General features: G+C 41.0%; 1 protein-coding gene across 1 annotated transcript; it reads right to left on the bottom strand.

Annotated features, from left to right (window-relative positions):
- Nucleotides 1-77,502: 77,502 nt before the first annotated feature.
- Nucleotides 77,503-143,272, bottom strand: LOC125767846 (homeobox protein araucan). Its single transcript, XM_049434769.1, has 5 exons — nt 142,036-143,272; nt 103,341-103,742; nt 94,377-94,483; nt 81,432-81,739; nt 77,503-81,300 (listed from the first exon to the last, which is right to left on the bottom strand). The coding sequence occupies exons 1-5, from the start codon at nt 142,138-142,140 to the stop codon at nt 80,495-80,497; spliced, it is 1,728 nt and encodes a 575-aa protein (XP_049290726.1). The 5' UTR covers nt 142,141-143,272; the 3' UTR covers nt 77,503-80,494.
- Nucleotides 143,273-144,179: the final 907 nt, after the last annotated feature.

Here is a 144,179-nt window from a genome sequence, read left to right as displayed (position 1 = left end):
TTGTGTTTCTGTTCTGTGCTGCTGCCCAACCTCTTGCCAGGCGCCTTGTTTTCGCCGTGTGACAGGCGGTCGTTTGTGAGTTTTATATGAAATCCTCCTCTTTGATGTTGCAGTGTTTTTGTCGTTCGATTTCAAGCCAGCGAAACGATCCTCCTAAAAAATTACTACAAAATGAAATTCGTTCCGAAATAAAAGCGCCATCCCCGGCCATGTCATTTCGTTTGATTTGATCTTGGAGATGGAGAAGCATGAAATAAAGGAGTTGGACCAAAAAAAAAATCGGAAACAAAACAACGCCAAGAAAAATATAAAGCAAGACAGACAAGAGACATTTGCCTGGGCAATTCGGTCGATGAAACGGTACGCGGTCATGGCGTTACACGCGGTAAGAAGCCGTTGGAAGCTGTTGAAACGGGGCTCGCGAAACAAAAAGGTTTTTGGTGAACGTAATGAATTCACGATGGCCCTACAAGGCACAGAGCAACTGGAGAATGAAAAAACACACGAAGCATAAGCTAAGGAAAATGAGGTTTCCATTTCGATTTGGAGATCCTAATGGGCATTTGGCATATTTGGAGGCGCAATGAAGGGAAGTAAAAGCATGGACGCAAACACAAACAAGCAACTATCTGCTGGTGGAGTAAAATCATAAGATACCCGTGATGCTCGATGAAGACAAAAAAAGTGAAGAGACGGTATGAAAAAGAAGCCACCGAAAAGGAAGCGGACCCCGTGCACCGAACGTGTACGAAAGGCGGGCACGGTGAGCCGTTTGTAAATTGGTATCAAATAAATTTAATCAAAGCGTCGAATGAAGAGTCAATTTTTCTTCGGTACAACTCATCGCCGATGTTAAGTAGCTTACGGATGTTCGAGCGCTGTGATGATCGAAGAAATGCATTTACTGTAATGAGACACACAGAGATACACAGATTGACTGTCGGATGAGGAAAGTGAGGAGTAAGGACGAGAGAGAAAGAGAGAGAATAGGATTTGGAATTAGAACTTTTAGAGCTGTTTAACCAATAGGAGGATGTGTAAGATGGAAAAATTACATTGATTTTGAAACACTTCTTTCGTTTTACGGTCCGCATTTTTCAACTTTTGCTCGTTTTGCATAGCTATGGAAAGAAGAAAACAATTTAAGATTAAGTATTAAGTTAGTGTATTAGTTTAATACTACATACGTATGTACTAGGGAAAGTAATAAACAATATTGAGGTATTGAAATTATTTTACAAGATTTATTTATATTTAAAAATTATATCTTAAATCTAAGTTTCATGGTCTAATTTCCATGTCATACACGTTAATTTTTCTTCTTTTCTTGGTTCCTGTTTTTTTGTTTTGAATCCATTTTGAAGCTATAATTTCAAATTCTGGCTTTTCATTTTATTATTCTTTTCTATGCTATCCAGTCGTTTCTTTCTCTATGTTTTAACTGGTTATGTGTTTATTTAATAATCACATGTTTTAATTTCTTCCTATTTGACTTTGTTGACTCTTTCTTGGTTCTTAGATTCTTGATGGAAACCATTTCATTATCATTTTTACGCTGTTCATCATTGAACAAATCAATAAGAATATGAAAAATTTAAGTGAAATGCTTAAAAATATATAAAATTCAGTAAGCAAATGGATATAATATTATATCAAATAAAAATAAAAAAAAGTAGATAACAATAAATAAAATTCAGTAACTAAATAATACACAACATTTGAATGATGCTTACTAAGAATGTGTTCTACACTAATATACTTTTTTGTTATTCGTGAAGAACGGCCTAGCCGTATTGATGTATTGATCTACTTTACAAAATTAAAACAATTTTTTTTTTTAAATGTAACAGAATTAATTGCGAATAGGTATTGATATAATGTGTGAATATAGTTTTTGTACATTTTATAAATTTTAATGTAATTATAAAGGTTATTTTATTGTTGAGAGTATTGCTGATCTCAACCAAACCATTTTAGTATGTCTCTAAATGGCGTCTAAATTGAAATCTTTTGATTTGAAAATAGTTTATAGGTCACTTATAGGAAGTCATTTTAATAGAAATAATTTTAGAATATTCTACTTCAGCACAAATTATCAATTAAGTCACATCGTACAAAAGTCACATCGTGACGAGCGAAAATAACGATTAGTTACATTGCTGCTGATTCCAATTAGTGACAGCGTTTTGGGCATCCAGCACCAAAAGTTAACTATTCCGTCACCCGAAAAAACAGGGAAACAAGCTTAAGTATCGTGCTCACGGTGGTCCATTTTGCTTTTCGGGAACCGGGAATTAAAATCCCTACGCTTGTTGAGCATTGTCGGGTGGTTCGCTGTACGGAAGGAAGGATAAAAGTGATGGTGGTGATGGTAGTGTTTAACAGAAGCATCATTGCGTAAGAAAGATAAGATTATTACCGACGGGCGAGTAGAAGGGTGCACGCGGGAAACAGAAAAGATGCTGTCATTAATAGCAAATTCAATAATACGAATTTCTGCACAGCCTATTCTCGCATCGGCCTTCCGTTTGCGTGTCTAACCCACTGTCACTGGTTGTCAGTTTATTAAATGCGCAGCCCCGAAAGAACCGATAACCATCCGGTGTCAAAATCCTAAGCACCTCCTGACCCCGTTACGGCCGTGGTAAGGATGTGCCTTCTGAACGCGACCGAGGGCGAGAGTGAGAGAGAAACAATTCCCCCTTTTTGCGTCTGCTTTTGGTAGTGTACCGGGGAGGGGGTAAGTAAAAACAACCCTTAGCGGAAGTGACTGACAAGAGGGAGAGTAAATTTGTCTACCACCGGTTTTTATTTTTCTGGCGCAAGTTAGAAAACCGTTTTGCCGCACGAAACCGAATCTAACGGCAAAACGGTTTGAAAGGGAAACCCCTGCAATGAATTGGCCGGAACAGAATTGAATTGAATTGAATTGTTTGTTGCGGAAGCGACACCATGCGACAACGGCAGAAGCGATGGCAGCTAATAAATAGGGAAGATTTTCTATCGCGAGCAACTTAAGTGTAAGTAATCTGTTATTCTGGCAGATAACGCCAAACAAAAACCCTCCCGCCGTACCCCGGGTAAGGCTTCGTCTCCCGCGCTTTGTCTAATGTGGGCTGTGGAGGTTCCGATGGGAGAAGAAGGTGAATCCCGTTGGAGGAGTACTTGAAAATCCGCCAGGCATTGGAGGATGCGCGAAATAAGTAAATTCGTATGTATGAAAAGTTGTCTACCGAGCGATAGCATTGTTCCTGGGGGATGTTTTCCCAATTCCAACCCCTAAATTAATAAACACCCTTTGCCCAGTATGGCAGTTCCGCATCCCGGTGTTCCGGTTTTTGGGAAAAACGCTCGAGTTTTGTCGGGATGAGAGTGTTCATTATGGCAATCGAAGCAATAACACCGTGTCTCTGTGTGTGTGTGTGTGTGTGTCTGGCTGGAAGGAGTTGCCACTCTGGTGAGGTGGATGGCAGGTGAGAAATCGGAAACGGTAGCCTCGGTGGCACAAGGAAAACCTCAGAGGGTGGCAAAACGTTAACGGCAGTGTAAGTAGCAGGGATGTATACCTTTTTGTGTTCGGTGGTGAGATAAAATTTGCATATTTCATAATGTTAAATTAGACTTTTTACGCTTCAGTTTGTACGCTGCAGCTGGTGGGTGGAAAAAGTGGGGGGTGGGACGGCATAGGGTTTTTGTGATGTGATATGAAGCACTCCGTCGGCTTTACGGTTAAAGAAAAACCATGCCCTGGATTGGCAATCTTCGGTAGATTGGGGATGAACAAAAACTGAATGTTGAATAAAAAAAAAAAACGCAAAACAGGGAAGTAAGTTTTGGTAGCCTAATTTGAATGTGCCGTCGTTAAAAATGTAAAATGGCGCAACTAAGGCAAGTTTGTGGCGGTGTAATTGGTTACATTTGATGTGGTGCGCGCGCGCGCATCGGTCGCGTTGGTTTTTTTTTGTGTGCCTTGCCCGCCTCATGAATGTGTCACTGGACTGGGAAATTAGCTCGGCAGCGGTTCGTTTTCGATGGGATTTTAATTATTTTTAGATAGGCCGTGGAGTTCCGAAGGTGTTAACAAACGGCCGCACGGCGTTGGCAGATGGAATCTGCCCTGAATGGGACGGAGAGTAGAAACGTTTCTACATGTTTTTCATTTGTATAAATTATTTTTTTTACATTTACTCTAGACATAATGATTACGAGATGAGAATTAGAGCGATTTGGTTTTAAGCAACAAGTATTTGAAAAGGGCACATTAAAGCTTATTTAAAAAAAAATATTCAAAAATTATTGTGAATAATGTAATAAAAAAAACATGATCACAAAGAAGGCTTCGTGATCGTTATGATTCAGCTTAATTCTGCAATTTCGGTAGTTTTTTTGCACAAAACATATGAGAAGCATACACATTAAAGTTTTTCTTCGAAGCCTTTTCGTCAAAATTCGTCATATAGCTATTCTTATTCATATTTATTTATTTTAGTTCGCCATCATTATCCTACATAATATGTTACCGAATCGCAGAAGCTGAAAACTTAAACATATCGTGAAAGCTTATATTAAGCTCATGCTTATCACTTTTATATTCGGACGAATCGGATATTCGATATAGAAACTTGTTATTAATCGTTACATATTTGTAAAACAAAACTCAATCGTTTTAAAAATAAAAATGAAGTAGGTCAATAAAAATTTCAAGTTAATTAATTTAGGAATTTTTGACGAATTTTTAGTTGCGAATTGAAAAACGTCCTTTTGATTTTAAGCTGTAACTTCGAAAAAAGTGTATACCTCCCTGTTGGAAATTAATTATAGGATGCAGAAGAATAGGAATATAGAAGTGTTGCGTGAATCTGATTCAGATTCATGAATCTGAACGAATCTTGGAACTGAATAGATGCGTGTTATCCACAAAAGCTGGCTAAAAAGATTCTTTTCTGGCGAAAAAGATTGGCCAACTCTGCTCGAATGCACCAATACATACAAAGAAGTATCGCAGAAAGTGAAAAATCGAGCAGAAATCGTATCGTTTCGATGGCTCTAATGAACGATTCTGAATCTCTGTAATGAAGATTCATGAATCCCTATTGATGGTCAGCACTTTTGGAATAAATCCACCCCCTCAGCCCTTTTTATTTAAATTTTTTGGCAGCCAATCACTGAGCTAAAGATGGATTTGGATTCACGTATTTAATGGATTTGGCTTATGATTTGAATGGTTCTTCACTGAATGATACATATGAATGATTCTTTTCAAAAGATTCAATTAGCACAACCATAGAATATAGTAATCTTTCATGAAATATTTCAAAGACAAACTAGTCTTGGTGAAAAATTCCAAAAACTCACAGCGAGATTATACTCAAATTTTTCCATACTTCCTTTAAATAAATCAAGCAAATTTATTTTAAAATTATTTGTTAAACAGCTTCATTAGTCAACTAAAGTTTTATAAAAAGATAGTCCGGATCTTGTGCCACCCTTTTTTTTACCTCTGTTAGATGCATATAATCGTTTAAATCGGCTTAGTGTCCGATATTGTTCAAAAGTTTTTTTCCAAACTTAATGTATTTACCACCCCTATCGTTTGTGAACCAATTTTCTCCATTACAATGTGAAAACATTTGTCAGCACCTTCTACAAAACGTCCGGCCGAAGAACGACAAATGCGACGGAGAAAACGTGCTTTACCACTTATGCTAGCGCGGCTCATAAAATAGTTTGCCGTGATCATCATCATCATAATCGTCATCCCCGATCATCTACGGGGTGTTAACATTTTCGGTTGTGGTGATGCGTTTGACGCTGCGCACGAACCATACAGCACGCGTCTGTTATTTATTATTTAAATTATGTTTGTACATCGCCACGGTTCGGTTCGCAGCGACATCCGAGAGAGGACATCCCTCAGGCGGGAATGCAGTACAGGGCCAATCGGGCACTGAGCGCACAGTGGTCACGTGTCAATTAGATTTAGTTGTGCAATTGAAGCCTCTTTAACGCAATCGAGCGACGGTGGTATCCTTTTTTTGAAACATTTGAAAATGGCGCCGTAGCCTAAGAAACACTGTACGAGTGTGAAAGCCGTGAAGAAATTCGGGAACGAATTGGGCCCTACACTGCAGTAGGCCGGAACGAAGTTCGGTTAACGATCGGGGTGTGCGTCCGTACACTGCAGGTCTTTTGCGTAAATATTTGCTCTGGTGAATTTATCATTCACGGCAACGGGAATTAGGGAAATTGTTCATGGGAAGCGACTTTTCAGGCTATATCGATAATTTTTCTTTTTCTATGTATACATGTGCTATTGCTCTTTTTTGTTGTTGTTGCAAAAAGCCAACCGGAAGAGGGGAATGAATTTTCGACGCCTTTTACAGAAAAGACGAGTGTACGGGCCATTATGCTACGTGCACATTATTAATGACATCCCAGTGCCGTGACACTTGGTACGTGTGCGTCGGGCGGCAATGTGCAATCTATTTCGGTGTTATTAGCCTCTTCTGTTATTTAAACATGCCACAACCGGATAATTTTTCCTTTGCGAAACCTCCTACCGAGTTTCCGTGGCTAAATCCTTGGAAATCGTACAGCCTTTTTCCGGTTTCACGCTTTCCTGCCCGGGGTAGGGTGATGTTGTTGGCGGGTGTGGACGAGAGAGAGAGAGAGGAACCGAATACACTAACCGTTGCCTGCCATGAATGGGTCTTTTGATGTTTACGGTTGTTTTTCGGTTGCACACTGTCCAGTGCGGTGGAAATGGAAGCGAACGGGCGGGAGAAAAAGTCATTCTGGTCGGAGACAAAATTTTTGTTCCTGGCTGGCATTGCCAAACACAAAGTGTGTCTGTGATAAGGTAGAGTCGCTTTCGCGTACGGTGAAGCCAAACAAAAAGACAAAAGGCAAAGATGGCCAACAAAAAAAAAGGGCGAGAAACCCGTGAGCCGTGCACTAAACGTGATGCAAGGGCACCCACTGGTTCGGTGGCCCTTTACAGCATGGTGTGTAAATTTATATTTCTACAGTCGTTTTTTTTGTTCGTCTTTTTTTTTAAATATCTGTTTGTAATGACTTTTACACTCGCGCAGCATAAAAATGATTTCATTATGCAGTTGGTCCGGCGCATTTTGAGCATTTGTCATTTGTCCGGCATGATTATGGGGGTGGGGGATGCTAGAATAATTACGATTACGCATTATTTGTCGTAACGGGAAGGATGAATTAATCGTTATAAAAGCATAAATGAATCATGAAAATGCAACAGAATGAAAGCCAGCTAGGGTCGGCTTTATCATTAATTATCACTTTCAGGAAGGTTGGTTTTCGGTGACAATAACTTCCATAACTGATTGTCAATAGAATATTGGCAGAATCGTGTATTGAGTGAAATTGTTTGATGATGCTTCATGAAACAAAGCATACAGGAAGTAATGGAGTGACCTGGTGGTTTAGTTGTTGTACTAAATCCTGTTGCCACTTGTGCAGGATTGAAGATTTCTAGTTATAAATAAATGAAGTCAAAGAAAGCAAATATGGTAGATAGAACAATATGAAACTGCAATATCAAAAATATTAAATAAAAACACAGGAACTCAGACATCAAAACCAATGCATGCTTATCTTAAACAGTGCGTAACATAATTATATCAACAATTATTTTTTTAATAATGATTTTTTTTACTGTACATTACCCAAAGCGTGTGTAAAATTTCTTTTCCAGAAAAATGTTTTGTTTTTTGCTTCTTAAGAATGGCTGGGTTGTATCAAGACTTATTTTACAACGTAGCAGGATAGCCAGTCCTTGCTGTGGGGGGACGGTTCGGGTGGGATTTTATAAAAAAGTTCTGATGTGTGGACCGGCGTCGTTTATTGCGCCGCTCCTAAGAAAAAAGTTTTTCTAGTTTAAAATTATTTAAATTTCAATTTCAATTTTGTACAATTTTAGTTTAACTTCTTATCTTATTTTATTTTACGTTTATATTTATTACTTTTTTCAATGATATATTGTACAAGCAATGACGCGAACATTTAATTTAATTTTCGATAAATCTGTTTCAAATACTTGTACTAGTGTGAATGATAATCAATTATTTTTTTACACGTTGTTTTGAGGAGCTAAAGTTCATCAATATTTCGTTCATAGAAACTGATAAAATTTGTGTGAATTCAAACATTATCAAGAACAAAGGTTCCTAGTGGGTATACAATCGCCTTCGTAGCGTTAAAGTTTATATAAATCTTTAAAAAAAATCTTTACCCTGTATAATTGTGTTCTGCACTGTATGATTTTGTTAGTTTTTTTTAATGCTATGCTAAATAAAACAATAAGGAGAAGCATAATGAAGAACAGAACGCATTATTTAACATATTTTCTCTTACTTGAATCACTTTCCAATAAGGTAATAGAAACGAGAGTTTCTGCACGCACAAAGATTGCTTTCAAATCGCTTATTTTTAATGGAAAGAATATTCATAGAAATAAATGCAGGCCCCAAAAACACCCTTGCATAAAATGATTAAGTTTAATCGTAGATAGTTTCGTGGAAAAAAACCGGAAAACAGTATAATTTGAATATTTCTTTCTCAATAATTATTTCTACCTTAAAAAATCAAGCACACACTGTTGTTTCTGGATGAAGTCAGTAAGAAAAAAAAAGAATAAAAAAGGAAAAGCAACTAGCAACATAATCATTTATCATGCATCTGTCTAGCACTAACTGTACAAGAAATTGTAACAGCTTCGTACATGCCAAAGACAAGAAAATATTACAACTGGACGGTTTTTTGCCATCATGCAAATCGTTCAACTTTGACTCGTGGTGCCCCATTCCGGGCTGATGCCGGACGCGATCTTGTACAGGACAAAAGTATATATCTTGTTAGACAAGCCGGAGGTCAAAAAACGAGGTAGCCCCCATCGAATGCGATGTGTACTTGTACAGGAACACGAAGCGGAACCGCGGAATACCGCGACCCGGTCTCCGGTTCCAATCGGTGGCAGTTAGTGGCAGCGATATGCACAGAGTGTGAGCGAATGTTACAAACAATTTATAGTCAGAATTTATTGCAGATAAAATTTCACGCTGAGCTGAAAGAAATGCATCCCCCCGTCCTCCCCATTTGCAGTTATCTGCCGACACCCGGCCAGCGCTTTTCATAACTACTCGCACACGGCTGCATTTTCATTTCCACCCTCCCCGACATCTTATCAATCCATTTGTTTCTTATTGTACGTGTTACGTGGTTAGCGGATGCTGTTGTTGCTGCCGTCGCCGTTTGTTGCATTCGAATTATGTTTCGTTCTGAGCATACTGTACTGAGTGTGTGGGTTTTATTTGCTTCTTTTTCTCTACAATGAGGTAGTCTCGAAACACAGCCCCAGCTTCCGCCGACGTGTTAGTCACCTTACACTGGCGCACGATTTCAACACCGTCGCCCACATTCATCCGTGCGCATCACGTCCAGATTCAATGGTGTTTTCGGTATTTTGTTTTTCTTAGGCTTTATTACTGATGTAGACCGTTTTGCTTTCCTTTTGCTAACTGGGGTGGGCAGCTTTCTCTTCTGCTGTTCCCGGTCACCGTTTGCAACATGTTTTCTTTATTTAAAAATTTATGTACACAAAAAAACCAAATAAAAGAAATAAAATTTACACACCGAACAGAGAAGTTCGGGAAATCGAGTAAAATTAAGTACAACCAGTAGGACGGTGTTACAATCGCGGTGAGACAAAAGTTCTGAAACGAGTAAATGTGTACAAAAATAACGAACACAAAGAAAGCAAATATAAAAAGAAGCAAAAAAAAGGAATAAAATGGCTTGAAACAAACTGCAATATTGTGGTTATGAATGGGCAATGTTTCTTCTGTGATTCAAGGGTGTACTAGCGGTAGGGATTGAAAAGAAAAAAGGAAAAATAAAATAAACAAAAAAAAATCCAGCACCAATGTTTTCATCGTTGCAACGCAGCAAAACAGAAAATATAAAAAATAGCAACAACAAAAAAACACACTTGCATAATTTACTTTTCGCGGTGTTAAAAATAAAACAATATTATAAAATTAAAACAAAACCCCAAAAACAAAGCTGACCTCCTGTTTTGTTTTGCTGCACTCCGGTTACGCTTCTTGTAAGCACCCGAAGGCAAGCGGTGGATAAAAATCGAAATACATGATCATTTCACCCCGCATCCTTTCTTTGGGGGGGATGTAAGGGTTTTTGGTCAGCGAAAGTTTCCCGCAATGGTATGCGTAGAGATTTAGTGACCGAGTGATTGCGCCGTTTTCCGCTCGATCCTAAAGGGGATGCTGGTACAACGTGTGGTTGTTTTTTCTGTTACTTTGTGCGTGCTTGTGTGTACGATGCGGTTCGGCAACAATTGCACCGGCCAGTGCGGATGTCGGTGGTCGGTTCTGGTTGTGGGTTTGTAATGTTCACCCGAGCAGATTTGGCATGTATTAAAATGTACATACACATTTCCGCGATATGAACGAACGGCGCGCGCGGCAAGACTACAATCTGCAGTTCGATGGAGGATCGTGGGCAAAAGGGAAAGATGTGAGTGCGTGTGGATTCGCCGATAAATGTTGTAACCAGTATGCACGTATGCCTAGCGGTAGAGATGTTCCCGTGTCCTCAGGGAGCTTTAGGTCTGAGCTGAGTCTGGTTCACCTCTGTGGTGAACCTTTTAGTGTTGCTTTTGTATGCCCGATAGCTACTAGAGTGTGGATGTGTTTTTTGTATACCAGCAGAAAATCAGTACAGCGTTGATGGTGAAGTTCACTGGTGTATGGAAAGTGAAAGAGAAAAAGGTGTAGTGCATCTTCTGCCGGTGTAAATATGTTCGATCATAAAGGTGAACAGGAATTTTTACTTCGTTTTTAATAGAATTTGAATGCTTTTTTTAAATCAATCCAAAAATCCAATAGAATTTTGAGGTTTTAGAAAAGTATATCCACAGCTTGTTGGTAATATTATATCTACGTACTGAATATAAAGTTTTAATGATTTTATAAAATTCTTAAGCTACTTTAAAATTAACTTAAAATTCAAATTTTTCTTTTTCTCTCTCTCTTTCTCTCTCTCTCTCTCTCCTTTGTGGCATTGCAACCTCGAAAGTCTTTGTTCTGCCGTTTCAGGAGATTCCTCCAGGAGGAGTCTCCTGCACTGCCAATTAGGAACTCCGGAGTGGATTTACGAAGTCATACTCCGAAGTAATGATTCCGGATTAATCCTTATTTAACTTCAAAGTAACTCGGGAGTAATTCTGTTTAATCCGGAGTAATTTCGGAACAATTATTCCGGAGTTGACTCCGAATTACTCAGGAGTTGGTACCGGAATACTTCGGAGTAATTTCAGATTTTAACTCTGGATTCAAGTTGGGTTACTGTAAGAGCGCAGTTAATAATGCTAGAGTTACTCCGGTGTAACCTACGGAATGTCGCGGAGTCAGCTTACTTCGATTCCTGGAAAATTGAAGATTTACCTATCACTACTGCCATCGTGGAAGACCTGAAAAGATTTTTTGGACTTGGTTGTCCAGAATCCTAGTTCCAATATAATACCACGTCAATCACCAATAGTGTAAAACTCTAAGATCTCTCTATTAGTCTCGTTTTATGATAAGAGTGAAAAGATGAGAACTAAACATTTGATCCTGCATTTTAATTATTAAGGTCATATTTACTGCTTGTCTAAGCCTAATTACTACTTTCTTGAAAATACTAAAATAAATTCTTGTACTACTCCTATGTTGTTTATGGAAGTTTGTGCTACAATAAGTGTCTTTGTGTATAAACCGTTTCTGTAAAACTTGATGTCAGATAGAAGAATACAAGTCACACCTAACTAACACACAAGCAAAGCCATGAAAGTTGCTCGCAGAGTGAAAGGAAAAAGTTGATATTGGGTTGACTTCAGGAAAATTTATGAAAATCTTATCAGCACCATCGTAACGACCGACAGATGCCAACGATATTCAAACCCTACTTATGTCGACCCGATCCGGTACTTGTCGTAAAAAAACGCAATGACACCAGCATGCGGAGTAGTTGACCCTTGTTCATGTCTTATTGATTGGCTCATCGGCCACACGTTATCCGGCTGGGGCTCACGAAAAAGGGAGCCAATCTGTTCTCGTTTCTGCTTCTCCATCTTTGTCGACTGTCCGGTGTGTAGTGTCCGGTACGGTTGCAACATCTTTGTCCTCATAACTTATACATTGTTCATACATTTTCTTAATAGATTCGCATGTCCACTGTCTTAGCGACGTCCAACATCTTTTCGCTCGGTTCCCTTTCCCGCTTCCGCGTTCGTATCAAAGTGTTAGCTTACGGTTTACTTTTCCTTTAGGAAAAAGGTCAACCCAGTTACTTCAGCTACTAAATGGATATTGATAGACTTTTCGGTAAAGTTTTCCGGAAAGGAAAAATCCATTCCACGAGCGTGTAGAAATCCCCACGGGAGGGAGCCATTTGAGGAAGAAACGAACGATGTCTTGAATAGCAAAACGAAAGAACAAGAAAAAGTAACACACAACAACAACGCAACAATCTGAAGAAGGCAAAACCCCATCGCCGGGTATGTTAGATAACAGGATGGCAAAACACAAAAACTAACGTAGCCACTTTTCCGAAAAGTCGAAGAGCCGTGAAAGTTGTCCCCAAAAACCGTCGTAAAACATTTACAAAAGTAAATTATTTCGAGATAAAGAAAATGACATGTTGACATGTTGTCCGGTAGCTGGACATACGGGGGAAGTCTTCCCCCGTGTGATAATAGGGGTAAGCGGGCGTTTCGGACCGACAGGTACCGGAAAAGTTTTGCGCTAGATGTTCTGGTTGCTGTGTGTGCTTAACCGGATGGCTGATCCTATCATTGGTAAGTAGTTTTAAGGGGTAAGAAATAGACTTAAAAAAGGACTTCCCTTGGAATGGGAAGTATGTGAAAAATTGACAGCATTAGAATGGCATTCTCTTGTCTTGGCGAAACCAACTATCGTCCGAATGTACCATGCAGATCACTATCGATAAATGGGAAGCATTAGAGATTCGAAGGCAAATACGTTTGCCTGGGCCGGGTCAGATTTTGTTGGTCGTGGAACAACACAGAGATTTTTGTGTGTGAAAATAAATAAAACAGCTTCGGTGCGCGGCACCGTAATTGCCCCAAACGAAGAGTGCTGCCATCTTGGCTAGCGATGATGGGCAGCTTATCATTAAACATTGTGTGGAGTGTGTGGCAGTGGATAGTTGTTTACCAATGCTAAGTGTTTGAAATACTCGGCAAATGGTTCATCAACCGTTTACTTACTGAAGCAGTAGTTGAAGAGGAAGAATAGAAGTTCGACACAAAAGTAGTTCACACCGTTTAGCCACCGTTTGGTGTCATTTATTGGTAGGGTACGGTGAGATGTCATCAAGCACAATGGGACATTTCTTAATTTTTAATATACAGTTGATTATTTTTGAAACATTGAAAGTTTCTCGAAGATTAATGCCTCAGAAATATCTGATACTAGTTTCAGTATAATATACCGAAAAATAATAAACTACAAAGAGCTACTCATACGAATACTCAAATTATTCTCAAAAATAAATGTAAATTTTCCTTAAAGTAACATTTCATTTTTAGGAATTCAAATATCGTCGAAAACCTTCTCAATATAGTTGACTAGTACCATAAAAGATATTATTTTAAACATATTTCCTGAGAAATATGTAACTTTAATATTCTTTTTATTCAGAAATCTGTTTTTTAAACGTCCGCAAATTCGCCATATATTAACGTTATCAAAATTTTGCTTGTCAAGTGATTGAACAAAGTATCATCTTTAATAAGATTTAAAAATTTCTAGTTTCTGAAGAATGTTGATGTAAGTTGGATCCGCTCATTAGCTCAATATTTTCAAAAGTGTTCCTACAAAACGCCTATGAAAACGGTAATATTTATATTTTTTCATATTTATTTCCTCATGTGCCTTTGAATTAGCTTACTTTTTTGTGAAAATACTTGAAGAAAATGTCGAAAAGTCATTTTAAAAAATATTAAAATGACCTTTTTGAGCTACTCATCTCAAATGGATTTAAAAAAAATCAACGAATTTACCCAATCTCCACGATACTTCGCTAGACCATGCAGATAATCAGTATCACTGGCAATCCAATTAAAAAATATGCTACAGACTGATATTTCATCGTATCATAAAACTAATTCACTGTGCATCTCAATCGCCAAATTGGGCAAGTGAGTAATGTGGTCTAACCTTTTTCATCGACATCAAACGAACGGTGCCTCTGTGGTAGCTTTCCCGTGTTAAATTGTATTAGCTTATGGATATGCTTTAACCCTCACCTTTCAAATCCCCCACTTCCCTTTCCTCCACGAAATACATCTTGAGATAATAGCCGATGATCCGTCCGTGTGCGTGTACATAACGCACCGCAATGGCGGTTAGTTTTTTTTGTTGTGTGTGTTTTTCTAAACCACGATCGCTTTTGGTGTGGTTAGAAACACTTGCACTAATGTGATGGGTGGCAAATGGTGGCCATCTAGCGGCATTTAGCCTTTCATTTGATCTTGTCCCGAACGGTTACGGCAGTCGAACGCTTACGGTTCCATTTTAAATGACCATGTTGGGTTGAGAGTCTGTTATTTAAATGTCCGTTAGGTTAACCTCACGCGCAGCACGCCGACCGCCGCGTATGATATCGTTTTAGGAGCGCTTGTGTTTGTTAGCTGAGCTACAAAGCGCTTTCAAAAAACCCCGATGAAGCATAAGCATTATGTCGCAGCGAAGAATCAATCAGTAGCAGAAGAGACAAAAACAATGATGACAAGCAACAAAAAAAAATCCCCACATATATTAACGCAATCTCACAACAACGAACGGTGGAAAATGAAGAAAGAAAATCAGTCTCTAAATGGAAAAACAAATGGATAATGACAAAATCAATATTTTTCCTTTGTTTCATCGCAGCGAAATGTCGCCCCTCATGTTGCACGGGGTGTCCACCATTGGACTCCAGTGGATCTCTGGTCCAGTTTCCGTTGTCAGGGTTTTGGTTGGGAAAAACTTTTCCAGTGTTCATTTGTGTTATATTTTCTTTCAATGACACATAAAGACAAGGATGAAAGTTTTTTTGCGTGTGTTCCTGTTGTTGTTACCATTGTTTGTCACTACTGTTACGGAGAGGTTTTTTTTCTGTTGTTGCTTCGAAGCTCCATTCCGGTGTCCTCTGTGTCGGAACTCCCTAAGAAGTTGTTTTTCCTTGTACGATGGGTAACGAGAAACTGTACGGTTTCCCATTTTTCCTCCTGTGTCCTGGTGAGTGGTTCCAGGCGCGGAAGGAAAAAGCGCAGTCATTTTATGTACAAACTGAACACAAAGAAAACGTGTTATCATTTGATATTGTAGAATTAAGTACTGACAGATTCGCTGAGAGCAGCATGTTGGGATGGATGTGCTTTTTTGGGGAGCTAAGGGCGGTACAGAAATAGAGTAGAAGTGCGGCCGAAACGGTGGGAAAGGAAAGGGCGTGAAGCGTATAACAACGAACAGACACACACAGGCGTACATTCGCCCGCTTGGTATGGCGGTATTCATCCACTACGCACGGTTACGGATGCGATCCGCCCTTATTTTATCCTGGGGAAGCTGTGTTTTTTTGTGTCTGTCCCAACCAGCGAGCGAAGGGGACAAAACGATGGCCCGAGAGCCAATGGCCGTGGAATGGCGATAAAGTGATCGCCGGAAAAACAATTTCCCGCAATACGGAAAGATCTTCGGACCGGGCATGGAATGGAATGGAAACGTACGGAAAAAGGTAGGAGTTAAATAAATAGAGGCAATACTTTCTGCTTGGTATGTGGTGGATATACGTTGCTTTTTTTTATTCTTGCCTTTTTAGGACTTTTCTTTTTGCTCCACTGACAACTGGCTTAATCTTCTTTGTGATTATGGGCATGTTGTGTATTAGCTAGGTTTGGTACTGGGTTATTCTTTTCTTTTTGCAAACAGGAACGGTGTCTTACTATTTCGATTGTATTCGTGTAGTGCAAAATGGATGGTTTGTCGTTTACTTATTTCGTGTAGAAAATTATTGTAGCAAAACGAGAAATAAAAGAAGCGAAAAGAGATAAAAACTTTCCAGCGGATGTTCTTAGGAACTTGATCCTAGTGACTGGTTGTAATTTATTTCAGAAAAATAATAGATGCTTTCGAATTTGTCTCGTACAATCAAATTTGTCATAATCTAATTTAATTTTATTTATTAGATTCAATTTTCTATTGCCTAAGGACTGAGTAGCTGTACCTTATTGATGTTGTTTTAAACTGTATGCCCAAAAATTACACCAAGAACAAACGGGCAAGCGAGAAAAATCAACACAGAAGAAACAAAAAATAATTAAAAATATCCACCCTCATTATTTGGCATTATCTTATCACCTTGATTTAATCATTCATTTCATTAAAAACATCCCCTAGGACACAGTACTTTGCACAGCCTCTCTTTTACGACTCCATTACCGTGCAGCCCATTGAAATGGACGGGGCTGTTTTTGGTTTTTCCGATGCCAAACACAACCAGAATAGTCACACTTCCAGCAGCCGGTCAGGGCCAGGTTGGGAAACTACAGCCCATCGACGCATTTCAATTCGGCAGTGAATGAAGTCACGCCGTCAGCCAAAGGCAAACTTCCTGACGTGGCTTGAGTGTCATCGTTTGCTTTAGGCGCAAAAAAAAGGGACGCCAGTGCCCTAGGGTTCGGTGTCTCCGTGTTTGTATCGATACTTATGGACACACTCCGCCTGATCTAATTTAGATGCTGATAAGGCGGACACTGCAGCACGAAGCATCGGGCCACTGTCCTGCGGCAGCGAAATGGTTCCCGTGGCATTGGTGGCAGGGCAAACGGTTACACCCACGCGCAGAGGGTGTCACTTACCACAACTATACAATCGCCCCGGACATCCACCCAGGACATCCACGCACGCACACACATGCGCAGAACCGCCATCCTGACGGTGTCCGCTTGAGGACGGAACGAAAACCAATGACTAGACAATGTTAAACATGTTTTATTTGTAGTAGTGAGTGTTTGTTCAAGCGACAAAATGAAACTTCTGGTTTGGGGATTAGATCGAAAACGATACTGGGTTACAATTCGCATCTTGCCTAGGGGGACCTGTGGGTTTGATGTTTTGGGAGAAAGTGCCTGAAAACGGGAACAGGAGAAAAAAACACACAAGGAAACCGATCTCTGTGTGAGTTTGTGGGAATGCTTAGGGAGCAAAATAAGAAAGAAAGAAAAAAAATTAACAAGCGTTAGGAACTGTTGGAAGAGGCCCTTTTTGAAATCTCACTTCCCTGCTGGTAGGCGTAGAAAGGGCAGAAACCTTTTTCTCACCCAAAAACAGAACTCCGTCGTGCTGATTAACATCTCTAATGGTTTGGCGTCTAGTGTGTGTGCGTGTTAATAGACGGTGGTCGTGTGGCTTAGTTTGTTTAAGTTAAAATTGATTTTTCTACTCTTATTGCCACTCGTTGTACAGGTTGAGTTTTTGTTTTGTTTTGTTATTTTTTTTCGACCTGCCTGTCCTTAGTCTTTGTTCTTGGGAGGAACTGAGCAGTTCTCAAGGAAGTTGGTATGCATTTCAAAAAGCGGCAAAGAAGCAAAGAACTCTAATATAAAGAACTATGAGTAAGAAATGGATTGATTGCATTGAAAGAATGATAGAAATTGTTCAATGGTTTAATGACAATATGGGATATAATTAGTTAATTTGACAATGTTGCGGATAGATTTAAGGAAGTCCTCTCTCGAGCGATCTATCTACTGAAGTACTAACTCTCATGACATGGACATGGAATAAGTACGAAACTGACGATATCCTGTAAGTCAAGTTCCTGAGGATGCTCCTAAGAAGTGTATCAAGATGCTCAGTATGATCATTGGGGTCTTATGTTTGGAAGAGTCTTACGAGTTGTACATTGAACTCAGTATCGTGCGAGGAACTAGGATTCCGGGGTCGTTGGACTCCATTGGGCTGGTCATGTCATTAGAATAATACCGGACGACCTTTTACATAAAGTCTTTGAGAAGGACCTCATTGAGAAGATCACATTGAGAAGGACCTAAAACGAAATGGTTCAAATTGTCCGTGAGCTGGTTAGAGTACTCCTAAAGCAGCTTCAGACTACGATCTGACCTGATAAGTAAGTAAGTATCTACAGAAGTTTTTAATTAATAATTTTTTGTTACTGTGAAAACGGCAAGCTTTTGATACCCTCGGTAGATTGATTAATTTTCCCACGATAAAACGTACCGTCCATTACCATTAAAACACACAAAGGATTTAACGTTTTGCACGAACGTTCGTACGTCGGATTTGCAATCAGTACATAACGTAACAAGAAGCGACTTAGTAGTAGCTACCGAATGTAACCGATTGGTGCTGCACGTTTTCTTGCTCTCGCTCTCCTTACGCAACAAACAAGCCAAACAAGCAAGGAATGTTTGCCGATGGCTCATCGCGGCCATGGATGGTGCTGCACACCACTTCGTAGCTTCGAACATCAAAACACCGTCGTTTGGTTGTTCTCAAACCTTTTTGCCCTCCCCACCGAAGGACGTACCAGACGGCTCCGGATGCTCCGGATTTTGCAATTACGAAGTTCAGGGCAAATATTCAAACACCCATTTATTTGTACCACCACCAAACGGAAATCGTGCTTCCGAAATACGGATGCCCGGCATTGCATCGGCGGTGCAGGTTTACGCCGGTCCGGGAATGCTGTTGCAAAACAAAGCTCAATAATATAAAGTTAAGTCTCGTCCATTTTATCATTTCGTCCGTTTGTCGCTCTTTTTCGCATTAGCTGCGGCGGTAGGATGGAGGCGTCTCAGTGCGAACCATTTCTTTTCCCGCTGGTAGTGTGTGGCAGTGTTTTGCTTGTACATAGTGGAATGGTACCCATTTTGTTGCAGGCCACAGTGATCCAGTTCGATGCACAAGGGTATGGTAAATTTAACATTATTGCATTTTGTCCATTTTAGTCTGCTAAAGTAAAGTACAGAGTTTTTACAACAAATTTTACAACAAATTTAAAACAAGGTGTAAGGTAAAAAAAGTGTAAAAAATATAATAACGTGATACAAAAAACCAAGAGATAAAATGTAATACAAAGTCTGAAAAGTTGTAAAATGTAATTATTTTTAAATCAGAGTTATAGCAACTTCATTTAAGCATAAAAACCAGGCGATTGTAACGCGATATTTTGGTCCAGTGTGCCACACTTTTTTCCTCCATTTTAATACACTCCAGTAGAATCCGTGGTGGTAAAATGCTCGATGGTGGATGAGCACACGACGGCTAAAAGCATGGTTTAGTACACACCCCACCTTGTGTTGGTTTCTTCATCTACTGATGCTACCTTCACTGACAATTCAGTCGTAGTGTCTACGACTGAACGTCCGCCCGTTATCCCCGAAGGAGACGATGGACTACCCATCGCCACGACCAACACCAACAAGGGTGATACGAACGGATGCGCTCCGTCTTGCTCACCAGGCACGAACCGTACCATAGTAGCAAATGGGGGCAGGAGCCAAACGCAGAAGCAAAAGTAGCAAAAATGTACATGTGTCTCCTCCATCGTACATAATGTCCGGAGCCGGGACAGGGAGTGAGTTGCCCTACCCGACCCGGGGGGAAGGAGTTGGATTCTCAAGGTTTCCTACAACTCGTTGCACGTTCACCAAACTCGGCAACACCGGGTTGCCGAACAAATATACTACCCAGAGTGCACATAATGTTATAGTGTTGCTGTAGTTTTCATGTTCATCTCAAACTGTATGTATGAACAAACATTATAGGTTATATGTGAACGGAATATTTGCTCCCCTTCGCCGTGTACTTCTTCGGTGGCACACGATACGTTTGTCCGATGGATATAGACAAACAGGGATTTTGTAGGAACGGAACAGGCAGTGGATGCTACACCGGGTACACAAGCAAATGAACTAACGACCACGTACGACAAAAGAACGTATAGTGCGAGGGCAAATGTGACTGCATCTCGCCAAGCGCGCACTCAAGGATGATGGCGCCCTGAACTCTTTCCAACTCCCTTGTCGCACAAGGATGGCGTTCTGATGGCGTTCGGGGGAGCTTAGGAAATGGATCGCTGTCCGGAAAGAAGAAAAAAAGATCGATGAAGTATCAATGCGGTGAAGCCGGAGGTTTGGAGTCGCAATCGATGTCAATGTCGATTGGCAGGACAAAACTCGCAAAGTCTTACCATCGTTGAGATGTGAAACAAATAGGAAAGCTTCACAATTGTATTCTCCTGATGCTCTTCCCTGGGACGGGGATATTGACTGGTTCTGTCTCGCTCGCTTGTAGCGGAAAGCTGTAAACGTGGGTAGGGCGTTGTGTATTTCAACATTGATCTAATGCAAGCACAGTTGGAGAGTTTGTACTTGGGATGGAACGAATCTGCACCATTTGCACCGAGTGGTGGCCTTCCGGTTAGGTGGTCTTTGTGGTGACGGTGTGTTTGTTCGGCTACCGGGCGGGTTATAAAGAGTTGATGAATTCCTAATGATCAAACTGAGCTGCTTTTGTATGGAGCGAATGATTCTGATAAAAAATGTTTTGTGTAACAATATTATGTTTTTTTTTATTTTTTCTTGATAAATTATACTTTGTAATCTTGTTTAGGTATTGAATTATCATAAAAGTACAGTAAATGTGGAGAGTGCAATAACATTAAATGTGAACAACGAATAAGGTGTAGAAATTTTTTGGTATCTTTATGAGACACAAATAGTACGAATTCAAAAACTTTAAATGACAAGATAAATATAAAACATACAAATAAAAGAGCACTGGAATATTATAAATTGAATCTCTTTAAAATATATTTATTATGATTAGAGCCTAAGCAGAAAAGAACAAAAGATTTCTTTATAAAATTATGTTTTGCGAAGGAACATGTATTGAGCTCATTTCCTGAACAGATTTGAATATCGATTAGTTCTATGGAAGTTATATTATCTACCAGATACCAATGGATATAAATATTACCAGCTGCATCTCTAATGCTTTCAATCGCAGATCAATCAAGTTGAAAAGAAAGCAAGCAAATATACCGATGAAATGAAGACGATTAACTGTGGATTTCCCATCGACAAAACCATCGGTTCTGTACGACCCCTCATCAAAGCTGCACAATAACTGTACCACAGGCTTCATTTACTGTTGATAGAGAGCGGTTTTTGCCACTAGGACATAAGGTAACCGTAGGGAGTATTGTTCCCCCCCCCCATTCCGTCAAGAGAGCATATCATATCCCAGCTCACATTCATAACATTCTTGCCATCGGGCACTGTTGAGCTCGGTTGCAATGTCCTGTCTTCATCCACGATAAAAGCCATGTAGGCTGGTCTTGTTTCAATTTCGTTCCCTCCATTTGTATCACTCAAGCACTAGCTGAAGAACTAAACATACTCGAGCGGGATCGGAATGTAGGCTCATTTCATTAAGTCGATGAAGTCGATGTTCAGCCGATGGAGGATGTGGAGGCACCCAAGAGTATGGGTGCGCTAGCTGGTGCGTGCGTGAGTTAAACGTTACTTTTTGGTATTAATACACTAATCAAGTGCTGATCGTAAACAATCCGATGACGATTATGCTCGATGCGGCAGGAATACATATTTGGTAGAAAAAGGAAATGATTAATATTCAGTCGGCGGGAAGTGGGGGAGGTGGTTGTTTTTCTTTCCTTTTTGCATACAACTCCCGTGCAGGCTGATATATAATGGGGGACAATTAATTTTTAGTACACCATTGAGATATTATTGTTATTCTTTATTTGCTTTTGTTGCTAATTTTGTCCTATTGCAAGGGAAATTTACGGTGGACATTGGAATGCGTAAGATATTATGAGTGATTTTATTAATTAAACTCTGGTAGAATTGATCATTATGCGTGCTATAGCGATGCAATACTTATTTTTAGCACTTAGAACTTATTTTTAGTATTGAGTTGGATGATATCAGTTGTTGATATCTTGGATAAATCCAGACGAGATGTATGGTATCGTTAGATTGCTGAAGAAGTGTAGAATTAGTATTAACATAAGAGATCCTAGACAAACAGGACACTGTTTAAATGGCGCTCGACAGTCTTGTGGAGCTTTCGTAGTTTATTGACTTATATTTATGCTCTTTTGCGCATAAGTGCATGGTAATACTTCAATATATGTGTCCAATGGAGTTGCCGCAAGAATGACGAACTCTATGAGTAATACGACGAAATTTATATTATGCAACGTATTAGACTCGCCAGATTCCGATGGGCTGGTTACGTCATAAGAATGACACCCGATGACCCAGTCTTTCAAATTTTTTTTAAATGACTTTGAGATTCATAAATTGAGAAGGAGTGATACGTTTGACGCGTTTACTAGAAATATTTTTACTAGAAATTTGAATGAATTAGGACGTCACTCGACTGTGAGCGGTTCAAAAGTCTTCTGCAGTAGACTAAGGCTAAAGAGTTTTTCCTCTTCTTCTTGGCTTAACGACCTTACAGGTTATGCCGGCCATTTCTGGCTTACTTGGATTATTTTTACCTCGTAGCCGGATCAGCTCAGTCCTTGCTACAGGAGAACACAGTCCGGATGGGATTTGATACCCGGTCCTGTTGTGTGGAACTGGCGCCGTTTATCTCATATTTACTAGTTACACTACCGGGACGCCTTGAAGACCTAAGGCTAAAGAATACATATTAGGCAAAACGCAATAAACTACGTTCAGTGAACATCTGACCAGGTCCATTTTTAATTCTTCAACAATAATAAATCAAATTTCCGCAAGTCGCAGTCATCAACAACATTTTTCTCTCTTTTCGTGATAAACATGATGCATCTTCGTATGCTTTGCATTACCTGTTTTGAATAAAAAACCAGATTGAGAAAATGTCATATCTTTCATACGCATAAAGAATTAAAATTCATGACAACATCAGTAAACACGGCCCTATACAAAGCGTGTTGAAAAACGGGCAACGAAATATAGTCATCCTAGTTTATCAATAGCAAACGGCCCAAACGGTCACATCGATTAAACCCCACCAGCTGCTGCTACCTTAGCGCGAGCGAGAGACGGTCGAATTCGATTCGGAAAACATTTGTAAAATACTTTATCACCCGGAAAAAAGGAACCAGCAGGCTCCTGGTTCGTGGCAAAAAAAACCATTCCATGCAGTCCCCCGGGCGATCCTTTTGCTATACCGTGGGTGGGAAGGCCACCGTACGTAGGAGTTCGAGGTGAAATAAAAGAATATTCATGGTCACCCATTTAAGATGGCATAAAGGCAACTTTCCGAATTAATACACCATTAATCAATTCCAGGCCGGTAGCCGATACGTTTTTTTTTCGGTTGCTGTTGGTTTTTGTTTTGTTTGCTCGTTTTGTTTCGGTTGACATTCGAGTGTAGCTGGTGAAAAAGGTGAACCCACATTGAATTCGGCATGAATGGGCAGGAAGCAGAGGGAGCCAACAGAGAGGAGAAAAAAAATTAAATAAATAAAATAGATTCCAAAGTGGTCATTTGGAGTACTTTATCAACATTCTTCCCGTAATCACCGGCCACCGATCACGCGGGTGTGTAAGTGTGAGGTGCACGGGTGTCCGTACTACGATAACCCAATAAAGCATTGTTAAATATCTCTAAATCAAACACAAAGATTTATTTCCTATTCCTCGCCTTTTTTCTGTTTTGATCCACCCAAAAGAAAAAAACGCACACCGTGGAGGTCAGGACTACTGTACGGGAATTCTCCCACGAATGACGCACTCCGGGCGGGCCATTCGAATGTTTTCCTTTTTTTCGATTAACTTACGGACTCCGAAATGTGTCCTTTATTTTAAGCTTCATCCTTAGGCCACACGACCCACTTCGTCATTGCTACCGGGGGCCTGCCTTTCCGAGGTGCCAGTTCGCCAGTTTTGTAGGTAACGTTTCGAAATGCGAACTAAACAAAAAGAATGAAAAGAAAGTGCTCGGGAGGAAGTTAAAATACAAAAAAAAAAAAAAATACAACAAGAAGTGACATTTTTCATGATGGGTTTCCTGGGGTTTGTTTGGAGGACAGCCCGACGGTTTCTGGCTGCCCCGAATTGGAACGAAACGACACCAATGGACAGGGTGCTTTCCTGGCACAGGAAATGGTCTTAGTCAGGGATTTCGCTTTTCTATCTTCTTACTGTGCCGTTGAATATTTTTTGTGTTTGTCGATAATAATGGATTTGGATGTTCGTAAAGAGATTTCGCTACTGGGAGATCTTCGTCTCCGTATCCGGCACACTGGTCGAAGGTGGAAGGAATGAAATATGAAAACCTCACCATTCGAAGCACTCAAGCCCCTCGGACCAAAAGCGTTGAGCGTCGGCCTTTATGTTTCCTTATAAATTATGATTGTTTTGCGCTTGTAACATGCGTAACGCACAAATCCTTATTAAATCACATTTCAAGGATATAAATTTTGATGTATTTATTGTGCCATTTTCCGTCCTTCCACGCTGCTACCGTTCAGTCGTTCTCGGTCGGATTCGACACGGAGACACTTTTCGATCTTACGGACTCGGCGTGGAAGCGACAGGCGGTGATGCGTTATGCGACTGCTGGGTTCGTACTTTTCTAAGCATGAATAACGGATAGGATTAAGTATGTGCCTGTGTTCGCAACATTTGTTAAAAATTGTTAACATAGATCATATCAAAGGATTATTTCGGGGACCGGCTGCTGTGTGCTTTGCCGATGGTTTGTTAGGTCTCGAATTCGTTCCACTTCCGTTCAGCAGGGTAACTGTTTCTTACGCTGATTCCGGTGCTTCGTTGTGATGGAAATTGGACGAAAGGAAGTAGAAATCAAAAGCTGTAAATGGAGTTTTTCTCGTTTTCTCGATTGGGTGACCGGTAACATCGGGTGTTTGGGTTACGGGGCAGTAATGTTATGCTACAGCACGATTGAAACCTACCGGAGGATTCAGTTCAGTAGATCGTAAATTTTTATGCTCGGCAATGATAAGGAGTTTTTTTGTAAAGAAACTGGATACATTGTTGTATATTTTTGTTGTGAGGAAAATATTATTATACGCTCAAAGAAACTCAAACAAATATGTAATATGGTTTGGGTAGAGCTAATTCTGAACTTTGTGAGACAAACTTTGGAATGGACAGATTATTGAAGCTTTTTTTGAGACTATGTGGTCATAATGATCTAACAAAATATAAAAACATTTGCTGATTTTTCCTGTTACTTAAGTTCTCAGTAATCTATATAAAATAATCAAGTCAATATGCCGACACTTAAGGACATAAAACATCCACGAATTGGTTACATTAGTAAATTCAATATTCGTCTCATCAAGTATTAGATTTAAGTATCACCTTTTTTGCTTCAATATTTATGAACTTTAATTTCTTACGCATTTTTGAATTTGTACACTCTCTGGTGAAAATATTCCAAAAATTTGTCGCCTTTCCATTGAAAATACACGATAAGGACCGTTTCTCGAGGTACTGATCTCATTAAAATTGGCCTTATACTAAAGTAAAATAAAATAACTTAACAAAACTGAAGTAAACCTAGGTGACCGGATGATATATGTGTTAAATGACGCCTGTTCCACACGACAGAACTGGGTATCAAATCCCATCCGAACCGTCGCCCCGTAGTAAGGACTGACTCTCCAGTTACTTGGTAAAAATAAGTCTAGTAAGCCACAAATAGTCCTCTCGACCTTAGAGGTTATCAAGCCAAGAAGAAGAAGAAGAAGAAGAAGAAGAGGAAGAAGAAAAAGAAGAAGAAAAACTAGTAAACTATCTTCCTTATTTTTTGTTTTATGATATTTTGAAATGGTAAAATTTCATAACAAAATATTTAAAGAAATTGAGGGGTTGTGATGAAATTGCATGTTTTATTAAAAGACCCACAGCTGTAAAGGACTTCATCATCAAAAATGTGCTTAATTTTCTTAAAGGTATCGCCCTGTGCTGAGGTCAAAATAACATATTTATTCTGTAACTTGCCTGAAATCCATTCTCATAGGACTATGGTAGGATTTACCAAGTGGCTGGGCAAAATTAATTATCTAATCGTTAATAGCAATAGAAAAAACTAACTTAATGACAAAAACTTTTTGTAGGCTTAAAGATGTGCACTAGCATGAGTATTATTCAAAAAGTTCCATATTTCGCCTTGAGTATAATTACTAAACTTAACGATGTATCTTATGTTTGCTATCACTGTGTAAATAAAGTAAAACATGTCATAAAGCGACAATTTTTACAACAGAATAGTGCGATATTATGTTCAGAAAAAAAGGCTACCTACAGATTCATTTAGTTGAGCCGCATAATTATCAGATTAATGTTGAAAAGCGTACAACTATATTTGGCGAATGCACGAAATGGAACGATGATCTCAATCTCTATTCAGCATACGGGGAATGTATGCTGCAGCATCCACTTTCACACCTGGCGCGCACAACAAAAAAAGGTGTGAACAGAACACAATGCCCAACCAAACAGGCTAGTAAAAGTGTCGGCCGTGGTCGATTTGCATAGTTATGATATTTTTCCGCAGCTATGCGCATCTGCTAAATAATACAAAACATCATTCACGGCCCGGGTACGGGCTGGCGAATCGGTATTAAAACCGCGAGCGGGATTTGTACATTTGCGTGTTTCGGTGACGCGCTACAACAAACGCGGAGGTCAGCTTCGGTTGGTCAGCTGAGTGTGGTACCGTCGTGCTGGGTTAGCAAACGTGACCATTGCTTAGCACACCTGCAGCAGATAAGCGAAAACAGCGAGGCAGCGATGCAAATATGACAGCGTTTTCGGGATGGATGCATGATAGCGTACCGATGCACCACGTCGCTGCTCCAATGTTGGACCGTGTTTTCGGCGTTTCGTGCCACACGGTAGAGAGTGTTTGTGCTGTTGATATTCTTATTAAGCTCTCGGTAAAATTTATAAATATTTATTACAATTATTTACATAAATTAGTATAAAAATGTACCAAATAACTTTCTTTACAAGTGTTGTGTGAAATTAGGAACCTATTTATTTTTGTATTAATTAACTAAATTTAAAATAACAGTTTAATGGTTCATAAATTAACTCAAAAAAGAAGCAAAAAAAAGTTCCCTTCTGCATTTATTTCAACCACTGTGTACCGGTATCGCTTTCCAATGTTTAGATATGTTACGGTTCGCTGCCTTCGAATTCAGAACCACGAAATTTGGCTCGAATCTTGCACTTCCCATACTGTCAGTTTCGGGTATGCTTGGCTGGCATACACGGCTCAGCAAAAGGATGCGTGAAAATAAAATAAATATATTTTAGAGAAAATCTCTGCTCCTCCTCCTCCTGTGTTTTTCATGTGTTTTGTATGGCCGAAACAAATAACCCACAGGACACGTCGCGAAAAACGTCTGTCGGCATATCCCCGGGCTGATCCTTGTCGATTGGAGCGTGAAGCAATTGGGTCCACTCGGGCGATATTTGACTCTGTTGTGTGTCGCTTTTTTTTGGTTGTTGCTTTGTTTTTCCTTCCAACCATTAAAACTGGCGTAATTGTTTTCGCTGAAAGTTGAACCAGAAACGCGGCAGGATCGAAAAGGGAGGAGGTGTTGGTGACTGATATTTATTTAATAAATGTACAAATATTCATACAAAACACAAACGCAAATTCGTACGATTGCTACGGTCTGGGATTTGGTGTGGTGTTAAAAGGAGGACTTCCTCCCGGTTGGTCGGTGGTCGACTAGATTCGGGTTTGCTTTCCCTGGGCTTAATTCAATTTCCCAACGTACCAATGTGGAAAAAGGCTCTGCCGATGTTCGGGACGGTACACTGCGTCGGTGTTGGAATGATGGTCATATTTTCACAGCTCGTTTTACGTTTCAGCAGATTTGAAAAGGGAACAACAGTACGACGGTACGCTGTGGGTTTTCGAATGCAATTGTCGAGAGCAACACAATTCCATCGAGGGAATAACGGGGAGAATGGCCTCCTCCTTCGGGCGCGAAGTATGCAGAACGAAGCGGGTGTGTGTGTACGCGTAAAGGAGTTTATGGGATTTAGAAGCTCTGAATATATATTTATAAATTATGCACAGCAAAGCCGCTTGCATTCTGGTTGCTTGTTGATTATAATAGTCAATTGCCAAATCGATTCCATGCATCCCGAATAGAACAGGGTAGAAGGGATGTGGTGTTTGTGTGCGCGCGGGAAATAGGAAAACGGTTCCGCTGTAATAGAAGGGCAGAATTTTATGGTTGACCGTAGTCGAATTGTGGAAGAAAGATGGCAGCCTAGCTGCAAAGGTATCGGGGCGGTATTTGCTCGAAAGCCGACAAACAATGAATTTTTGATTAGCGGTTCGCAATAACCCAACAACATGGTTGAGAAATGGCGACCAGGCTATAGTTTGCTGTTTTTGTTTTGTCGGTTAGTTCCACTATTGGTGGCATCAGACCTGGTATCGGATGACTTTTAGCGCATCGCAACTTGATGGAACGATGAGTCTGCTGTTGCTGTTGTTCTGTGACGATGTGCACGATCATGCATCGTTCCAGATTCTGATCGTTCGGATTCGTTGTGCAGTTATAAATTATTGGCTGTATTGGAAATATTGGAAAATGGATGGATATTGTGTAGGAAAGATGTCTAAAATGTATAAAAATGAAATATATTTTCTAATGTTAAGAATTTTATTATTAGCAAAAAAAGTTGAATATTTTAATTATTTTTGAGACGTTCTTAAAATATAGACGAGAGTTCTAAATTCCTAACGAAATCTCGTTTCATCAAGAATTAACCAAAAAATCCAAAAGAAGAATGGTTCAAGGGACAAATAAATAAGAAATTTAATATAATATGTAAAATATTTCACCCCAATAATATCTGTTTACAGTCAGGTTGATGTTATCTTGATGATATGGTGTACAAAAACATTAAGAAAACTCAATCAACATTAGTTTTCCAAACATTCGATTCGCAGCATTACATCTAAGCTTAGAGCTTAGCCCTAAATCAACCACTGTTGAGTAAATCTTCCATTACGTCTATTCTTCTCCAACTATTCCATTTGTTGATGAACCCACAAAACGTTAAATCCAACAAAAACCCGTGGTTGACCCTCCCTAGAAAACTGCATTTCAAATCAATGTAATTGAGTTTTATAGCCGTACGCTCGAGAAGGCTATACACATCTCGTCATTAAGTTGATCCTGCACAACGGGTTCAACCTCAAATTGTCCAACAGTGTCGGTGAGCGGTGAAAAGATTTCGATTTTAATTTAATTTCTTGAAATCAGTCACAGCGCGTTCGACACCACTAGCCAAGCCGGTCCCACATAAATATGTGCACGGTCAGGTTCGGGACAGTTATAAATCCCCGGGTGTGAGGATAACATGCTGTTGTGGGTGCACCCTTCTTCTTCAGGGATAGGATGTCAAGGATTTAAGGACGACGAGTCTCGTGCGGTTAGCTCGGCCGGGGCCTTGTGTCGGCTTTCTCTCGAGATTCTCCTATCCGAGATGGAAGTGCAAACTCATAGCTGTACCGGGGGTTGGGTAGCAATGGTCTTGGTCCGAGGACGTCTTAATGTGAGACCGGGTGCTGGGGATGTGGTGTCGTCCACTAAAAGACATGTTACTGGCATGTACTGGATGTTTAACATTCACCCCTTCTTTCGATTGCTGAACGGTAAGGCATATCCATGTCGATTAATTTAAAGTACTTTGCCTTTTAGAATGGAGGTGGCGAGTTCGGATGGGGAGGAAGGATAGGATTTTCTCGGCTAGGAACTCATGTCGTAGGGTTTTCGTAAGCGTATGAACAACAAAGTTGTTGCAAAAGGTACATCGTGTTGATTGACAGGTTGGACAAAGTCGATTTTAAACTAGTTGATTGTTGTGCTAATGAATGTTATAAATCACATTTGTCAATGTTATGTGCATGTTATCGATAAAGATGTTCTTTGAGATGTTCTTTGAAGAAGCTTAATTGAAATCAAATTGCAAAATTTAAATGACAATTACATCAATTATTAGCTTCAGTTTTTTATGTTTTATACTTTTGATCATTCTGAAGTTTGTGCAATTAAAGAGATCTCATATCTTCTTCAGGTTTAATCATGCTTTGTAGTTCAAATATTGGAGAAAAAAAATCGATAATCGATATTATCGAAAATTCGATAATAAATAATAAAGAATATTTCGTGGAAGTTGTTTTGGTCTAGAATTTAAACAAATCTCTTTCGTAAAAAAAATTTGTTTTCCAAAAATTGTGTATCTTTTTACAAGCGATTGCATCGTGCGTGTTTCCTTCGAGCAGTACAAGAAGAGATGAGCATCGAGAACACAGGACAGCTCACCGTTGATCTTCAGTAGAACGTGTTAGCTCGTTTCCGATCGACGTGGCCGGACGTGTGGGCCCAGGTACGACAACAAAACAACATAAGAAACGTTGTAAAATTTGGTGCTTTCCAACGGTGCCCACAGCAGGGGTGGTCATATAGACGAGCACAACACGTATCCCGTGGCGAGGCTCACTGTTTCCGAAGAACGTGCAATGAGCGTCCACCTTGTGTTAAGACAAGTCGCACGAAATGGACGCAAACTTCAATACGTATTGATAAATTGGTAACCTGTGTGCCTATTGTTCGAAAAACATTGCAAGTACAATTCATCTGCGGATTGAGCAAAACATCAACAAAAAAACCAATATTGGCTTGAAGTTGTCAAAATTCATTAAAACAAGAATTGATTTTATACCTAACCCATCACAAGAGAGTGGCAAAACAAAAGGGAAGGCTTGATATTTCCAATCGAGAACTAAAACAGGAAAAGCGAGAGACAGGAAGATGAGAAAAAAAACTTCCAAAGCGAACAGCGATACAGCTCAGTGGCCCAACCGAGCGGACCCGCGTGGAATCCCGCTGGTTTGTTAATGTGCTACGGTGGCGTTGATGGTGTAGTATCCGGACGCTGTGTGTGCACCTTCAGACACCTTACGGTAGACGAAACGAGAGCATTAATTAAGACATAAAGTTTAATTTATTGAATGAATTGTGCCTCTCGTGCGTTGTGTGTTCATCTTGCGAGAAGGCGAGAAATTCTTACCGTCGCCATCGGTCAGAGCCACAGCCCGGGACTGGGAACGGAACTGCAGGCTACTATGAAACCGGGGACGAATAATAGTTTGATCAATTGGAGGTGACGGTCGAAAGTCGAAAGTGTGGAAAGTTTTCATGTAAAACATGATTACTCGTACCACCGGATACACGCTAACGGATCCGGTCGAGGCTCCTCTACTGGTCTTACGTGCAGTGAAGCATTGGGGGTTTTGCTCGCTCCTTGAAAGCCACATGGTTTCGCTGGTACGGTCGGGACATCCGGTATCGGGCAACTAACCACCTCAACCAACGATCTAACCAACGGAGTAGCTCTATCATCTCAAGAGTAGAGCGGAACGGCCCCAAGATGCTGCCTGCGTTTGCTTCTGAAGCATAGAACGTATTTTCCGACAAGATCGGGATGGGGGTTAGAGCAATGTCGTCGCACCGGACCTGGAGAATGGGTCTTGTAGTTTGCATTGAGCTACAACTGCCTCAAAACTTGTACACTAATAACCTTTTAAGACTTAACTTGTCCTATGCAAATTAGAACTTTTATGTGTCGTTCGGTTTTGTTATCCTGTGTATTGTAGGCGTGGTGGTAATCTGTGTCTTCCGAGAAACCAGAAAGCACTACAACCAGGGCCGTCTCATCAGGCCAGCTATCGAGGAGTGAGATCTTGCACCTACAATGGGACCCCCTCTTTACGTTAGGGGGTTTGGGTGTCAGAGTGTATCCAGAACCATGCTCGTCTCCCTCAAACCTTCAATGGGGACGGAACTCCGTTTTCTCATTGGGATGTCTACGACGTCCTAGTAGGAGCTACTGTGATAAAAATGCAGCTACGATTTTGGACAGCCCAACGGGTAGCTAGGATATTAAGATCCCTTAGGAAATTAATTTATTTAGTGGTCATGTCATTAGCATTGGCCCCTGGAAGAAAGAATACCATCGCCGTGGAAGACATTGGCCAAGGTTTGAGAAAGTTCCAAGGCACAGTACATCCGGTTTCGTAGCACCGTAGCCACAACACAGCAGAACATGTGTTAAGCTATTTTGCGAACATTGTTTGAGAATGTTCAGGGGATTCGTTTGAAGATTTGAGATGTTGGCGTGTATGTGTCTTGGGAGGAGACACCTTTTGCGGTGATGCCATGATTTGTGATTTTGAACCTTGTTGTAAAGCTTCAACATAGAGGAAGTGGGCTTAGGTTAAGGAAAGCTTTTTAGATGAAAGATAAGATCATTTTACAGAGGATGAGAGATTTATGATGACGATGTTGATCATGAATATCTACTATAAAATTTTATTGAGAATAAACAAGTAACATTAAGTAAATTTGGTCTGATTTAAAAAAAACTTTTGCTGTAAAATATTCAAATATTTCGAAATTATTTGGATGGATCGGTTTGTCACGTGCTAATAACTAATAATTTTACCATCTGCATGGTGTGGTGCGTGCTACAATTTTCACGCCGAAAACATGTGAAGAATTGGCTTTCAAACTCATTAAAATTGATTCGTCCGCTTTCTTTCGTAGTTTGTTTGTTTATCAGCCTTCGGGTTCTTGGCAGACAGTGGTCAGACGGGGTGATGATTTAAATGGTGTTTAGCTGATGTTACAACCATACCAGATAGAAATTGTGTTCTTAAACAAATAGAACTTAAAGAGATTTATGGACTTGGTCTGAAACGCGCTGTAGACATTGTAAAAACATTATCATTGTAAGTTGGGATCTCGACATACGGTACTTCAATTACCAAAATTCCTTAAGAATATTTTTCTAATGAAATGTCTTCACCCAACATTTGAAAGAAACTGCAAAATAAGAATAGAAGAATTTGTTGCTACTTTAGAAACTTTGGAAGAAGAAACCGCAAACTCTCATGGTGGAAAGGAACCAAACTTTGACAAATCTTTTGCATTTCGGACGTACTGTAGCGAAACACACACACCGAAAAAAGAAAATGCGCCAAACAATATTTTAAAACACTTGCGGCAATTTATTTTAATTATAAATGGATCCTAGTTCATTAAACAATTTTGTTTTCCCTCCCTTTTTCCTGGTTTTTTTTTCTTTCCTACTGCATCAGGCACTTGCGATGTTAAATGTGCCTCGCGGTTAAGTTCGTTCCATAGTTTAACTCGGGAGCAGTGCATTTTATTTTTGCATCATTGTATAGTTTTTAAAACCTTTTTTTCAAATTTGTTTTTGCTTTGGTGTTTTACTTTTGCATAAATTTTCCAGCGTCATTGGCACAGTTGGTTTGTGCTTTTTGGGAGGGTAAAGTTTTTCTTCCGTAGTGTTGGGTGCATTTGTTTCTGGGACAAATGCACAACCAACAGTGTTGCACGAAACGATCAAAACTGATCTGAATGCAGCTGTTGACGCTTTGTTTAAATCGAGCTTTTTTAATGCTATTTGATTTTTCCTAGCTTAAAAATAAAAACGTGTATAGAATTCTCTGTTTCGCTATTTGATTGATAGAATCTTTGTTGTTACAAGTGAAACATTTATTTCCCTTGTAGTGAGGTGGTCTCGGCATTTGCTGAAAAAAAAGAAATAACACTGAAATTGATAGCAAGCGAACACACGCGACACACATCGCGGCGAAACGACACGAGCATAGCATTCCCGTTTCGACCGTGGCTCGATCATCAATTTATTACAAATGATTCGTGGAATTTCATCGGCAACATAAATTACAAATATATTATCTTATTACTGAACAAATGGCACAACGAACCGCTGTCGGACAACGCGAGTTGCGTCGAAAAGACCTTAAGGATTATTACCATTCCCCTATTTGCCGAAACGTTACACGCTTTGGCAGCTGACTCTCGGTGTGGCTTGGTGAGTCCCGTACCGTGAAGTATTTGGTCCTCTCGCCCCCATGCCCGGAACATCTGACGGTGATCGGTGGACCTGCTGTGGTGAAGCGGCACGATCGCACGAGGCCATAAATAATGTGTCCTCTCGAAAAGTCACGTCAATTCGCATAAATTCGATCGCTCGCCGATCATCGGACGTTGTGTTCCGGTTTTTGCTGAGGGTTGGGTGGATGTGTTTTGTTGTTGTTGTTGTCGTATTTATGTGTGTTTTTGTTGCATGTTCGTTTGTTTTGCTTAACATTTTACTTTCGCCAAAGATTTTATTGTTCGTTAGGTTCAGTTTTTTTTGTTATGTTCTTTCTTATAAATAAATGTTTAAAGCAAAACCCATTGAAACCCCCCACCCCGTGCCTCATGAAGCTTAAACCAAGCACCCAGGACTGAACTGGAACTCGGCTGATGACTCGGAACAAGAAACTTATCCATGTTCTCTCCCTTTCATAACTGCATAATGTGACTGCGAAATCAACATATTTATTTTATGTTCTCTGACCATATTTACAAGCGCGACCTCCTGCAACGCTGGTGGAACATCTTTTGTCATAGCCATGTTCACCTTCTTTTTTATTTCGTCGTGATAGTTTTTGCTCCGCATTGCTTCGCGTACAATGCGTTTGGTGCTGGTTGTCGCTGAATCGCTGTGTAGTTATTTTCATCTTAGTTGTATGCTTTTGTAGCGCTCTTTTTTTCAAACCAGTTGAATGCGAACTCAATTCATAAAAAGGTATAGTTTTTTATCATTTAAATGAGCTGGTTACATGAGTTGGTTAGTAGCCGGGGATCGTGGGTAGAACGGAAAGTGGGCTAGGAAAAAAATTGGAATCGATAAATTAATAGCTTATTTGTTTAAATAATTATATCTCTTTGTGAAAGTTTTATAAGAATAGTTTTAAAAAAGTAATAAAATAGAAGAAGAAATCTTACAAAAATTTCCCGCCGTGCAGGGAAACACTTTTCGATATACCATTCGCAACCAGTGTTCGTGTGAGATCCATTGATGTAGAAAAGAATTGGAAAAAACACATAAAGATCTCTGCCAAAAACATGACCAGCCACAAGCACACACAGGTACGGTCATACCTCACAAGCTTCCTAACGTCACGGACACGGTTCGGCTGAGGATGAAGCGGAAAAATATCACCGAACAAGACATTTTAATGCGGTCCAGCTGGAGATTGGACATTTGTCAAAAAATGAATATGAGCGCGTTCCACTGTCCGCTTCATTCATGCAGAAACCATGATTGAGTTATATTTCTGCCTATTCAACAAAAAACCCCTCGGAGCGGATTTGGCGTTTGGGCAGTTTCATATTTGCTGCCTCCCGTGTGCCCTGGCAGGAGACTATTGTGCGTCGTAGCAACCCTGGCAGCAGATTATCAAGATGTGTTTGTGTGTCTGATTCTTTTAAACCGATTTTTCAACCAAAACAAAAAAAGAAGCAAGAAGTTTCCCAATTGGCACACGCTAAAAGGCACACAAGAAAAAAGGCCCCATAAAGCGAACCGGTAGCCCGCAGGAAGAACCGGAGAGGATGATGATGATGATGTTTGGATGTGTAAGGAAAACTTTTCAACGAGCGTAACGAAAACATGACAAAACTTACTAATCTACCCGGGGTCTCGTTATGATGATGCGTTCTGGAGGTCGATTTTTATGAAGAAATATTCCCGCTCGCACGGGAGCCGTCGGTCGGTTCGATGGCCCGACACCTCGTCAGCTCGGTGGGAATGTTCAACATGACCCGACCGACGACAGCTTGCCCACAGTAGCGCGAGGATTCAATTTCACGGCATTTGAATTTTCATCACAAAAATTGGCACCAACCGTTCAAAGCTAGGTTTTTAATGAAGAGTTTAACAAAACTGCTTGTGCATCACACGAAGGGCGGTGGGTGTGTGGGAGAAGAAATTTTCTTTGCCAATTACCAATTTTCGCATGAGCAAGGTAAGAAAGGAGGGTTTGGGCCGCGTTCCTTGGTGCGCCGTAACAAGATACGACGCTGATGTGTGGCGAGTTTTGCGTGTTTGTTGTTGAATGGGATTTGGCTCTTTTCCGTTCGTCACTTTTCATCATAATCAACCGGCAGCTTAATGTCAGCGTTCTAAATTGCTTTGAGAACCGAGTTCTTTAGTGCTTCATGATAAGATGGAAGAAATATTGGATTGAGTTGGAAAAAGTTTTGTGTATAATTATTATACAAATTAATTTTCTTTTAGAAGAATTAGTTTCTTCTAAATTAATAATTCGAAGTAGAATAAGTAGCGTTAGTTAGTTTTTGTAATTATGACCAATTTTTAAATATATAACCATTGTATGCATAATTTAAATTGATTCTATGTTTTATATTTTCAGATTATTTTTTACACTAAAACTTCCAGGAGTTTTGGGACTGTTTGGTAAGTAATTTTTAATGAATTTTAATGTTTAATGTATTAAAAATATTTGAAAATTTTTCACTAGCTAAGATTCATTGGCTAACCTACTAAATCAATCTAAATGAATTTCTTCCATTAAAGAAGATTTAAAATGGCTGTTCCGAAAAACTCTTGTTGAAATGTGTAGTTCGATACTTTATTTTTGATTATTTTACTGATTCTTTATTATTTTACTTTCGCAAAAAGTTTTATTATATATTTATTATCGCATAAGTTTAAATTATAGTTGATTATTTTTATACATGATGATATTATTTTATGTATTACTATAGTTAATTGTGTTTGTTTCCATTGTTTGGGTTCAATTCACAAACAACTTGAGAGCATTTAAATCTTTCGTTCAAAACACTTCTTTTTTTTCTTTACGATCACTTATTCTATGATCAGACAATCAAATGGATAGAATACGTTTGTCTTACAGTGGAGCGCCGATTATCCGGGTACCATTTATTATCTGTGGAGCTCGGAAATGCTAGTTCCTAAGGCGAATTGACTTATTAAATGCAAAACCGATTATGGCAAGAAATAAAAGATTCGATAGGGAATGATCCAATTTGATCAAATTCGAAAAAAAGAACAAATTTACTATGCAAAGTGTAATTAAGAAAATTAACTTCTAGCTTTATAAAAAGAGCCCACCAATTAGACATTAAACAATAATATTTATCAATAAAAAGCGTTGTGCCTATTATCCGCAACATGCCGATGAGCACGGATAATCGGAATTCCACTGTATTTTTAGTTTAAAATATATTTGATTCGAAATTCAACTAATTAAACACAGCTCATGAATACCGGGTTTTCGAATTGATGTTATGTTCAACTATATCATTTACCGAAAATGCTAATTAAAGAGAAATTTTGGAGGGAAGAGCGTGAAAGAGTTTATCCCAAACTCAACCCCAACACACACGTATTACAAATATGAGACGATAAGAAAATTAGCCCTTCGCCATTTTATACCTTTCGATGTGAAACCATTTTAAAATGCGATCTCGTTCGATCTAAAGCTAAAGCTTTGGGGTGGATTGTGGAGTTTGGAAAAGTTTTATTTTTTTTCTTTCACCTAAAAAAGTACGATAAATTAGCCTTGGCGTCGCATTACGTGCACGTATGTGTATTTTGTTCCTCTTCCTCCCGTTGTCTGCTGCAGTGATTTATGTTGAATTATATCGGAACCCAAAAAAGTTTACGAAGTAGGCAAAAAATAGAACAAACCAACGAAATTGGGAATTGTGCAAAAGTTTTTTGCCCACCGCGGGTTCTATGGCGGGTGCACTAGCGTAACGAGGTCGAAACCGGTGGTGCTATCGCACCAGGACACGAGTTTAGTTGGCAAATTACTTTTACCAAATGCCGGTTTTCGTGCAGGGTACTCATTCCCGGGGTCTTAATTTGCACGACCATTTTGAAGGCCGGGTGTGTCACCGATGGTGCACCGATCGAAAGCATTAACTTCTCGCACACGGGCTGGCGCTGGGCTGTTCGACTCTGTCTCGTTCTGTGATTGGGTTGTGTATATACGCGCAAAAGGAAGGAAGCACCAGCAAACACCGCATATCCTTCCGTAAGTTCGGAACTCCGACCATTTCTGGTGCCAGGGACAACCGGGATACCGAAGATGACAACACGACACAACCAGGATAACCGTCGTTGCACTACTTTTAAGTACACTCTCTATTGCTCTTTTGCACCTTTTTGGGTGCCTTTTGTGCCTGTTCTGTCCCGTCGTCCCTTCGGCCACTCTAGTACGATGCACATTTTTCTGTCACTTTTAGTTCTTCATTTCACTCTGCTCGGAAACCCCCGGGAATGAGCCGACCCCGCGGGTGGTCGTCGTATGACAAATGCATTTTAATTTATTTTGTGTCATCCTCCACCTTTATTCCAGACGCATCCTGTGCTTTTTTTTCTCTCTCATCGTGCTGGTTACGACCACGACGCTTGTAGCAACAAATGCACACACGCACACGGGTTAACCGATCCCTAACTCCTGTGGTCCTTACGATGGCGATCAATGCGTTCACATCGTATGCTGTGGTTCGCATTGTTTGGTGATGGCAAATGTGAAATAGAAATGTTTACCTTTCTGGCCGTAATGAATTAGGCTTAATAGCGTACAGCATCGACCTCAATCGGATCGGTTCCCCTTTCTTTTTTTGCAGGATTCAATGGTGACACATTCAATGGAAGTATTTCATTTCGAATTTAGTAGGGCAAATAAAAACATTGAATGAAAACATGGAATGGAGAGAGAGAGAGAGGGAAAAAGAGGACAAGAAAAAATACAACACGTAAATCGATCTTCGCTAACTAGCCTTGTTCGCTTACCGGTTGTTTTGGCATTCATCGCCAACCGTCCTAAAACGGGGATGTCCTTGTTGTGTACCGCAGGATGTATCACGATTATGGTCATCATCAGCCGGAGCTAAGAACGTGCTTTGAGTTATTGTCATCTTGTCACCTTTGTCTGTTCATCAGGGTGTTCACTACTGGTGGTCTGGAGCCACCGTACCAACAAAAAAAAAATCCCGCTGCGTCACATACACACGTTGTTCCTTCCTTCCGGCCGAGCTTGCAACGGATGCGTCGACGGTTATCCGATTTTTGTTGATACAAATATTATCGGTATCCGTAGACGGATGGGTGGATGGGATTTTGCGGATGGTTGGAGTGTTCGCCGTTAATAAATACCCTTAATTTATTGTTGTGATAGCCTTATTTACACAGCACATTTTATGCTCGCCTTCAACAGTTAGCTTGAGCTAACTGTGCCTTGGAAGTGCACATTGTGTGTATGCAGTACAGTAATTATGGAATTGAATGTTTCTATCTGTTACCAAAAACCGATCAGTACACCGAAATAGGAGGTAAAAGTATAGAAAAATAAACGCCATTTTCTAAGTTGTTAAATTTGAGCAGAACTGGCCTGGTGTGATGCAAACAGATGTTTCACCGTTTAACATTTACGCTTCCGGACCACATCCGTTCGAACCTAGGGTTTTTGGGTTAGAATAACATTCGATCGGATGATCGTTAGGATGTAGTGCATTTGCTATAAACGATAGAGTGACAGCTCGCTATTGCGCGACCCGTTTGTTTGTTTGGTTTTAGAAAGGGATATGTTTTTTTTAAACAACGTCCAATTTGCAGCTAATGAGTTTTTGGGTGAGTGTTATTTATTTAAACGCGTCCTAAAAAAACGATATTTATTTTGTGTTTTATATTTTTATGCTGTCATTGCTGTATTTTTATGCTGTGAGCTGTTACAAGCTAATATGGATATTACAACGGAACATATTTTGTTTGAATCTTATGTTGCATAATTCTTAATTTAAAATGCGTTCAACTAATTGAACTATCCAGAACTTTCGCAAGCGCTATGTCCTCAAATCTTCAATGTTTGCTTTTGATTCAGCTATATCCTTACCTTGGAGATCGACTGCAAGGTTTTAGTATTAAATTAGTTAGGTTACTATCTGCTGATTATTGGTCTTCAGTAAATATTTTAACGCTGATTAGACATTTCTCGCAGTGATTTCTTATTAGAATTAATAAGATAAGAACACCAATAGATCATATACTCTATTGTGTGATTGTTTTTCAAATTGAAAGCGAAATCTTTCGGAAGACACTTTGTGACTATATCTCAATGTCACTTGATGGAAAGAAGATTTTTCTTTTCTCTTAGCTTTAACAACTGAAATATCTTATCCTGGAACATGTTGGTGATCATCCATGCTTATTTCCACGGTGGAGGGCATAAAATATTCGGCCTCCACAACTGTTGCCATTTCGAGTCATCAGGATCCTTAGAATGCCTTTCGTGGAAAAGAATCTAGAATTATCCGTAGGTTCTTAGTTCATTACCTGTACTTCAGATACGTCTGCTAGCATATCTTTCCCAAGAACTTGGACTATGTCCCTTTGCTCAAGTTGTTTCCTCAATGGTTACTGTTGAAGGTTCTGTGACATGGATAAGATCACTATGAACGCTTCTTTGATCTTGAGTGTTAGGATCTGGGAAACTTTACTGAAGCGTGGCTAGATGCTTTTTTTGGTTGGTTGGAACTGGCGGATCAGTATCGGATCTAGCTTCTAGGAGCCCATAAGCGGAATGGTAATTGGGGCCCCAAAACTAAAGATGGCCGCACTTTCGATAAACTAAAATTAACGATTTTGTTTTTGCATTGATCCACCATAACCGATCGGAAGAAGTTAAATTTTGAAAATACTGGCCATGGGGGTCCTCGAAAACGAACTCCTACAAATAAATGAATAATTTTGGTCTATTTCTTAATACAATTACCAATTTATTGCTAAACGTCGACTAAAACAATGTAATTACTATCTACATAACGTTTTTTTGTTGCAACAACTACTAACATTAGCAAATAGAGAATCTCCAATCTCTCCCGTTGGAGTTTCTGCAAGATGACGCAGGAAAATCATACAGATAAGATCAATTCCTCTATCGTAACGGGCAGTAAAAAAAAGCCAACACGAGCGGTCCTATGGGGACAGAGATTGAAAATCGAATCGGAAATCAATATGTCTCTGATTGCTTCTTAACGTGTTTGGCTGCGTAACAATGACCATTTCCTGTTCCTGTGCCAATACCTGTGACATACGAGGGGAACAAAATCAAATAGTTAAATATCATCAAATATAGTTGATTATTTTTATACATGATGATATTATTTTATGTATTACTATAGTTAATTGTGTTTGTTTCCATTGTTTGGGTTCAATTCACAAACAACTTGAGAGCATTTAAATCTTTCGTTCAAAACACTTCTTTTTTTTCTTTACGATCACTTATTCTATGATCAGACAATCAAATGGATAGAATACGTTTGTCTTACAGTGGAGCGCCGATTATCCGGGTACCATTTATTATCTGTGGAGCTCGGAAATGCTAGTTCCTAAGGCGAATTGACTTATTAAATGCAAAACCGATTATGGCAAGAAATAAAAGATTCGATAGGGAATGATCCAATTTGATCAAATTCGAAAAAAAGAACAAATTTACTATGCAAAGTGTAATTAAGAAAATTAACTTCTAGCTTTATAAAAAGAGCCCACCAATTAGACATTAAACAATAATATTTATCAATAAAAAGCGTTGTGCCTATTATCCGCAACATGCCGATGAGCACGGATAATCGGAATTCCACTGTATTTTTAGTTTAAAATATATTTGATTCGAAATTCAACTAATTAAACACAGCTCATGAATACCGGGTTTTCGAATTGATGTTATGTTCAACTATATCATTTACCGAAAATGCTAATTAAAGAGAAATTTTGGAGGGAAGAGCGTGAAAGAGTTTATCCCAAACTCAACCCCAACACACACGTATTACAAATATGAGACGATAAGAAAATTAGCCCTTCGCCATTTTATACCTTTCGATGTGAAACCATTTTAAAATGCGATCTCGTTCGATCTAAAGCTAAAGCTTTGGGGTGGATTGTGGAGTTTGGAAAAGTTTTATTTTTTTTCTTTCACCTAAAAAAGTACGATAAATTAGCCTTGGCGTCGCATTACGTGCACGTATGTGTATTTTGTTCCTCTTCCTCCCGTTGTCTGCTGCAGTGATTTATGTTGAATTATATCGGAACCCAAAAAAGTTTACGAAGTAGGCAAAAAATAGGTGGTAATTGGGGTAAAATGGTAATTGGGGCCCCAAAACTAAAGATGGCCGCACTTTCGATAAACTAAAATTAACGATTTTGTTTTTGCATTGATCCACCATAACCGATCGGAAGAAGTTAAATTTTGAAAATACTGACCATGGGGGTCCTCGAAAACGAACTCCTACAAATAAATGAATAATTTTGGTCTATTTCTTAATACAATTACCAATTTATTGCTAAACGTCGACTAAAACAATGTAATTACTATCTACATAACGTTTTTTTGTTGCAACAACTACTAACATTAGCAAATAGAGAATCTCCAATCTCTCTCGTTGGAGTTTCTGCAAGATGACGCAGGAAAATCATACAGATAAGATCAATTCCTCTATCGTAACGGGCAGTAAAAAAAAGCCAACACGAGCGGTCCTATGGGGACAGAGATTGAAAATCGAATCGGAAATCAATATGTCTCTGATTGCTTCTTAACGTGTTTGGCTGCGTAACAATGACCATTTCCTGTTCCTGTGCCAATACCTGTGACATACGAGGGGAACAAAATCAAATCCGATTAGGTCGTTTTTGTGTGTTTGTGTCAGTACGGTGTGGTACGGTTGCGGGAGCTGTCCTTTTATTAGATACCATATGCGTCAGTGGTGGTGGAGAAAGGCGCACATACACACAACAAAAAAATCCTAATAATATTACAATCGCTAGGGGATCCGGAATATGTCCTGACAGCAATGGTTGAGATCCTAGTGATCGGAACCGTAAATCGCTTCCCTGTGTGGGAGAATTGGTTTCTGATGGTTGTGTTAGGATTGTGTGTTTTTTTGTGTGTTTTCTGTCCTTATGGTATTCTATTTTTTATTTCACCGTAACCGGCGCAGAAAGTCGTTCAAATCTCGTACAGGAAATGGTCAAAGGGACACAATCTGCTGACCCCTTATTTTTACTGCCCGTTTGGTGCCATCCCGCCTGTAACGATGTCTTAACGATACGCAACGCTTCGATGGTCATTTTTACGACCGTAGAACCGTATGGTGTTCCGTAGCGTGTGTTTTTTTGTGTGTTGGTTCCCTTTGTGTCGCTTCACCTCATGACACTTTGTGCCTTACCATGGTGGAAAAGCTGGAACATTCCGACGCCATCGCAGAATTGATAGGTGATCTGGAGATAATGCGCCCAGATAAATGCGTGCCATAAAGTTTTACCCAGCGCAATCGCTGTTTCTTGCATTGTTTTGCAGAAGTATTTTGAAGAAGTTCAATTTGATGGCCACTGTCGATTGCGTAATTGATTTATATGACGTCTCCTTAGACGATATCCGTGGAATAAATGCTCTATTATTGGAGATTGTTTTTGGGGACGAACTCGGGACCTTCAGGACACTCACTCAGATTGACGATGTACTGATGCTTCCTCATGCCAGTTGGTTTTTGCTTGCATTGCTTTAATGCTGCCCTTTCAGCGATTGTTAATTAATAATTTTTATCTTATGCTTCCCTGGACAAGTTGATCATGAACTTGAGCGTGTATCGCTGATGTAATTAGTGAAATTAAAGCTGTGCAAAACCCATCGCCAGTTTTGATTTATTTGCCAGAAAAGGTTTTTGTGCAAACACTTACACCCGTTCTGCGTCTGCAGACAGACGGCTTGACGATGTTGAGTGGATGGGTAAAGAAAAATGCCATCCAGCAGAAGAGGGCAAAAAAAAACCCAGTACGAAACCATCAAACGTTGCCCCGTTGTACGCGTTTCTGCAATCGTGATGTCGGTATGACGGTTGGCAAAAATCTCTCCCCAGGTCGGTCCCGGGGTCATGTGGTTTATTTGATCAAATTCTTAAGGTTTTCCTCCGGCGACCACCCGGTCCTGAACCGATTCGCTGGTCATCGATCGATGGTGTACCCATCAGGCTAAAGGATATGATGCCGGATGGTTCTCTAGTGGCTGTTTGAAGTGGTTTTTGCACACTCGAAACGAAGGGAAAAGTGGACGGAACGAAAGAAAAAATGGCACAAAATCATAAACCGTTTTGATGTCAATGTGAAGTATTTGCTCAAACATTTAATAATATATCCTGGCTGGGCCCCGGCTAGCAATGTTCAGAAATATCTATTTAATTTGCTTCGTATGTGAGGTTGGTTTCAGCTATATAAATGGTTTATTTTTTCTTCATCTCTCTCGCTCCTGTCTCTCTCGAATCAATACATTTCCGTTCGTAAACCTTCTCGCCAAATTCTGCATGATGGAAAAGTGATCGGAAAATTCCTCTATCCACGAATCCCGCAGCCTGTTGCCAGTTTGCTGCACAATGTAGGATGACGGTATCGGTCCTATGTGCCATAGATTAACGGGCATCGATAGAAGAATGATTGAAATTTATGAGCTTTTTTGTTGTTTTGGCGCTGGACCGTGGCCCGCTTTCGATAGGGTTAGGGGGTTTTGTTTGGTTAGCAAATGGACACACTATAGGCACTAATACAAGCGATCCTCGTTTCTGCGGTAGTTGGACTGGTCACGAGATTATCGCGGTTCGAAGCGATAAGGTTAATTATCGAAAATAATTAAGTACAATAAGCGGATCAGTATGGTTTGGTGGTAGCTAATGAACAAGGGTCACAACATTCCCATCGATTGATGGTACATACGCTTGCTGACACGAGCGTGTGAAGCCTAACACGTTGTAGGTGACAGGAAAAGATGGCATCGAGGGGTGAAACTAGACTCCACCCAATTCTCATCGCAACGAACGGGTCGGATGAAGGCATTGCAATTTTCACTGTCGCAAAGTAGCAGCGAACATTTCTCAATTGCTTTTCCGACCAAGTTTGTTCACGCTGGGTCATCATTCTGTTGCACGACCGGAAGCGGTAGGGTAGTTTTGCAAGCGATTTTCCAAAGAACGGTTAGGCACGGTAAAGTGGGTTTAATCATCAGTTACATCCATATTGATTGAAGAATGGACTCGGTCGAAGACAGTTGTGCGTAAGATACCGATGCCGGATGTCATAAATATTGTTATGAAAAATTTGACCTCAGCTATTGCATCCGGGCAGAAAAGTGGAAAACTGTAAACTACTCAAACGAAAGCTATTTCGGAAGCCGTTTGCAACGCTGCGGGATGCTCAATTTATTTCGGTAGGTTACGGAAGCATCTTTGGAATTGAGACCGGGACACCGGGTATTAGAAGTGAGGAGAATATTTTGAAAATATTTACGATTATTTGTATTGCGGAATGGAACAACCCCTAGACAATATAAGCATTTTTCCTGGTTGTTCTGGCTCTATTGCTTAGTTATTCGTTTAACTGCAATATATGTCCAAATGATGTTCCAAATTTTTAAATACTAAAGAAAAATATTTTAATGTAAATATGCTTATAATTATAAATAATATTATTTATTTCCTTGGTCAGATTTAATAATATAAATAAAATTATTTTGGGAAATTTGACGTCATAGCATGGACTATGTTTCAAATTTGTTAAACACATAACTTAATAGTTTACAAGAACTTTGTTCATGTTTCAATTCCTAAGAATTCTTTATAATTCTTAAGAATTCTTTAGAATTCTTTACAAAGAGATTTATTAAATTCCTTCCGTACAAGCAATTATTAAAATTTTATCATCTTTTATATATCATGTCATCTAAATATGGCCGCCTTTAATGGCAACTTTTGAGCAATTGTGTTTTTTTTAATTTGCATTCAATTAAACCTGTTTAGCATCAAATTATCATATTTGGTTAAAGCCTTGGAAAATGTTGTTTTTTGTAACCGCAACTAAGATCATTATAAAATGGGTTAAAAACGAGGGTGCCTTAGGCCGGCAGTTAATCCAAGGGAAGAGTAAAGATGCAAGGTTTCCCAGAGCAAAAAAAAAAAAACGAGCTACATTGAATAAATTTTAACGTGTTAAATAGGATAATACCTCGAAATAACTAAATAAACAAAACCCTAAACAGTCGATAAAAACAAATGCGCTCAAATGCGAAAAGAAAGGAACAAGGATACAACAGGAGCAATGGCTCGTTAGTGTGAGGGAAAGTAGGAGAGAAAAAAACGGATGATAACAACAAATCGTGGGAAATTCGTTCTAATGCTTTACGCCCACCCCACCGACGCACAATCCTTTCTGCCTAAATGGAATTAATTATTATGTATGCAAATAAATAGTAATGAGTGCCAAATCTTCTTACCTGCGGCGAAGAAAGTCGAAAAGTGCAAAAGGAGTGAAGCAAAAGAAAAATGCGCGTGGAAAGAGATAATCCAAGCATATTTTCTCCGGAACTTGGTTTGCCTTTTTACCGGAAATTCCGTTCACCTGTTTTTTTTCTCTTGCTGTTGTGTATTTCGTTTAGTTCCGCATTCTACGCACCCAGCAAAAATGGTACGATCGTCGATCCTGTTTGCAGCTTGGAGCCGGGCATGGTGAAATGGAAAAGGTGAAAACCCCGGCTGTCCCTAATGCCTACACAAGTTCCCTTAATCCTGACGTGCCATTTCACGCCGGTCTACCGGTGCCAGCGAGCCACCTAAATGAATGTTTGCCTTTTTTCCGTGGCTCATCCTTTTCGCATATTTTTGGTTTTCCGCTTTACCACCTTTTTGGTGAATTGACCCGGCTAATGCGCTACGTATTTGTTTTCCACCTAGTATGGTACATTTTTTTCTCTTCTTTTGGACACGCTGCGCTTTACAGGGTTTTGTAACGCGTAGGCCGATTGTTGGGTAAATAGCTAAAGTCATAAGTCTAAGCATTGATGTTTGCTGCCTGTGAGGATTTCTGTGTGCGTGTGTGGCAACATCTGGATTGGATTAATGGTAAAGTTTTTGCTTTACTTATTGGTAGACTAGCTATTGAGTAGATAATTGTTTCCTTTTGTTACTCATTATGGTAATAATTTGTTGTTTTTCGATTAACGGTGTTAATACCTTCACGGGAAAAAATCTTCACGAAACTGTTTTTTTGTTAAAAAGTAATGATAATTGTGTTTACTTTGCATTAACGATTTGTGAATTTACTTGTGATTGTGGAAAAAAGATCATCGTTTTGAAAAATATATTTAGAAAGTGGATCGTTGCCTTGTGTGTGCAAGAAATAGAAGAACACAACTGCAATAGATGAAGGAAAAATAATGAATAAATGGAGATATTGTTTGAAATTGATTAAAATATTATTGCAATTTACTACGCTTTTTAAGACGAATGGTATTAAATTTATGATTTGTTTAACGAAATGATTTTATTCAGTCTGTAATGTAACATTACGTCAGATAATTTTTTAAGCATAAAAATCATACTTGAAAAAAAATTAAGGTGAGGATTGAACAAAGGATTGTATAGCTGATAGTTGTACAAAATTTGAAAAAAAAAAATAGTACAGTGTAGTAAATAAAAAAAAAATAGTGTCATGTCTGAAAAAATAAAAAATAAAATTAAATCCGCTATTCTCCTTTGAAATCATGATAATTTTACAATAGGAATATCCTTATTTTTCAAGTATTTAAATGATTTAATCAAGGTGCCAAAAAATGCTTCCAATTTGTGATAATGTTTGAAAAGTTAAATATAAAAACTATTTTATTAAATTTAATGAAACTGTTTCCATACATTTTATTAAACTAGTATACATATATACATTTAGTTTCTTATTCTGGTTTTATTGTCTTGTTCTAAAAACAATTAAGACCACATAGTTATGTCACGGACTGCATTAAAATTATGTTTTCTTTTTCAAATGAAAGAAAAAAAAGCTAATATTCCATGTAATACATTTGTTTAATGGGTATTTTGCAACCAGAGTGTAAAAAGCACACTCTAAAGTGTAAGACATGCGGAACAATCAACACAACCCACTGTGCCAAAAATAATGCATCGCTAGTGTTCAACAAAAGAACTAGTCTCCATCGTTCTGACCAGCAGCGAACGAACGTACGAACAGCATTGATCAACGAGCCGCAACGAAGATGCACGGACGTAGTCGACGAGCCCTTTCAAAAAGGGGATTAGTGTCAACACGAAAACATAGGAAATTCTAATTAAAATTTGTGAAATATTAATCCTTTTTGCATACATCGCCAAGAAACATAGAAATTCGTTTTATCCGGCTGCTTTTTGCTGCACGGCAACAAATCCATCCATTATGAAGCATCAATCCGGCTGTTTTTAATGGTCCTCATAGCCGGGCAGGACGTCGGGCTTCGGTCGGTTGGAAGTTTTGGATGGGGAACGGGGAAAGCAAAAGTAAAACAAAAAAACACCAGCTACGAAGCTTTTCTGCCAGGGAAACTGTATGGAAAGGAAGGGCAAAAAGCGGAAGTCGGGACGATCGTGGTCCATCACCGTCAGTGGTGTACGTGTGGTCACTCAGTGGATGAGCAGGTTTCTCTAATTTCATTCGAGTTTTGCCTCTCCCTTTTTCCCCATCCTCCCGCAACCTCCCCTTCTGTTGCATACCTCCGGGAGCGGAAACGTGATACAGTGTGTTTCCCTTGGACGACGTCGTTGCGAAATGATGGCGATGATGACGGAACAAGTGAGCTGCAATTCTGGAGATCATCCATAATGTTGGGTACGGTGATAGGAATCCGTCCTTGTTCGGGGTTCGGTAAGAGACATGCAAACACATTTACCCCGGTACCACCCGGCACTGAGAGTGATGGTCCCCATTACTCGACCCACCGGGACCCTTTTTGCCGGGTCGGTCGAACTTTTGTGACCGCATGGTATACGCGTTTTGGGTAGACTGCAAAACTGCAACTGTAGCCATCCATCTGATGCCGATACTGTGGCACTGTTCAAGATAATGATTCAATATTTTATTTGCATTTCGCAAAGTGGTTTGCTGACGGGTTCGAGACCGCAGAACTCTATTGCGGTGGATGCTTAGAGAAATTTAAAATAAAAATTATTCTATTTAAAATCACTTTTAAGCTTTCATTTTACATAGTTTGTATTTCTGTGTTTCCTGGCGTTGATGTAGAATAAAAGGAGACTAATCTTACCGGGTGTCATATCGGAAGTAAAATATTCTGTAGAACACGAATAAATGGAGGTGAATTTTTGAGCCATACAATAACAAAAAAAACGAAAGGAAACACATTTTAGTCCTGTTGTGTGGCACCGACAAGGGAGAAGTGAATATAAACATCACATTAACATATTTATACGGCTTTTGCTATCCACGCTGCTGCTCGTCGGGGACGGTTTTCGTACCGCCGTACAAGGAAAACATAGAGCACCAGCAGACTGGGAAGACCAAGCAAAACCTCTCTGATCGGTTTCACCCATCCGCCTCGGGTCCGTCATAATCAGTCATACAGAAAATGAAGATTATCCGACAGCCAGTCATATTGTCACGAAACGGAACATTTCTCCCGTAGCCTGGTCAAGGCTGTCAAATGGGTGTGGAGAACGGTGGTCCCGAAGGGCTTTTTCCTCCATTGCAGTATAGGGGAATGTAGTGTCGCTTTATCGGTAACTTTCGGCACCCGGGCATTAGGAGTGTTGGTAGATGAATTACATAAACAGGAACGCGTTCAACCCGGATGGGAAGCTAGTCGTTGTCACCGTCGTCATCATCACTCGTTTGCCCTTAAGCCTCTTGACGAGAGGCCTCTCCCCCCCCAAAAAACTGATGAATGTCAATTTTCATTAGAATGACATTTGCTTTCTTCCCCTAAGCACCTTTTTATCAGGGCATATTCGGGAATTTTTGGGAGGGGGCGTTCGGGGTGTTAAATCCCGCACGGCGAATTGCTCAACCGGTCAGGTGTAGGTTCTGTAGGCTGGCTGACTGTAAGTGACTAATTTTCAGGAACATTTTTTAGCCCGTTACCATCCCACAAACCGTTTGGATGGGTAATAAATTCAGTGCCTTTGAGTGGATGGGTCCCAGGAGGAGACCTTGGGGGAAAGGTTGGGTGTGGCAACAGCTCATGAAGGGGTGGCGGGGAACTTATGGGTGTTCTTGTGTGGTCAACATTGCCAATGTGTTCACGCGTCTGCTGCGCTTGCGTCTTGAGATGATAGTTTGTTTTGAATGCTACCATTATTTCTCGGATCTTGTTATGTTTTCGCTCATGCAAGAGCAATAAATGCTGCAGCATGCAAAAAAAACACAACAAAACTGTATACAACAGCCCGGTAGGCCGGATCGGAATGGTGTCGGATCGCAATCGTGATCGCGTGTTAAATAACGAACGAGCACAACTGTCTAAATGAGCGGGGTGTGTTGGTGTTTTGTTAAGTTAAGCTTTAGAGCAAAATCGTGATTATTTTTATAATTAAGTTTGTAATGGTTAAAAAACAAATTTATTAAATTTGATGTCGATGTTTGAATTAAAAAGATTTTTTTTTAAATATTTTATAAACATAACAATAATCTCATCTAAACGCTCGTAATAGAAAATTTCTATTATTTCCCACCGCTACGATCAATTGATTTTTTAAACTTCAAAATACTCTCGCACTAACCATCTAATAAAACCAATGTGCGCTCGCTATCATATAATTTAGTGTCTGACTTCTTCATGAACCAGCATGCTGACTTTACTGATTTTTTTCTCTGGTATCTTGTGCGCTTTGTTTCGCAAGCACTACGTGCAACTACGATGCATACACAAAACAGGCAATGTCCGCTTCTTTGCAGCCCGCAAAAGGCATTTGGAAGAAATGGTGCGAAATCTGATAAACCACACAAGAACAGCTTCTAAATTGCAAGTTCCTGCAGACTGCCCCCGTGCCTGGATCGCTGCCATTCGATGAAAGCGCAAGCAGTTCTGGAGTCGATTTCATTGCCCTGTTCGGTGGAACTGTTTTACAACCGGCACAATATGATACTGTTTTGCTTCGGACAGTGCGCTAGAAGCCAAGGGGTGGTGTGTGTGTGTGTGTTGGGAAACTCATTGACTTGGGTGACCAGCACAACGGTGGGAGATCGACTGGAACGGTATGGGGGAAAATTATTCACTTCGTACATGAGTGGGCGTAAAATAATTGGCAGCGTTTTGCTGTGGCTATTACACAAGGCGAGATGATTTTTCCATTGGTGTCATTGATGGTCGCATTGGGTGGTATGAAATGAAGGAACGACCTGGCAGCTATGTAGGTTTTTGTTTAATTTATCGTACGGAAGCCATTCGGTGACAAAATTGATGTTTATGTAAATGATGCGATAGCAGTTTAAAATTATTGTTTTTGATGAACAAAAAAATAGGGATTATAATCAATTTTGTTTAGAAAATATTTGAACAAATTTTGGGTTTTGAAATGTAGGAATAATTTTAAGTGAAAATGTATATAAAATAATGTGAGTTTAAAAAACTTATGAAATTTAATTTTACACTTCGGTATATCTGTTTCTGGAGCACTTAAAAAATTTTATAGACTTGGTTTTTAAGAAATTTATATTTTTTAACGATAGGTGAATATTTCAAGCCTTTATATTGAAAGTTTGTTAGTATTTTCGATACAAAATAAAAAAATTTATTTTTACTACGAAAAGCTATAGTCAAGTTCTACTGAACTATTAGTAGGAATCAAGACAGTCCGTTTAAATTTTTTTTTTGAGAAATTCATGTATTGATTAGCAAAATGTTGTTTTGAAAAAAATTAGCTTGAATATTTAGAATTAAAGTTTTTACGTGCGTTCGTTTTTACATTTTTATTTGATTTAAGTTTCCTTATATTACCTAAAGACCCCTTAGGTATAAAGGCAAATATTAAATTAATATTTTTTACTGTAAACCTCTTTTTAAACTAATTGAAATACTACAACTTGTTTGATTTAATATGTATTAAAAATATTCGCTCAATGTTAACTGTGGCATGTACTTATGTGCAGTAACATTTACAGAAAAACATCGATCGTTCCGTACATTTACTTCCCACCGTATGTATGATTCCTCTTATCGATCACCCTCTGTTCCCAGCGCGTAGTATTTCAAGAAACGTTTCGTTTTCCGTTAAATTTCATTCATAATTCACCATTCATTGATGAGGTTCGCTGCTACAACGCAAACACACACACATCCTGCAAAATTGCTTGCAGCAACACTTTTTATTCGCAGCTTTTCGCATGTTGGCGACAGGCAAATCGCAAACAGCAAAAGAAATCATTCAAAGCAAATAGAACAAGAAGTAAACAGAAACAAGTAGAAATAAATCAAAATGAAAAAAACGGGGAAAGAAAAAAAACATGCCTCGATCGCTAAACGAAACCCGGCGACGCGATCATTCATTAAAACATCCGGTAACGTGAATTTAATTTACACTCTGCAGCAAAAGTAACGCATTCGACTTTTCTGTGGTCACCCTTCCTATGCATGTTGCCGATGAGGAACGGTTTTTCTTGGATTGTATTGTCTCGTGTGATTGTTTGTTTCCAAGGTTGCTTACGTTAGCGTGCTACAGCGCGCTGTTAGGCGCTGCTAGTAACTGCTGGTCACCGCGTCTTTGAGTACGCGCGCGCGCGATTTTTTACTGTTGGGCCAATGTAATGTTGCGGTTTTGATGGTGGCGACCAAATCAGAGGAGGGTGACAAAAAAAACAAAACACACGTTGAAGACACGAACCGGAACGGGTGGCCGAAGTTTTGCTGATCAGTTCGATTTGTCCTTATTTTTTCCCATGTTCGATCAAACAATGTGCGTTTGGGGATTTTTAAACTTTATTACTACGATGTTGGCTGTAAGGGGAGGATGCATGGTAGGGGCAGAAGAGATTGAAGTTGTTTCGCGGAAATTCGATGCGAGCATTGCATTGTGAATGTCAGCTCGCCATCGAATGGATGAATGCTACGAGGAAGAGCATGGACACAAGCGAGCTGTCGATTGCAATAATTGCATCGAGAATTGCTGCACTTGTGCTGCATCATAATTTCAAGTGTTAAGAGTTGTTAACCAGCATGTGAGCAAGTCATTTGGTAATGATCTTTTCGTCTAGTGCACTCGGTTGCAATATTTCTCAAGAGCGTTTTAATGCACCCGAAATTGTCACCCAAGTACTCTATTGCAACAAATCTCTTCCAATGTTACGACGTTACACAGGATAAGAAGAAGAAAAAAAACACATTTTCGGCGCACGATGCGCCACAACAAACACGATTTTTCTTCACCATCACGGAGGTGCGATCAATCACTGTCGAGGAAGATGGGAAGTTTGTCGCTTTAGTGGTTTGCTTTTTCCCACACGTATTCCACACGGTTTGCTGCTTCTTCGCGGGTTCTCGTTCGATCTTGGGTAAATTGTATGATTTTTTATTTGTTTCCCATTCATACTTGTGTGTGTTGTTGGGGTGTTTTTTCTGTTTGTTTCTCTTTCTTTCGGCCATAGGAATGTCTGTCAACAGTATCGAATATTTTCGCAACAATTTCGAGTGGAATGCTTTAACAAGGATGAGGTTTTGTCCCCATTTAGCGATTTCACGAACTGAAGTCCGGAAGTTGAAATGTACGTGTGTGAATGTTGATTTTTTTTTGGAGGAGGAGAGTTCAAAGGTACGTAGAAATAAGCATCGTATTCAGGGAGGGAGAATATATGAAGATTTAGTTTAGATTTGATTTAGAGAGATTTAGGAGAGTAAAGAGCCAGCATGTTTTTGATAGAAAATAGAACCATTTTCTTGAGGTTTCAGATCTCCGTAATACCTGGAAAGAATCAAATACAATCCACCAACACACATCGAAGATATAGTTCAAAAGGACAGCTCATACGAATGTTCAATGTTCAAATGCAACTCGAAATTGGAGTTCATAATGTCCCAAAAGCCTTGGAACCGATCAACTTTAATTGTTCGTCAGACATATTCGGCATAATTTATTGGTTATAATTCTTTGGAGAATTATTGGTCAAACTCCTTAAAGATATTATGCAAGTTGATAATAAGTAGTCAAATACAATCTAAAAAGACCTAGATACATACAAGTTGGTAATGGATTTGGAGTTTTTAATACCAAACCTCCTTCAACTGGTGGACCGCGAATATCAACCGCGAATGTTTTAGACACCAAGCGTGATCACAATCGTGGGAAACATCAACCTTAACATTAGGCAGAAATGAAAACAGAAATTCATACAAAAAAAAAAATCGAACAAAAAACATTCTAAAATCACAATCAACTAACAAAAGGTGTCGGTTTGCGTATCAGGACCTAAAAATCAATTGTTTTATTTCGCACCTTCGCGTGAGACACAAAAGTAAACTTGAGGTAGACGAAAAAAAAAAGAAGGAAGCAAACAACAGCTTCAGCCGCTGAAACTCATCGACTCATTCGATAATCAGGACAATCGTTTGGCAATGTTTGTTTGTCAGCAGCGTGTTTTGCAGACTAATTTATGATCGGCCACCATCGATTTGTTTCGCAATGTGCCACATCTTGAAACATTTTGCCACCTTTAAAACGTGTAAAGAGGGCCCCGGGTTGTGTGTTGCGAAATGAGATGGAATAAAATTGTAAAGTCCTGCCGAATAAAGCAAACGAATCCGTGCGTAAGGCCGGCAAGACCAACCGATCGGTGTGGTTGATTTGAGGTATTTCTTTTCCTTCTGCTGCGGCAAACGATAGTGTCAGGCTTGGTGGGATTTCCGGGAGTTCTGAAAGCTGTCCGGGAGATCTTCTTCCTATACCGTGTTTAGGTGTGATACCAAAAAAAGTCCCGAACGGAAACAATCGCCCAAACGGTATCGCGAATAGCAAGGCGTGTGATCGTGTGACACCAAATACGAAAACCGTGATCCATGTTCGATCCGTTGCCTCTGCTTGGCAATTTTTCTCATGTTAAGCATTGCCTATGTGAGAGGTAGGAGCACAAAAAATCCAGCTGCTGGTTGTGTTTTTTTTTCTTTGAAGCCAAACTTACAGCACAACGTTGGTTCCCAAACCATTCGGTTCCCCAAAAAGCGAGGCAGTTTTTTTTTGGTTTGTTTTTCCTTTTCTCAACATATCAGTGCTTCATGGGGTCCGTTTTATGTCCACCGACACCTACCGAAAAAAGAAGCTACATGACACGTTGCAGGCGTGTGTAGAATCTCTACCGAAACGGATACGCAGCGGCCTCTTGGTAGACGATACCACGGGTGGGGTTCGTTCGCCCACCATTCGAGAATGGGTTGAGATATGCGCTACATGTTCCTTTGTGTGGCTTTGACTTTTTTCTCGTGTGTCCTAGCTCCCCTTGCTGGAAGGTGGATTTGGATAAGCCAAAAAAAAAAAACAACCCTCCGACACACTGTTAGCATTCAAACCGCATACAAAATAGGAGGAAATCCTAAAACTTTAAATATTTCACACTTTTCAGCAGCGAGGCCCCGTCTTGGAAGCCGCTAAAGACATCAGCAGGGCGGTACGGCTACCGGTTCAAAGTGTCCGGTGCATGAATCTAAGCATACTTTACATTGGCTTTCGAGTCAATTTACAGCGTTGCCAGTCGATCAGTTTTTGGTTGAAAGCTTGGTGAACAAATGACTCGATACTTGATTCCTCGCGTACTCCGCCACCGGAACGTGGAGTTCCTTTTCATCGTGGAATTTATTTCCTACCCGTTCAGGAATTCTTCAGTCGCTACTGGCCAAAGTAATCGGAAATGTCATCAGGCACTTTGCCCCGAGGTGTATGTGTGTGTGATAGGTTTTTTTGTTGTATAATTTTTTTTTTGTTTTATTGTGTTTGCTACCTGGAAGATTCTTGGCCGATGTCTGGCCGGTTCGACACCGGCGGGGTTAAATGATATGCAGCTGCTACTTGGGTTACTTGGGTGGTATTCAAATTAAATCTATTGCACGCCATGTCTGTCACACGTACGGGTCCTCTCTAGAGGGTTTCGCGGGCCGCTTGTTTCGTTGTTTATTGTTTTGTAAAAGTCTTAAAGTCCACACTATCCGACCCATTAGCGTGGTCCAGCGATAGAAACGGGGTACGAAGTGAGGTGAAATTTAAAACAATTAATATAAAAGGCTTGAACATGTACGGGTATCGTATCCGCGGATAGTTTCTGTTACCGTGCGGAAACGGAGAAAACACAAACAAAGCAGATGGCCGTCGTAATGAGCCGATCGTATCAGTTTGTTCGCCCTGCATACCAATGGCGTTACTAAGGATGTTTAGAAAATTCTTTACCACCCAAGAAGTGTACGAATGTGACAGGCAGGAGTGACAGGAAGTTTATGTATGATGGATTGTGTGGCGTGGCATGATTATGTCACCGTCAACAGGTTTTTTTTTATTTTGATCCAAATATTTACTTCAAGTCCGTTATAGAAATAAAATATGATAATATTGGCATTGTTCTATTAAACAAAAAGGTATTTCAATGATTTCGATATTTTGAAGAAGATCTTCTCCAGTTTGTAATAGCTTAAAATGGTAATTTCAATAACAAAACCTTCTTTTGTTACATTATTTTTGGTTCATGTGGTAATATTCAATAGCTTATCAAATTCTATTTTGTCTCTGGACTACTGTGAGTAACTTTGTTTTTTTTTTTGGTTGTTTGCTGCTCATGGACATGCAGTGGAGCGCCGATTATCCGGGTACCTTTTATCCGGCTGTCCCATTATCCGTGTAGCTCAGAAATGACAGTTCCCGAGATGAATTGACCTATTCACTGCAAACTGGTGATGGCAAGAAACAAAAACCTCAATAGGAAATGATACAATTGGCTCAAGTTCGACCAAGAAGAACAGGTTTATTTTGCAAAGTGCACCTAAGAATATTAACATTTAGCTCTAGCAAAAAATTCCACTCATTACAGATTAAACACTAACATTTATCAATCAAAAGAGTTGTGCCTATTATCCGTAATAATCGCTTATCCGGCAGAGGCCGAGCTCCGCTGAGCACGGATAATCGGCGTTCCACTGTATTTAATTTAGTAAATTAGTTTCTTTATTTGAAGTTTTACGATACTTTAACATATTCTTCTTCACAAACTTCAATTCAATTTCTTTTAAAATCTCTTCAATTGTTTTTATTAGATAAGGTCCAGCATTGCCGTTCCCTATCCTTCCAATGTATTCGAAAATCGTTCACCGATTTCCTAAGAGGTTATGAAACATAAAAATAATGTTTAAATAGATGAAAACCTTTTTGCTGAAGTTGCACATCAAAAACATTAGGCGAATCAATTAATTTAACGGTTTCATTCAAACGGGGAAACGAAATGCTTTCGTCTCATGGTAAATATGCTTAAATATGGCACCGTTACGGTTTTCTTTACGGGATTTTTTTAGAGGGAAAATTACTACAAAAAATAAAAAAAAAAACAGGAATTTCATATCCCCCGTTTTTGAAGGCTGCTGTTTAGATGGGAGCAGAAAATATTTACCTTACCCATATTGACCCAAAGTGCTGCCCAAGCCCGGTTGCCAGGACTGGATTAATACCGCCCAAATGGATCGAACGTAACGTTCAGCGGTGGTATTATTGCAACTTCCATTACTGAAGGTGTTCTCTCTGTTTGTTTCGGTTGGTGCCGAAAATGTGAATTGTAAACAGTTTGCGGTACGACGATTCCGCGCTCCGATTGGAAACTTTTTTTTCTTTCGAACCCGCTGTGTATGTTTGATGTGCGATTGATTGTCAAAGTTAAATATACTTCCACTTTTACAAACAGTTAAAACGCGTTCGTTACTAGGTTGCTGGGCGGTATTTTTGTGAGTAGTCATCGTCAAAACGTCCCCAAAAAAAAACACAATAGAAGCCGTAATGTTGATGACATTAAACATACTGCCCGTTGATGCTGGGAGGTCCAAAAAGGTGAACATACCCGGTACCCGATCATGTACCGTGTGGACGATACCACCCAGAAGGAGCATTGATCACAATTAGCTAAATCGCATATAATAACTCGAGTCGGTCCAGAATAGGGCGCGCGTGTGATCGAAAAACAATGCACTACCCCAATTGATTATTCGCGATCGGGCGGTTTTGTAGTTGTGGGTTTCGATTTTTCTGTTTCGTTTTTTTTTCACCCTTTTCGCTGCAACCCCATTCCCAATCGAGAACCCCTTTTACGGGCGCTTACATGTTTGCAGCCATGCTGAAGTATGTGTATAATGTTTTCGTGTGTGTTTTTTTTTTCATTCTTCTTTATTTGTCCTTTACTCTACACAGCAAAACTGGCAAAACGAAACGATAAGCAAAAGATCGTGATTTGGCATCAACGGTCGTTCCCATACTGCGATCCTGATCAGGAGCTAGTAATTTAGATGAGATACGACGATTACACTCCAACCTTCCACCGATCGGTGTCGCGATCTCCTTTGGCGCTTATCCCGCCATGTCACAAATGCTGGCCAAAGGCAAGTCGGCGCATGGATACACTTGTGGACAAAAATGTGCACTTTTGGTTCCTTTTAAGCTTTAGAGCGTTGAAGTCTTTTGTTTTATTTAAATCATTGATAGGGAAGTTGAGGTTCAGTTTGTACAAATAAAAATAAAATCCATTATCGATTATTTATTTTTTTTATTACTAGTGTTAAAACATATTTGGTAAAGTAGTTCCTTTATTTAAAAATAATTTAAAAAATAGTCGAAAATTTTGAGCAACACTGTTAGTTACTATATCTGTATATACCTTATGCGAGTCCCTCTGCTCATGCGAAGGTGGTGAAGGGAATTAAAATGTATAGCACTGGAAATTGATTCCGGGCGGCATTGAAATATGTTCGTACAAAAACAATTGACATTGTATTCATGATTTCAGCGTACGTTTTAATGTGATGGCGCGAAAGCGCATTTATGCATTGCGATCGCCACACGAAACTTTGAAGTTGGCCCGTGATCACCAGAAGCCACCACCACCGGAAGAAAAACGCTGCTGCTCCAAGAAAGGGGTAGAACGGGAAAAACTGGTGGAAAAATGAAACATCCTGTGAATGCACTTCTTCTTGAAGAGAGAGAGAAAAAAGAAAAGTAAAATAAAAACCACAACCAAAACTTGAAGTCGGTGTCGAGCGCCAACATATATCGCTCGAGCTGTAGTACGCTGATGTCGTCTTGCGTTTGGTTTGTTTTATCTTGCGCATTAAACCGTTGGTGCATCCTTTCGCTGGAGTGGTGAATTTGAACCAAACGTGGCTTTTCGTACGTTCGCTGACTTGGTGTCGTTTCGCTTTCACACCTATTCCGCACACATGCAGTGTCGCATCAGGTCCCGAAAAAGGCTGATAATCATATACCGTACCCGGTTGAAGCTTGTTGTTTTAAGATCCTTTTTTCCACATGTTTTCCGAGTCTGCCGATTGGTTCGTGGTTGGTGGTTTTTGTTTGCACACCGTGAAGATGTAGAAAGAACCCGGTAACATTGTGGAAGTGGGAAAGACAGCCCGATCACGCTAACGCGATTGTCAGATTAACGCCAATTTCTGCACCGGGGAGGGTTTTGTTTCCGTAACGTGAATTACGACAGCAATTATTACAATTTTCCAAGATTTATGTGAATATAGTAGAAAAAAAACGGATGGTCTGGCGCCATGCTATCATGGCGCCTTGATGGACGCGATCTGCCGGTCGAGCCAAATCTCCAAATCAAAATGTGTCCAAACTGAGCAGGCATATGCTCCAATGTTTCCGACATTGCGAACTTCCCCGGCACCGTATTGTAATGCACTATATTGCTATACTCTTCGGATCAATGTTAATGTACCGGTTGTTGATTGTGGTATGAAGATGAAGAAGTGAAAAAGTGCTACATCGATCGTGGTCGTGAACAATCGTCGTATGCAAGATCGTGGCACGATCAAGACACGAACATTTTCCAATACTGGGAGGGAAGAGTATGAGGTATGCAAATCGATGCAATGCATTTAATCCTTAATTGCCATATGTGCCACGGTTTTTTTGTTGTTGTTGTCCCAGTGATTTCGATACGACGATAGGACACGGGGAAAGTGTAATCCGGGTGAGGTCCCGTTCTGTGGACCGTTTCGTGCAACTCAATTCATTATTTTGTCTGTCGGTGTTGTGAACTTGCTCGAATTCTGTTTAATTGACGCGATCGTGCTTTTGCACCGTGGGTCTGGGAGAGACAGATGTAGGAAATATTTATTATTAGTATCCAGCGAAAGAAAGATTCGGGTGTAGTACATGCAAGATGTCAAAGTGATCTTGTGGGATCTCAAGAAACATGCAGTTAACAAAGATGGGGCAAACAGTGGAAAATATCAATTTATGTAAAATAAATCTCAAAAAAAACCTCAATTTTTGAGAATAACTCAGCTTGAAACTCAATTTTACGCACATTATTGAAACTCATTTTATACATACACGAATGCTACCTACTACCGTTGTACCAGATGGATTGTATTGTAATCATTCATGCACACACGCCACTATGACTCGGAGTTTTTACACCACACAAATCTCCTACACAACGTCACGTAATGTAATGGCATTAAATTGTGTTATTCTTAATACCGCCCGAAGGCAAGGCACTTGCAGTAACATCTCAAATCGATGCTCTCCAAACCAAAATACCCTTCAAAATAGGAAACGTAGCCTGTCATTGAATCAGTCGCTGTTGTCGGCACGAACGGATAAGTAAAGTTGAGTCAACGTCGCCACAACTTCTCCTTTAGTTGTTGTCCTTTGTTCTGGTGCATTTTGGGATGTGTAGCATTACGCGCTTTTACCTCCACGGAATTGAAGAATTGTAGCAAGTCAGCGTGGAAAATTAATCACAACAAGAACATTTACCTCACGTTCGTGGATGGAATTGTGAATGACTGAGAGATTAGAGAGTTTGTGCTATTGAGTTTCCATTACAGAAGTTGTTTTTCTCACAGATGTTGTGGTCGTATATCGTGATTTCATGCTTATTCTTTATATATTTACATTAAAAGTTTGTGTGAATTATGAAGTTATTAGAAATGTTTTAGAATCCACCATTAACCACTGACTTAAAATGGTACAACTGTGCAGAGCTGAGGAAAAATCGGCATTGAGGTGCGTCTTTTGAAAGTGGATTAAGTTTTAAGTTACATGCGTTTGTATGCACCCACCGAAAACCATCCAGTGTAATGCAGACGATGGAACGAATCGAACCACTTCACACGTACCGCTCGCGAGTACGGAGATGGTCGGTACACGTGCTGTTCTCTTTTTTTCTCTTCCTTCCCGATGTTTAAGGAAGATTATCACAATAACTTATGACATAAAGACTTTATGTGAAATGATGGATAAACGTGTGTACGTGTGCCTACGGTTTGGTTTTCTCTCTGGGCTACGTTTTAGGATAAATTTCTCGTCCAGCGTGGAAAATGTGTAGTGTAATCGTATATCGTTGTTGGGTTGATTGATGACAAGCCGCAACACTTGTTATTGTGTCGGTTAAAGGTACCTCAGTGGAATAAGGTTTTAAATTAAAAAAATGAATATTGTGGAATTCAAATATTTCGTTTATGTTTGAACCTTTTGTGTAACTTTTTGGTGCATTTCATTATGATACAACATAAGTTGGATAAAACAAAAACCTGTCAAAAATCAACATACCTTCCAATTTAATTTGAGCCAAAATTAATTTCTGAAAGAATGCACGAAACATAAAAACACTTTCTTCAGATTTATATTTACTGCATAGTTTAAAAATACTGGCATTTTTCAGTGAATTTTAGTACGATTAAATACAATATAGTACGAAAAAACCATTTTTTAATGGTGATCGTACAGCAATGTTGAGAAACGATGTGATTTTTTTTTCTTGTAAAAATGTATAAAATGTATAAATGCATAAATGTATAAATGTATAAATGTATAAAATCATATTTATTTATAATTAATTATTACTTATTATTATTATTAATTCTTATTAATAACGTATTATTAATACGGCTTCGGCCGTATTGTAAAAAATACATCGTAATTGTGAAAATAATTATATTTTAATTAATTATTCCTTGGTAGAACATCATTCTTCATCCTCTTTATAAATTAGTTAACCATTTCTCAAAAAAAATATAATGGCCTAATAAAACGCCCATTATTCGTGTTTATTGGGAATAGACTAGACTAGGGTGCTTTTACTACTACTACTTTAAGTACTTACTTACTACTTTACTACTTGTGAGTGAGTTACGATGAAGTCCACTGGCTTCTTACGGGCTATTTTACGATCTATTTTTGCAAAAGAAATTTGATGGTTTTGGTTGAAATTTCATATATTCTTTTATGAACTATTTAATCCAACATCCTGTTAAATGACATTAGAATAATCGACGTTCTGCTGTACAACGACCTGTCTTAGCCAAAATTGGCTCCATTAACAAGCGAATAAATTTCCGTTTGCTCAGCGTTGTAATTAAACATTTGAAAACAACATTCCTTTATGTTTTATTTCTACTTTTACAATCTTTTGGATATATTTTTTCTTATCTACATAAAGCTAAGAAATACCGTAAATCTTTCGAGTGATGTTTTATAGCGATCTCCTGATAGCTGTTACCGGCCGAAGTTCCACCTCAATAATAGCTAAATTAAACTCTAAAGTGGCTCTTTTGCTCGCACGGTACCATAAAGATAGTGTTTGTTTTAATGCAAAATTAATGAATACCGGATCTTGCAACCGAACCGTACTCATGCGTGCAGCAAAGTGTGTCTGCGTCTTTCGGGTGCAATGAAACTGGCGCTCGTTGCAGTTTTTCTTTTTTTTACGCCTTCTAGAGGCCTGTTAGTGCGTTTTTGCCTGGGGACAAGGTAACAGCGGGGAGGGATCTCACACCTTTATGGAAGCGCAGACCGGTGCGACGCAATTCAGCGGTTTGTGTCGATTTGGGCTACAGCAGGCGACCACATTTCGTCACTCCGCTGACGTTTCGGGACTGCACACAAGCGCACCGGAATCGGGAGCGGAGGTTGAGAAAGGTGCCAGGGTACAGGGAGCGGAGTACATGGCGATGTTGCAACATGCAATTTTACACCGCACAACACGAGTGTAAACTTACAAAAAGGGAATAAAACCGCACATACTTACACGCTAGTGCACGCATTTCGCCGCACTTGGCAAACGGGGCAAAATCCAGCCGCGAACGGTTTTGTGGCCGGTTTGAGGCCCCAAAAATAACGAACAGCGCTAGTGAAGTGACCAAATGGACACCGAATTAAGCAAAGAAAAACAAAAAACGACAACGAAAAGCGCAACATTGACGTCTGTTATCGCGAACCTGCTGACCTATGGGAACATTAAAATCTCATTAAATTTTAGGTGTTCTCTCGCTCCCTTTCTCGCTTCATCCCTCCGCAATTTTGGGGGGCTCTGCTAAGCTTTTATTTGCGATTCAGCCTTTTTTTTTGGTTATTTGCGTGTGTGTAAAAGTGCAAACCGACGGCGGTGGCCAGCAGAAAGCGCGTCAAAAGGTGGCGACCGCCGCGGCTTCCACCCGAAAATGGGTTCCCCACAACGCGGGAGTAATGTTGTTTATTTTTTCACTTAATTTTCATCGAGCTGTTCATCATCAGCTTTCGGGAGGTTTTTGTGTCTTTTTTTTCGGTGTTTGTTTCAGTGTTTTTTAGATTTTTTTGCTTGGTTCGGTTGGTAGGTTTGGATTTCATCACCAACATGTAGCCCATAATTACAAACGAACAAACGATGTTCGTCGTCAGGTCGGCGATCTTGATAAGATTCGGTGTTAAGGTGCGTCTCCTGCTCATGTTAACGTGTTGCCGTATTTCATGCACATTTACGCGAGGTTTTCCCGTGCGAGGGGTATATCTTCATACCCTTGGTGGGGCAGCACGGCAAACACATTACCGGCTGCACACGATATGAAGCCGTCGATTTGTAGATTGCATTTTTTTTCCACACGGAAATGTGTTTTGATGGGCATGATGGGCACCGATACAGTGAGATCCTCACACCCCCAACCCCTGTTTTCTCCATTCCTTCCCCAGGGGAGAAAATGACAGATCCATTGCGTTTCAGACATTGATTATGTTTCGGAGCAGTTGTAAAGTGGACACATCCGGATGTGTTTTTGGAAATGAAGGAAAAAGAGCCCTAAATGCGTGAAGAAACACATTATCGTGAAGAATATATGTCTCATTTGTGCATCCTTTTTGTTGTTTATCGCATTTGAAATTATTGAAATTCGCACACACTCACATATTAATTAGATACATCCTTTGCTTCCGTCGCTTCACGCATGCACACCGATATTCAAATTAATTCCAATAAAAGATGAATCCTATCCAAATCCAATTCCAACCGAGGAAAACTCTTTCAAGTGTCTCACTCGATGTGGAATCACTGTGCAAAAGTATTTGCAAAAGCCACCCGGCCAACCCCATTTCTTCCCGTCCCATTCGCTTCCGTTCAGCAATATGGTCGAATGGGGGGGAGAATTTTCTAATAAAACCACTGCCGAAGGAACTCCTGGATGTCTAGTAAATATTTAAATTGTAAACAGAAAATCCTTACGATCGTGTTCACTGGCCACGTTTCATACTTTCTTCCTCCGTTTCCCACTCCGGCAAGCCCTTTGTCTGTGTGTGTGTAGACCTCTGTCATCTTCTGCAAGAATCCTTCCAGCGACGAGCACACAAGCGAATGGAAGCATACTTACCACCATTTAGTACGCAAGCAATCCTCACACATTTGCATACAATATTACCGCCGGTAGTAAACGCGACGAGTTTGAGCGTGTGTTTGAGTGAAGCGATGAAGTGCCAGTGAATTACTTAAAAAGCAATTTTAATCTATTTCATTCATATAACAATCTCGTTATTATTCTACTCGCGCCCCTGCCCCGAGCTTCGGGCTGCAAATTCCACCCGGAAGTGCTTTCACGTGCCCTGGACGAAAAAAAAACTGTACATCCGTTTGCATTCCGCTACCATTCGATTGCCGCGCAAACGGTTGACGCGCCTGAAACGATTCGTCGACAAACGATTATCATACAGCCAGTTATATCCTGACGGCGTTCGTTCACATTATCAACGGTATCATCATCATTGCAATCATCATCAGCAGCAGCCTGGATAGTCGCCGTACAAAGGCATTCGCCGTCACGGTCACGGCACCCCCGGAACATCATTTATTTGCGAATTTTAACCAAAAACTCACCTCAAGTCTATTTTGAAATTTAAATTTGAATAAATGAACATTCAAAAACCTGCAACCTTTCGCGCCGGTCGCGTTCTTCTTCCCGTGGTGAGTTTCTTTTCTGCCCTTTTACTGGAATGTATTTTATTACGTCCTTACTGTCCTGACCCGTCTTTTCAAGCGCTGAGTACTGTTATAGCGCTTTCGTCGTTAATGTGCTAGTACACTGTGGTAATACTACTTTTACTTCACCCAATTCGCGTACCACTCGTGTTTAGTGATAGAGTAAGGGGGAGCGACTGGATATGGTGGAACGAACACTAAGGAGTGTCGGAACGGATTGGATTGGATGTTATCCAAGAAGCTGCAAGTACTTGGCAAACGAATGAACGTCGAAGGCGCTTTTTGGGGAAATAGGGAAACACTCTGCCCGGCTGGAGTGGGAAGAGGGGTAGCATCACGAACGAACCCCCCTGAAGCAGTGCGAATTTGCATATTCCGCATTTTATCTTGAAATTTATTAGATTTTATATTGGGTTTAACATGGATGTACTGTGGTGGAAATATGGTAGACGAATGTCAAATTGCGGATCCTGTGAAGAGCGTTCCATCGTAAACCGGTAGCGGGAAAAACGGGGAAACGGTGACAAAAAAAGGAAAAACTCTACGGATCGTTGCAAGATGGTAAAGACATTTGGCATGATTAGTTTTTAGAGGATGTGGTTTTTTGTTTCTCTCTCTGTGTGGAAGTGTGTTCGGTATTTGTTGTGAAGTCTTGGAAGTTTGAAGGATGTAAGTTTACATAAATTTGTATTTCCACAAAATTAAATTCTAATTCTAATATTCTCTAATCTAATTTTACTAGTTTTAACTTTTTTTTGAAGAGCATTATTAGATTTGATCCATAGTTAAATTAGTTAATTAAATCCATTCCATTAATTCTATTAATCCATTAATTAAATTTTGCGTTTAGAAATGAATAAAAAATACACAAAGGAATAATAATAAAACAGTATTTTTGGGAATTTATTTTAAATTAATTTTCTCGTGTAATTTTATACAAAAAAAAAATATAAAATTAAAGCATAGAATAAAATATGTTACAGCCCCAACTTGTCTAGGTTCGTTTTAATATTACCACAAAAAACCTTATCCGCAGCCGGTTGCATCGAATATCCTCCAACCAATTTCGGCAGCATTCTGTCACCGTCAGTATAAGTAATGGGACCGGCGTGTACCATAAGACTCAAGTTTCGTCTCCGTCAATGCGTTGCGCTACTAATCGTGTCGAAGGGCACTTATGCATGCTCGACGCAGTTCTCAACGAGTCGGAACCGGGGAAAAGAAATTGTTGGCTCACAGTGCGTTGAGTTTTTTTCCTGTTCTGTTTTTTCTGTTTTCACTGTTTCTATCCACCTTTTCCAACTTCTCTCGCTGTTGGACCGTTGGACAGCATTATCGCCACCATGGTAATCGGAGCCGATTTTCACATGTCGATCGTAATGTTTTCCCTGCTTGACACAACTCAATCCAAATATTGTACCCCGATCCCGATAAATGGTGTGCGGTGGTGGCAACGTTGGAAAAACTGATGAAAATCTGCTCGAGCAAATGTTTACACTTTTTTCTCTCCTTATCTCCATCTCTCCCTCTACCTCTCTTGTTCAAGGTTCAGAGATTGTTTTCGATTTCGGAACTTATTCTTCCTGCATTTCTATCCTCCTGTTCGGGAGTGTTTTTTCTTCACCGATTAGCTTTCTCGTGAAAGTGAAATTTATGAAACGATCATGCATAAGGATATCGCCACAAATATCGTCACGCGTGGGCACTTACGCCTGAAGGCCCATGCTACAAGTGTCACCATGTGCGCCGCATTTTATTGACGATGGCCATCCGGGGAATTTCGGGAACCGCATACACACGGCGTTGTGGACGATGATGGGAAACCGTATCGTATACGAGTGCGTATCAATTTCACAACCGAAAACTCGTTGTAAGTTTATTTGTCTTTAATTGTTAACCACAATTGTGACCGGATTGTTTAGCTGTTTAGACGCCCGGCGTTGACGTGTTTGACATACCGTGGCAGAAAAAAAAAGAACTCATGTCATGGTAATGTTGAGCAGAATGTGTGAGTTTTGGGTGTTATTTTTAGTGTGCAGTGGATTGGTTGGACCACGGTTGGAAGCAGCTTTTGTGTAGTGAGGCAAAATTTCGTGAAATATTTTATGCTTATTTTTAGAGCAAATAAATTCCACACTCCTGTCATGTGCGATGCAGAGAAAATGTGATCTTTTTGCGTCTTGGAGAAATGTTATGCAGTTGTAGAATTTTAGGAAATTTTATTCAACGTACAATGCAAGATTTTTTATATGATCTGTAGAATAAATAATATATTAAAATTAGTATACAAATTACCGAAAGTTTGATAGCTTTAATCGAAATTATTCATTAGTTCTTCATATTATAAACAATTCAACAATATGATAAGAGTTTTCAGATTCAGTATTCTGCTAATTTCAGCAATAAAAGCAAAAACACAATCATTAGATGTGTTGGTACCTCACACAAAGGCCAGACATTCCACCAAAAATAAAAACCATAAAAGATGCGTTTATGCTAATGGTTTCAGATTCCCCAAAAAACTCACCGACAGTGTCGTTCGCAATTAAAAGCCCAAATCTTCCCAAGGTTCCAGAGGATCCTGAGCACAGGAGGAGAACAGTTTTGGTTGTAAAGCTAAATGAGTATGCAATCCACACCGGTACCAAGCCAATGCAAAATTCGCACACACCCGAACAAAAACCAGTAAGAAGTTCTGCATTTTTGGGTGGAATCCGGGACTGAAAGATTTGCCACGCACGCGGAAATGAGTTGAGTGGCACCCGAAGTGGCCCCCGAACACAGCTTCAGTAGAATGGGAAGAAAAACAAAAAGGCGGGCATCCTTCCCAGTCTCTCACGGCGGCACAGGAGGACGCATTAAGCAGCATAAAACAAGCGAAGTAATTTTATTACAACGAAATGAATTAATAAAGTTTAATAAAATGGGTTGTAAAACTTAAACATCAGGGCAGAACCGGCCCAGGGTTCCGCCGGGTTTTATGTCCGTTGCACTAACGTACGCTGTCGGGCCGCTCCGGGCCATGGCAAACCGTTCGCCACGGTAAGAGTATGCGCAGTAATAGACGATATCCTGATGTTTCTCAAGCGGTCCTTCCCGATGGTTCTGGGTCCTTGTTTTTTTTGGTATGCGAACGATCATCAGGAGTGCAATGCATAAAAGGTAATGAAGAGGAAGAAGCTACGCTTTTGAAGAACTAACAATAACAACTACGTGAAGACAACAGCAAAAAAACGCAACTTAAAACCTCTTTCCGACTCTTCAAGAAGTACAGAACAGCAGCAACATGATGATAAAACGGAATTTATTGCCATGCTCGAGAATTGGCAATAAGTTAAAATATCAGAAGATGCTGTTAAAAATTTTGCTAGGAAGAATTATATTTTTGTATCTCAATATTGTGGAGAATAGTTTTGATATGTTTATATGGTTTGCTAGATTATTTTTCATTTTAGTAAATTTCAGTTAGTGTACTGCATTATTTCTAACAATTTGTTAAGTAATATAATATAGTTCATATAAAGCTTATATTGTTTTATACCTCAATATCCTTGACTTTTATGTTTTTTTTCTCCAAATGTGCTAATTCGCTGAATGTTTAGATTCTTTAATTTAACACTCCGAAACCTACCAGTACACATCAGTAAACAAAACCGGAAAATATATGGCAGGACTTTATTGCCGCACCATGAAACTCTGTCAATCATTTACATTTTCGTGAGTCCACCAAATCAATTACCTTCCTACACCTTACCACCTCCAAACCCAACTTCAACTCCATTCCCTCACCCACCATCAAAGAACCAGTACTAATCGTGCCCAGTCTTTTGTCGTTTTTTTGTTGTTGAGTTGTTTCGTTGTTTGGGAATGTTTTTATGGTGCGGAATGAAAAAAAAAAACCGCCCGAAAGGCCAAAAGCCAGAAAGGCAGAAAAATGTTTTATCGTCATCCTGGGACCTCACATTCGAGTGGCTCCCGCGACGTTTTTTTATTGTACCCAGCCGTCGGTCCCTTTGAGTGGTCTAACCTTCCAGGAGGTTGTTTTGATTTGTTCGGTCCTGTCACTGTGGGTTTTTGCCAATAAAATTACCCGGCCGGACAATGGAAATCGGACGGCCAATGAGCGATCCTGACCATCGGGCCGGGCGACGGGTGGTTTGGGTGTTCTGGGCGCATGATTAGAGCCACGCACCCTCTACATTACGCTAACCGGAAGAATAGTGCCCTTACCCCGGGAGTTCGACCCTGTTTAGCAAAGTGGTTCATGTTTTGTTGTTGCTTTGTTACTACCTCCAAACCCTATTTGGTAGTATTTAGTGAAACTGGGGGTGCCCAGTAACCCAGGGCTGTTACTAACTCAATGCGACAAAATCCCGAACGTCATCACCTTCACGCGCGGCACCAAATCAAGATCGTTTCCGTGCGCGCGCGAGTACCGAAGGGAAAATCGACATAAAATCTTTCGACCATTTCCGAACACGTCCCTGCTGGAGACGTCCTCTCCCCCAAAAAGGCCCAGGTGGAGGGACGGAAAGCAATAAAGTAAACAAATTTATTGCGGCAACTTTTCGGTGTTGAATTATAGAGAAAATTTGTAATGTTCTATTGTTTTGTTTGCCCGTTTGGTGTCGGATTGTGTGTGTGTGTGTGTCCCGCATTTTCTCCCGGCAACTTAATGAGTGATTGTATTTTATGGCTTCATTATGCTTGAGCGATTGGCCGGTTTGACGCGAACCGGTGTGTGTTTGTGTCGCGCACCGGCCGTATATTTATTTGCGTACGGTATTAACCTTTTACCAGGGTGCAAAGAAATCGCATCTGTGCTGTTGGGGGCTTTCAGGTTTTTTGGGGGTACTTTTGGTCGAGAATTCTAACCTTATTGATTTGCATTTTTTTGGTGGATGTAATAGAATCTTCGGTTTAATTGATATTTTCTTTCCCTGATGTTAGAATGAGGCAAAAAATTCCTATTATAAAAATGTCTTACAAGAATTATTTTAATACTGGAAATATTGGAAAGACCCAGTTTGTTATTACATGCGTCATTCAGCTAACGGGAGTAGTAAAATAAAAATAGAGATCGTTGATTCAACAAAACGGTGTTTATAATTTCCTCTGCTACATAATGTACAATTCAGTTGCGAACGAATTTGCATACAAAATGGTACAAATCGTAGTCGGAAAGTGGCGAGTAGTGTTTTGTCTTGAGCAATACTTGAACAGCTTGGTTACATGGACAAGCCGGCATCAAAAAGTTAGGCCCCAACAGAAAACAAATTCATGCCACAGGAAAGCCCTTTTTCGGCGATCATAACTATGCTCGCGTGGTCTTGTAGCACGGACCGACCTGATCGTACGAACCTACAGTAGACAACCGTCCATTTCCGAATACTGGCGAATACTGGACGTGCAGATGTTTGTGGCGCAGATTGCTGCAAACTGATTCCAGGCCGCGAATTGTGTGTCGATCACGTTTCACGGACGAAATCGTGCACATGTGCAGAGGGAGACGTGCAAATGTGTGACGTGTTTCAGCTGAAGGGTCGTCCGTCTAATGGGGTTCTGTATCGATGACAAAATCAAGCAATTTATGGACCATAAATTTTGGGGCAGTATCTGTTTTGTTTAAATATTCATCAGTGATGAAAGCATTGTCATACTTTTGTGTAAGCCCCCAGTATTGGTGTGCTGTTGTACACGTTACGTGTTTTGTGTGCCTTATTGGTATGGTTCATTGGTCTTAGTTTGCAACTTAATATAGGTAAATTTAATATGAGTTACAATTATTTGAGTAAACTTTCAAAAATGCTTTTGAAAATAATGATATCTCCTGACCACCTTGGTCAATACACCTTACAAAGTCACGATAAATAGAACGAATTAAATGGCGGATATATTTATCACGATTAACAATTAAAAAATATCCATAAATCGTTGTACACCGATCAGATTTTCTCACCGGAGGTTAATGCTAAAGACTTCAACGTAGACCTACCGAAGTGTGTTTTGTTCACAACCAGGACATTGTTGTGGGTTAAATATTTTTCCTTCAAACCTTTTTTCAATTTCTTACAATTGCTTCAGTCCTTCGTGTAGTTTCCTTCATGGTCAACAGCACAAGATCGTTAGAATGTTTTTTTTTCTATCCTCTAAATCGTTCCTTCCCTGTTGGACGGTGGTTTAGAATGCATTCACACCGAAGAATTGTTTGCATTCATGTTCACATGCATCGAGCTTTGAGACCAGAGGTTTTGTGCGGATGTCCGTTTCGATTGGGTCTCCGGAGGTCGAACGCGTTCTCATCCATTGATGACCGTGTGTTTGCGAGCAATGTTCAGCAAGTCTTTAGGATATTCCCCTTGGCAAGGGGATTGTTTACTTTGGTTGCTCTTACGGCACTTCCACTGAAGTGGAACGACGTGAGGTCCCAGCCTAGTTGGTGGGACGAGGCGAATCTTTTCCCTAAGGAGAGAAAATCTCAAGCAGCATCACGGTGAGAGTGCAAGATTCGTGTCCGTATTAAAGGAACTCCATGGAACTCCTGATGAATGCGTTCCTATTTGAATGTCGTAATGTCTTGCTTAGGGAGGGTTCCGTTTAACACACCGGTTCGGGTTCATATCATTAGGATGAATGGTTGTAAATAAGCGTAGCGTCCTAATTTACACTCACAATACCTTGAAACCCGGTCATCCAATCATGGCATTCCGTCTAACGAGAGGTGGCTCATCGCTAAAAGGCACTGGGGAAGCAGCTATTTTCTCTAAAAGTAAACATTCATAATCGCCGCGATGATTTATTACCACACGATCTTCATTCAGTTCTCCGAGCGGCCGCTATAAGGACAGGGAGAAGGTTTGTTATTTATTTTGATGCGGTGTCCTAACCGACTCGGAAATGCTTCTTTAAATCTAACACCTTCTCCTGATCATTCCGAACTGTTTGACTCGGTGGAGTTCTCAGGTTTTAATCAGCGATGGAAATTTGGACGAGATATTTAGCGTCTAGCATTTATTGCTATCAATCGTACAATAGTATCCTTTAGCCATGATCGGGTGTGCATTTGAAGGGTGTGTGCTATAAAATGTGATCAATTTCGATCGGACAGTTCCCTAGAGTTGCGCTTGCTAACTTGATTTGCTTTCCAATTTCCACGCCTGATTGGGTGAAAGACGCGTTGTAAAATGCGTTTCCTTGCGTTCAGAGATGTTTGGAACGTTTTCAAAAAAAAAGTCCGACTTAGTTCTCGTGTGAAACCAATCAAACACAAATCTAGCGTATGGGTGCAACTGAATGGGCCGTCGAAATTGGATCGGTTCATCAGGAGTGTTTCGAGTTAAAAGCTTCAGGCCAATTGCTCAAACAACATTGGAACACGTTGGAAAGGAAATCGAACATAAATCAATAAAACATAAACTCCCTGCGTTAAGGCCTTGAATGCTATTTGGCGCCATCCGATCCCGGTTCGCTTATCTATTGGTTAGCTAAGTAGAGCTGCGCTCTCTTTCAAGCTCCTGTCATACGAACGAGCTCCGCGAGGATGAAACAATCCTGTTACTGACCGATAGCAATAGACAGATGCGCCCAAATGGCCGTCAGAGTAGTATGGTCTAACTTTGTTGAACTTCGGACAGCAATGCAGCTTCTGTTCTGGTTATAGATGTTTCCTCGTTTTTTTTTGTTGTGTTTATTGCTCTATTGCACCTTTTCATTATCAATTTTCATCCATTTTTTACGGTTCTCTGTCGATTTTTTTGTTCTTCTTTTAATCTGTTTGCTTGCTTTAACGATGCTCGCAGCTCTGCGTCGTCGAGACGCCACCCGTCGGTCACTTAGCTCCCTATTACATAGTTTTTTTTCTTGTTGGTATATTAACAAACACAGTCGTACACATATCTTGTTCAACCGTTTCGGGATAAATGTTTGCTCGGAACATCGAACACCAAAGGCCCATTGCAGTTTGTGTGCGCAATGGTGTGAATTAGCTGACCGTGGGTTGAGTCGTACCAGGGTCGTAAAATTAGATCCATTTTTGACTGCTATTTAGCTGGATGAGTTTTTTCCCTACTTTCTTGAGTGTTGTAGTTCGACCGATTTCCTTTCGTGCTACATCACATTCTCCATCTCTTTCGCAAGTGCCGGCAATTCGGGGGGTTTTTTTTGGAGGGAAAAAGGGCTATCTTTACCACACCTTTTGTCTCGGCATGGCATAAATGACCTTCTCTACTCGTGCTTTTTCGCTTTTACCTCCCTTGTTGGGGGTCATTTATTTGTAGCGAGGGGGATCATAAAGTTAAAAGTTGCTATTTAAACTATTTATGCTTTATGACTACCTGAAGAGATAAACAATCCTATTGTTTGCTTTAATTACCGCTAGCGGGAGGCGTTTTTTTTCAGTTGTTTTTGGTGAAAGAATGCGAAACAGAAGGTAAAACCGACCGATAGTAGAGTAGCCGGCTAGAAGTATCCGGCAAAGATGAAATCCCCTCTCCGGCTACCGTTGGCCGTGAGAGTGTTTGTAGCTTAGGCTTGTGAGGGCGTGCGTCTATTTTAACACCGTGCGCACGATGCAAACGATCGCTAACGGTCAATCTATGTAATGGATTCCATTGAAAAATGTAACAGCTAGGGAACGCCAGGAAGACGCGCGAGTATCATTTCGGGGCATTCGGTAGTTTATTTAAGAGGTTGTACGATGGCTGCATTTCGCCTTGTCAGGTCGTAAGCTTGATGGCTTCCAAAACCCTGGAATGATGGTGGTCACTGCTTGCACTTAGTGGTCAGTAGTGTGGCATAAAACATGGTGTAAATTTTAAAGCACTCTCCAGTGGTTTTTCTGTGAGCGTGGGTGATGAGTAGGGGAAGCAGGGGTGGGAATAGAAAACATTTTTTTATTGAAAAAAACGATGGATGTGAGCAAATCGTAACGGTGTTTGGTAGGGTTAAGGAATTGGATCAGGTGGCACATCTTAAAGGTCGCTTGAAGTCTCTTCATTCATGAGGAGAGCATGACCCACAGATGGGAATTCATTCCGAAAAAGGAATATTATTACAAACTGACTCTTTTAAATGAAGCATTATTTGTGTGTCATAATAAATTATTCAATAAAATAGAATATTCGATATAATAATGATCGAATGCACACGATCGATCGATCGTTGAATCTGTCATAATTTCGTACGAGGAGTACGTAACGAAATCGCTCAAAATTAAACAATTTTCCGTACATTTGGAAGTCACTTTGTTGCCAATAGGATGCAATTAAGATGTTTTATTTATTAACAAGCGAGTGGTATATATATAAAAAAGGCAGAACATACACACAGCAAACAGTGAGCAAGCGTAACAAAGGCAAAAATGCCGCCCCGAGTGAGCGAAAAGCGATCATTATTAATAAGGGAACATCTCATTTTGTTCGTCCCAACTTACAAATGTTGTTGTCGTGCAGGACTCACTTTCTCTCACCGTGTCAGTCAGTCAGTCCAGCAAAAACCGGGAATCATATAAATCCCAGCTTCCCAGCATTGGCCCGTGGCCCGTACGATTGATGATGCCACGTCCGTCATCGATTTGCCGACGCTGAGAGAGCAATTGGGAGGGAAAAAGAAATTAAGGACTGAGTCCAATAATCACGCTAATGTATTCCGTCTCGATGATGTTAGGCGACTGCCGGCGACTTGCAGTGCACAACCGAATGTTCGCAGACATATCAATCTACTCCGGCGAACGAAACATCTTCCGGGATCGGGAGTCGGACTGGTGCGCTTTGGTGTGCACTGCGAGATGGACTACCGTCCGAGACTCAATCTTTCAAATTCATAATCAAACGCTCGCGTCGTCGCGATCGATCGATCGGTGGTGGGCTGAAAGTCATATTTTGATGTGATTGTTGTTGTTTTTTTTGCTCCAAAGTTTTTACTGCAGTATGAGAGGAAAATGAAAAAAAGATCCAGTAGAAGTTGCAGAAAACAAAAAAATCCTTTCGACCGACAAACGAAGCACCCGAGCTGCATACGAAGTTCGTGAAGCGGCAGTAGTAGTAATCAATGCAAACATACATCCTACATAACATATGTCATGTTTTTTCCCTATTCGCATCCTGCGACTGAATATCCTCGTATACATTCTGGTTGAGAGTTTTTTTGTTGTCGTTGCTGTTCCGCTGCCTTTCCATCGTTCCTTGGCTCATAAGTTCTCATCAGTTCGCTGTCCGGCCAGTTGAGGTTCCGTTGGCGATTGCTGCCGGTCTTTTCGGAACCTCGCGAGCGGGTTTTGTCTTTGGCAGTAGCGAAGCAATCAATTTTTATTATTGATTCTTGACATCCGTTGAATTGTGTTCTTTCGATGATGAGCTCGCTGGTGACAACGGAACGGCCTCGGCAATGGGTAAATGACATGACAATTTATGTGCTTTATTTTTCTTCTCTCGTCATATTTTTGATTGAAAGGTTTTGAAAAACGAAACGGAAAGGATGTTGTTTGTTGAGGATGGAAACTTTGAATTGCTTGGTGTTGTTGTCCTGGGGTGGATTATTGTTAGAAGGTCAATGTCAGTTAAACTTTGTGTTACACAACACAAAGATGTCTAAAAAGACATTCAAAGTTCTTGAGTTCTCGAAAGTTCTTCAGGAAAAAATGGTTTCGTGTAGCCCACAGATTATTTGTGCCTAATTTGGGTAAGAGCCATTAGAAAACCAAGAAACTGCTCTTTATAATATGTCTATAATTTGTCTATATTTTGTCCAAAAGAGAAAAGAAAAGAGAGAAATCCTCTCTTGTCACTCGCGTAAGTAAGTAAACCTTTTCGTGTTTCAAACTAATAAAAATAGATTAAGCTAAGATATTTAGAGAAATAAGAAAATAAATTATACTTAAAATCTTTAAATATAAGCTATATAGAAATAAGTCTAGTGTAAGAATATCAGATTAACTTAACAAACGCTTGTTATAAAACATCCATTTTGCAATCCAATTCTAAGCATAACGCTGCCGCTGTAACTTTGTCTACACACAAACATGTATACCAAAAAAGCGTCTAGACTAGATGGATGATGTTCGGCCATTTGGGACGTTTGCAACATTAGACAAACTTGTTTGATACCAGAACCCACCAATACCATCCCCTAGGGACAATCGAACTCGCAAAGCTCGAATGAAACGCAACGCGGAGGGAGTCTACGACGAAGGAACGCCAAAAAACCGCAAACAAAAAGATTGACTGGATAAACAAGTGTTACAAGTCAATAGTACAGGCTCTCGCAATCGCGGCAAACAAGTACCGATCGTACCTGGAGGAAAATGGGGATGGGGAACCTCCCCCTACCCCTGGGGGACTAATGGGTAGAGAGAGATTGAATTTCGTACCTTTTAGAACGCCAACTCCTCGTCGATTTTGAGGCCTGGGGATAGAACTCTCAGAATGGGCGCTGCGGGAATGGAGGCCATGGACTTCTCGATTGACGTTTCTTTTTTTTCTTGTTTGAAACAAAAATATAGACATACAAGACAAACATACGTACACAGCATAGCAGAACATGAAAGCGAACCAAACATCAACTCGCGTATGCGGACGTCAATCGGTTGACATACTCCTTTGATTACTTCGATGCTCTCGGTCGGGTGCGTGTTTTGCGGTTGAAGGGTTGGTCGGATTCCTGATTCTTTGCTAAAACAAGGGATCCCTCTCGCTCTCTCTCTCTATCTCTCTTGCGACATTTAACGGGCTGGACTGATGGTCGAATGCACACGAGTACGTGGGTTGTCATCATAAATCATCGCTTGAAGTCATAATTTTCGTCTCCACGTTTTCAAGTCACAATGTCAGAAGAGCGAAACGCTTCGGGTCATCATCAGCTAGGGCTACCGGTTACTGCAGTTGTACACGATAGGAGCCTTACCGATGGTAATTGATATTTTTAGTTCATCTGTTAACCATATACGAATACCTGCAGTTCAGTACAACGCAACACAGCTACTGATCTGATGGTGAGGAAATTATTGCTCAACGTCCTATAAATCGATGAATAATTAATGTATTAATGTTACTTTTTTCTTCATTTCCTTCATTTGTGATATATCCGACACGTTTTACACCATCAAGTAGAAACGCAAATAAAAACTGGACTTGAATTGTCCAGCCAGAAGCCTTAATATCTTATAAGTTTTATATCATTCAGTTTTATTTTCGGTTTTTTGTTTTATTGCAACTAGTAACATTACGTTGGTTTCATTTTACCGTTTTACCACCCGTCCTACCGTTTCGTGGTTTTTTTTCTTGTATTTTTTTACTTCTTTGCCCTTTCTCCTTTGTTTCATTTTTCTTTATATCCTCCAATTCGGTTTTGCATCATTATTAGCACTACTTATTACTTCCCCTTTTTTCCATAGTGGAGATCGGGGTTCGTGTGTTTTTTTTGCTTGCTCACTTCATTACGATAATAATTTACAGTTCACAATTACGACTATTGACCATTATTACAATGATATATTTATAGTATGTATAAACTTTCCTGTTCCCAAGTCCCACGGTAGATGCCGGGATTTTCCTAACCGGATGACTTTCCAAAAATCGGTTCACCCCGCGCTTAGTTGGGGGAGGGTATTTTTGGGAGTGAAAGTGTGGTACGAAAATTCAGCATTTAGTTGTTTGCTGTGTTTGTCTCATTTTTGTTAATAACTCTAGACTCGCGCACACATACAACTGTTTTGCTACAGCTCGCTTTTTAAGCTGCAAAATCTTCAGCTTCTGGACACATGCTACATGCTTTTACCCATCGGAACTACAAACACCTCTTTACAGCTGGCAAACCGTTTCGTTCTCCTTCTGATGTGTCAAGAAAGTGTAGCAAAAATAAATAGCAAGAAAATTTAAATATTTAACTAACGTGGGAAGGGATAGAAAAAAAAGGGATCGCTAAAGATTCGGGCGCGATATCAGGACACTCACATATCTACGACATCTTTTGTTTTTTTTTACATTGCTTGTTTGTTTTTTTTTTACACTTACATGCACGCTATGCAACGTTGTTGCTTTTTATTTGTTTTTTTTTTTGTATTTCCCTAGCAGCCAAATATACAAATTTCGGTCGCATGAACGTTTAACTTATGAGTTTTGTAAAGCGCAACGTAAATACTGAATACAACACGATGATCGACACGGTTTTATACGGGGAAGCACAAAAATGAACGCATCTCTGATAATGAACAATGATATGTTTTCAGTCAATCTTTTTTCCTACCCACCACATCGCTGGTCGTTTGTTGGTTTTTCATTTGGGTTTCTTTTCCAGCAATGAAGAACGAAAGACAAACAAACGAACAAACAAAATAATTACTACAACAACTAGCTAACGGGTGCTTTTTGCTGGATCTGATCGTTTCGTACGCGGCAATGTGAAATGCAATCGGTGCGGTTTCCCACCCAAAAACGTCCTAAAACATTGATCATTGTCGTCTAATCGTGGGTTCTAGGACAATTTAATAAAGCCATTTTAACGAAGGAATATTCGAAGCACAGGCCTCGTTCATTGCTCATTCGCTCAATTACTATCACTCACTCATGCGCCACGTGACACACCAACCCAAACACAGGCCTAAGGGATGTCTTACGAGAACAGAGAAAAAAAAATCCCCCCTCAACAAATCTACACAATTGTTGTCTATTCCAATATCGCTTATCAAATAATATTTAATACAATTTAATATCACATACACTAGTTACTGCTCGTTCTGCGCCCTTTCGTATCGGTGTGTGAGTGTGTGGGTATGTGTGTGGGTGATAATCCGGAAAAAAGGTGGAAAAAATGCAACGCGATGCATTTTGGTTTGTTTTGCTGCGCTTTGTATGTCTTCCTCGCTGCATTTTACTAGTATGTATAAATCTAGAGCCACTATGTACAACGGTGCGCGCACGAATGCTACTCTTTTCGTTAGTAAGTGTTACCATTTGCTTTTTATATCATTTGGATCCTTGGTTTATGATTGTTTTGGTGGTAAAATCTTTCTATGGTGAATAATGCTTCACACTACAGAAACCGGGAGCGAACAGGTGGAAGGGAAGCTAAGAAAGTAATCATTGGAAGATAATTGAACAAAAGAGTCTTTGAAGATGTATAGGTAGTTCCCGAGGTATACTAATATAGCGGACCAAGGATATTCGCGTAAATTGTTTTTACTTGGAAGTTATAGAGTTGACTTCTTAGTGCAATTTGCCTTTTGGGTGTCATTTTGAAAAAAGAAAGCTAACAAAATTAAAACAAGTATTTAGCAGCAAAAACTTCAAGGAATTATAAATAAATATTTTTTCTTAAGACCTTCAATTTTCAACAATAAAATCATTGCGCTGTCAAATGTATAATTCCTCCGCGTATATCAGACACCGTTTTGTTTCGAAAACTACCCTTATTCTTGAGAAAAAAAATTGGAAAAAAGTAACAAATGGATTGTAAATCAATTGCAGTAAATGAAGAATTCCAAATCCATCAAAAAGGAGAAAGAAAAGAATCAACATCCGTGTCAATGGTGCTGATTTGATTAATTTGTTTCATCTGCGTTTGAATGTTTAACTAATCTGCTGTTGATTTTTTTTTCTTCTTTCGGTCAACGCAAGAGATGAGGCAGAAAACAGCCTGTTCGCCTTACTTTGTATAGAATCTCCGGTTTTTTTCTTCTTCCTTAATTTCCAAGACCGTTTTTCTACCTTCCCGTGTCAACCTGTCAACTCGGGAGGGTGTACTCCCGCCCCATGTTCACAGTTCATTTATCATGCCGAGCTTTCGTTTACTTTTTTGACTATGGTTTTGCTTCCGTGCTACAAGAATGGATCGAAGCATCAATCGCACTCAATTTATTGTCCAATTTTCTTTAAATTGTGTTTTGTTCTGTATTCCGTTAAGTAAACCCCCCGACTAAGCTGAGTTTCGTTTTATGTCGTCTATCAAAGGCTATTTTTCTTCATCTTCTTTTCTGCATGTACAACCCGGTTCACTAACGCTAAGGAAGTGGTGTACACCAAAAAAAAACAACGTAGAAGGAATAAACGGATTTCTTTGACTGCTGTTGGTACACGCTGGTTTTGGTAAAAAGGGTTTGTTGTTTGTTTGTTGTTTAAACTCTGCCCGCTCTTACACTTACTTGATCGCCATCGGTCAAGGTTTGGCGCTGTTCGCTAGCACGTTGATCAGCTTCACTTCGCTCGGCCCGGTACCGGACGGATGCGAGACGGCCGTGGGCGTTAGATTTTCCGGCCCATTGCTGGAGGTGCTGGAAGCTGGTGAGGCACCGGGCGGTGGTGCCGTGTGTGGATGTTGCTGCTGATGGAGGTGGTGGTTGGCGGTGGTGAGGCTGAGCGGTGCGAACGGTGGCCCACTGCCGGAGGCTTTCGATATTAGTGGGCTGATGCTTACTGGTAGCCCGTTATGGGCCCCGATTGTCGCTCCGAACGTGCGCTGGTAAGATTCGAGCAGGGACACCTCGGGCGAACCCGGTGCTAGATGGTGCCCGTACAGATTCCGGTAGAACTCTGGCCGCATGTACGGATGGTGGTGCAGCGGATTAAGTCCTCGGCCAGCGAGCGGGGTGACGGGGATTTTACCGGGCGACGGATAGCCGCCGGCCGTCGGTGAGGATGAATCGGAATCCTTGCTTTCCTTGCTGGCCATATCGGCCAGTGACCAGATGCGTGGCTTCGTGCTAGGGTTAGTGCTACCGCTCGGTGTGTGACTCACATCGGGCGGGGTAGAAATGGCCGGCCGCAGATGGGGCGGGAAGTTAGAGGGATGCAGCAGCGGATGGTGATGGTGACCGGGGACGCCTCGATCGTAGATGTCCGGCGAGTTGGGACCGCTGCCATTGCGTGAACCGTTCCACTCACTACCACCCGGTCGGTCCAGCATGTCTAATCGTGACGGTCTATCGCCATCTTCACTCGAACCAGTGCCAGAATCTTTGGAATCTATTGATACGAGCGAAAGAAAAAAAGTGATTTTTTATGGTGAAAATAACATGAAAAACATCACAAGAACTATATGGTCCAATACTAAAGGCACTTGTTATGCTAAACTTCATGTCTACAACATCACTCACCTAGTATTTCCTTATCGTCCTTTAAGCTCTTGTTGTCGTCGTCATCATCGTCCAGATTGACATCATCGTCCTCCACCCGGTTTCGCGGTTCCCAGGTCATTTTGTTCTCCTTTTTCAATCGTCTCCGGGCATTCGCGAACCACGTGGACACCTGCGTGAGCGTCATCTTCGTGATGATCGCCAGCATAATCTTTTCGCCTTTGGTCGGGTAGGGGTTCTTTTTGTGCTCGTTTAGCCAGGCCTTCAGGGTGCTCGTTGTTTCTCGGGTTGCATTTTTTCGCCTTGCTCCATTCAAATCCATACCATACCTAGGGTGAGATGAGATAAAGATACGAGAGGAAAAAAAATGATCAGTGACTGATTTGAAAGTGGTGAATTTAGTGGTGAATAAGTGGTGGAATTCGTCAAATCAAAATTATTCTTCATCATTCGTAGTTTCAACCTTAAGAACTCTTGGTCTAGAGTTTGAGTTTATTTGAATCGGGTTCATTTTGAATCGGGTTTGATACAGGGTCATTCATGTCTGTAGATTGACTTAAATATTAGACCATCGCACGTTTACGTATTCAAAAGTTTAAACACATTGAAGGGATGTAATCTCTTCCCAACAATTACTCACCAACCACAACTTACTTCTATGAGCACAATTAAATATTCATCTAAAATTCATTCTAATCCGTGGTAACATAATTTTATTTTATTGTACCATAATGTGAGAAAGCATCCAATCGAAAGTACATATGGTGAGTAATAACTTTAAGAGTAGCTTCTCATCTTCTCAATAATTGAAGCTCATTGGCTCGGGATATATCCTTAACCAGGAAAAAAAGAAGCCATTACGGAATAACCGTAACCACACGCAGTTTGGAACACCCGGTGTCCATAATTCGGGGCTGGGTCCCCATTATGATACTGGGAAAGGACCAAAAAACCCCAAAGCTGTGGTTTTGTTTGTATGATGAGAAACGGCAGCGGCACGGTACGCTAGTACCCTTGCTTGGGAAATTTTTCGTAGAACGATCGTTAGGTGTTACCACCGACCACAAACAAAAACTTCCTTCGGTCATCGGTCCTTGCTCCTAGACTGCCCACAACAGGTTTTTGTGCCCCGTAAAGGGTTATGGCAAAAAACCGGCCACCAGACAACGCACGAACGCAACGATAAACGGTGATGCTTTCGTAGCGCTTTTGCCATTTGCGTTCGACAAAACCTTCCAAAAATTCCTCCATAAACCGAAACAGTATGAGCGAGCTGCAATTAAAACCGCCATGAATAGTCATCAGAACGGTGTCTGTGTGTGTGACGCCGTATATCTTGTCTGTGGACCTAGCTACAAACGGGCAAACGATTGGGCAGCCTTGCAGGCTGGACAACATTTTGAGTACAGGTCAACACGGAGCGTGGGTTGTTCGCATATTGTGCAACGAGCGTTTAAACATGATGATTTTCGCCGATCTGCTCATCCGTTTGTGTTGCAGCCAAAGCGATCAACAAAAAAACATCCTTTGCTAGGGAGTTGATTGTTTTTTTTTCTGTTACATCTTCGTTTTCCTGTGTAGAACTCCGTATCCCGTTCATCATGGCGTCTTCCTTGTGAGGATCGCGAGAGGATATACGCAAAGACGCCAAGACGCACGTACGGTATATATTGCGCGGATTGCTGTACACCACGAAGCAAAAACATCGTGTTATCTTTTAGCTTAACAAGCGTTTGTTTCTTTTAAGTTCGTGTGATGTTATTTTGATTCCTTCTTATTTCTGCCATTTCGTTTGGTTCACTCCTCCAGAAAGATGGAACGGATTAAAAAAAAAAACACCGAGCAAGTACCCATCCAAGTTGCACATGTTCGTTATCAGACAACTTTTATCGGATTTCCCATTTTCTCCTTTTAACTTTGCTAAACTTCCCAAACCGCCGGAGGCCCACCCAACCCCAACATTGATGGAAAGCTGGACACGGATGGACCCGTGGTGAGTGATGTCGTCTGTTTGTGTTTTTTTTTGTTCGTCCCTTTTTCTCCAATTTCTGGTGATGTTGTGCCTGATGTCGATCGTTTCTACTGCACAACCGTTTCGCGTCGGTCTGGTACCGAAAAGCTGTTCAGCATGGTCTTGTAAATCGATGTCGATGCTGGAAAGACGCTTTGCACACGTAGGTATTGGCGTCTGCAAAACGCACGCAGTACAATCGTTCGATTGTTCATTAAGACGCTAAAACTGCATTGGCGGGAAGCATCGATTAACGAGCGGAAATTGGCAGAAAAAAAACATGAATAAAGTGAACGATGCAGTCGCTGCCTTTCGACTGTGAGTGGCCGCGTATCAGTTACATCTACGCTCGATCGCCGTTGAGCTAACGTTTAAAGTTGACGCCATGTTTTACAAGCTGCCTTCGACTCGCCATTACTTATGGCTTCCACCATATTGGGTAGTTGCGCCAAATTTACTTCGGCAACCAAACAAGCAGAAAGCAAGAGAAATAAGGGCCTTGGATTATAATACACAGCACAAAAACCACAGACTTTGATTTCATTCGCCTGTATGATTGTGGAGAACATTTAAGCAATTATCCGAATGGCCCGAGAAATTCAGACAGAGTTGGAGGGTTTGTTTTGAGAGCGAACAGGAGGACATGTATCTGCTCGTTGGGGGGGAAAATGGTACCATGTGAAGAAGAAACTTCTGGTAGAAACAAAAGCTCTGTTTGTTGTATATAAAAGCAGTTGTTTGATGCGCCATTCATGCGTGTTGCCAGCCATCATGAGTTCAGATCATGACACTTTTCCCCCATTGTCATACTCAATGTGTCTCGTTTACTGAAGCATTCTTATATCACGGTGCTCTCGGTGCTCTCGGTGCTCGAGATTTGCGTAAAATTTGCATTAAAACCGTCTCGGGGCATGTGTTGAAACATGCTCATCCACTCCTTATCGCTCTCGCTCAGGCTGAGCACTCGTTTCGTTTAATAAAAATATAATTAATGGTAATTATTGCACGACCATTATTCTCTTACACCACCCGTCAACCAACCATTTGCATTGGAGAGAGACGTGATCGTATGGAAAACTCTTCCATGGTAGTTGCATCTTTTGGGTATGGGCGGTAGTTGCTAATGGATAAATCTTGGTTCAGTACGTCTTAACAAACGCAACTCAGACTACGAACCTGAATCGAGACATCAAGGAATGTGTAGTGAAGATGTTCCACAAAACCGACAAGTCGTTTAAAAAGGGGGCAACGATTGAATAGGGGATGTCTATTCACTGCACTAGACACATACCAACACCACAGTATAGAGAACGAGAGTGAGAGTGTTCCGATTATTGTCTTGCGAGCGATGAATTTAAATTGCAGTCGTTGATTCGGAACCAACGAACCAGCAAGCGTTAGACATAAATTTGCCAACACATTCCACATGATGGTGACATTATAATGAAATCTTTTGACAAAATGCTTTGTAGGATTACAACAGCAGATTAACGAGCAAGAGAAGAGGGGTTTCTTTCCTGTCTGTTCCCGGTCAAATATTTGTACCGGAGAGATTCAAAACACTTTCGTAAATGAAGTGAACAATATGCTTCACCGCACGTTGAAGTCACCGGGCCAACCCTTCCGGCGCCACCAGCAGTGTCCAGAGCAATGTTCCAGAAATAAAAAAAACTCAAAACACTCAAAACACAATTGTAAGACATTCTGCGCTCGTGTCAATGCCTTTTTTGATGCATCGCTTCCTTTTCCCACCCCACGGAGTGTGGGGGGTGGGCCCCAAAGTGAACGTGCCCATATATTTCAGCGAGCCCACGGTACGAATGCAAACGTGACGCCATAAATGCGTTCGGGTGCGCAAATTCACAACGAACGAACGATCGATTTCGATTGCGTGAGACATCGGAGCTGCTATTTTTTTTGGTTTGGTTTTGTTCAGCCCCGGGTACGACATTGTTCTGCGCAGTTGAAACATATTTATTAAAACATTATAAATGGTCATCTTCCTGTCACGCTCGATAATTTGTATTATTTTATGTCCATTGGTTCGGTCTCAATCACGGCCGTCCCGTGTTCCTCTCCCTTCCCTATTCTGGGCGTCCATTTTCATTCATTTCCATGTACGTCGTTCGAATGTTTTTTTTTATATTCCATTTCGAATCGGAATGTGTGTCTTCCATTATTGTTGGACAGCATCGAGTGTTGTTATTTCCTTGATTTTCGAACCAGTGCTTGGATACGAATCAACCCAATTCTGTGCACGAAATTGAACAAATAATAAGCCACGTTTTCTAATGCTTACAAGCAGTCATACCGAAACATGTTGACCCACAAAAGGCAATTTAGAATGCCCTCAAGAAGCGTTCCGATAGGAACGCTAGGTTTCATACATCAATAAATGAAGACAAAAAAAAAGAACCAAGCGAACACATCGAAAACACCCTCAATGGGTCGATGTTAATCAGTTTGAAATTTATGTCTAACTTTCTCCATCGTCTAGCGTCTGCTTTGTCTGAAGAATGGTAGTTACTTAGTATGGGCTCCCAGGAGGCATTTTATGACACTCATAATAGGTGCTGTTATGAGCTTTGATGAGCAGTTTTTTTTATGATGAACAGGTAGCATTCCGTCCATGGCTAACGTATGATACAACGGGACGATTTGAATAATTCTACTTCGGTTTCTCTCGGAAACCCAGCCCGTTTCCAACATACCTCCACCATTGTGTACGGTACACGATAAGAAATCGTTTAAACGACAAACAAATGTCACTCAAACATGGCCGATAGCGCGTCGCGTAAACGGGGAAACGACGGATTGTTCCGCTCGCGACATCTAATGATTGAATGCGTCTTTATACACCTTTTTCCCCCCGGTCGCTTCGGCTATCAAGCCGTTCCTTTTTTTCCGTGTGTGCTCCTCACATCACTGTTCAATCACACAACCAGCGCACGCTCATTAATATTCACCAATCGATCGAGGACGGTTCTGCTAAAACTCACCCCTTACTCACTGGGCCATGATTTCGCGGGAAGTGATCGTGAGGAGAGAAGAAAAAAAAAAACAAGAATTTGCAGGGTTTTTTAGCTGAGTTAGGCATTTCTTGGAACTCTTTCAAGTTGAACTAGATTATGTCTAAGTAGAACTGGAATTTGACGTTTAGGAACTTTTGCTAGCAGAAATGGATTCTTTGTCAGGTATTAGTCTAGTCACTAAAGAATCCTTTGAATTCTCCAAAAAATTCGAAGAATCCTTGATCTACCTCGCAGATCTCCTGTTGAAAATACTCCAGAAATAATATCTTCAATTTTGCCACTTAAACTCCACAAACCCCTGTAAGAAAACAAAAACCCCCCGTAATCGAATTGAAAAAATCTACCACAACGCGTTCGAAAATCACCACTCAAACAGATGACAATCGTCATCATAAACTTGTCACCCAACGGCACTGCCGGAGAACGTGCTACGGCGGTGAACTAAGGTTTGGTGTTTGTTTGGTGAAGGGCAGTTGTTTTTGGATTCTTTTATTTTTCTGCGTGCGCAATGCACAATGAACATTCTGCCGTCGATGTAGATGGCGAACGAAGACGGACGGTGGTCGGTAAGTTAATTGTTAATCAATTGAATTATTAGTTATACATTACCGCGAGCCGTATCGTATTTGGACAACGGTCGAACTCCATATCGATGGAATTCCAGGGACGCATCGGAATGCCGGTGCGGCCTTGGCTGTGTGTTGGCGGGGTGAATGTTTTGGGTGCTGCTGTTCGGTGCTTTTTTATGGACAACGATCAGGTTGTACAGGCGACACACTTGAATAATTAGCAATTGTTACATGCCGACGGGTAATGCGTTGAATTTTGTGTTTCCTGCGTGAACGAGCTCCCCAACGCTTAAACCACCCCGCGGAGTCTCTCGCTCTCTATGGGTCTGGAAATAGTATTTTGACGTTTTGAGCGAAGGCTGTGTGAATCGATCTGTCTCCAAAACAGGCCCTTCCATATGTGAGTAAATTTGTTAATCATAAGTTTCGTTTACTTCCTGCAAACGATCGGTATGTTACAACCCATAACGAGGGAAAAACTACGAAACAAAGTTAACAGGCAACGCAACGGCAACGGGTAGAAAACCCAATTGTGGAAAATAGAATTGACACGTCCACAAACAGCTCATCGAATCACCCTTTTCAGATCATGCGTTACGAACCACTGTACCAAAAGGTAGCCGCTACCCTAAGTCATTTCCATTCGATGATCGTTGATTGTTGATGTTTGTTTTAAGCTTCAAGCTTGGGTTCGGATACCCGCGCTGCTTTTTTACGATCGCGGTATAAATGAATACCTTTCGGACTGTACAAGTAAATGACCATATCATGAACGGCTGATGACGACGTCGATTGCTACGATAATGTATTAATGGCGGGTGCCCGAAGAACGGACGCAATCCCTTCTTATGGCGGGTGCCATAAAACTTCATAGATTGAAAGCCACCGATAGTTCGGGTTGATCAGGCGGAAGCTCAATCATACCGTTTGGAGTTAAATGGCTACAAAGTTAAACAAAACAAACACCGCACTAAAGCATGAACCGTTCGTTTTGCTGCAAGGTTTCATGCTACCATACGGTGATTGGGTGTATTAATTATCGAAAATCATAACAGAGAGCTTAGAGAGTCGTTTGTGGTAAAGTGTAGACACTGTTAGTTTTGTGCCTCCAGTATTGGTTTGTGTCCCAAATAGCTTCCAAAGAAAAAAGGCAAAAGAAACCAACTTCCGAATCAATCTTCGGTGTCGGCAGAGTTTCAAATTCAATAAAGTAATTGATTAATGTGAAACGATATCCGCAAATTAGTATTCAGCCGTGTCGGTTTTGTGCTTATTGCTCTCGAACAACAAACACTATCCAACCCCATCAAACAGATCGTTCCTCATAATTTAGCTTACAGTGTCCAGCCGTGTCCTTGCATACAGGATCGAAGCTTCAGCAATTTGCATCTAGTCACATTTTTGCCAATTAAACCGTTTGCCGCCTTTGCTGAAGGCAGAGAGAGGTAACACAAAAAAAAACGCCTAAGCACATTGGCCACAGACACTTTGTCGAGCGGCACCGATGCATCGGGGCAAGGGATGTACACACATGGGGCAACAAATATGTAGGCCTTTCCTTTTAAATTAATACATATTACTTAATAAAGTGTACAAATTAATAGTGACTGGACGGCGGTGACATCGTCTGGGGGTCGCATTCTGCCCCGGCACGCAAATTTGCATTTCACGTTCGGTACTGGATAATGAACATGGCGATTTTATGGCCATCGTCATCGAATGCCAACCTCATCATCATCATCATCGGGCCCGGTGCATTTGTCCATCTGCCGTGTGTACCTTCGTACCTATGGCGTGCGTGTGGCAGGACCGGTGGCAGGCAGCGCGGTTCGAACCATTCGAAGGAAATCCATCGTTACCCGATTTTGCAAAACGGCGCGATCGCGATGAACGATCGTCTGAACCGTGCAAGGTGTTGACAATTTATATCGTTGTAAATTTTGTTGCCCACTTTGCTGGCCTCTCGCCCGCCTCGGATTGGGTATCGTATGGTTGTCGCGCGGTTTTTTTTCTGCACTGCATCGGGGATTGCACTTTTACCCGTTGCACTTGGGCCAGCGAGTACGGTGCACTGCAGGTAACGTATTGGTAAAGCATTGCGGAAGAGAATAAATATTCAAACGCTAGACCTCTGATAAAAGAGATAAATTACGCCAATTCAGCCGTTTGGAGTGTCCGGTGTTTTGGTAGTGATTGCATGATTTATCGGTCGTCGCACGGCTGTGCATGTTACCCGCGGGTAACGCTGATCGATGTGAGGAAGGTGTTATCTTGCCGTTATCCGTGCAAAAAAAAAGAAGAAAAAGGAAAATCTCACCAACCCACCAACGGTAGGGGTTTTTGGCACCACTTTCCCGGGGGCTGATGGTTTAATGGATCGGCACATCGACGAAAGTCAATCATTCTTTTGGACGGTTTTTGTGAGTTAACTCTTCTGCTGAGTGCGGTGGAAAATTCAGCCAGACAGCTTCTAGCGTGGTGTATGAATTTATCATTTTCCAACCATTATTTCGAAAATCCCTTCCTTCCCGCTCGGTTTTGTGGACTCGTTATCTAGTCCAGCAGAAACCAAATGGGCCAATGCTAAACGATAATTCTTCTTCAGCTCGCTTAACCCATCGCGGATCATCTGTCGCGCGAAAGCGTTTCCGGCGATTTGTTTCTAAACCAAACTAAGCAGCGAAAAAAGCAAAGGAAATAAATAAATAAACGTAAGCAGCGGCTAACGCGATTCAAACGAGCAACCGTAACGGTGACAAATGGGCCCAGGAATTGGTAGATTTTGGATTCGTCGGTGGTTACCAGTAAATCTCACTACCCGTTTGATGCTTGATTGACTTTTGATGGAAAATAATGGTGGGAATGGCAATTATTTCCATTTTGGAAGTGATGTTGAAGCACATTCGATGAAATTGACGACTTCGGTTGGAATTGACGTTTGGAAATAAAAAAAAAGAAATTTGTTGAGAAATTCCTGACAATGCCCAATGTATCGCACAGTGGAAAATCATACAAATACGAATCTGATGTATTCGTACTTAAATACGCAATTCAATGTTCATCCTTTCGATCTGAAGTTAAAAAATTCATTACCCAAGGTAATGGCCAATTTTCCCCCCTCCAGGATTTCAGAATGATAGTCGGGAAATTTGAGAGAAAACCAACAGAATACTGGGAGTGAGCTTCATTTGAATGTTTTATTTTATTTAACATCATCTGTACGTCATTTCGGAAGACCTTTTGTTTCCCGCTGCACAATATGTAATGTTCCATGTAAAATGCGTTGTTCCTCTCAACGCTGACGCATTACGAAATAAAAATTTCAATCACACACTTGTGCAATATCCAATTGATTCGTCTGTTTTCGTCAGCCGAATCGGGGGATTACGGCATGAGAAAACAATGCATTGTGAAATGATGAAAACAAAACAAAAAAAATCGATATACGTATGAGAAACAAAATCTGCTGCCATTTGCCATTCAGGACTCCATTTTGCCATGTAATCCTGATTAAAAAGAAACGAATTTTGCATGACGAAACGAAAAAAGCCCCATTTTCGGCACATCATTTGTGGTGCACTTTGTATATGAGAATGTATGGGGGAAGTGGTTTTTGTTGTTGTTGTTGCTGTCCATTGGATCGATATTTTACTCTGCTCCCCAAAACACAATCGTACCGTTTCTCGTCGCTTCACGGTTTGCCGGAGAAAACATGAGATGTAAATTAAAAAAGCAAGTTCGGTTTACGGATAATCAATGAACGATGTAATCCAATCCAAAATCGGTAGCAAAACCCGGTAGAAGGAGTTTGTTTAAATTCTTAATGAATGCACCGAGAAGGTTGGTCGCTGCTACATGCAACCGTTTCTGAAACCCCAGATTCCTGACAAACATCTGTGTCAGCGTGTGTATGGGAAAGAAAAGTTGTACAGTAGCTTGATTAATATGACATTGCTTTATGTGGCTTAAATCCTGTGCTTCATACGTTAATATTTTATCAATTCGTTGGGATGTATAAAGGTTTTAATTAAGAAACTAAGTTTATAAATATTAAATTTATGTAGCGAAACTCTCCCAACAAAATCCCAACCAAACATGTAAAGAAATCCAAGTTTCGCGCTATTCCACTTTCCAAATTCTCACTGACAACGGTGAAGAATTGCCCATCATTACCAGGTTAAGTTACAGGTGCACAAAATCGTGAAGAACAACGTGTCGGTAGAAGAAAAACCACACAAAGTCATCCCTTTTTCTGCGCCTTTCTAAACTCTATCCACTCTATTATAAGGTGATAGGATCGCGGAAAGATCATGCGGCTAGATAAATCTTCCCCAGGTTTTTGTTTCCCAATGTTTCTTCATTCCTCTCCACCTGTTTGTGTGTGTGTGTGTGTGTGTGTGGGTAGATTGATTTATTCTTCTCACTCTCGCACCGAAAAGGGACCCACCAACTTTGGCTTCAATTCATTAGCAGCAGCATACAGTGTGAGGTTGACGTGCGCATCGTGACACGAAAATGCAGCCAACCTGCTTCATCATCGCGGGGTTTTGTGCCTTTTTCGGGATTCGGAGCCGTCGTGCGGTTCGTTTCCGGTTTCGGGTCTTCTTGTGTGTTTGTGCTTCTTTACCGCGATGGCCATCGGACCACACCGGTGCTGATGGATGTTGTGAAAACCCTGGCCTGAACCGCTTGGCAGCCGGCACAGACACACTGTCTTTTCATTTCACGCCCTTATCGGAAGTGACCTGGTTGGCAGGCGGGTTCTTCGTCGGTGAAAAATTGAAGTATGTCCACGACCGTGGTCGTGCCTGATGCGATCAGTCAATTTAAGAGCAGGTTCGGAAGGGAAGGGGAGAGAGAATTGGCTTTTGGTACTGAATGGCAGGAAGTGGTCGATCTTATCAGGGATTTAGATGATAGACACGTTAGCGAGTCGCGTCCGTTGCCCGAAGCGTACGTCCAAATGTCGAACTGTCATTTTATCTGACAACGCGACTCTCAATGCCACCGTTGCAAATGGCCATCTTGGGCCAATCTTAAAGCCACATGCACATTGTGGCAAATAGTGGTTAGTAGCAGCTGAACATTAATTAACCTTGTCGCCATCGTGACGGTCGGCGAATTGTTGTGTTTTTTCTTTTTGCTATCCGGAAGTCATCCAATATGTACCTATCAGGTATATCATCATGCAATTATGAGCGTCCATTACATCGAATGACGATTAGAAAAAAAGATGGCGAATGTATTTGGTAGCTCGTTTTAAATTCTTCAACACACCAACAAAAAAACCAACTCCTTTCATTTAACCAATCTTATTATGGATCAAACACACGATGCACACGCTAGCTCATTTGGTGTCCAGAGTTAAGTTTGGTGTTGTCGCCTTCATCAATACACCGGTGCACCGTTGTAAAACACAAGCAACTCTTTCACATGCATTTAAAGGTTTTTGGTTGAAATGTCTTTGCCAGAATGACAATGGCATGACATGTGGTCGGATCCCTCAAAACTGATACAGCCACGGAAGCCCCTTCACAACATTACCGGGAATTTACATCGAGCGGAATAATAAATTGGCGTAATAAACGCATCAATAATTCATATGCACCGCTACCGTCGGAAAAATGACGAAGTGGAATTTTGGCTTGCTCGTTTTGTTTCATTCCCTTTAAAAAGAAAGTCTTGCACGGCAAACATGTGTAGGAATCGTTTTTTGGATGGTGACTTATGGTTGCCCCCGAGGGAGGAGAGAGGACAACCAGCAAGACAAAATTATTAAGCAAAAATCGCTAAGTATCCACACGTCTTCGTTGCAAAAGCGTGTTGCAACAGCGACCATATTGGGTGGAATGTTTTTTTTTCTTTTCGTTCCAGCCACCTTTATACCCATGGTGCAAGTGGCGTTGATGGGCAATGGTTTAATTAAATGAAAACATTTGCTGCATAATTAAGACGTCGGTACATCGGTGCTTCCATGTTTGAAAGACATAAGTATTGCCCAAGGAACTGCCTCAGCAGTGAAGTTTCAAGCAATAATTAATCACAACGCATGTGAGTGATTTTGAAATTATTTTAACGCTTTTCGTTTTGCCCTCCTCTCTCGACTCTTTATAATCTCCGCTTCGAGAGAAAAACCTTCATCGTGGTGCTGTTTTTTTTCCTCCTGCCTGTACAAATGGGCAAACAAATGTGGCACTATCGGTAACATCGGTAACACTTCCAGCACCAGGCAATTCAGTAGCGATTGCACTTCAAAAAAAAAAAACTCGTGCGTGTTAAAACAAATCGCAAAGTCAACCGTTGCCGACGGCGGTGTCCGTTTGATTTTGGAAGGCGCTCAAAACAAAACGAGCACAAAATCGGTAAATCACTCATCAGAAAAACCCCGCCGGTACGGTGGACCTTGGGCGGTGCGCCCTCCGAGTGGCGACTGATAAACAGTTTTGTTTGCGGAACAAGTGTTTGTTTGAAGTCCGTCTTAAGTCAAAGGGCGTCAAATGTGCGCGCGGTTTTTGCGCGGAACACATAGAATCAATCACTAATTTATCGGAGTTTTGCCCCCGGACATGGCGGTTGTTGTCTTTACCGTTGGCTCTTGAGAAATACTGTCAAGAATTACAAACCAGGAGGGAGAAAAGAAAAAAATGTAACGTAACGAGACAAAAAAAACCGTACGTTCGCTGGGTAAAAGTGTCCAAGGTACACACAGACACGGTGGGTGTTAACTGATCAAAGGGATTCGTAACGGATCTAGGCTTGCAAGTGGCAGAGAAAACATATCGTAACCTCTGCCCATCCACCACAGGCGCTTTTACCGCGTGTGTCGTAAATTTGTCATCAACTGTTTTTGTGCGGCAGCAATTGCTTAGAAGTTTGTCACATGAAAGCAAACACCGCCCAGTACTGGGTAGAGGATTGGGAAGGTGCTGAAAGCACCAACCAGCATGAGCAGTAAGTAGTTCTTCACTCGTGCACACACAAACAACGCGTGGAAAATATGTAATCCTAACCTAATTAATCAACTTTTTGAGGTACGCTCTTTTGAAGGCAAAACCCATCAACTTGGAAGGTGATTACTAGCTGCCAAAAAAGTTTTTAAGGGAGGGTGGGAATTTAGGTTGTTGTGGCCGAAGACGAGCAAGTGAAACACATGTTTTTTGGTCTGTTTTCTTGTACGGTGTGAAAGATTAACGGGAAGAGACAAATTCTTGGCATTGCCGACTTTATGCCCAACAAGCTGTCAAGTTTTTGCACCTTTGTTGCGGGAAGGAACCGATACGGGGACGACACGTTGAGTTGAGTGTCTTGCGGATATATGGTAATAATAGATTGGTTTCTAGCTTAGGATACTTACGAGTTGAACGGATAGCCGAATGCCGCATCGTACGGATGGTACACGGAGGGATAAGGCCACGGAGCGCCACCAGCAGCGAGGTTTTCCTTCAGATCAATTCCTGCAGCCTGCAAAGAGAGGACAGATGATGAGTTAAGTGAGAAAGTAAATTTAGAAAAAAACAAACAACGCATTTCTTTTCCGCATGATCCGCATCTGATTACTGGTTTGAAGCCCCAGTGAGCAAAACGTCTTCCGGTTTTGCAAATCACCAAGAAATTTGTAACACTTTTTGGGAGTCGTTTTGATAACTGGACCACAAGTAACCTCCACACGAGCGGATCACTAATTGTATAAGCGGCACCGTGGTTTGGAATTTCGAATTCAGTAGGACACTCTAATTGTTGTTATTTATGTTTATGCCACCGTTTTTTTTTTGTTAAACTGTGGCAAGCGTTATCAAAAAAAGCAGAAGCGCCACCCGGGATTGCGGCACCGCTGGCGGATGACGCCAGCCAATTAAAATCACACTTCGGTTTCGCGTGTTCGTTGGCCGTGGCCTTTTTTTACTGGGGCAGTTTGAAAGTTTGAATAAAAAGGGAGAAAAAAAAGACTATACATAAAACATTCCAAAACATACAACATTTTTCACTGCAACCGAGGTGAGAGGAACCACACCAAAAAATACGAATAACGTGTTCGTGAGGTCGAACGCGCTGATAGTGGCCGACATTCGGGAGTTCGAAAGGTCACACCGTATACATGATAGATTGACACTTCGTCGGAAAATCGTAGCATCTTCGAACGCTCTCGACGGGTATTGCATGATCATATTGCGGACGCGGTGCTTATCATCCTATGGCCGACGTCAGCGATCTGACCGAACCGTATCTGGCCGGTTGCATGCACGCGAATGATAATGATGGCGCACAGTGGCTGCTGGTAACGTTTACACTGAATCTGACACGTAATTAATTTTATTGAAAACAAATTACGAACATGGAGGCGATGGGTGCGCGCATATACACTGTACGGTGTACTGGATTATGATTACGCCGCCGCACTGTTGATAGTGTGTGCGTTGGGACGGCCATTGTAGGGGAAGGAGTTGTAGCAACAACAAAAATAAAGTAATATTTCATACAAGTGGCAATATTTGTTTTTACCCCTCGGGACACATTTTTACATACACAAATGCTTGTCGTGATCAGTGTCGGGGTTTTCTCGCTAGTTTGATTGGTGTATTTGCGTGCCCTGTACACCGTGATAAGACAGACGGTGGCGGCTGCTGGTACCGGTAGTAGGAATATTACACGGTTTTGTGATTAAAGTGTTCCTTTCCATCTAAAACCTCGGTGGTCTTTAGCTTGCAAATGTGTGTGTACGTATACTTGACTGTTTATTGTTATTTTTGCTAAATAACACATTTGCCCCGTAATGTTATTTCTGCTCTTAATGCCACTTGTTGAGGTCAGACGGGATTATTAGTGATGCGTTATGTGTGTTAAGCTTCATTCGCTAAGCAGCACGCTTTGACACACTGACACGAACTCGGGGTGAGTGGCGGCTATTGCGTAGATGTCAAACAAGAGATAGAAAGGTAGTTGATTGATATTTTTTAATGATTTATCGAACATATGCTTTATTTATTTTAATGAACAGAACTCATCACAATCTTTATTTGCCTTATTGTCAAAAAAAGCTGTGCCTCTGGACGAAGTTCACCTTGTCCACAATATTGAAGGTTTGTGTAAGCGACCGATCTTCAAGTCCCTTAAATCCTTGGTTCTATGGCATTTTTTGAGATATTGCACTTTTTTTAATTCTGCGTCCAGAATCCAGGTCTAGTTATTTGACATTGAGCGGATTAAAATGGTAGAAGATCTTCCTTGTTGGACGCAGTTCGAAACTTAGGAATATTCCCTGACACCGTAATTCGCAAGGATATTGGGACTCCTACCTCAAAGAGATTTTTACTTATAAAATAACGATATCAAACATAGCTGATGCCGTCCCGAGAAAAGGACTCCTCTCCAAGATGACAATTTGTCACCAAGCAGAAATCCCAAGTACTTCCAGGACAGAGTTCCAGAATTCTGAGTAGAACATTCCAGTGTTTGAAGTAGAAAATGTCATCCAAACAATAAGAATTTTATCTCAATGTTTACTTAATTTCAGTTAAATGTAAAAAAGCCTCAATTGTAAAACATAACCTAAACAGTTTAGTGACCATACATTTCCACGTTTTCTCTAGCACTCTTTGCATTTCCGAGGAACGTGCCTTGGTGTAGCGTTGCGAATAAAAACATACAATTTTTGTGTTGATATTTCCACTGTGACTTCATGACTACCTCCAGAAAACAAGTCAAAATAATGCATTACTTGCGTACGGCCGTAGCAGCCATCAGTGCTTCTGGTGTGTCTTTTTTGTGTAGCTAACACAGGCAAGTATCGTAGCAGCGGCTAGCAGATAGATAACAGTATGGCATTATTTTCAAACATTTTATTTTATCGTAGCGTGACGATACAAAACAAACCACAAACAAACAACGGCACCAAATCAACAAACAAACTGGTCACACAGCCGGACAAGCTTGCCGGCGGATAGGCTGCAAACCTTTACTGGCTGACCGAAAATGCAAATCCTTGACACTGCGTTAGGTCAACATCAATAGTGCATATTCGTTTCTGATGGGCATTTTTTTTTTGTTGTTGATTTTGAAGTGCATGATAGTAGCCAAGAGTTTAACTAATGCATGCCCTTTTACCTTGCTGCATTGTGTGAGGTTATTTTCGGTGCAACGATACCTTAGTAAACGCCTAACATTACGTTGCGTGTGCAGTTTTGTGCGCTATCGCGAGGCCACCGTCTGTACAACAGCCAAGTTACGACGTGCACATTATCCAACAATCACGACCCGTGTTTGTTAGCGTTGGTACGCGTGCATTAAAGAAAAAAAACCCGGCATCGCGCCTGTAAATGAACGAGTGAATCCGTCGGGCTGACGATTACAGAGAAATCATTCATAATTTTACAAGCAAGAAAGTAAACAGAAAAATATTAGTCCTCGAAAGGAAGGAGGTAAAAAAAAGGAAGCTTATGTGTCGACCTGGTGCGGATAGTTATGATAAGTTTGCAGCATAAACACCAACAGACAAACACACACACGCTTTGAAGGGGTTGTGAAATTGCGTCGCTTTACTGAAACCCATTCCGTTGGTACGTGACTTTCGGTCGGAAAAACAAAACCCCGACCACTAATGACATTGGGAGGGATGGATTTTGCAAGCGAATATTTGTTCGCGTTTTGATAGTTACTTTTCAGCTCCCGCAGTAACATAAGTTTGATCGATTTGGCCAAAGATCATATGATGCCATGATCGGGCACTCGATCGCATAGAAACAGATCACGCTCGCCTATACTTCGGGAAGCCGTTTTGCTGGCTTACGCCAGCACGTTGCAAACAGTTTATGTTATTGTATGAGGCGAACCGTGTACGAACAGGGCCGTATTATGTTAGCGTAGTTTACAATACAAACAACCACCACCGGTGGTCAACGATTAAGCCGCTGATCAGCTTCGTCTGGAGTCGATCTACCGCGTCGTTTCCACGTTGCTCTCGGCTGCCCCCAACCCGATCGAACCGGGCCCAGACGTTCATGCGAAAGACCTCACAAGTCGAACGCGAATTGTTTGTTTGATTGTTGTACATCATCGAGTTGCTGTGTGTGTTTTTTTTCTGTTGTTACTCTCATCCTCCCGTGGAAATGCTACTTACCCACACATCCGGGCAGAATTGAAGAAAAAACAGGACGCCATTCGGGACATAAAACAATTGTCATTTGTTCATGTCCTTCGGCGGTGGTGGATTTTTATCGCTCGTTACCCCGGCAGTGCACCGGAACAATGCAGTGATCGTGGACATAGCGCTTGGTTAAGGGTAAACGGCTATGTAAAAGAGCTTGCCTAGGCGCCTCTCCAAAGGGTAGTCAGCAGATGGTAAAAAGCGCGGCCAGCCAAATGAAGTCATAAAACTTCAACAGCAAAACCCCACCGCAACGGATGGACGGTCATCATCGTAAACAGGTTGTAAACGCTAAGCATATAACCGTGCATTTTGAAGCTGCTCACTTGGCAGCAGAACCATAAACGGAACAATCTACAGAACCGTATCCGTGGTGCAGGGGTTGTTTGGATAAAATTTGGGAAACTTAAACTAGCGAAGAAAAAAAATTGAGAAAAAGTGAGAAAAAATTGGAGAACCCACCAGAAACTCCGAATGCAACATGAATGCGGAAACAGATAATTTGAGTTCTCAGTGTTCGAACGCAAAACCATTCAATGTCTTGGTGTCTCTTAACGTTTTTGAGGAGCGATTTTTTATACCTTTCCTACATCCTGTTCAGTGCTTCAGTAAGTCTCTTCATAAATTATGCATGCACGCAGTATTTAAGTGCTCAAACAGCACAGAACACCACTGGCATTGGTCTAGATAACTTACCCCATGAGTAATTTTTTTCTAGAACAAGAAAAAAACACACACTTTACGATTACAGGAGTTTCGATACAGAAATTCCTTCCCATACTAGACGTAGCAATGCGCCTTTGCTTTCTTCATCCGAATTTTTAAGACCACTTCTTTGGCGATATTTCCCTGGAGGCTGTCAACGGAGATGGTTAAGATAAATTATACGTACATAAACGTAATTTTTATTTTTATTGCTGTCATATTTTCATTTCCTCAAGAATCCTCAAGGATTCCCCATGGTTTTCTTCCTTGCAAGGTGTGTTCGACACACGACAGAGGTCGACACTTACGGGCAGATAATATGATTCCACACTGAAGGTGGTTGAAGAAAGAGAAGTAGAGAAAAAGAAATGAGTCACAAATGTTGTACAGATCTATCAGTCTCGGAACTCATCATGTCTTCATCTAGCTGACCTATTCACCTGGGAGCAAAAACACTTATGCGCGAGGAAGCTCGTGATGTTGAAAAAGAGATAAGCAAAACAAAACCCCCCGAACTAACATTTCGACACTCAAAGGTGGCCAGGAAGTGGAAGTCTTGTGTTTTTTTTCTCCTTCTCATTGGTCCTAATCCTAATCACCTTGGAAAAACAGTTGGGAAGCTTTCTTCCGCTATTTGTTACCGCATAATGCGTTTTTGTTTCCCAACTGACAGGTGGAATGGATATCGTCAAAACAATTGTGCTTTAGGCTTGTTCTAGCAAACCCCGCAACGGGTTAGTCGGAACTTTCACCTAACGCCAACGTCTTCATCCAAAACCTTGACACGATAACGATCACTTGATCGTAAGAAGGATCATAAAAACAGACATTAAGCATGTGTGTCTTTGCATAATTGATTCATAAAAAAATGTACACCGTCACTGTCGTACCTCCGCCGATGTTGAAAAGCTCTCCGCGCCGGGGTAGGAAGCATGCATATTGAACACACGGGAAATGAAGTGATAAACTTGGTACCATAATTAATATGCAGCTTTTTTATGGATGCGAATGCGCCTTCGACTGGGGCTGTTGCCGTGTGTTTTAACGTGCAGTTGACAGTGAAATGAGTGGATGATTAATAGCACCGTAAAAGTTGTAATAATTGTATGAACATATTCACCAAGAATTTTTAATGTACAGCAACAAAATCTCAATGTGGAAGGATCTCAAATCAAACGAAATATTTTTCTTCCAAAACTCCCAAAACGATCATGTTGGAAATAGATTAACACCTCTCAATGATCGGTTTTTGGTGAAAATGGGCTGCCGTGAAGGTCCGAATCAAAATAGATAGTGAGTTGAAGGACGCACCCCATATGCTTATAACCGCTCTATAGCCGGGCTTGCCGGTGCGCGAAGGAAACGAAACCTGGCGATCACCACCTAACGAAAGATGAGAGGTAAAAAAATCCTCAGCTTTTAAAGTCTACTGCTTAACAACACACTTTACCATTCCTTTATGCTTCCTTTAAGCTGGAAGCGTAACTAAAGGCCCTATTCACCTGACCTGAGTTGTTGGGAGGCCGAGGGAGGCCGGGAATGAAATGTAAACAGAACGTCAAAAAATTTATAGTTATCATGCATTTTATTAACAAGCCGTAAATTTATGATACTGTTTAGTTTACTTTCCCCTTCCACCCGCCGGGGAAGATTTTCGCCCATTTGCGTCCAAAGCCACGCAACAACACCATGATGATACATTCATTCATGTTCGATGTGTAAGCTGGGCCGGATCAAACAAAACAAACATCTCGTCGCGTTAAGCATTCGGGCAGCCAACGTGTGGACACACATTCCATGCCCTTGCCGCTACACAGCTAACCCCGGGTGCTCCGGGAAAAAGTGGCTGCTTTATGAAGGTATCTGTAACGCGTCCGAAAACCCGACGATGTTGCTGCTCGAACAATCGAATTCGAATCATTCCAATTCCTTCCCTGCTGCGTTATGTTCCATCATGTTTGGTGCGGGAGTTTGTTGTTTTTTTTTCGTTTCATTCGTACACTCTTTCGATTTCGGTGTGCGTTAAGCTTTCGAGGAATATGGTACGGCTTTCCGGCAATGGGAGTTCCATTCAAGAGATGAGAATTTGAGAACTAAGAAAAAGCGACACATTATGGTCCCAACTGCTCGTTAGAGGTGAATGGAAGTGGAGCTTAACAACAATAAGGTAGTTTTTTTTGTTCTCCCCTACTGGGATAAGAGTGAAGGTATTTTTTCCGTTTTTTCGTTATGAGTATGTTTCCATTCACACAGACGCGCTTACAATCCCTCGGGAACGTTACAGACATTAGTCGGACGCGCGAGAGATGGAGATTGGCCGCGCGACATAAATTGATTGGGCATTATTCATAAATTCATTTTCGTCAGTGGCAACCTGCACCGGTTATCGAATATTTCGAGCAAAAGAGAACCACGGTGTGAACGGGGTGGAATAAACAAAAGCAAGACAAGACAAAACAAAAAAAGTGACTTGGTGCAAAAGCGAAATATTTCAAAAGGCATAAACATAACATTTGATTAAATTAAGACATTATTTATGCTAATCGATGGTAATTTTTTTTATTGATTCAATCATCATCATACCCGTTGCGGGGGGGCGTGGAAAAGATATGATGATGATTTCGAAGCTTCCCGTGTTGTCGGAGATGATGAGATAAGCGTTTGAATGCTGCACGTTTGCCGTTACTTTAATCTTTGAAGTTCGTTGTCACGCTTGTCGACTTATAGCTGAGCGTATTAGCCGATAGTGCATATTATTAGAGATTATATAAGTCTTTTTTTGTTTAGTACAAAGCTAGTTTTGCAATTTTTATTATCAAAAGTGTAGCTTTTTCTTTAAAAAAATATCTTAAAAAGACCAATTATTTGAGTTCATCATCAAACCACGCAATAGTAACACCATATTATGACAACCTTATGCTCACATTATGGTCATGTTCATGGTGGTTATCTGTCGTGGCCGTGTGCATGAAGTATAGCACGCAGCTACCAGGCAAAAAAACGACCCATACATGGCACAGATGCTTACAAAACGGTGAACAATAGCGCGAATAGCCCACAGAAGCTCTCCCCCCAAGGCACAAACGTTTCGATAGTGTTGGCGTCGGTGGTCGTTGGGGTCTTTCCTTTTACCACCCACTGTTTGAGGGTTGGAAGGGGGAGTTGTTCCAACATCCGTACGAACATTTTTGGGTGTCTATTGTACCGTCGTCCACCAGCTAGCATGTGTGGGGTTGTTGTTTTTTCCTCTTCTCTCTTTACATTTTGATACCGAAAAACCTAGCTTTTATAACTTGTCTTCATCACCTTCACTACATGTGTGTGTATAGGGTGTAAAAAAATTTATGTTTTTTTTCAAAAACGAAATGATAGTTTTTTTACTATATGCTTGCAAAGAAGCAACAAAAAAAACACCAGCTAGTGATCGCTTTCAACTGTATTCACATTTGCTCTATCTGTGCGCTTTCTTTCTTCTACGCTTGTTATCGGAAAAAGATGTCCGAATGGAAGCAGTGGAGGATTAACATCATAAAAACACACCCGCGTACAGTCACAGATTGTTCATATAATGTTCCGTTGTATGGTTTTGTGGTTGTTTTTTTTATTCGTACCCAAGCGAATCGCACCTCCCGGTGTTACGGATTGTAGCCCCTGTAGCTAGTGTAGCGAATGTTGGGTACGATATTTGGATTATAATAAAACAGTTTCCAAGTGGGCAAAAAATGGTTTTCTGCCAGGTTTTGATATTGCAAAACAATCTGACCAAACTAGCGGGATTGTTGTCGGGACTTTCGTGGACAAGTTTTTGCTTGGTCGAATGGTGGTGGTTTTTTGTTTTGTATTTTAAACCAGATTACAAATTATGAAAAGAAATGTTTTTTAAACTAAAAAAAAGTAAACATTTCAAAATATATTTGGGGTCTGATGTAAAAGAATAACTGTTAACCCCATATTATGTCATACCTTCGGGGTTTATCAGCTACCTGAGAACACCCCCATAAGGAACTTCGAGATAAGGCTATTTAGTATCTTGGGAAGTAAAACAAATTTCTTTAAAATAATAATTTGAAAGCCACGATACACGATTTAATTTATTTTCAGGGTTGATTATATTTTGATAAAACTTTTAATTCAATACACCATCAAACATCAAAGTTACAGCTCAAAGAGTTACACAATTCAATTCAAAACACTTATGTCAAATGTTGAAGCGCATTTTCCTGAATATCTTTCAACCTATTGAAAAAATTTCAATATTTTTTTCGTTAAGTACTAAACAAAGGACTGATCTTTCAGAAAATTTTGAAGATTTTAATTTCCTATAATTTTTGGAAATTTACCAAGACAGTAGAAGATCAACTGATGTGGTTCTTCAGGTAATGGCAAAATTTGCAAATAAATGATACAAAACCAAAAACGGATGAATTTGGTTAATATTTCAATAATTGTAAAAAAAAGGTTGCAGAAACTTACCGCTGGATTTGCATAGAACGGAGCCTGATCGGCACCGATGGCCGGAAAGTAGGCAGCCATCGTTTCCGGCGAGTACGGTGCACTGTACATCGAGAGCGGTACACCGCCGGGACCGGCAATACCGGCACTCGCTAACCGCTGGTAGCTGATGAGATCATACTGACACGAGCACACCGTCTGGCCGGAGATCGGATCGGTAAAGATCGGTCGCCCCGTATCGCAACAGCGTCCACCCGAACCGCCTCCGCCGCCTGCCGCACCACCCGGCCCGGACGTCGGTGGACCGGACGTGGCCGAACAGGGAGATGCACTTCGGGCACTAGGGGGGACTGTTGTGACGGCCATCGCAACCGGCGCTGTCGGTGGTGATGATGGCGCAGACGGTACTGTCGGTGTAGTGCTCTGAAAAGGAAATTAAAAGACAGAAAAAACTCGAGTTGAGTGAAATTGAACGACATTACAAGCAATACAATTTTAACTGTCCCTCATCAACGAGGCGCGAACTCATCGGAACAAATTATTGCACGCTTGAAATTGTTCCACTGCATGTTCCTTTTAAGAGGGCAAGAACGTGACCGTTGGGAGTGAGTCACTTTTTTATTTATTTTAATGCGAGTTAGTGCGTGATGAAAGAACCAAAAAAAAAACAGGTGAACCAAGACTTGCCATTGCAACGGAAAGCCACTTACATGCAACCGGACAAGAACACGCACCTGAAGGAACGCAATAATAACATGATTAAGCCGCAAGCAATTGATGGAATATGGGAGGGAGATCGCGCGGCGTGTTCTTCACGCTGATATTGGCAACTGTCAACCGCATGTCAAATGTCAAAATCAATCGTGACAGACATAATCACCCCTTATAAATGGGGGACGGTGCGGAGGAGTTAGCAGTAGGGGATGAAGGTGCGTATTATCAGTACCACCTAATGGGTCGTCGCATGGAAGGGCTGTAAAAGGATAAAAAAAGTGTACTACCGATTCCCGCAGTGACCGATACACCAGTGGCACTGTTAGCAACCGTTTTCTAACGCGTTCGCGATCGTTCAGCGTAACGAGGTGTGTGAAGAAGCGCTGGGCAAATACGCCACCACCCCATAAAGCTCCCTATCAATATTGACTCTATAAATCACGTACGCATATAAAGTGAACCAATTTAATGTAATTACAAATACCGCGTCCTCACGATCGATAACCAGGGTCTCCACCCTGAGGGCATGTGTGTGTGTGTGATTGGTTTGAGTATGTGCAAACACACAGGGCTCTAAATAGCTTGTGGCGATGTGAACAACGGTGGCTGCTGCAACCGACCCGGACCACTTCTTATCAGGAGACTTCAACACCGTGAACGCTAGCACAAGACAGATACAGCGCGCAGCAGCAGCACGCTACCGCTACAAACCGCGTTCGGGAACTTGATGCGGCATTAAAAAAAGGCTGTAGAGGGCAGAAGAGTAGAACCTTTCTCGTGCCATCGTTTCCACGGTTTTTTTTTGTTTGCTTCCACCTCACTGGTTAAATTGAACAACGTTCTGTCTGTTGTTGCGCAGTCATTGATAACAGCAGCACACACTCGATGGGACCATGACAAAAACCTGCGACGAACTGCACACGATGTTCGACAACATGCGACGGTCACTAGAAAATCAAACCCAATGCGCATTGTGTTTGTTTAACAACACCAAACCAACAGAGTGTACAACGGGGTAAGGGGATCAGGGTATTCACTCCTAGGTATAGGGTGTCTGGATGCAATTTTTGCGACACTATGTCTCCTCCTCTGTGGCTTTCGATACGGTGAGATTTTTCGAGAGTATTTTAAGTATTCTTGTTCAAAAAGCCTATTTATCTGTATTAAAATGGGTACACGTCTACAACTCCATTCTAGATTTAATTGATCTACTTTTATCATACATGACTGCCATATATTGGATTCACTAGATTTAATTTTATTGGAGTCCTAAAGACTACATCCTAGTAATGCAAGAATTGAACGAGACTATCGTCCGAACCACTATTTGGCTCGTCTAATAGACATGAGATCTTTGTTGTGAGCACTAAATGGCCGTAGCTGGTTTGAATGTTTTGACCACTAAATAGGCTTTCGCCGAGAACTCCCTTCGGTATGAATAGTTTGGCGCACTAATATGATTTCGATGGTTAGCATTTAAAACATAATTAAACTTTTGTTCTCCTCTCACAGAATTTCCACATCCTCACAATTTCACAGTATCTGGCGTATGGCAAAAACAGGCTTTGTCACCACGCCTGTCACACATTCTCTTGCTCTAGCGATGACCTCGTTGATTATGTTGTGTGTGGTGATGTTTTTCCTACAAAATAACATCGATGCATGTAATAACTTTACGCTCGCCCAAACAACGTGTCAAGCTCGGGCGCAACAGTTCCGCAACGGCGAACGCAGAATACGATGTCCTCAAATTAGGCTCGTGATTGTTTGGCGGATGATACGCACGAGAAAGTACGCGGTGAGGTTTTGCATTCGAAGCACCGCTCCAGGCTAAAGCATATCAGATGTGGAGTTTTGCTGTGGCAGGGTAGAAAGCACTTACCAATCTGATATGCGTTCAGGTACGTGTGCAAATGCTCACACATCGGTTGAGGACGAACATGGCCCGAGCCAGATATTTACACAATGTTCGAAGGGTTTGTCCGTGCTGTGTGTTGGTGTATATGGCTGTGTGTTTGTGTTCAGAATGGGTACTTTCAGACGATGGGTAAGAAAATAAATATTTGCCTAACCATCGTGCATCGGAACGTTGCAAAATGCAACATGAACGTGCTTATTTGGATGCACATTGTGGTTTTAAAATATAAATAAATTACGCCCCTTTTTAGCTCGAAGTGAAACGATTGCCACACGGAGTTGGTATATTTTTAAATATTTTTAATCTTCTTATTACATATTTTATTTATTAACATTTTAATTCCCAAACGTTTAGGTCCAAGAGCTAAATTGTGTTTTAATATATTTGTAAATGCATCAACATTTTGTGTGATTCAATTAAATAGTCCGCCAATTCTAGAGTTTAAAACTGTAACACAACTTATCGCTCTGGAGAGTGTCAGAAACGTTGGAATGTAATGTGTAGCATTTAATTTTCCATCAGGGTGAGGTTCGTTGTGTTTACGCACATCTTTAACATCATCTATTTGATCTCGGCGACACTTCGTCCGAAAGGGTAGTGAAGTGTTACAAAGCGAACCGTTAAACCTAAAGTTGACAAGCCTTGGAAATTGGAATTGACTTTACACGGACTTGTTAACGCTGTGTCTTCGCTCATTGTTCGAGCAATTCAAAACCTCTCCCGTACCCATTCCGGAAGCTCTTCAAGTGTACAAGCTCTAACATCAAAAACTAAACTACCGCAATGGGCGATGTTTGGCTCTGAATTGAATGCCGTCCCCCACTTCACCGAACCCATGTCCGTCCGATTTTACCTTCGCGTTGAAATCGTTATCGAAACCCCGTCGGTGACCGATCTATCATTCGGGGCCTTTCCAGCGAACAAGCTCGTTTTCACCTATTTGACACTTATCTAGCACCTTCAAGAAAGCTTGCTAACCATGTTTTTTTTTCTAACCGACTACTCGCAATCAAATGTTACACATTTGGTCACTCGGTAAGGTGAGGTTACGTTTGTGGGAAGGTATGTATAAGAGGGGTGTGACACACCGAAAGGAAGTAGCTTGTTCGTCGTGTACGTTGCTAGAGCGTGTGCGACTTGTGTTTCGGACAAAAGTACGTCGTGTTTTGTCGTGTCGTTGTCCGTTGTCAACCTTGTCCGGGCAATGAGTTGACTGATTGATAAGCAGAAAATTGATTGAATTTCTTCCCTGTCGGTGTATCGCCGATCGGAGGGGTCTGTTGGAAGCCGCGAGGTCGGGACGGAGGTTGGTTCAATAGTTATAAGGACACTGATCAAACATGGTGTCTTCATCGTCGTATGTTTAAAAATATCTACCCACAATCGGTTCGTTTGGTTGTAGTTATGTTTTCGACGCAACCATGTAGTGTATATCTACAAACTTTAAAATAACCTCAACTTGTCCCCTGGACAAGTTTTAATTGAAATTAACAGCACCCGCATTGGTTCTCCGGGTGGGAAAAAAGTAGAGCAATTGGTGGAATAATAAATTGAGCATAAAATCCAATTACAAAACGAGCATCGAAATTAATCCAATTCGAAAGCCCCCTCAAAATTACAGCCATCGATCAGTGGCACTCAGAACCACCATCGCAGCGAGCGAAAGTTTGATCACTTGCGACACCTTCCCGAGGACTAACCAACTGCTACGGAACTTTAAACATGATGACAGCTTAAAGCGTTGGAATTTGTACGTAAACTCGTGCCCGGGAAAGGAGAACCCAACTTTTGGTTTCGGAGATATTAAGAAAGCAGCAAGACGAGACGAAGCCGGAATTGTTGACGTCTAGTGTTTCACAAAAAGAACACCGCAGCACATTCGAAACAGTGATGTTCGTCTTTCGCAGGGAGAAAAATAGACCGCAGCATGTGTAGTATACGAATGTAAGGATCAGGGTGAAGATCAGGGAAAGAAAAAAAAAACATGGAAGCTTCTAGTGTACCGTTCCGCGCGGCCTACTCAGTTGTTGTGTTTTATTAATATTTTATTTTGTCATTTGTCGAACGATCTCTTTCACTCGTACCCCGTACCACGGTCCGAAAGGGTTCGGTTTTCGGTTACTTAACGCGAGGTCAAATGGAAAGGCAAGGACGCGAACGGAACGGAATCGACAAATGGCCATTTTCAATAAAATTCTTGTTTCCCAGCGCTTATTTATTCAAACGAACCCGGCCCCGCCGCAGTCTTCTGCACGTCGACACTGAAGGTGACGGCGCGGACAAGTGATCGGTAAGCACCGGTGCATGTGAAGCAGAGGAGTGGCAATCGGGACAACAACCACCGTGGGGTCGTGGTTCCTTGGAGATCAAAAACCTTTTCGCCGGCGCTCAGCACACTCGGTGGCTCGATGGTGGTTGGCGGTGGATGAAAATTGACACTAAAATAACGACAACGATGACGACAGGCTTGCGACAAGGGGATGCGTGATGATGATGCGCGCATTGGCGGGTGTGAAAGGTGGTTGTGGAGACGATTGGAAACGGTTGGACAGCATCCTAAGCAATCTTGAAATCTTGATACGTCCCGGAGCAGTGACGGTGTGGACAAGCGCACGGAATGGGTACATAAGAAAGACGATCGACGACGGCAGGTAAAACACGGGACAGCAATCTGAGGATCGTGTTGAGAACGTATCAAAACGAGCTCGGCGCGTCGGCGAACGGGTTTAAGTAGTGGTGTGTGCCGACATGTTAGGAAATATCCCTCACGAAACAACGGAAGATAGCATTCATACCAGCAAAAAGAATCTTTTAAAATGAAATTAAAGCAGTAATTTAAAGAACTCTGTTAGGGTGATATATAAAGCTGGGATTTTTGAACAAAATATTTGAAGTACAACAAGATCCGCATTCGAGATCGAGATCCTCAAAATGCGGATATTTGAGAGATCTTGTAAAATGTAAAAGTTAAATGAATCAAATATTTTAGTAACTCTTTTAGTATCTCTTTTAAAACAAAATGTTTTAATATTACTAACCCTCCTTTGTAAAACTCTACATTGTTGCAGTTATAAAAATGGTTCGAAACACACACAGAAAAACAGAGTAGCATAAAATTTGTTTACTGCAGGTTCTTCTACATATGCCTCGCTTCACCTGGAGAACAAACTGGAGTGGCTTTTAAATAGTGCTATTGATTAAACAAGCGCCACCTTCGTTGAAAAAAACACCCCTATCCCGCGTGATCCAGGATCACTAAGAACTATACACCAGATGGCGCCACTTATTTACATTTTACTGCCATACCATTCGGAGCGGTGTGGCATTATTCACGGCATGCTCAGTAAACCGGGTGGACGGTGTCGATGGCAAGGTACACAGAGTAACCGCGTGAGGGAACACTCATTGCGGTGCGTAAAGTTTCGAGGAACCTTGGTCGGGTGCGCACCATTCCATAATCGAATATGTGTGATTTTTACGACCTATTCCGAATGCGGGAGAACGTCCCTTTCGACGACAGCACGCATCGGATCGTGCAATGTCTAAGCGTCGCTGTGCGTCAACGCTTGATGATGAACACGGAAACATGGGAACTCACCACCATCTGGGTAAATATTTTTATTTGCACAACATTTTCAGTCAGATTTTCAACCATATCGGTTTTCCGGCAGGAACTTTAGTATTTTTTAGTTGTTGTTGCTTTGCTTCTTCACGAACGCCTTATGGCTGTGCCATGGGTTTTGTGGAATTGAAACGCCATAAAGCGTGTGTGTGTGAGTAAGTATGTTTTGTGGTTCTCATGTAAAACTCCACCACTTGTAAAACCCAGCAGTGTGACAAGCAGGCGATCGTTTAGAATCGCCCTCGGTTTCGAACTATTTGGAGCGGCTGGAAATATTCTGGAGCACGAGCAAAAACAGTGTGTCGTAAAAGGACAAGGTGATACGATGTAACGCATCCCTGGAAGTGGTGGGTGGAAGGTAGGGAAGGGCAATTTGAAGGGTGTCTTTAGTTTGGAGAAGCATTTTCACGCCTCAACCTAATGCCACCGTTGCACGCCAACTAAACGCCCGTTGTAATGCTAACCGTGTACTACACGGCATGATGCCGGTTGTGAGTATGAAATAACATTTTATGGCATCAATATGGCAAGTTGGTTTGTGATCGAAACGCGAGTTGTGTGTGTGTACATTGCGTTACTAACGAACAATCACGAATAGTTTTATTTGTTTGTCGCCCTTATTATGGAAGGCGTTTGGTGGAAATGGGAAGTTGTTTGTGGCTGTGGTAGTAGTAGAATAAATCATTGTTTTGTCACACTTCTCCAACAAAATCCATCAATAATTAGAACGACAAAACAAAAATCAATTTAGAATAGAAACTATATAAAAAAACAACAAACACGAATGCACCTTCCGGATTGCTGATCCGTGTCCTTGTATATTGTATGTCAGCTTTAATGGCGCTGCCATTTAGGTGGCTTCCTTCCATAGTTTGCAGCCTTTTGGCAAGGTCCCTTTACAACATCGAAGCTTAGAGCAAAGAATGAGCCTTAAAAAGGCAATCGGCTTTTTAAGCCTTTCGGGAACCGTTGGTGCGCTTGTTTGTGTTGCGTGTCCCGGTCCAATGTCACCGACCGGAATGGGTTTAAAAATAAAAAAAAAACAGCCGACCCACCCCGGGCCGTTCCCTCTGACGTTCGCACTTTCGTGTCATCGGAGGTTTTTCTCATGTTCACCCCTCCCCCCAACCCCTGGCGTGCATGTCCGTTTGTGCGCATTTGCTCGGTGGCTTGGTGTGTATGTTTTGAAAATTTTGTCGGAACCGTGAAATAATATTATAATCGGATTACGCTTTACATTTTATGTTTACTACTAGTTTTGCTTTCCCGGCGCTGTGTCGGAAACATTGCCCCAGAGTCGGAGAGAGAGGGAGGAAGAAGAAAACAACCAGAGCAACAAAAAAAAAAACAGAGAACAAAACTAAAACCCGTTCCCTTGGACAAACCCACCCCGGGGACACACCGGGAAATCTTTCTCCGTTTCACCGACCGGTGAGCAGCGTTCGGCTTTTGTTCGAGCGATTTGCGTTGTCTCAGCGTGTGACTGTGCGACTTTTGTAATCGCATAGAACGTATCGCTTTTAAAAAAAGAAGAATTAAGCATCGAACCAGGAAATGGAGCAAAACACTGAAACACGCCTAGATCTGTACAGACAGCAAAGTGAGAATTCGTGCCTAATTGCACATATTTTAGCGCTTAGCTTAGCCCCTTCACTGGGTGCCATTGTGCCACTACAGGGATGGCAAGTCACCGGGCAAAACATAATAATAGTTTGCCCGGTGAAGAATCTACACCATGGGTTCGCTAAGCCCTTTTCGGGCAGAACAACAACAAAAAAAGGTGAGAAAAACTTGATTCCAATAGTACGCACGGCATAAAAGTAGGAGAACGTTTTAAGACCACGCCCAGAGCGCTTCAACAATTATGCTCGCTTGTGTGCCTCACCGCTGACTCACATTAAGTAAACAAAAGCCCTCAATGAGTATGTATTTATTACAAAGCAGAAGAGAAAAAAACGGCGCCCATAAAGATGGAAGTTTGTTTGCTTCTGTAGCATTGGAAAACTGTTTCTAACTGAAAATCCCTCATTCCACACTATGAACGGTAGTGATCTTCCCCTGCCGTAACCGATGATCATGGCTGGTTGTTACGTTGTTGTCGTTTTCGTGCAAACGGGAACGAATTGGAAGCATTGGAAGCAGAATGTGAATTAAGAAAGGGCTTAACTACAATTTTTAATACATGTGTAACTACACGTTCACTGGACGCTTCACTGCGCTTCGGTCTAGCCTAGTAGGGTTAGCCATTTAGGTCCACAGCAAAACTCGAGATTCATCAAGCGACGAACCCCAAGAAAGAAAACATAGGAGGGATCGTAACACCTACCGCTTAGCAAATAATCGTTTTCCCCCTTTTTTAATGTGTGTATATATTGTAAGTTTATCTCTTTCTTCCCTTTTTGCAACATAATCATGTTGGTTGTGTAGCTTTCCTGTTTCTGTGCAGCATAAAATGCGTTGGGGATTTAGACCAGCAGACATTGCTGCAGCATCAAGCGGCGTTTGCGCGAACACGGTTGAGAAGAGCAAAGGGAAAACAACGCTTGGTTAGCAAAACGTGCTACGAAAACTCTAGCCCAAAAGGGCAGTCATTAATTGTAATGATCGATTTATTTCCCTCTTTCTCGGTTCGCTGCATACGGTTTTTATTGCTCGCCTTATCTCACCAACGGAATCCCCCAATATGCCAATGGAAAGAGATGCATACACACGATGGTTCAGCATCGCGGCCATTTATTAATTTGTCCTACCCCCAGCTCCTCTTTCCGTCCCCTTCATCCCCCCACCATCCCTTAACGAACCACAAACTGAAAAGCCGATCAGTCATGCATAAGTGATGTACGCAAGCAAGTTGTGCAGTGAAGCTGAAGTAATTTGACATCGTGGTTTCAACGTGGCTCCCTTCAGCCACGATCGATTCGTACTGGAGGTTTGGCATACGAGATGGCAAGATGGCCGAATGGAACACCGAATGGTACGATGATGGTATTAAATATCAGCTTGAACGAGTTACGCATCCACGAAGCTCACAGCGATTAAGTGATCGAGATCTCCGGCGATCGAGATGGCAGCAAGTAATGGTGGCGTCTGGTGGTGAACGCATTGCCTAACAACAAAACGCGCATCGTACGAGAAGAGTGTATATTTGTCATCAGTGGCAATTGTAATGACTCAATTGCGTTGCTGTAAATTCAATCATCCAGTTAATGCGTGTTTGTAGCTTCTTTTATTACTTTGTAAACCATTCACTCGGACGGTCCCTACTTCCAGCTAGGAGAATTGATTGAGAGTAGCAAAATTTTGTCGAGTCGGAATTCATTTGTTTCAAACCCAAAATCAACAAAATGGACAAATCGGAAGAAAGCTTTCACTCCGCCAGCTGCCCAAACTCGGGTCATCGGTTGAGTGAGGGCAATGAAAACACATCTCCAAACTGTCAAACGCTTCTCATACACGAACGATCCTTGTCCGCCGTTGTTGCCATATGGTCTGGAGTGAGTTTCCCGCCTGAAGCCGTCGGCAAAAATTCGTCAAACGTTGTTTTGCTTGGCAGAGCTTCAAACTAATTGAAATGTTTTGTGCATATGTGCCGCATTCTGTGCGTAGCATTGCACTCGAATTTTTGCTCTTTTTCCACACACACACTCATACACTACTACAACTTTGCATTTGTGTCGCTTTTGTGCTAAATTTTCTGACAAACAAAAAGCAAAATCCTACGGATTTCCCAACCCAAAAAGTCAGTCCGTACGGCCGTTTGATCCTGATCCGTTGCTAATCCTTCGGGAGCGGCTTTCGGCTGTTGTAGTAAGTTTGTCGATGGCACTTATTTAGCCAAACCTGCAAGGTGACGAATGTATTCCGTCAAATCCGAGAAAGTCAACCGTTAACGTACGAAACAAATTGACCGTAACCGGGACACATACTTTTCAAGGACCTTCGCACGTTTGCACCGTTTGGGTTTTTTTTCCCTGTCCTCTTCTCCTCGAAATGGGTGATGATCTGTGCCGAAACCGTGCTGCTGGGTGTTTCGGTTGAGTGAAAGCACATATCGCAACGAAAAGGCAAAAATGAGATCGAACTCTCAAAAAAAAATACCCCGTGGCTCAATTTCAGACACGCCAAACAAACCAATTATCACACCGAACACGCCTGAACCGACAGCTTATTGAGGCGCTAAATTAATTTTCTAACGTACCTTTCAAAATTCAACCGACGGCCTGTGTTCCGCCGGATACACGCTGTTGGTTGTGTTGGCAGGAGCAGGAACACAACTTAAAGGGAAAATTATAAAGGGAAAAAACGAGCAACGGTGCAACTGTATCGTGGTGGAAAACGAACCATTCAAACATTTGTTTGGAAAAATTGTAGCCAATCGGCTGTATACAATCGTGGCGCGTGAAAAGTGTATAGAAAACGTGAAACAAGAGCAAAAACAAAAAAACAACAAGAAAATATCATTTAAGCTGCCAACAGAAACACAGATAAAATAAAAGAAAGAAGAAAAACAAAACACGTTGCTAACGTGAAAGTGAGAACTGAACAACGATTCGGACAAGATTCGAACAAACAGAGACGGGAAAACGTTGTTCGACAACGGTGTACGTTTGTTTTGTTTGTTTATTTGTTTGATTGTTAGCGTTGCTTTCATTTCGGCGAAATGTGAGCTTTTACCTTCATCTTGTTTTTTTTTCATTTCACGCTTTGTACGAGTGCTTTGCGTGTTTCATGAGGTCCTTGAAGGGAAGCGTGTTTTCTGGTGGCGTCGGTTTTTTTTCCTCTTTTAAAAATGGACTCCCACAAAAGCATAACAACATTGATTCAATGTCGAGTACAAAAACAAAACAGTTAAGCAATGAAACATGAAGCTATCACGATACAATGACTGAAGTTTGAGCAAAAAAGAGGAAAAAATATTAAAAAAAGAAAATAACAGCAATTTGAAATAATTGTGACAAACAAACAATTCAATCGAACAAATGTTTCTACATATTTTGTGAATGTTAAACAGGTCAGCAAACAAACATAAAAAAAATTACACAAAAAAAACCATTCCCTCCTAAAGTCTGCTCGAATGCTTCCATTAATGCACTGCATATACTGTACAATGCAGTTGTGATGTTAATGCTGACTGACAGCTTATTAAGGTACTGCTGCAAACTCCTGTCCAACTCCCGTACAACTCCAGCCAAAAGAGAGGGTATCAAACAAAATCAGCGCACAGAAAAATAGTTCCCTGGTCGAGGCGTATATGTTTTTCGCCACTTTCATGCAAACTCACGATCTTTTCTACATGACAGCTGACTGACTGCGTTTGCCTACGTATGTGTGTGTTGGATGAAGGATGCACGTGGGAAGGAGAGAAAGGGGAGTGGGGGAGGAAAAAAGGAGTTCGTAACCTCAAATGCTGATTCGATGGCTGAAGCCTCGTAGCGGAGGACAATGTTATTACAAACCGACTGACAGGCTTTTTCCAGGCTTCCTCCAGCTTTTCCCCTATAGCTAACCCCTTTTGCTAGTTCTCGCCCCCTTCTCACCCTCCACCTACATCCCATCTTCTCCAGGTACCTTCGTTCTACAGGCCTACATGGGTAAATGACATGGATGGTACATGTGTTATGTATGAGTTTTTATTGAATTATAATGTTATTTCGCGTAATGAGATTTCAGGTTCGGGCGTTTTTTTTTGTTTTGCTTGTTTCGTTGCTGCTCAGAGCTTTTCTATGGTCGAGTTTTACACGTTCGAGCACGTGTATGGTAAGTGGGAGGTGTGTGTATTTTTTTGCTGTTGCTTTTGTTCAGTCTGAAGGTAATGTTTGGCACGCGGCACTGGAAAACCTCATCAACAGTGTTCCGATGCCGATCATTCCACATTAGCCGACATTTACCTCATCGAACTTTTGTCCACTTTTGTCTCGTTTGTACTACAAAATGGGAGATTTTTTTTCGCTTCTGCTGCTTATTTAATCTACCCAGCAATGGGTACAACTACGCATTAAAACATTCATTCAAATCGTACTGAAACTGTACACAATTGGCGTGAAATTGTTGCACAACATTTCACACTAGCCAGAAAGTCGCCAGTTCAACCGGCAAAAAGCTTCAAAAGGTGTCGAATAATATATGTTTTGTGGCTTTTTGTTTTGGTTTTTTTTTATTCTTCCCTAACTATATTCCCGAGTCTCAGAAGCAAAAACATGAGTGTAACAACCCGATTCCCCAACGTATACGCAGTTACGGGGAAGCAGACAAAAAAAAACAAAACAAAAGGTATAGATTTAATGTTATTTTCATGTTTTAATGCTTATCAGATCTGATGTTTTGAAAATGGCGGAACTGACGGATACTGACGGAGCGGACCGAACAGCAGCGTCATGTTTCGCGTCCGTTTCGGTACGGAGTGTAATTCTCTGCTCTTTCACGTACAACACACGCCGTAATGGTCTTTTGTCAAACCTTTTGTTCCCAATGCTGCTTTCCATGTTCCGACGGTTCGAGTTTTCCATCGTCGCACCGGTTGGTTGTGTTTGCGTGTGTTTTTTTTTTGGTTTTTGGCACCACTGGTTTTGCTTAAGGGGAAGAAGGGTTTTCGTTTCACATTTCGGCTATCCATTTTTTTGTTTTAGTAACATACAACATCTAACGCCCATAATTACCATTACCGCGCGCCATAGGTTGGTCGATGGTTGTGATGGTGAATTTTTTTCCCAAACTAACGCCGCAAAGCTGCCAGCGACCGCGGCACACCTTAAGCGAGCAGAAGTTCTACGCGTTTGAATAAAATTAATTATCTTGACGGTCGTATTTGACGGTTTTTTTATCATGACCAACAAAATGAATTCGCTCTCTCTCTTTCTTTTGGTCACTTCAGATATTGAGGCAGAGCACTATATGCCAGGGTCCGATTTTGTGTGTTTCTAAAACTTTTTTACAAGGCCATATTTGTTCTATCACAAACATGTAGCGTTCCGGTTTGGTTACCACCCTTCCCTCGCTTCCCGAATCTTCGGTTAGAATCGATTCCCGGCAGCCAAGCAAGATGGCCATTTTCTTTCCCCTCGCTTACCAATTTGCGCCCGTAAGGCACAACCCTTGGTGTATTTTGGAGAGAGGAATTCCTAGGGACCCTTTAGGTTAGGGAACTCTAGCAAAAAAAAGGTGTGTTCTGCCAGCTGAACACGCTTGTTGGCCATGTTGTTTACTACTGCTGGAGAAGTGTTGGGTTTTTTTCTCGTTTCGTTCGTTAATAAATCGTTAAATACACTCTTTACAGCCGTTTATCCAGCGGCGCAATAAGAACGGTGGCAAATGTTGTTTTTCCACCCAATGTGTATACACACACACATCTTTACAAACATATACATTGTACGTGCCATTTTATGACCTTCTCTATAACGAGGCACTAGGCACAACAAAACGAAAAAATCAGTTCGGCCATCTTGCCGTGGTGGCAGGTTTTCCTGATTTCCCGCAAAATGCTTTCTGTTGTGTTTGTTTTATCTGTACTCTTGATGTTCCCTTTTCTTTTTTTTGTACTAGCGCACTAACCGGAAAATAGATTCCACACTAATTCTACCGAAGGCCCTCAAACAACTCGTTCCGTATTTATTGCATCTGGTCTAATCAATACAGGCCTTACAAGCGTGTTCCCCCCGGTACCAAGCGATGTGCGACCAAGGTGTGTATATGTTTTGGGTGTCATACGGTAGCAACCAATTTTGAGGCCTTCCGTTTCTATTTTCGCACTCGAAATCGAACAAAATTGAAAACAGAATGAAGGAATTAAAGAGTGTGAATTTGCCGTATGGATCACATTAAAATGAAACCATGTTTTTAGTTAATAAACAAAGACAATTGGAAGTTTTCGCTCTAGTTTTTGCTGTTGAATCCTTTCCGCCAGCTAGAAGGGCTTAGAAGCGTTTTGTCAGTCAGTCAGTTTTTTGCTCTGGTATTAAATTTCACAGAAGACTTAGTTTCGAGGTCGTAGACACTCGGTGTACTCTAGGTGTACAGCAAAAAAAAAACCGCCCACAGCTCGTGTGTCTTCAATCTCCTCGTCCAATTCTCCAGCGTTTCTGCAAACGTTTCGTCCGCCTAGCTTTCGTGGAGCTTCGTGCAGACTTCAATTACATCGATTTGCTCTGACTAAGCGAGGAAACAAACAACTAGTACAACAAGCATAAAGTTGGTAGCAATCTCTTCCTCATCCTCCCCCTCCCCCTTTCTTGCTTCCCCTCGGGATTTCCATCACCTCCCCCGTTGGTTGCCACCGTGGTTCCACTCCGTGCTCACGTGCCACAGATCCTATCCAGTACGGGCTGTGAGTCCGGGCTTGTGTACCTTTTTTTTCGGTGTATTTATTACACATCGTCATGATCATGAGCACACACCAACAGCAAAACGAATGCCCTAGGTTCAACGTTGCTGCCTGCCGGATTAGTTTGCAATTGTAAAACAATACGTTTTCCGCCACTCATTGCCCCACGTGTAACGGTGAGTACCCTTCCCGGGGAAACTGACGCCAGCGAGTACAAAAACAACATAACATGACTTCAATTCGTGGTGAAGGAACAAACCGAACAAAAAAAAAACACAAAAATCAGCAAAAACTCAAAGTAGAAAAATGAAACAGCACACGGTGGGACGTTGGTGGTAGTAGCGTCATGATTGTCATGAAACATGATGTCGTGGTGGGATTGCGATCCGCTCACGAGCCATATGATCATCCTACTGCCGGTGCGGCGAAATAAAAGCCCTATTAATTAATTAAAGCTTTTTAAACATTCAGTGTCATGTCTGGTGCGCATTAACTACTCGCTGTTACCTCGTATGACGTGTATGACGCAAAGAAACAAGTAATGTAAGCTGTTCTGGTCACAAAGAAAGAATGTGTGTGTAACAAAGTACGCACAAGCTTACAAATGATCCAGTGGCTTGTGTAATGGATGAATGTTTTGGGACGTAGGATTTCCATACGCATTATACTCGTTTCGAGCTGTTTTATTGTTTTGGGGAAATTAAAAACTAAAATTACTAATTTTTCTACACCTTAACTATTTTTATTTCACAACACCACAATGGTTCAAAATCAACCGGGCGTGTGGTAGAAAATATTAACACTCTCCTTCTCTCTGCTCTCTATCCCAATCATGGTGTGCAGTTGGGGTTGTTGGGTGGTTTGAAACAAAAACAGAACATGATTTATGTATTACACGATCATAAATTAACAGCAAATAAGGCTACCGCCGGTTTATAGACACTTGGAGCGTAAGCTAACGAGCGTGGCCTAACGCTGCTTTTCGTTGAGCATCAACACACCCGGGGGGCCGAAACCGGGCACCAACTAATGGTGCGCCGTTGCGATTTAACAAATATATACATAGATGTATATGCACGTACACGTATAGAAATACATCCCCATCCCAAAGATGGACTGAACGAAACGATCGATAAAATTAATACCAACATCGGTTTTAACATTCGCCACCGGTCGATAAACGGTAAACGGTTATGGTCTCGTGGCTAGTTAACTGACCGATCATCACATCAACCCTGAGCCGATCATCATCACCATCATTATTATTGTCGTCATCGTCACCGGGTATCAAATCCTTCCCGTTTGGGGCCCACACCTCACGCGTTTCCCTGCCTGGGTTGATGTGAAGTAAGCCATTAAACACACCCGCAACATCTATAAAGCCCTGTCCCAGGTTTTCAAAGGATGGAAAACCGAACGCGCGACACAAAGCCGGGGATCGTCGCCCACCGAAAGCGAATCTTTTCTTCGCGGCCTTGTCTATCGATCTATCGGTTCGATCGAGTCGGGTGATAAAAAAACAACGGAAAGAAAACGCACCACAGCGGCACGACAAATGGGGCCTCCGCGCGTTTGTTTTGCGGTTGTAGCAAAGATTTTTTGGTTTTTCTGGGATCGGTGTAAGACCGCACGCTAACCATATGGGTGACCATAAAATATGACCATTAGCGGTATTAATCTAGCACCGGCCCCAGAAAAAAAATCCTTTCAGCTCAACCTTTCGATCGGACGCTGTTTGCCTTTAAACTATGCGACTGTTGAGATGCGATCGTGATAGTAAAACGGTGATCTTGTAGTAAAACATGAAAATTGGACGGTGAAGATGGTGATTTGAATAACATCCAATTGGGTTGCGGGTGGGGGGCAGGAGGAGGAGGTGGGAGTAAAATTTATGCCCCTCTGTCTTAGTCAAATAACCGGTCTTTATTGGGCGGTCCGTAGATGGTGAATAATAATCCGTCGATGGTAAGCTTTGCGTACGATCATGCAAATGTGTAACAAAAGACAGTGAAAGAGTTTCATAGTTTTTTTCTTTGGAGGGCGATTATATCGATTGCTGCTCATTTTCTAAACAAGGCACCATAAAACAACAGATAACACAGCGCACAATGCATGTCGCCGGGGAACTACGGCTATGAGGGTATGATATTTGCCTACACAACCTATAAGCCGTATTTAACTACTTAATCTGTTGTGCTGGTTGTGCTTTAAATCGAACCAAACATTTATTGGAATCGGAGTGGAATGAAAACACAACGCTATGAAATGAGATAAAGAAATGTAGAGAAATTTAATAGAATTATCTTAAAAACTATTTTCAAATTCTTCTCCTGTATGAACATAACCAAGGTGTTAATGATTGTAACAAAAAATCGTTTAAATCCTTTATCATGATTGCATCATTACAGAAGTTTCGATTTGAAGTGATAAAGTTGCAGCCATTTCTGGAATCTTTTCAAGTTAAATTGGAATGTGTTCAAGTAGAAGAAGAATTTATCCAGCCTTTTCAAGCTTTTTCCTACCAGAAGTAGTTGTGTAGAATCAATTTCATCTTTAACTATATCTTGAAAGTGAGAAGAATTCCAGATCTACCTACACACATTCCAGTTTAGCTTGCAAAGAATCCAAAAACTGATTCCAGCCATTATCCCTTGTACTCAAAACCCGGGTATTCTCAAATGCACTCAAATTTAATACTTAAGCTACAATCTACAACAGTCGTTCGGCAGGATGTGTGAAGAACTGTTTTTTTTTTTTCTTTTTTCCCAACACGGAAGTGGTGATAAAAATCCCAACATTATTAAGAGGGGAATTCAAAACCCAAGACCACCAAGAAAAACCCGAAACCCATACCCATTGTAGACCACGTTCACACGTACGTCCTTTGTCCATATCCCTGGAGAGTCATTCTTACCGACTGTCACCTTCGTTCGTGCGCTTACAAACTCCTTCCAAAAACATATGGGGTGTGTGGTGCGTACGGTTTTGGCAAATAATGAAAAGATCGCAACGCTGATTTCTGATTCCATCTTCGACACGCTAGGACGAACCCCTTGCATTCGGCAAACGGAGAACCCTTAATCACATTAAACGCCATCGAGTGATGGTGCTAATAAACACATTAAACCGTAAACGTAGGAAAACAGATTTTCCATAAATAAACAATATAAAAACCCCGGATGAACGCTGCCGCGTTGCAGTGTAGTCGCACAAGGGTCACACAAGAAATTCGCCCGTTTTCGGTGATTGGTAATGATACGCTCGAACAACAGCTGGACTGGCTATTGGAGTTTTGAAGATACGATTTAAGATTTGGTGATTTGGCGTGAGAAATGAGCAGAATTTTCCACAACATTCTTTGAGACACAAAAGCCCGAATGTCCGAAGGGTGAAAGGAACTCGCACAAACAAAAAAACTCTTTGCTTGTTGGTCCAATAGACTAGCCCGGGGAAAAGAGGCGAATGGTGATGATAGTCATCATAACAATAATAATAATGACGACGAAGATGAGCAGGATCTGGGATGGAATGATGATAAAGTTCTTCCGGATGTTGACAGCTCATCGTCCGCCCAGGTCAACCTCAACAAAAAAAGGGGGCAAGATTTTGTTACCGCCCAACCGATGGATACGAATGATAGATGAAAGTCTTCCCTTTTTTCCTTCACCGCTTTGGGCTTAAGGATTGTTTCCGGGTGAAAAATGTGTGTGCCCATCCAACCGACAGATGACCAATCGTGAAAACACGACGCATCCGACCGCCAGTGGTCCGCTTTGGGGGTGGTGGTGGTTATGGGTGTGCTGGATTTCCCGATGCTACGATGGTTGGGCAATAAAAACCGTTTCATTTTTATTCCATAGTCGTATAAAAGTTATATCAAACGGACTTACACCTACGAGTTGAAGTTCCTTTTGGGATTTTGGCGTGGAAGGAAGAAGATGAAGATGGGTGAAGGTATCAGCAGTTTGCTTAATCTTCGCCTGCTTTATACACGACTTCGTTTCATTTCGCGGCTGTTTGTTTTTGTTGCCCGGCAATGGTTCGCACAATCATATAAAACCGAAAACCGAAGCACCACCAAGATAACTACACACACCCCCGGCATACAGGCAGACAGAAAGCAAACGAACCGCAAAACCCGTACCCGGCGTGAATATGGACATAAATTTCGTCGAACCATAAAATGTAATATTTTATTAATATTAATATTTACATTGGAAATGCGACTGCCAATGGTTTGCTGACGCGCGCGCACGCTCACACCCGTCGTCCGGGATCGGCGAAATGATGATGCCCTTTTTATCTACACACCTTCGCCCAATTGACGATTGATGTCGTCGATGTTTGGCACCGATAAGTTGACCCAAACTGAGGGTGAAGGTGAGCGGGGAAAAAAAGGAGGGAAGACTCACAGCGATATGATCCGGCTGTGGCAAAGACTGTGTCTGTGGCGAATATCTTTTACACTGAGCCGTTCCGCCCCGTAACCCGTAAGGATAAAAATGGAAATATAAAACAAATGCACTGAAGGATACAATATTATCGAACTCTCATTCCTGTCATTTTTGCGTTTCCCCGTTTGTGGAACAAACATAAATGATACTTCGTTGTTCAAGATAATAAATGATGGTTCGTTTTGAAACAAGGGGAATTTTCGTCTCCAAAGAGAGGGAGTCTCAATATCCCCCCAGGACACAGAATTCTTGGAGTTGTTGAAGTGCAGAAATTGAAGTTGATTCTCCCTTCAACAAGTCAAGACTCACAAAGTCAGTTTCGATCAAGTGTGACATTAGTTTCGACACCGTTCTTTTCCACATTTGTTGGTTAGCATGTATCAAACTTGCTGGATTATATACCCCAAGGTACTCTGGAATTGTGGGCGATTTAGTCAGAATATTTTTCTCGCCTATTCTAGCACAACGGAACAAAAGCGGAAATTCCAACGGCAAGCTGTATTTATCAACGGTTTCAACGGTGAAAACAAGAAGGATCAAAACCCTGTAACCCAATACCCAGGCTAGAATCATTTATTAAAATGCTCTCTTTAAGCCCACCGCATCGATGCGTGCGAAAGGATATTAAATGTGGCTCTTGGCGGCACATCTACACAGCCGGCGACCCCGGGGCTGCCGTTCATCAATATTTATTAAGAAACTGATTTTTCCCCTTCCTGGGAGTACACTATTCCGTACCGTTTACCGCAAAAACAGGATAAACATCCTTTCCCGTCGCCGACGCCGTTTCACCCTCCCGGTTCTGACTGTTTGGACACTGTTTTGGGCACTGTTTGGCCGTTCGGTTTAACTTTTTGTTTACTTAGGCAATGATGTGTGTTATTTCCTTCGGGCTATTATCCTGCGCTAACATGCACTCAGGTTTTTCACCGGTTTTGGTCCCATGCGGGGTTTATGGGTTTTGTTTTTTCTTCACTCTTACTTATAACACTTCGATGTTCTCTCTCTCTTTCTCGTCCTCTCAGTAACAAGGATACATGGGTGTGAGTGTCCCTTTGGTTGAGGATAACACTGACACGGCTCGGCTGACAAAAGATAGATAGTTTTGTGGTTTTACGCTTTCTGTTGATTTTACCTTTCAATTGTATCCTCTTTGACCTCCTCGGGTTTGCAGTTGGGAAAAATGGGAACTGCTATTGCAAATGGTATATACCATCTATTCCGATCCCATTCACAAAACCCCAGAACATTCAGGACGACGTACGACCAAAAACCCAACCAACTAAAAGAGTAAAAGCACGGTTGAAAGTTTCTTGCACGGTTCTGATGGACTTTAATGTGATTATAATTCATTCCCATAGCAAAACTGTCACAACATTTTCGTTTCAATTTTTTTTCTTATTTATGATGGTGGAATGGTACCCTTCCGATGTTCCACCCTCAACCCCTGCAGGGGTGTCCCTCGCACACCGAACCGTTTGCTGCTTTTCTGTTCGATTTCTGTTAGTTTCTATTTTCTGTAGCCCTGTTTCGTGATGTTGTTTTTGTGTCGTTTGTTGTTTGTTGCTATAAATATTAATACTTCCGGTGTGCGGAACTGGCGAGCACGATCGATCAGCGGATCGAAAAGGGGCCGGGTAAATCGATTAACAAACCTTGTCACCCCCCATCCCCCACCTACCCCCGGCAGTGATCGTGTGTTTTCACCTACGGGTATCGAAATCGGAACTACGTGTCCACCATGGCGTGCGATCGGAAAAGGGCGAACAGCATTTGTGGCTTTTTGCTATCGGAATTGCAAAAAAGGTGCAACGAATGCATCCGGGGCTGTAGGAACGAAAAGAAAAAAAAAAGAGACACGCAGCACGGCAAAACAGCACCGGCTGTAGACGTAATAAAAACTGACAACTAGCAACAAGGAAACATAAAAAAAATTGTCCAGCCGGGAGGGGAAAAAAGAGCAAAACTAAAATGCAAACGGTTTTGTGCTGGCGTTAATGTGTCGTTGCGGTTCGCTTTTTCTTTTCGTGCTTCTTAGCGTGTTTCGTTTTTCTTTCCCAAAAAGAAGTCGCGACACGATCGTTTGTTCCGTAAATCAAACAGGGGGCCCTTCTTAAGTTACGGCCACACTGGCCAAACTTTGGCCTCTGCCGGTACGCAACTACCGGGACAAATGAAGAAAATAAAAAACAAAAAACCCGACTAATAAAACAACCAAACGAATGACTGACCCGGGATGGCCGATCGTGCACCGATGCACGGGTAAAGCAGCAACAGCAGCAGACACAAATGCACCCGCCAAAATGCGCGAAAGGTCAGAATGTCATCACCCGAATGGTGCCCACATGGGGTGGTCAGTCGTCCACTTAAACTTTCAAATAAATGTCACATCAAAATGGGGTTCGGGCTGCAGTTTTTGTTTGTAGCTTCGCCTGCATTTGCCATACGCGCATCAAACACATTTCGGTGGGCTTTGTAAGATATTGGGCTATTAAAAACAAGGGAAAAAACCCTCGAAAGAGACACTTAAGTATGAAAGCAGATAAAATATCCGTAAAAAAGCGGACACAATAAATTAGTGTGCGCGGTGTAAAGCGTTTGTAGAATATAAAAAGAAATTACAAATGTTGATGTTCGAACATGGCCCGTAAAAAGGGACCGTAATGTGTTGGTTTCATTTCAATCGATCTTAATTGAGGTTTTTACATTGCAACCCGATTGCACCTCACCAAGCCTTGTATTTAGTGATGAAAATTTTGGAAACAAAAAATTCTCCTTGTAAACAATCAAAATGTCGTTTAAACATCATAAAGGCATGATGGGAATGAGGTAGCCAACATAAATATCCTTTCATTGTGCTTCCATGAAAAAAAAACACGCTGTAAGAGGACAGATTGCACCGCATCGATGGCTGCAATCGGCCAAACCTGCTAGCAAAACAACCGAAAGATCAATCGGTGACAAAGAATGGTTTACAAATTAACGCTGCATACTTGAGCCGGGCCCCTGGGGACGACAATTAGGACGACAAAAAAAAACACACACACAAACCTTACAGCAATGGTTATATACATGCAATCCGGTTTCATGTGATCGCAATAAAATCATTGATTGCGAGCATAAATAAAGCGAAACCGAACAGGCCGATTGAGAACGGGGCAAATTGCACAAGTGCAAGTGCAAGCAAGAGGTGAAAAAAGACAAACAAGACACCATTAAGACAAGCAAGACACTTGAAAGAAAAAAAGCGTTGCACCTTGCCCGTGGGTGTGAAAGGAAATTGAAAAGATTAAATATTATTTTACTACACACAGACAGACAGAGACACACACTTTTTGACGAAACAGTTTGGTTGTAAACAAATTAGTCATTTTGTAAAATGGGTGTAAAGTAGGTTAAGTGGTATAATGAATTTCTTTTGCACGAAAAAAAACAGTTTAATGAAAGTGGAATTCTAGACAAATTATTTATTGAAAATGTAGTTACGAAAGAATTAAATGAACGCAAGAAAAGGAAAAAAACAACGAACCCGTGTAATTCACTCGTCCATTGCGCGGTGATTTGAAGAGCAAATGAAGGAAAGATGAAAAAAAAAACGAACGGGGTGCAAGCAAGATGACGGCATTTACATTTCACAGATTAGCGCGACGATCGGCTCGGTCTCGGACTTTGATCGCTGATGGGTTGCAAGGGCGGATAATAATAATAATGTTACCGTGTGGCTGTGTGCTAATCGCAAATGATGAGGTAATGCAATTACAACCGTTTGCATTTCACGCTCGCCTCGTCTAGCGATCCATCTGGCCCGCGGCGGTAGGGAGAATGGTGGTACACATCCCAACTGGGACGGGTGAAGGGGAAATATTTTAATGCGCGGGTGTCGCAGCCACCCATTTTCTCCCTAAGCATGGACCGTGCAAAGCATTAGAGTTGCATTTGCACGGCACGGTTGCGCGATAAGATAAGGGGTGGGTCTAATTCGGGAAACCTTTTAAGCTGCAAACGCCTTACTCCATGCAAGGGGGTTGGAGGGTTTGTGTACGAGAGAAACAGAAGAAGGGAAAAGCAAGTGAAAGATAGGGTGGTAATGTTGTGTTATGCAGCTTTTGGTAGTAGCATGAATTTCAAATAGTTCACTTGAAAGTCAATTAACTCGTTTGCCGTAAGTGGAAGTGGAAGCAAATTTCTTGGGCAGTTTTTTTTTGTCGTGGCCTCCTTCTCCCTCTTTCCATCCTCATGTAATTATGAAATTAGTGCAAGCGCACGCACGCTCACCAGTGGCATTAAGAACGTTGCCTTCTTTCACATTCCACAGCCCTCCTCCACCTTCGCTCTGGCATGCTCTCGGCTCCATTACTCCATTAACGTGGGGGAACGTGAACGAGTTGAATAAGGGGAGAACAAGGTGAAATAGAGGGGAGAATAAGGTGCAATGATGGAGAATAAGGCAACAAAGAGGGAAGAACAAGGTGAAATAGGCATGAACAAGGTGAAATAGAGAGGAACAAGACGTAAGAATGGTACTCGTATAACAACTAATAGAGTAGGATTGCATATAACGACGAATGTAAAGGCAAACTAACCATACAACAACTAACTTTACCGGTTGAGGTCTCTTTTTTTCTTCTTTCCATCTCTCTTTAAAAAAAAAAACACATTTTGCCTTGTCGCTAACGTCTTTTGAGTAAAACGGTGCAAATATGCGAAAAAGATACAGTAGACTCGGTGTGCGGGTTTTGGAACCTTCTTCCATGCCCTCCGCCAACAGCCCGATATAATGCCGGATGCATCAGATGCCAACCAGGGAACGCTCCCGTTGGACCGCCGGTAGAATCGATTTGTGCTGTTTGGTTGGTTGTGTGGGAAAATGACTTTTTTCCACTGCTGACAGAAATATCTCCCGTGCACAGGGGATGAGCGTGGAGTGGGCAACGAAGGAAAGGAAAAAACACCTCATCTACACACAAGCCAGAATCCGCGGGGAGGTCGGAAGAGGCGGCATCATCAGCATAACGTATTGCATTAAGATATGCTTTTGACACGTTCACGTGAACCTTTAAGAAAGTCGCGGCAAATAGCAGCAGGGTTGGAAAGAGATACATCGGCACGCAAAAAAAAACCTAAGGCTACGGGAGCCGCCACGCTTGAGTAACCGCAATAGAAGTGAAATAAAATGGGCGGCCCACACGATAACAATGTGTCACAAGCTCGTAACGGCGGCAAAAGGTTGTGTCAATTTCATCCCCGCAAACCGTACGGCGGGATGGGAGGGAAAGTTTTTTTTTCGTTTCGCTTCCGCGTGGCCCAGAACCGGTGGTCCTGAAGATTTCCTTCCTTTCTGCCAGTGCCCCAAGGAACACTGGTGCTGCTGCTGCTGCTGGCGTGCGCAACCCGTGAAATGATTGATCACCACAATGTAGCACATAAAACACCATCATTCAACGAACAAGCGAACAAGCGAATGTGAACCTCAACCGGATCGCCATCGTCGCCCTGTTCACTTATGCTGTGTGCATGCTGTGGTTGCGTTTGAGTATTTTTTTTGTTAGTCTTTGTTTGTATAGTTATCTGTCCTGTTTTTGCTCGTAGCTCTTTTTTCTTGATTTGTCGGGTGCCCTTTTTTACCTTTCCTCCCCATCCCGAGGCTTATCGGGGTACTAATAACGATCGGGAAGCGAAAAATGTTTTCTCATATCGTGTAGCTGATTTTTCTTCCTTTCACGGTAGCATTAGAAGCGGGAAAATGCGTGCGTGAACGAAACCCATTACAAGACGAACTTTGAAAAGTTTGCTCCGATATTCGCATGCTGGAGCTGCGCGCTGGGATTACTGATTTGTGGCATGGCACGCGTTTAACGGAAGCGTTAAAAGTATTGCTCAACAGTGTAACATTGTCGATGGTATTCCTTTTGACATTTTATGTGTGCTTCCAAAATATTGCAGTTTTCATTAAGTTGTTTCATTACGAAATAGTACGACATTTCTCTGTTATACATTTTGGAAATTCTGATGTACATAGCAGCCTTGTTGATTAGGATGTTATCAGCGGTGTTGTTAAAAGAATGTTGCTAATGAGAAGTGAAGTATGAATCACAAAACTAGTGTCGTTAACAAAGCAAAAAGAGTTATACATATGAATCTTCAGTGAAGGTTCATTAAAATCATGAGCTGACTCCTAAAAGATTCATGAATCCCCATAGATTGACGGATTTTCAAATATGAATAAAACTAGTGTTTAATTAATTTTATGAAAAGAGTCATTCATATGAATCTTCATTAAAGAGTCATTCAAATCATGAGTCGACTCTCAAAAGATTCATAGATTCACGGATTTTCAAGGATGAATAAAACTAAAGTTTAATTAATCATATGAAAAGAGTCATTCATATGAATCTTCAGTAAAGAGTCATTCAAATCATGAGTCGACTCCTAAAAGATTTATGAATCCCCATAGATTCACGGATTTTCAAAGATGAATAAAACTAGTGTTTAATAAATCATATTAAAAGAGTCATTCATATGAATCTTCAGTAAAGAGTCATTCAAATCATGAAGCGATTCTCAAAAGATTCATGAATCCACATAGATTCATGGATTTTCAAAGATGAATAAAACTAATGTTTAATTCTTCTTCTTCTTCTTGGCTTAACGACCTTACAGGTCACGCCGGCCATTTCTGGCTTACTAGACTTGTTTTTACCACATAGCCGGATAGTCAGTCCTTGCTACGGGGGAACGGTTCGGATGGGATTTGAACCCGGTCCGGCCATGTGGACTGGCGCCGTTTATCACATGCACCACCGGACCGCCCCTAATGTTTAATTAATCATATGAAAAGAGTCATTCATATGAATCTTCAGTAAAGAGTCATTCAAATCATGAGCCGACTGTCAAAAGATTCATGAATCCCCATAGATTCAAGGATTTTCAAATATAAATAAAACTAGTGTTTAATTAATCATATGAAAAGAGTCATTCATATGGATATTCAGTAAAGAGTCATTAAAATCATGAGTCGATCCCCAAAAGATTCATGAATCCTCATAGATTCATGGATTTTCAAAAATTTGTGAATTCAATTATTACTAAGTTATAGTTTAAAAATTAATAATTTTTCATTAATCTGTAGAATAGAGATTCAGAGTCAGTATTGTCAGATTATTCGGCTTACGATTCCGATGAATACGAATAAACAACATTATTCTGTTTTTGTTTTAGTATCGATAAAAACACCATAAAAATAAATGCAATTTTGTAGTCTTAGCTAACTTAACTATATTAAATATAACTAACTTTGCAAATTCTACCCCAAAATATCCACCCCCAGTCCCAACGTGCCGCCACTTCTGCGTGGTACGCCGTAAGTAATGAAGCCATCATAAACTAACCAAATATTCACTTAAACATTTCCCGTACGCCGTTTACGTTCCGGAATGGTATGTGCTGCTTTTTAAAACGGTACATGTCATTTGGTCTTCTACATACCGGGACCAACCCGGAACAGAAAGGAGAAGCAGAAGGCCAGAGAAAAAAAAAAACCTCAACAAAACCTGGCATACAAATGAAACCATTTTTATTGACACTAATTACAATTCAATTCCACCAGTCAAAGTGACTTTGTGTCGGTTCGTTGTCACCGTTTTGCGCTCATCCCTTTCAATTGCCCCCTCGCCGCTTCTACTTCTGACCATTCCCAAAACCCCAAACACTTGTTCGATCGAAACAACAACAGAAAAAACACCGTTTGACGGAAATGTTGTGTCCATCGGTGGGTCGGCCTTTTAAGGATTGTCGTTTCAACGGTCACAAAACTCGGGCCCCCGGCTTTGGTTGACCGGAAACGATTACAGGCACGTCGCACAATGACAAAACCTCGATCCGTAAACACATCGTCGGCGATCGGTAATCGATCCGATCAGCGCCGACTGACGACGCACAAACTTCCATCTTTGGTGATCGCAGTGATTAAGTGATCCATTTGCTGGACAATGCATGCAAACAATGCTAACTCCGCTTTGAAAAGAGCAAGTGACCACGGAAAATCGCTTAGAATACGCATACGAGTACATTACAGCCGCTTGCTACCGAAAACCCCTTCCCAGAAAGAAGGAAGCATCAAAAATATGTGTTGGTCTGCGCGGTTGTATGGCGGAGTTTAAAACATTTCAAGCATTTCGAACAATCACGCCATGCCATTACTTGTTGAAATTTATTACTTTACATTGTTCGGTCCACGGTCTGCACCACGTTCTAATATTAATTATATACAATAAAAGTGTTAATTAAAGCGATCGCACGATCACGATCGGTCCAGAAACTGTACGCGCGCATAAGCGTCACAGCTTAAAAGTTTGCTGTTCACGGCTTAGGTTGGGTTCTTGTTTCATGTTTTTTTTTTCTTCAGGTCTCGTGAACAAACGAACATACACTACTCATGCACACCCATGTTTCTTGGGGCAGACGCAGAATAAAAAGCACAAACACACACACGTTGAAAAGAAATGTTACAAACTGCTAATGCATGTATAGCAGAATGATCGGGCGGCAAACATCGAAATGCAACTGCATCCAGGCACGCATTATGCATAATATGCTGGTAATACACATTAGACTGGAATTCATTACATGCGCATAAAAAACGTCGCCTCAAAAAAAAGATGCTTGAATGCAGAAAAACAATTACAAAAAAAAATAATCAACTAGAGAACCTCAATTTTCGCACAACTCTATTCCGCCTTTTGCTCAGTTCTGTTTCTCGGATTGTTTTATAGCTCTGTTTGAGTATGTGTGTGTGTGTGTGTTTTTCCCATGTGCAAAACATATTATTCACGTATTGTAAAAGACACAAAATCCACCCCTCGTAACGAAACGAAGTGCGGAAACGACATTCAAACAAGAAGCTACAAAAGCCTTTAAAAAGTAATGTTAATGAGATATAAATTTTAACATTTTATAGACGTGCACTTATGATCACCACAACCCAGCAACACGTTTTACTAGGTCTTTGGAAGCATCGGTAGCTTAAGGGTATTTAATGGCTTATGCAAAGCATGATCTTGTGGAGCGTTTCGGTAGCAAAGAAATATTATTTTTTTGTGAAAAATAAAAAGCTTTGTCTTCATTATGGAAAAATTAATTATTCTTTAGTTTGTGTTATAGTTATATAATTTATATTTGTTAATGAAATTTCGTTAGTGTTTTTTTTAATTTTATTTCATAATTGTTAACACACATCCTTCAGAGGAAAATGTTTCCCAACTCAAAAAACTTGGCTGCGAAGAAGCAACCAAGCAAGTGCGAAACACTGTGGTGCGAATGAAGGAAAAGGCTATAAATTTCTGTGCTAATTGCCCTTGACAAAAGTAACCGATGGCGATCGTAGCCAACCGCAGATGGACCACATATACGCAGCGAAACACCGTGTCTGCGTCCTCTCCTTAAGCCTGGATGTTCAAACAAACAGCAAACGTCAAACGGAAAAACTCATCAATCTCAAGTTATCTCTCGCACTGGAACAGAAACAAACTCGAAAAACACACACACACAAACACACATGATCGAAGGACGCAATAGACACAACACGATCGCTAGAAGAGGGCAAAATGAAAAGAAACCACCCTGGGGCGGCCGTCTTCAGCTGCCAAATAGGTGACCAAATTACCACGTTTGGGTTACCTCGTTTTCCTCCGCCACACGGTGAACCGCTTGCGCCTTTTGCATTTCGAGCCGATGACAAAAGGTGTAAATTGAAATCAACCATCTGGGGGAGGTTTTTGTATTTTTTGTTTTTCGTTTTTTTTTTATTTTCATTTTCAAGTCGTTCATTCAAAACTCTTCGTGCGTTTGGGGGATGCTTTTGTTTTGTTTTTTCGTCGTTTGATTTTTCTTTTCTGCTTAATTTTCCTACCATCATTCGGGGTTTGCGTTTCGTGTTTCGATGCAGAGCAGGAATTTGGTTTTGTTTTTTGAGGAAGGCGCGAATAGACCGCGCGCAAGACGTTCCGTCGTTTGCTCACCGGGGGCCCGACCCGCGAGCCCTTTTACACCGCGGACGATCGTGTCTCCGACGGTGTGAAGAATTATGAACCCCATAAGCAATCAATTTGAAGAATCTGGATCGCCTTTCAACACGGTGGACAACGCTTCCACGAAGAAAATAGCATTCGGAAAGCGAACCACCCCAAAGGCAAGAAACAAAAACAACAGCCCGAAAAAGGTAATCAGCGATATTTGATACATTTCTAAACGGAGTTCTCTAAGTTTTTGGGTGTTTTTTTCTACTCTTCATGTATCGGGCAGTTTTCTTACTGCTGCTTAGTTAACATTCATATGCGCTTTTTCTTACCACCGCCAAAGCAACACCAGGCCACGATTGCAGATCGACTGCGGTCATGACGGGAAACGGTGAAGATCAACGCCTGGGTTCATTCGTTGCCTTGAATGAATTGCCGTGTGTGCTTCGTAATGCCTATTGGTAAGACGAAGAAGGATAAAAAACAAATCAAGCAAACAAAAAGAACCATCCACAGCCGTGGACAAAAAATGACAAAAGCGAAACATTTGTTAAGTCAATTCTAATGGACGCTAATGTGCGATACTGCACCGGATTCGATAAATCTTGGCGTGGGAATGATTCGCGTTCTCAACCGGCGACCTGCTGCCAGTTTGCTCTATCGCTACTTATGTATAATTCAACCACAAACGCACACAAAGTTTGGGTTTGGAGTGCGAATTAATACGCCGTTGAAAAAGCTTAATAAATCTTGTCGCGATGGAATGGATTCACCAACCCACCTGCACGACAGCGGTGGCTGCAGCGCGAAAAACAAACACGAATTATGCTGATAATGTTGACGATGTATGTCACCCAAAACTCATCACGATGTGGTACGCTACGAGAATGTACAATAAGTTGGCGAGCGAACCAGGCGTCCATTGTTTCATTTCACAGGAGAAATGACGAAAAAATGGGACACAAATTGGGACAAATAAATGATTCATATGTATCATTGACAGGTTTTGGGTGGACGTGAGTACCTTGCTGAGTGGTAGAGATAACCCATCCAAGTCGTACTAAATAACTGTCAGTTAATGAGTTTATTGTGTGTGATTAACGGGTAAGATGCTTCATAAATCGATGTTGTTTTGATTAATTTATACAATTGAACAAATAAAGTCGCAATGTAAACCAGATGATAAGAATGAGAATATTTTTTTAAAAAAGCATAACAATACTATCTGGAAAGAAGGAATAAGAAAATGGATTTTTAAGAACTCAGAATACAAACAATAATCAATCAAACTTAAAACAAAGAAATTAAACTTATTAAAACTTACATTGAATCTAAAAGTGCATTACAGAGATGGGAAACAAAGTTTGTCAATTAATAATATGCAAATCACATTAAATAGAAATTAAAACAAAAGATAAAAAAACAACTAACTTACATGTATCGTTTGACAGTTTAGGAAAACATGAGTGCCTTGCTGAGTAGAAGATAGTATAACTGTCAGTTAATAAGGTCATGAGTGAACGTTTGAAGGCTAAGCTGTGCCATTTCTCTACCTTCGTACTTCAATATATCTTCTTTGTAAACTTTTTTACTAAAAAAAAGATTTTCCCTTTTTTATGGCATAATTGATATTTTTACTAATTTAAGCAATAATTTTGTACGTAGCAATAAACAATCGTGACCGAGACGCAGGTCGATTTTTGCCACCATAACGATGCAAATGAGGGTGAAAAAAAAAGAATAAAATTTCAGGTCGTGTTTTGACTAACCGATCGATCGATGTCCAACCACACGATCGTGTGTAGTTTAACTTTTTTGAACACGTTTCATTTACAGTGTTTTTTTTGTCTTCTTTTCAAAATAATAATTTGCGTACGCACAAGTTCCGCTACGCTTCCGTGCGGATATTGATTTTTTTGTTTGGTTTTATTGTAAGCTCGTCAGCGAAAAACCTTTTCTGTGCCCTTCTAGTAAGGGCTACCAATGCTTTCCTGTTTCCCAAGTTAGTCGAACTTGGTGGTTGAAGTATTTTTTTGTGCTTGCACGCCACTTTGTTTGGTCTAGTGGAGCATTTATTTAATCAGCGGTAGTGATTGAGTTTATTTTTTTCTCCCCGTATTGTGTGACACTGTTAAGTTTACTTTTTGCAAAAGGTAGTTAATAGTGCTTTTGTTTCCATTTTTATGAATTGGAACATTTTTTGTTAGTTACATAGGTAAAGTTTTAGGTTTTCCTAAAGAAAAAAATATAGATTTATTGATTTGCTTAATCAACTTTTTTTCAAAGTAATTTTTATAAAATTTTACAATCGAAAAATAAAAACAGTTTAATAAATAAAGTTTGTTTAGTGTGTTTGTGACCTTTTCTTGGTTGGTAAAATAATGTCGAATGAAAAATGTTGTTGCGCTGTCACATATTTTTTGAAAAACATTTATTGTTCTATTTTCCAATGTTCGTTTTGCAGCTTATCAAACTGAAAGCACATATTTTCCCACCCATGGGAATGAGTTTTTGAATGTGACTGTATTGTACTTAAAACGATTTTTTATTTTTTCCGTATTTATAGATTAATCAATTTTTATTTTCTCTTCATTCCATCACACTGCGTTCCGTGTGTTTGGTGCGGTGCATTTTATTACTTCTATTCATGTTTGTTTTTTTTACGAACACATACACTTTCTCTCACTGTTCAAGTGCAAAATGCCGGCCGGCTTCTGTTTCACCCACGGTTCGTTTACGGTCAGGTTGTTGGATTTTCCCCCCGAAAAGCGGAACCGAACAATTGCATTGCACCGGGGCACGATTCATTCCCATTCCCAAATGCAAGTACAACAGGCCGAACAATTCGAAGTACATACACCGGAAATTATTTGGCAATTTATCGTAATTTATGAGTAATCAATTTTATTTCCCCTTTGAACCCGCTGCTACCCACCCGCTCCACCACCGAAAACCGCTCTGGCTAGCACCGTTTGGTGGATTATTCGTGGCCTGGTGTATGGTTGTAGCTGTGTTCGATTTTTTTCTCTCTGTTTTGTTTTATTATCTTTACTTGTTCTCTGTTCGCTATGCATCATCACGCTTCTTTTGGTTGGTTTTTCCACTTTAAGCTTTTTCATTTCCTCTTTTGTTTTTTTTTTGCTTTGTTTGACTTGACATGTTTTGCTAGCTCTTTTTTTGGAGGGGGGGTGGTGACGATTCAAACCCCCCAAATTTCCCGCACCACTTCTCCACTTCAGGTGTCGGTTTCTTTTTATGTCTGCTAAACGGTTTTCATTTTATTTTTTTTTTGCGTGTGTGCTTCCAGCTTTATAGTAGTATTTCATTTTATTGTACATCCTGCAAAATTTGGATGCTTCTGGACGTATATTGATTTTCAAACCGTTTTTGCCTTCTTTTTAAACGCTTATGGTACAATTTTTTCGGTAGGTTTAGTGCACAATCGTGTTTCCTTTTCCTTGTTTTGTTGCGGAGGGGCTCTTTTTTCTTCAACGGTTCAAACTTTGGCAAAGTTTTCCGATTTCTCAAGCCCAATTCAAGCCAATTTTGCTGACGTTCTGATTTTTTAACGGCTGGCCTATCAATCGGAACAGCAAACACTAGTCACCTGCCAAGCAAATGTTTGTTTTACCCCGTCTCGTTCACTCGTTCTAGTTTTTTTTCTCTTTACGCTTTATTATCGCAGTTGTAATTGTCCATATCCGCTTGAATTTATCGTAAATAATAATCTGAAGTTGTTTTTTTTTTGGTCTGCTTCGACATGTCTGCACGGTGGAAAATATTGTTTCTGTACAAGCAAAAGGAAGGAAACTTGATACGGAATGGAAATCAAAACCCGATCGATCGGAATTTGATCGTGATTGTGGTGTTAAGCAAAACCGAAAACAATAATACAAAAAAGCCGCCCTAAAACCCTTTCCGGCAAGTTCGATCAACTAGCCAAAGGTGCTTTATTTTTGCGTTCAATAAAAAACAAGAACAAAAAATCATTGCACATTACAAATCTGCTACACAAGCGTCTCCCTGTGGCTCCATGTAAAGGACAAATGTGAATGTTTTCATAACGAGCGATAAAAAAATAAACTTTTTGCTTCGAGTACTGTAAAAGTTGTGCTCGAGCATGTTTAAAGTAAAAGCAGATATTTTAATGCTTCATTTCATAGTTTAAACAAAGCGTAATGTTCTATTTACACCTTTTAATACTTTTATTTGGAACAACGAAAAAAAAGGTATGTTTTATAAATCTTTCTAATTAAACAAACTTAACACTGCTGTAAACATTCCATTTAGTGATTTACTCGTTTCAAAATAAAGAAAGAAAAAAACGAAAACAAAAACAGCAAAACCCGCTCCTAAATGGTTGTTTTTCACAATATTTCTCAGTTCTTCCTCAGCACCGTAAGTCTCATCCGATCGAGTGGATGCGTAACCACTCAAAATGCTTCAAAGCACAGCTCATCGAATGAATGTGCTTTAGCTACATTAGCTACCATTCGGTAACAAGTGTGGTACACCGTGTGTACCCGTTACTCGATCAGTGTCCTGCTGTATCGATCGTGTTCGATCGATGAAGAGATTGCACTTTACGGTACGGTTTGCCAGCCCGTCTGTACGATGGTGCTTCAGATCGTTCAGAAGTGAGGTGGTGAAGTGTAACCATTAACATAAAATTTCAATATGAATTACAACTTGCCTCCGACGCCACCCCCCGGGGGGTAGTGACTCTAATGGTTACTACTGTCCGAATCCTTTCAGTTGCGTCGTTTTCACACCACGTTAGCACGCGAAGTACGGTGCCAATAACAAATCTGGGGCCCCCAACAAGAGGGTGGGGAGGGGGAGAGTGGGGGGGGGGAGGTAATTAAATACAGCTTCAAGTGGGTAAATGGTTGGTTGGTAATAAAGATGTACCCTTGGAGATGCTTCAGAGCAAGCAAAGGTAAAATGAGGGAGGAAAATAGACTCGAAGCTATATACATGTAGTTTGCTCAAGCTTTCCAGCTTTACGCGGAACCATTGTATTGGGTTGAGCATTGTTTTGTTTCTAAGATCTGGAGATGGAAAAAGAAGACGTACAACAACTCTATTCAAATGTGCGTCTCCATCGCAAACGCCAAATGAGAGTCCCCCGTGAGGTGTAAACTTTTTTCTTTTAAAGTCCATCCATCCATCCATTGGTTTTTTGGCTACCTTTTGTCCATTAAGTCGAGATGAGTATTCGATGAGTTTTGGGCGATAGTTTGTGTTTTTTTTATGGGTGCTTTGTACCATCTGTCCAAAAGCAGACATTCCAGCGCGGGTTGGTTATCGCACTTGAGAAAGTAACACCGAAAAACCGTGAAAAAAACCACAATATTTTCCCATCGGTAATGTGAGAGGTTTTTTTTCCTGGGTTGCTTTCAAAAATGATCAGTTAAACGCAAAATGTCATTGAATGCCAACGCACATTCATGCTTGTTTGCCTTTATTATTAATGTTCTATTGAAGGCGCTTACTTGGAGTTGATGTTGGAGTTGGAGTTTCCCAAACAGTGCGAGTCTATGATATGTTGTTTTATTCTTCTTTCCCTATCTCGTTGAGAAAAACCCTCCGAAAAAGAGAGGAATCCATTCGGGGACCGGCCTTTGAGAAATGGCCTTTGACTGACGCACTGCTGTGTGTACAGCTCTATTTTCTGGACCATTTACAAACTCATCAGCGGTAATGTATCAACGGTGACGGTGGTACATCTTCGTGTCTCGCACGCTGGAACTGTTCACAAAACGTAACGCCATCCACCCCAAAACGATTACGGCAATACGGTCGTTCCAGGGTATCGTCCGTGGGTGACGAAAGACTCCTCAGACGTCGGCTCATTCGAAAGGGGAATTTGAGAGGAAGACGTATCATTTTCTCATTTTGAGAGTGGGGACACGGTTTGTGGGAGACAGTGGGAGTACGGTACCGGATGGCAGCTTGAGCAAAAACTCCACATACCGAAGAATGGGAACTTCGTCGGTCGTAAATTTAGTTATCATAATATACGTCAAGTTAAGTTTAAACGAAAGCCCATTTGAAGTGATCTGAAGAAGCGATCATCGACCGAACGGAGTTGTGTGTTGGTGTTCCGGATGCATATGTGTGTGTGTTTGAGTTTTTTTCCATTCCGATCTGAACGCACTTTGTCCTATAGGAACTTATACAAAAGCGTCTTACCATTGGAGAGTGTGAAACATATATATTTCAAACAATTATGCTGTTACGTCGAGTTTAGATGTTATTGACTAGGGTTTTATTGTTCCCCGAGACTCGAGATTCGAATCAAATTCACTTTTTTTGGAAGTTTCTTTGAAACAGAAAATCATCAAAATTTCACACACATCTAACACTTTCCAGATGAGAGACGGTCACAAATCACTCTCCTCGCTTTTTCCCCGGTCCGGTTGATTGGTAACATTTAATGAGGGAACTATTAAAGGGCATCCCACTGATGGGTTCGACGTGAAAAACTATCCTCAAATCGTCACAATAAAACAATGATACGCCTACATAACGCCCACTCGGTGTAAACGAAGAGCAGCTGATTAAAGTGTAATTAATTTCCAACGACACGACGCATCCTTTGGGAATGGCTACAACGTGTGATACACGTTTTTGTTTGTTGCATTTTTCTTTAAGCACTTGAAATAAATAATTGTTCCAACAATCGAGGTAAAAGCACAACAGCCGTCGGGTAATTTAGTTTTGTTTTTTTCCACGAAGAAATTTCTGCTGTACAGTAAATTAATCTTTCTACCTAAAACTCTTGCCGTAAGTAAAATGTATTCTACAGGAAAATCCTTCAACAAACACCGGTGTGTACAACAAGGGGGATTTTCCTCGCAGCGTGTAACAATCTTTTGCCGCACTCACTAATAATGCTGATAATTATGCAAAATGTTAAACATTACTTCTCATGCCACTCCAAACACGTCCAAAGCCTCGTTTGTGGTAAGAGTCAGCATAAAGCTTGTATGGGAAGATTGGCACAGTAAAGGCGAACGATAGCATCTACCAACACCAAAAGCGAAGACTTTACGCCCACAGCTCTGTTTGACATGGAGGAGAATCGGAGTACAAGTTGTTTGCTGGCGCTGGTTTCCTGATGGTGGCCCTCTAATGCCACCGAGCTGGCAACGTTTGTTACGCCTTTCTGAAGAAAATGGTCGTTTGCCAAATGAATCTTATGCAAACTATACTAACACAAAACAAGTGTATCACTTGTAAAATGGGAAAAGTTTCATGACCCTTGCTTCAGGACCCAGACGCATCCCAAGAGGTGCTCGCAAGCAAAATCACAATACCTTCTGGGCCCTTTCGGGAGCGAAAACAAACGACTTAGTTGTGTAGCAGTTGATTAATATCCAGGTCTTCCCCACCACACACTCGAATTGCTGGAATGGTCTCGTTGTTGTAAAAGTTTCCTCTTGGGCGGGCATTGGAATTAAAAACAACCGAAGGCAACCCGCAACGCGCGCGTTGAAGTTATTTGACATTTTTCTAAGTAGGAGTTATATGGGTGGTAATCTTTTGGGCGAATCCCCTTGTGCGGGAAAGAGTTATTACTGTTTAAAGTGTGACAGGGTATTCGGTACGGTCAGAATGTATAAGATGAGGGTTGATGACTTTAAACTTTACAGAGCAAAACTTAATTCCTTCGAACAAAACCAAGCTGATAAGATTTTTAAAATTAAGTTTAATTCTTGTGTATAGTTCAGATAGATCTTCTTTTATAAAATAAAAGCACACAAAAATTATGTTTTGTTGCAAAAGAAAAAACAGATTCGATTAAGATTTAATTAACAGCTTGAGTTGCTAAATGGACTCAAACGTGATTTTTAATGAGTGACTGCTAAATCTAATCAAAATGAATGTCGCAGATGAGCTAACAGTTTTAATAAGTAACTGTAACACCTGCCGTAACATCACCGGCAGTCGGTAACGCAACAAAATGTTTTCACAGTGTAAGAAAAGGCAAACTACAATTAAATAAAAAACTGTTTTATTTAATTAAAAAACTATTTCCATTGTTTGAATGTGATGTTTTCTTCAACGGCAAACAACCACTCATACTGCACAGATTAAATCATTTTCATGTTGTTATGGTTTTCCCTTATCAAAGTTGTAAAGCAAAATGTTTGGTATTTATTAAACTTTACGGATTTATTGTACCAAGGGGGCGGATGAATAATAAATTTGCACCGATATTGTCTACATTCTTCCACTTTTTTGGCCGGCAAATATTTAATTCCAAGAAAATAATCCACACAAATCTTCCAATGTGGGAAGGAATTTTCCGACCAAAAAAAAAGAAAAAAGAAAAACACCCCCATCTGCACTTCAATTGTAGGAAAAGGCGTGTGGAAATCATTCCTTTATTCCGTTTATTCCGGTCACGTTTACGGGCGGGAAATGGTGACATAGAACTCGTTTTTCGTCGTCCCGTGCACGGCACAAAGCAATGTTCCCGTGATATCGATCTGTGGAAGTTGAAATTTTTTCAACTCGCTTCAAAATGCTTCACTTTAAGCGAGAACTGTGTGGTGTGCAGTACACAATAAGTGAAAAGAATATTTTAAGCATTTTACTTCTAATTCTTAAAATCGCTTTAAACCATCGACAGCGGGGTTCTAGGGTTCAATGAAGAGCTAGAAATATTGAACTCAGTGGCTCAACTCATCTCAGTGACTTAAACACCCTCATGGGTAAAATTGTTCCCCCTACCTCCCCAACTCCATCATTTTATCCTCCACCAATTGTATTCGTGTATGTATGCATATAGCTTTCCGTATGTGCACCCACTGGATGAGCATAAAACCGTGAAGAAATAAAAAGCAACAAAAATCACTTCGTCGCTCTTTTTGCGTGGTGTGGAAAAATCAATACTTTTCAACTCCCAGGGTGGCTTTTTGTCGTCGCGTCAATTTTCTGCCATTTTGATAAAACTGGGGAAATACATACACACCCAGCAAGGCAGGGATCGATGCTGCGCGCCGAGGCTGAAAGCTTTCTTTAAAAAAAAAAATGTTGAGGCCCCCAACCCCAAATCCCGGAGTGAACTTGGGACCATGAAAGAATACGATTTTGCTCACCACCCTGTAGCGTCCCACCTCCGTTTACTGCATCCCGTGTCCTGTGCTGACAGGATGATCTTGTTCCATTCACACAAACACAATCAAACGCAACCAATACACTGCCAAACAGACTACTGGTTTAAACTGGCACATGAGTTGGGGTTTTCTTTTTTTTGCACTGAAAATGGAGCGAGTTTTGATTTTCTTTAATTTTTTTTCGCCGTTTGTTTGGGGATACTCTCCCATTCAACTGGAGATAAGTTTTTTGGCCTGGATTTCCTTCTAAACTGCTCCCCAGAGAGTGCTTGTATGTATTGGCATGTTTTTTTTCTGAACAGATTTAAACTGAGCTACGGTGAGCTACAGTTTGTTTGAAGCGCTATTCGCGTGTTATCTGGGCGTGAATTGGATGTTTTCAATTCAATTTTTCTTAGTAATAAAAATAAGTTTAGGTAGATTTGTTTTTTTTTTCAATTGACTAAAGTTTTACTTTACTTTAATAATTTTTTCCAGCACAAAACTAACCAACTTTAATCAATTTGCGTTCGTTTTTACTAGATGAGTTAATAGAAGAAAAAAAACTTACCTGTGCGGATGGCGAGCCTCGGAAGGGAAAATGTGACATGGTTTTCTCTTCACCTGCTACTGCAAAGCCGCTAGAACGCCGTTCGCCAATCACTGTCTCAATCATTCACCGCACTTTTGTTTGGCCTTGCGCTTCCCAATAATAGTAACTTTTTTTTATTAATTTTATGCCACTTTTGTTTTGCGAAACGAATTTTTTCGTTGATGTTTTTTTTTTCGCTTTTTTTTGCTATGCTTGTGTTGTCTCACTTTCTTTTGCACATATTATTATTGCCTGATGTGTAGCACAATTTGTGGATCTTTTCTTTTATTTTTGTTGTTTTCACACTTGGAACTTGTGTGTATGTGGTTAACCTTCCCAGGTGCTTTTAGTACACATCATAATCACATTTGCATTTGCACAACCCCGGTTTACGATTGCAACCGTGCACACGCACACGCACGAAACATTTTCACCTGGATCCTGGTCTTTACGCAAGTACGGTTGTATCGTTTCTTCACGCAAAAAAAAAACAAATCTAATGAACAATCCACCTTGCGAAGAGATCATGCGTTTGGTTTTCCTTTTGGTTGGGGTGACCTTACACTACACGTGAAAGATTCGCATACTGGACACACTTGCTTTCGGACATTTTAATCAAATCTTTTACCCCGAAACGGAATGGGATTAGCACCGGTTAGCTGTATGGACCGGCTTGATCGATGCTGTCTGCGTTAGGATCATTCCCGTGGTCACGTTACACACCGATCAATCGATCGAGCGGTTTGCGCAACTAATACCGCCGCTACTTGAACGATGCACGTACTGATCAGCAGCACTACTGCACAATTAGCGCGATGTTGCGTGATTGTTTTGCGATATCCGCAACACTATCTCACCACTATACACAATGATTTTTTGGGCAAACCTTTGCTGATGCTTACGCCCATCCAGGCGTTGTTTACGTTACACTACCGTTTCGCGAACAAGTGTTTTTTTTCTTCTGCGTAAGACTAATACGACAAACGTAACAGAAACCGAAAGATTAATCACGGTAGTCACAGCGCAACGATGAAACTCCGATCACGGCGGGTTTTACTTTTTTCTTTCCTTTCCTTTCGAAGCAAGCTGCACGCAAGAAGTTTTCTTCAGCACCAGCACCGAAGGGCGACGGCGACCAGCATTCAGAACACGACGACTTCGATCCGGTACGAGAAATACAACTAACGCAGCTAACTTTTCCGTTCGCCTCCCATGGTACCGGAGCGGCATTCGGTTGCTCGCTCGCACGCTATCGCACGGTCGGTGCGAGTGAGGCAGCACATGTTGCGACACCTCCTCCTTATTTTTTTCCCGTGCACAGCGTGTGCGAGAGCGGGATCGGCGGAGAGCTTTTTTTTCTCGATTGCACACAAAAATTGCTCACTCACACCAAGGCAAATGCACGTTCCGCGAAAAAGTGCGCGCACTCACGCACACACAGCCACGCGTGCTATCGTTTAAAGAATTCTTTCGCGAAACATCTAGCGTACTCACTTTCGCATTTGGTTCCGTAGGCGAATGGCGAGAGTGAGAGCGTAACGCTCATTCGTTCCGCATCTCGCTCTCTCTCTCGCTCGGGTACCGGTTGGAATATAAAAAGTAAACAAACGAAACGAATGAAAGAAAGGAGGAGGAAAAAAAGAAAAAAACACACAAAGCAACCCTGTACGCGCACGAAGAAAATTACCACCCCATGCACGAAAAATTTTCCATTTTCCCCTTGTTTTTAGTACTTTGTTTTTTGTTCTCTACTTCACGCTATTGCCACCCATCCACAAGAATGAAAGAAAAAAAACGCCCGTTTTCCCCTCTGCAGAAAGCAAAACGTACACATCGATACTTCGGTGGTTGGGAAAAATGGGAAAATGCACAAGCGGAGCAAAATATAAAACCACCACCGCCGTGTGTAGAAGAAAATGTATCGCACGCGCACCACGCAACGGCTGTGGCGTCACAACCCGCCGCCGTCGTCGTCGTTGCTAGTCAGTGATGTCGCGCGTCGTATACTTCGATTTGCGAAAAAGGTTTTTGCGAGCGATATGTGGGGATGCCGGAACCGAACAGCAGTCCCCGTGCGTGCTAATGTGTAAAACGAGATGAACACCAAGTGATACGATGGAGTA

Source organism: Anopheles funestus, chromosome 3RL (assembly GCF_943734845.2).
Source record: "Anopheles funestus chromosome 3RL, idAnoFuneDA-416_04, whole genome shotgun sequence".
Lineage (NCBI taxonomy): Eukaryota > Metazoa > Arthropoda > Insecta > Diptera > Culicidae > Anopheles > Anopheles funestus.
This window is presented reverse-complemented; position numbering and strand designations above follow the sequence as displayed.

What these genes read in the sequence shown, in the direction of transcription:
- LOC125767846 (XM_049434769.1), bottom strand. Translation starts at nt 142,140, where the DNA reads ATGATTGAGACAGTGATTGGCGAACGGCGTTCTAGCGGCTTTGCAGTA. An exon ending in TTCGGCTATCCGTTCAACTC is followed by an intron (nt 81,740 to 94,376) that starts GTAAGTATCCTA and finishes ATCTCACCCTAG; the next exon opens with GTATGGTATGGATTTGAATG. An exon ending in GGACGATAAGGAAATACTAG is followed by an intron (nt 81,301 to 81,431) that starts GTGAGTGATGTT and finishes TCGTATCAATAG; the next exon opens with ATTCCAAAGATTCTGGCACT.